Below are 144179 nucleotides of genomic sequence, written 5' to 3'. Positions count from 1 at the left end.
CCTAACCCTTTGCTCATGCAGCAACTCCCACTCAAGAGAAACACTATCAATGCAACCCTATGCTAAAGTTTGTAACCCTTTGGTTTCTATATAAAATCAAGGATACATTCACACTGCAGAGAAGTCTAATAAGTTTAAAGCATATCACAAGGTCACAGCCTGGCTCAGCCTTGATGATCATGCAGTTTTCACCCCCAAAGTGATATTTTGCTTACCAAAGATATTCTTCCTCTAAGAAGAATACTTTATTAACTCAAATGAGCATTTCCTCTCTGCCATGTTACCTCAAAATCTCAAAGTTTCTTCTCGATTGAGAATAAGACCAGAAAGTAAGACCACTCCCACTCCCACTTAAAGCCAAATTCGAAGCAAGCTTTAATTAAATACTGGCCAAGTGGAAGAGCTCTGGTCAGGTCCATATCCAGATTCCTGAGAAATGGGTCCAAATCATAGTTTGCAGCAGCTTAAGAAGGAAAACCCAATAATTCATTGCATTTCCATCAGGTCCAATCAGGGGCAAGCATACATCCTGACATATTTCCTGCCGGTGAACCTCCCGCCCACATGTGATCAAGCACATCTGGTGCAGATGGGTCACATAAGCTTACTTAGGGGAGTGAACACATGTGGCTTGTGATCTCCCATAAACAACAGTCTCCAGCATCTCAGGAACTGTCTGTCCTTGGGCAAAGGGCTTGCAGATCAGAGGCATTTTTGTTTCATGGATCTCTTAGACACAGTCATTAAAACTTAAAATGTAACTTTTGCTCTCACACTTTAATATCTGTGGAAGAGTTTGACCCACAAGGGAACTCCTGACCAAACTCTTGACATATAGCTTGAGTTGACACAAAGCCCCAACAGTTTCTCTGTGCTTTAACTATACAGCACATATTGTTTTCCTAAGTCTGAGGAATATGCTAATTTATGCCAATGTGATATGTATTTGTTTAGAGTCATCTTGCTCCTAGAACGTGCAGGACTGCTCAAATATCTAATTCAATTTTTCAAAAAGAAACATTAAAAAGGCAAAGGATCTGATTTCTAAGATGGCAGTCATTTCTGACCAGGAACCCTGGAAAAGACAGCCCCAAACCTTGTCTCTTGCAGCCATGGATCTCAAACACCCACTGAGGTGTTAACTGAGCTGCACAGGAGACAGCCAGGTTTGCTGCAGCTATTGCATGCAGCCGGGCTTGCCCACCCCACCCCCACCTCCCTAGTGCCCGAGGGCACTGGTATCCTATGGAGATGCAACTGCGGGTGTTATGCCCATGTCATGGACCCCACAAGCAAGACCACTACAGAGTAGAGGAAACCAGCCCTGAGGCTTCAGGGTAAGGGATTTTAAAGGGGAAACCCACAAGGCAGGGTGGCACAAACCTTGGCGTTTCGGGATTGGGTAAAAGTATACAACTTTCTGATTTGTTGGTTGGGGTATAGAAGAATTTCAAAACAGTGGTTAATCAGATACCTACAAGGACGTTTGAAGCAAACAGACATAAACAAATGTTGTTTGGACATCCTGGAGGGATCACTTTGACCAGGGCAGGCACAGTTTCTTGGGAATGTTTATGACTTTGCTGGGCTGCATTCACCACCCCCACCCCCACTTAGGTCCTGCCTAAAATGGAGTTCTTTCTCAAAATGGAGTTTGTTCTGCTCCTTCACAGGTGGAACATGTATTTGTCGCTATTGCAAAGTCATCCTGTTAAAATGGTGGACCTAAGCTCTGTGATGGCAGGACTGGTCCTGCTAGTGACCCACCAATGTGGTCTCTGTCCAGCTGTGTTTTTCAAGGTACGTGCCTGGAGGGTTGGGTGTGCCAGGAGTGTCTGCTAACAGTGCAAGGATCTCTGAAGGTGAGCCTCAGGGACTGTTACAACTGTTTGTGTCCCTAGATGCTGCCCAGCTGTGTAGTCAGGGCCACATACTTGGCTCATTGGCTGTTCTGAGGCCTGGAATCTGTGCTGGGCCTAACCAGGCTGGATGGTAAGGCCTTGTCCTGCATGCTCCTGGACCCTCCTCCCGTCTACTCTTCCTACAGCTCTCTTATTGGAATACAAGCTGCAAGTCGGGGGTACCTGCAGGGGTCTGTGTGATATCTGGGTGCTTCCTTCTTCCCATCTGACCACCTGTAGCTGTGATGGACAAGGGCTGAGCCTGCGCCTAGGATGTCCATGTGCAGGGCCAGCAGTGTCTTCTTGGGGAATGCCCCCCGTTTGACAAGCTGACTGATTGGATACCATAAAGACTCTGTGGGTTTAAAAATATTTATTTATGCTGGGCGGTGGTGGTGCATGCCTTTAATCCCAGCACGTGGGAAGCAGAAGGAGGTGGATCCTTGTGAGTTCAAGGCTAGCCTGGTTTACAGAGAGAGTTCCAAGACAGGCTCCAAAGCTACAGAGAAACCCTGTCTCAAAAAAAAAAAAAAAATATATATATATATATATATATATATATATATATTTTACATACATATACACGCATGCCGGGAGGTAATAGCGCATGCCTTTAATCTCAGCAGTTGGGAGGCAGAGGCAGGAGACTCTGAGTTTGAGGCCAGCCTGGTCTACAGAGCAAGTTTTAGGACAGCAAGGGCTACACTGAGAAACCCTTTCTTGAAAAACCAAAATAATTATTATTACTAATTATTAAATATGTAATCATATAAAATATATCATCATATACTTATTACACACATATATCCCCATATATGATATATGTACAGATATATATATTCCCCAAGTAGCCTCTGAACAGAGGCAATTTTGACATCCGTATAGAATGAGGTACCCCTTTGGTTCTAGCAGGACAGTCTGCTTCTAAATCCACTGAGACATGAGCAAGCTGCCTTGTACTTCTGCTGCTGCAGAGCCATAGCATTGGGCCTCCCTTTCTACGGCAGACTGTATCCTGGGACAAAGCTGTAGCATGGGGCCTCCCCTGCCATGGCAGACTGTTTCCCTGGAACCATGAGCTAGGAGAAACCCTTCCCCACTAAGGTGCTTGGCAGATTTTTGTCACAGAGATGAAAACAACAGGCACACAAGTAATCCTATTTTCTTGCTCTAACTTCTCTAACTAATGAACCTGCTTCCTCTTTCTTCTTCTACAATGTCAAAATCGGTTTTTATGCTTTTATGACATGCACAGTATTAATTATATTGAAAGAACTAAAACCCAGGGCTGGAGAGATAGTTTGGCAGTTAAGAGTGAGGACTGATCTTACAGAGGATAAAATCCAACTCCCAAAACCCAATTACCTGCTGCCTCAGCTCCGGGGGAACCCAATGCCTCTGGCACTCACATATGCTTCTCCAAACACAGACACGCACTTATACACATAATTTAAAATATTTTTTAAACGGAGATGTGTAAACTTAGAATCCAGAAGAATGGAGTTTAACTTTTAAAACTCCCAGTAAGAACTGGGGCTTTGGTGTGAGGCTTGGAGGGTATGCTCTGAGGAAGATCCATGGTAGCCTCCCAATGGTAGAAATGCAGAGAACGGTGATGAGGAGGGCTGGCCCTTTACAAGACAGCTGCTATCAGCCCTCCGTGACTCTGGGGACATCAAGAAAGAGGGCCTGGAGGAGCTCAGTAGCCAGAAGCTGGGAAGTGTGAAACGACGTCATGGCCATTCTCTTCCCAACATCGCCGCAACTGTGGTTACCTATCCAAACTTTCACCACACCCGCCACCATTTAATCTTTATTTGTGGATGAAGGGCTTATGATGCCCCACCCCTCAATGGGAGACCACGGGCAGCTGAAAGATGCCATGAGAATGTGTGCGTGCCACTTTCTTCAGTGGTATAGCCACTGACAGGTTGTCCATGTTCCAGTTAATAAACCCCAACTCGTGCTCATTCAAGTCATCACAATTAAACTCGGTGAGGAAAGGGGGCATCAAATAGTAGGGGCTTCCTAGGAAGGAGGAGGGTGATAAGATAGGGTAATAGGGGTGAAAACTCATTAATTCGTGTAAAAAAGTGTCAAAGATTAAAACTCTCTGCCCTCCTCCTCCCTTCCCTCTCATTTTCTCCCACTCTCTGAAACCATGGTGTGTTGCCAAGTAACTGGCCTGCCATGCGTTTGGAAACCTGCCCTGGACTGGAAGAGCCTCTCTGGGTCACAGAAGCACTTGGTCTATAAGGCTGAGTGAGAATTCAAGTTCAGAGAGCATATGAAAGTGCTTGCCTTGCGAGAGCTGACTGGCTTGGCCAAAGAGCATCTCTATGGTCAACAGAGGAACTGACAGCAAAGACCGTTCTGTGTTCCTTCCACCCCAAAGCAGGCCTTTAACTCCCCACGCTGTTATATCACACACACACACACACACACACACACACGCACACGCACACGCACACGCACACGCACACACACACACAGATTTGACAAATAGGGATTGGAGTCAGGCTAAACTCGACTCAAAAACAGTGCAGATCTTAGCCCCAGATTGTGGAAGTTTAAATCTCTCAGACACGCCTGCAATCTAGGTGTCCTAACGCTTACACAAAGGCAAAGCTCTATCAGCCTGGGAGAATCAAGGTCACATAACCACCAAGTGGGTGTGTCTGTTCCTGTCTTAGGGGTCTCCACACTTCCTCCCTTTGCAGTGTGTCAAGAGCACGTAATTGAAGTGTGCCGTCTACACACTTGAAACTTAAATGGAAGCACAAATATTTCCCATAAAATGTATCAGATAACTCCAGAAACATTTTTCCTGGCAAACATACATCTGATCCCTGCACCCCCCCACCCCGAAAAAACTGGAATTCAAAGCCATGATCAACATCTTTCTGCCCAAAAGAGAATTTTCTCATATTTTATTTTATTTGAAAATATTTTCTTCTGGCTGAGGATATAGCTTAGCTGCTTGACAGGGATGAAGCACTTTGCTCAATCTCCAGTACTACAAAAAACTTGGTTTTTCTTCTGCCTACAAAAATATGAACATTTGGCCACGGTGGTAAAGAGCCCAAAGCTGAGGTCAAGAGCTCAGAATGAAGAAGTCCTGCAGACTGGGATTCCCAAGTCCTTTACTCTGTGGCCTTGGAGAAATGTTCCATTTCTCTGCGCTGCGACATTCTCACTGGTAGAAAAGAAAAACGACTTGTAAAATAAGAAATAGCATCTACAAAAAGTCTCTGGTAAATGTGCCCAAGCAGTAACGGTTAGGATGCCCGCAACAAAAACACATCTCTTATTCTCCTCATTCCTCTGTGGCGTCTATCAGCTTTATTACAGAGCAGCAGAAAGCCTTTCATCTAAGATCTTTAAAAACAAAACAAAAGGCTAACCGCTGTTTGTGTGGCTGCACCTGTCTGTACACTTACTTAATGCCACCATATCCTGGAGATCAATGCGGTTGTTTGCCTCGGGACACAGTATCCCGGCAACACAGATTTAAACCAAGTCAGGCTCCTCCATCAAGTGGCTCTTTGCAAGCGTCCATAAATATTAGAATTGTCCCTGCTTATGAGCAAATGAGCAAATGTTATGTTTATGCACTGCCTTTCTCCTGCGATTTTATAACGCTGGGCCAACGGTCCTTCTTGAGCTGCCGTAGACCCTTGGTCACGCAACAGTTTGCACCATGCAAATAGGGCAGATGGGCAGATGTTCAGATTTCACACACACACACACACACACACACACACACACACACACACACACACACCAGGGTCTTATGATGCTAAGGAAGAGATGCAGTCCTGTGAGCCCTCAAACTCATTTGCTGATAGTCACAAAGGACCCAGGAAGTCTTCTGGCTTCCCCGCACCAGGGTCTACCCTGACATTCTCTCTCTTCCCATCGGACAGACTGGCATGCAGCTTTAAGATAAAATAACACTCGGGTTATTGCCAAGACATTTAGCAAACAGTGTATAAGTTTTCCATGTTTTAAGTGTAAATATATTCTTCGTTCTAGAATCCCTTTATCCTTTCCACATTTGATTGGGAAGAAAAGCAAGCATGTCTGCTGAAATCCCTACAGACAGGACATTTACTCTGCTAGCCACTAAGTACGGGTTTTATTTGTGATTGATAAGCAAGCTTATCATATTTTAATAATGAGAGAGAGAGAGGGAGAGAGAGAGAGAGAGAGAGAGAGAGAGAGAGTTGCTTCTCTCCTTCTCTCCTTCTACTTCTACTGTGTGGACTCCAGGGATTGAACTTTTTTTTAATCAGGTTTGGTGGTAGCCACCCATATCAGCTGAGCCATTTCCCTGAGTCATTTCCGTGGCCCCTGATAAGAAGCTGTTGCTGGAAAAATAACAATTATCTTAAGAAGATTTAAACCTCCCATAATTTCACCTTTTACAGTCATTTTTACTGTACTTCTGTTTTCTCTTACTGTACTTCTGTTTTCTCTACTCTTTTTTTTAAGTTATTAAGTTTTTTTAGTGTGTGTTCATGTGTGACCTGAGGCGGAGAGCACATCGCCACAGCGTGTGTGTGTGAAGGTCCAGAGCGGCTTTGCTGAGCCAGGTCTTTCCTTTCTCCTTACATGGGTTCAGGAGGTTGAATTTAGGTCACCAGACAAGAGGCTTTACCCTGAATGCTCAGTCATCTGTGTCAGCCTAGTCTGGGGAGTTTTTTTGTTTTGTTTTGTTTTGTTTTGTTTTGTTTTGTTTTGTTTTTTTGTTCAGGACAGGGTCTTCCTGTGTCACCCAGGCTGGCCTTGAATTCCTCATACCACGGCTTCATCCTGCAGAGTATTTCGATTACAGGTGTTTACCACAGCCCACCAGGCCTCACATGCTCTAGTTCTTCTTAATGTTTTCCTATATCCAGATAGTTTTCCCTTACTTTATCACCTTCCATTAATAACCTACATTTTATTTCACCATTATATTTCCCATACCACAGCTAAGCTTTCTGTCATGTTTCTATTTTATTTTTATTTTTGTAAATATTTCATAAGACAGTCATTTTGCATTTACACATTGCTTGTTTAACTGGTTGATTGGTTTTTGTTGTTGTTTATTTTTGGAGACAGGGTCTTACTATGTAGTTTTGGCTGTCCTAGAACTTACTGTGTGGACCAGACTGGCCTCAGAACCACAGAGAACCACCTGCTTCTGCCTCCCAAGTGCTGGGATTAAAGATGTGCACCCCTATGCCTGGTCTTATTATTAAATTTTAAATAAATTAAATTTATCCTCCAATATATAAAAACAAAGTGTGTACATATCAAACAGGTAAAACATCTCAATACATGTGTACATTGTGTAACATTTAGACCATGTGAACAAGATGTTCAAATATTATTTCTTCTTAGACATGTGTTATTTCTCACTATGCACCCCTGGCTGTCCTGGAGCTCACTGTGCAGATCAAGCTCGACTACAGCTTACAGAGGTCTGCTTGTCTCTGCACTGGGAATGCTGGGATTGGAGGTGTGCACCACCACCACGTCCGTCCGTGTATTATTCCTTTATAGTGAGAAGTGTCCTAATTTTCTTAGAGCCTTTTAGACTGCATCTATAGTCTGCAGCCACGCGACAGCCCTGAGGAACTTACTGCTGCCGTCCAGCTATAACCAACACTGCAACACTAAAGATCCCTGAAGAGGATGAACGCTCTGGTCTGGGGGGGAATCCTAACATTCCAAGCTATCCAAAACAAGGTAATGCATCTGGGCAGGTCAATCACCTGGCCAAAAGAACACCCCCAGGAAGGCAGGCCCACCTTAAATCAGCAGTTCTCAACCTGTGGGTGGCGCCTCCTCTGGGGATCACATATCAGATATCCTGCATATTAGATATTTACATTGTGATTCATAACAGTAGCAAAATTACAGTTAGGAAGTAGCAATTTTATGGCTGGGGGTCACCCAGCATGAGGAACTGGGTTAGAGGGCCAAACACTAGGAAGGCCGAGAACCATTGCTTTAAGCCATTCTAAAGAGATGGGTGGAATAGTTATCCCTGTAATGAATTCTATCCGGCTCTGTCTCACTGAGAGCAGCTGTGCTGCTTATAAACCAGCCATCCTGAATTACTCGGAAAGCCAGCGGCTTCTTCTCCTTTCCAACCACGCAGGGCTCTGTTCTTCTTCTAAAGCCCTCTTCGTCCACCTTCACCCACCTTGTGACCTCCATGCTGGCTTAACTCATGACAAGGCTTTTTCTTACCTGTAAAGCTACTTTTCTCTAACTCTTCCTCCCGCTACTCGGCCTGGCCTCTGGGAACCACCACTCTACACTCAGTTTTTATGAAATTGGTTTAAAATTCCATATACTAGTGTCTTAGTTATTTGTCAATAAGACACCAGGACCAAGGAAACTTATAAGAGCAAGTTCATTAATTTGGGCTCATGGCTCTAGAGAGTTAGAGTCTGTAGCTATAGATAGAGTGCCAGAAAGGAATATCACTGAGACAAAAATACCTTGCCTTAGGCAAACAATTTCTGAAGGGCAAATTGCACAAGAGCCATATAGCCCCATTCAGATATGACACGTTCTTCATTACCAAGCCCCTCACCTGCCCCTAGAAATGGTCGCAGCCAGTTTTTCCCCTGGCAGAACCCTCTATGTCTCATGGGAGAGAGGCTGCCCCTCATTGCCCATCTCATCAGTTGAGGTCAGACTCTGGTCTCTCTGCCTTCTGTATCATTGTGCTACCTTAGAATCTAACAACTATCATGGCAGGAAGCATGGCTCTGGAGCAGTAGCGGAAAACTTAGATCCTTATCCTCAAACAGGAAGAAGAGAGAGAGAGAGAGAGAGAGAGAGAGAGAGAGAGAGAGAGAGAGAGAGAGAGAGAGAGAGAGAGAGGAAACTGGAAATAGCCGTTCTCTCAAAGCCTGCCCCCCCAGTGACCCGCCTCCTCCAATGCCACACCTCCTAATCCTTCCCAAACAGTTTCTCCAACTGTGGACCAAGGATTCAAACATGAGCCTCTGGGGGCCATTCTTACTCAAATCTCCACAATGAGTGAGGTCATGAGGGACTTCCTTCCTTTCTGTGTCTGGCTTATTTCACGTAACAGAATCACCCCCACTTTCATACCTGTAATCAAGTGGTAAGATTTCCTAATTTTCTAAAGACAAGATCCCCTGAGTAAATTAGGATCGTGGGGAAGAAGGGGAAGAAGGGGAAGGGAGAGGAAGAGAGGGGAGCAGAGAAAAATATATAGCTCAATAAAAACAATTTTTAAAAAAGATTTCCTTATTTTCTAGAGCAGGTACTGTTCCACTGTATATAGGGACCACATATTCTTTATGTAGTCAGCTTTTTAAAATGGCTTTTGTCAGGTTTGATGGTTCACACCTTTAAACCCAGCACTCAGGAGGTAGAGGCAGGTGCTTATCTGAAAGTTCTAGACCAGCCTGGTCTACATGACCCGTTCCAGGCCAGCCAAGGAAACACAATGAGACTCTGTCTCCAGGGTAACAAACAGCTTATTATTATTACCCAGGTCATTTGGTAGGTAAAGCACCTTAGCCACAGAAACCAACATTCACTGTCACATTGGGACAATCGCCGAGACTTACCAGAATTCTGAATGTGTACTACGTGTAGATAGTTTAGTTTTTGCATTAAGACACATTCCCTTACTCTGTATTTATAAAAATATAAGATAAAGGGAACATCATAAACGATTTGACCTTGAGAAAACCATGTAGCTTTCTAGTTTTAAAAAAGGGTAGTTTTAAACCAGGCAGTGGTGGCGCACACCTTTAATACCTAAGCACTCGGGAGGCAGGTGGATCTCTGTGAGTTCCAGGCCAGCCTGATCTACAAAGGGCTTTGCGTGCGTGCGTGCGTGCGTGCGTGCGTGTGTGTGTGTGTGTGTGTGTATGAAGGTGCTGGTGGACACCAACCCTCTGGAGACAGAGTTACAGGGAATTGTTAGCTATGTGTGTTGTGAATTCTGATCTTTCGGAAAAGTAAGTTTTTTTGCCTCTGCCTCCCAAGTGCTGGGATTAAAGGCACCGCCCGGCTTAAGAGTTTTGTTTTGTTTTGAGAGCAAGTCCTGAACTAGCTCTTATAGACCAGGCTGGTCTCGAACTCACAGAGATCCACCTGCCTCTGCCTCCCGAGTGCTGGGATTAAAGGCTTGCGCCACCACCACCCAGCTCGCATTAACTGTTTCTTTTCAACATCTTGTTCTGCGGCTTCCTGGCTTCTTTTATCCTTTTTGCTTGGATGCCAAAGAGCTAGGCCCCAAAGCCTGCAAAAGCCTGAAGTCCATCTCTCCCTCGGCGCTGAGTCCGGTTTCTCCCTTTGGAAGACATTCGGGACGGGCGTCACAGGTCCCCTCAGCTGGGCTGGGTGGCCAGTGTGAGTTCTCTAGCAGAACTGCCTCCATCCTCGGAGCAGAAGGCTTCCGTGGGAAATGTATGGACTTGGAGCCGTACTCTAGACACGGCACATGGCCGGGAGTGATTCGGTGGATTGGTTTCGGCTCCTTAGGTCTACAGAGCCGCCAAGGGTGCAAGCCACTTTCTTATGGATACCAGCCACCCTGAGTTTTTGCAGGCTAAAGCCCCTGCCCAGCTCGGACCTTGGGGTGGTATCTCACTGTAGGGCACCTCACGACAGGCCTGATGGGACAGGAGGCGGGGCAAGGGGCAAAGCGGAACGCTTCTCTTGCCAGATCTTGCGTAGGTTCATCTTGTGCACCGGCTATTTGAACCAAGTAGCTGCTTCCTTGAGGAAGTGGGGTCTCAAGATCCAGCTAATCCGGCTTGGCATCGTGGCTGTCTCCTTTTAGGAAGCAATAATTTTGAAACGCTGTTCTCGCTGGCTTCCTTACAAATATCGTGAGCTTTGTGGGGCTGGGGATCAAACCCAGGGTCTTTCAAATTCCAGACAAATGCTTTACCATTTAGCAATGTGCCGGGCCTCACCTTTCTAAGCAAACTCTTTATCTGAAAAATTATAATAATTTAATGGTTTCTTGGATTGAGGAAGTAGCTCATTTGGTAGAATGCTCGCCTAGCATGTATAGAGCCCCGAATTTGATCCCCATCCTGTATAAACCAGATATAAACCAGAAACCTGGCACACACCTGTAATCTCAACACTCAGCTGGTAGAGACAGAAGGATCAGAGTTTCTAGATCATCTTTGGTGTTACATGGTGATTTTGAAGCTAGCCTGGGCTACATGAGACTCTATAAGTACAAACACACGTGCGCGCGCGCACACACACACACACAGACACACAGACACACACACTACAATGGGCCTCTCGCTTGCTAAGCAGTCAGCAAATGCTACTGCTAACGGAGGATTTGCTTGGTCTTCGTTCTGTGGTATTGAGGATCCATTGCTGGGGAAGCATATGGTCCACTAAACGCCATCCTCAGCCCTGCAATGTATGTTTTCAACAAGATTAATCACTGGTCAAAACAAGTGAGAAAGAAAGTATTGAACTTACACTAACAGCTATCAAATTAGCTTATACTATTAGTCAACGCAAAGCAGCCTGAAGAAATACGCCGAACGCGATCAATAAAAAGCATTATCTGCTGACCAGTGGTGCCAAGCTCGCCTCTGTCAGAAACTGCCAGCGACTTCGGAAGAGCTCCAGACAGGCGACAAACCGCCTCTGACTGCCCATCTCACTCAGTGCCCCTGGGCAAGGCCTGAACTTCTCAGCCTCCAGCCAGTCTCATTCTCTATCAGATGACACACGGGCAGGTCACTCAAAAAGCAGGGCATCTGCTTTGTTAGTCCTAACGTGTCTAAATATTGTTTCAAACATGATTTTGAAATGTAAATTGGCTGTAAGTTGTTTTTCACTTTATTTAACCAAAAGGCAGTGAAGCAAGTTTTAAAATGTATTTTATTTACTCATCCATATACATGATGTATTTTACCCTCTCTCCCACTCCTGACGAACTCCTTCCTTTCCCAGTAAGCCTCCTCTCTATTTTTATGTCTTTCCATTTCCTTCTGACTGCAGAGTTGGTTGGTTGGGTTTTTTTTTATTGTTTTTTTCTTTAAATATTTATTTTATGTGTCTGAGTGTTTTGCTTACATGTGTTTGAGGCCTGAGGAAGCCAGAAAGGGGTGTCAGCTCCCTGGAGCTGGAGTTACAAAGGATTACGAGCCACTATGTAGATGTGGGAACTGAACCAGGGTCCTCTGCAAGAGCAGCTGGTGCTCTTAACTGCTGAGCCATCTCTCCAGCCCTGATCTGCCGAGTTTAATTAGGGTGAGGAAGGTTATTTGCTGGAACATGGGAACTTAGGCCAGACCAATGAAGAAAATGACTCACTCTGTCCCACAACCATTTACCACCAATGGGATCCACAAGGAAGGGTGGCGCTTGTGAACCTCTTATGTGGTGGTTTGATTAGTAATAGCCCCCACAGATTCTTGTGTGTATGTGTGTGTAGATATGTATGTAAGTGTGTATGTTATGGTGTGTGTGTTTGTATATAGATGTAGAGGGGTGTTGGGTCCTATATGTATATGTGTGTAGGTGTGTGCCTATCTGTATGGGTAGGTGAGTGTGGGGTGTCTGTGTAGACATGTGTGTAGGTGTGTGAATATGTATATGTAGATGTACATATGTACATGTAGGAATGTGTGTATATGTGTGTAGGTATATGTGTGAATGGGTGTGTAGGGTGTGTGTGGGTATGTAGGTGTGTACATATGTGTATATAGGTATATATGTATATATGTGTGTGCCTAGGTGTGTGGTGTGGGTGTATGTAAGTGTGCACGCTATGAAGCACATGTGGAGAATTATGGGGAATGGGTTCCCTCCTTCCACCTTTATATAGGATCCAGGGTCAAATTCAGGTTCTGGGCTTGCATAGAAAGTGTTTGTACTACTGAGTGAGCCATCTCTCCAGACCTCAGTGTGTTTTCTCTTCATGGGAACTGAGATACTCCCTGCTCTACCAGTTCTCTCTAACTCACACCTCAGATAGATTATTAAATATGTACTCGTGGATAGTTAGAATATATATTCATATAAAATTATATAAGCATGTTCACTACTACTCAGGTGATACACACATGTGAGCATCGGTGTGAACAGTAAGCTTGTAATGGAAAGTCACAGTTCCAGTGTGAGCATGAGTGTGAACAGTGAGCTTGTGACGGAAAGCCACAGTTCAAGTGTGAGCATGAGTGTGAACAGTGAGCTTGTGACGGAAAGCCACAGTTCAAGTGTGAGCATGAGTGTGAACAGTGAGCTTGTGACGGAAAGCCACAGTTCAAGTGTGAGCATGAGTGTGAACAGTGAGCTTGTGACGGAAAGCCACAGTTCAAGTGTGAGCATGAGTGTGAACAGTGAGCTTGTGACGGAAAGTCACGGTTCCATTTCTGCTTCTGCTCCTCTAAAGCACCAGCTCTTATTTGCTTTTTAAAATGTATGTGTGTGTGTCTTCAGGTGTGTGTTTGAGTGTCCACTGAGACCAGAAGAGGGTGGCAGATCTCTGGATACTGGAGTTCCAAGTAGCTGTGAGCCACCATGTCAGTGTTGAGACTGAACCCAGGTCCTTTCCAATAGCAGCTAGGGTTGAGCCATCATTCTAGCCCTATAAGGTACCAGCTTTGAACTAGCGCTTCTTGTTTGGGCTTTCAGCAGTGATCACAATGTCCTTGCTCCTGCTTCTTACTAATTAACTTAGCACACTGACTTTTAACTTACTACTGTGAACGATGGGAATTTAGCACACTTCCTCACCCCTAACCTCCATACCGATACCACTTTTCTTAGTTCTTCTGAGGGCAAATATGTCAATCAACACATGAAGTCTTAACGTTTTCTCCAGTCACTGCAGGAAGCCAACTGATCTCCTGTTTTGTAAGTGAAGGATGTTAGTATTCAAATTCCTTGCCCTTCCCTGTTTCTGGAAGCTGCCACTTTACTTTGACACAGTCTGTTTAGACCGATTTCATTCTGACCCATTATCGCAGGGAACTGAAGCTCTCTGAGGAAGCTGTACCTGGCTCTAGTGAGCTGGCTCAGGGGGTAAAGTCACTTGCTGCACAAGCCTGGTTGATCTGAGTTCAACATCTGAGAACACACATACAAGTGGAAGGAGAGCATCAACTCCATAAAGGTATCCTGTGGCCTCCACACAGGCAACGGGCAGCATGGCAGGCACTCTTGCATGCAGACAGATGCACAGTAACAACCAATTGAAACCTTTAAAGAGCAGGCAGCCTAGCTCTGTGGGTAAGCGTGACTGCTAAGCCGGAGTTTGATTCCTAAGACCCACATAGGAAAAGGAAAGAACCGACTCCCACAAGTTATCCTCGGACCTCTACAGACACTGTGACATGTATGTGCCTCCCACACACAAAATAAATGGGTATACATTTTTTTAACTGTTTTAAATAAACGTAACTACAGCTACATTCAGGCTCCTGCAGAAAACTTGGCCTTGGCTTATTAGAACGTGGCCATTATGGAAAGATGGAACAGTACAGGTCAGGTGCCAAAATTATCTTGGCTAATTGTCTTAGGCCCTGAACTTTTGCATTTGACCCAACAGTCTCAGAACCAACAGAGCAGTTTCTTGGAAAGTGTTGCTAACTTTGATAGACTTCTAGGCTCTGCTAAGCCTAAAGCCAAGAATGCAGTGTGTGCAGCCACAGCAGAGCCTTCCCTGCTTTGCTGCTTTGCTGCAAATCCCCTGCCTTCTCTCCCTACCGGTATTCTAGCATACTGCTGCAATGTTGGCAAATTATTCACTTAGGACTTTCTTTTGTTCTGTAACAAGAGACATTTGTGTCACCTCTCCGAATGGAACACGTCATTCAGAGCAACTTGAATTCTAATTTCTGGGCCATAGTCACCCTTGTTTGACTCAGCATAAAATGTCTTCTTTAAAGCAGTCCATTGGCAATTTGGGCACCCAGTATGGTGTCCAGAGACGACCATCCATTGGGATTCACCTAGTGGCTCGGGTACCACCACAGGCCTTTTCTGTCATTGCAACCTTATCTCATTTTGCACTGATGGTCCCTGAGCACCAGATCACTCATTCCCTCCAACACGAGAGTTTGGGGGGAACAGGGGCACTTCCCAGGGTATACAGTGATCTCACAGGAAAGTCCTGAAATAGCAGACCCAATTCTTGGATCAGAAGCAACCTTTTTGGCTCCTCTAGTAAGATATATGTAAGGCGTACCCAGCAGTGTCTGGAACACACACATGGTACCCAGCCTTGGGGTAAAACTGAGGAAGCTGCCTTCAAAATTCCTACCTAAATCAATCCAAACCCATTCCTTGAGTTAGCATAGAAGTGGAAGCCCTGAGAACATGAGAAACAGCAATTCAAGAAGAAGGAAGTATCTAGGAAAAATCCTTTGATGGTCCTGCTGGATTCATGTTTGATAATTATGGTGTACCAACTTTCAGATGCTTAGACACTGAGGTGATTTAGCTGGCAATAGCTTGGCTTTACAAGTCCCTTAATGGTGAACATTTGACAGTCCTAATTTCCTTTTCTGTTTGTTGTTCTTCAAGACAGGGTTTCTCTGTGCAGCCCTGGCTGTCCTGGAACTCGCTCTGTAGACCAGGCTGGCCTCGAACTCACAGAGATCCTCCTGCCTCTGCCTCCCCAATGCCAGAAGTAAAGGAGTGAGCCACCAATGCCCAGCCAGCTCAATTTTTTTATATTTACATTTTGAACTTCACTTTTAAACTGCCTTAGGCTGCACAGCCGGCGGCTGCACCTCCTGCTGCCAATTCCACAACTTGAAAACTGACAAATGAATTTAAATGAAAGCTTGCAGTGTTTGTTTTCTGTTTTTGCATGTTTGTGTGTACTGCACACTTATGTTTGTACATTATTTACACGGAACAAAACTGACTTAGAAACAAATAGGCATTCCTAACCTAGAAGCAGGCACTCGAGCAGGGCAGAGCAGCCTGCTTGTGATTCCAGCACTCGAGAGGGTGGAGGCAGGCAGATCCAGACTTCAAACTCATCTTCAGTTACATAGGAAGAGGCAGCCCAGGAGTGCCTGAACATGTTTTGTTGTAGTAGCTTTTTTTCTTTTGCTATGTAGCCCAGGCTGGACTTGAACTCACCATATTGTAACAGGATGATCTTATCTCAAAATAACCCTTTGCCTTAGCCCTAAGATTACAGGTACATACCATCATATCTGGCAACTTGGGTGAAATCTTAGGTAGGTGGTGGCACACAACTTTAATCTCAGCACTTGGGAGGCAGAGGCAGGAGGAGCTCTGTGAGTTTGAAGCCAGCCTGGTCTACAAGTGCTAGTTCCAGGACAGCTAGGGCTGTGACACAGAGAAACCCTGTTTCAAAAAACAAAACAAACAACAACTAAATAAATAAATAAAATTTTAAAAAAGATTCACTTAATAATAGATATGGAGAGATGGCTCAGTGGTTAAGAGCACTTGCTGCTCTTGAAAAGACTTGAGTTTGGTCCCCAGAAATGACTTAGTGGTTCACAGCCTCCTATAACTTCAGTCCCAGAGGGATCTGATGCCTCTGACCTCCACAGGTACCTACACTCATGTACACACACTCTGACACAGAGATACATGCATGCACACACATGCATGACCTCCTACATTCATGTACATATACCCCGGCACAGAGATACATGCATGCACATACTTTAAAAAATAATAATTTCAAAAGGACTTGTTTAATTTTTGGTTTCACTGTTGTACCTGTAACTCCGACATCTGGGATGGCTGAGACAGAAGGATCATGAGTTTGAAAGTCAGCCTGAGCTATATAGCAAGACTCTGTCTCAAAACTATGATGTTGAACCCTCAAAGTGTTAAGAATAAGTGAATGCTGGATACTTAGCCATAAGCGGACACCTATACCAACCCCCCTCAGAGCCTCAGAACATCTTGGAAGAGGGAGCAGAAAGAATGAACCGGGTGGGTCGTGTGGAACTGTCTTCTGGGCATGGCAGAGCTGCTGAATGCACCACTGCCTTGTAGACCTGTGGAAAATCTGTAACAAGATCTGGCCCTTTGGCATTCCATCATGGGAAGGGGAGGAGCTCATGAGGCTCCACCCATCTCTGGGGATTTATAAGGACTTAATGGTTTCTGGAGGAGGCACAGATGGTTTCTTTAGTGGTGTAGCTACTGGCAAAAAGACCAAATGCTCATAAATAATCTCTCACCCGTGATACTATAAGCAAGTCTAGTTAAACTCATTGGATGGGCACGGGGTGGGGTTGGGGGACAAAAATGTGAAAAGTGTTAGCTCTCAAAGAAATCCAGGACAAAAGGTTAAGGTACCTGTTAACAAATCAAAGCAGTCGCTGGCCTCCAGTTCCGCTCAGCCTTGCCAACACCTTCTTCAAGTCCAGGTTCCCCTCTGCTTCTCACCCCACACCCTGTCTTAAACCTCTCCAGCCCCCGAACTCACCTTCCTGCCCCCAGCTTCTCTGATCCCTATATAATCTTAGCCATTATGGCTACACTATCTCTTGACTCTCTCGGTCTCTTGGCTCCTGGCTAGCTCCACTCCCCAGGATTTCTCTTGGTTTGCTTGCCCCCTCTCTTCTCTCTTGCCTGCCCCATTGCTGGGTTCAGTCTCTTCTCTCTTGCCCGCCCCATTGCTGGGTTCAGTCTGCTGACCATGTTCAATCTGGACTCTTCCAGATGCCTCTGGCTGTTCTCTCCCTCATATCTACATATATACAATAAACCTTTTCCTCAGTCATACCTAGGAGAGGTCATGTCCTCATTTTTTCATTCAAAAAGTAAGAGGGGGATAGTTGGGAAGAGGAAGGGACAAGAGGGGACAGGTCAGGGGCTACCCAAGGGATAGGAACGTAATCACAACACATGATGTGTGTATGTATGACAATACGATACTGAAGTAAGCTGTGGGCTACACTCGGGCTCACTGGCTAAGAGCATCATTGCTCTACTAGACTAGAGTTCAAATCCCAGCACCCACATGAGGCTCACGAATGTCTGTAATTCCAGCTCTGAGAGACCCAATGGATCCTATGGCCTCTGTGGGCACCTGCACATGTATGTAGGCATAAACACACACATAAATAAAATATTTTTGGAAAAAGCCATTATTATTTACAACTAATATATTTAAATAAAAGTTTTTAAAACTATGTGTGTATGTGCAGGTTACGTGGGAGTGGCACGTAGGTGACAAAGAGCACCTGTGTCATCTGGCCAACAGAACATCCGTGCACAACTTTGCAGAGTCCTTGTTAAATAAAGAGTGCTAAAATACATATGGAGTAGGAAAAGGTGTTGCATTAGAGTTGCTAGTTTTGTTTAATGTTTCAACATATATGACAAGCACCTCAGACAATTGTTAAGAATGTATAAACCAGGGAAAGATTGATGACCAAATATTTATTTATTACACCTGGTGTCACAAACCTGTTGAAATCATAAGGTATATAATACTAAATCTAGCAATAATTATTAAATGTCTAGGTTATTTCTAAAATTAAAAAACAAGCCAGGTGGTGGTTGTACACACCTTTAATTCCAGCATTTGGGAGGCAGAGGCAGGCGGATCTTTAAGTTCGAGGCCAGCCTGGTCTACAGAGAGAGTTCCAGGACAGCCAGGGCTACACAGAGGAACCCTGTATCAAACAAACAACGAAAAAGTGTTATGAGAAAGAACATACTTCTATAAAAATCACCAATCCATGCAATAACTAAGGCTGATAACCGCACCAGGCAGGAAGAAGAGAAACCTCTGTGCAGGGAAAATGGCGCCTACTCTATTAGAACAAGCAGTGTGCTGAGGGGAAAGCCCAGCTCAGCACTAAAGATGACAGTGTTTCTCAAAAGCACGTGAGGCCAAGGACTGGCACTTTCTTAGTTGAGGCTCCCTCCTCTCAGATGGCACCAGCTTCTGTCAAATTGACATAAAACTAGCCAGTCTAAGCCCCTTGGCCAAATCCTCGTGGTTCTTCAGATCCTCAACACAAACTGGGCATCTGGTGCCCTGGCACCTGCAGATGTGTCACCTCAGCTTGCTCCCGCCTCCTCAACGCTGTGAGCAGACAGAAACCCAGGAGCGTCAGAATGTGCAGCTCTGGTTCTCCCTAGGAAAATCTGTTTGTCTTTAACACAGAAGCCTTCCGTCTGCTGCCAAAAATAAGACAAAGTCAGGGTGCTTTGCAGAAAGTTTAGATTTTTTTAAAATTAAGAATGAATAACTCTGAACCTGATTTCTACAAAGCAGACTGGCGACAACTCTGTCACTTCTGTGTGCTGTGTGCTTGTGTGGAGAACAGGTTTTCAGACACATCAGAGCTGCTATGAATCTCATGGCTCCAGCCCCTCCACCCCAGCCCCACCCTTCACCACCCCCTCCTCTCCACCTTTAGTTCCTCTCAGGTTCCACAAGCAGACCATGCTTGTAGCCTGCTGACCATGACAATTCTGGTGGTGTCACCTGCAAGGAGTTAGCCATGCGGCTCTCTTGCCCCACCCTAGACTGGCTCAGTCACAATCTGCACTTTGTACCAACATTAGGGACTGATCCAGACTGCTAGCCTCAGGAGGCCTTGCTCACTGACTGGTTTGTTTGTTTGTCTCCCTAAGTTTACTGAATTCTAGACAAGGCTATCTTCCCACTCCTCCCTGCTTTTACCCTTCTTTACTAATTATGTAGGTTTCCTTGTAAATTTTTGTTTGTTTCCAGTTGCTTAATGGGACCTCTAGAGGGGCCAAAGGAAAAGTTGTGCTTGGGTAGCAACTCAGCGAGAGATTTGCGTTTTCAGTCAAATCGGAAACACTGGAATGACAAACAGTTCTTATGGTTGTTTGTTGGCTGTTTGGTTGGCTGGTTTTGGGGACAGGGTTTTTCTGTGAGCTCTGGCTGTCCTGAAACTCACTCTGTAGAGCAGGCTGGCCTCAGACTCACCTGCCTCTGCCTCCTGAGTGCTGGGATTTAAGGTGAGCGCCAGCACCACCTGGCCAGGTCTGCTTGTTTCTCTGTTGTTTGTAGTGATCCTCCAAGCGCAGATGTGAGAAACCATGACAGATGTTTCGGAAGCTAATGGAGCAGATCCTCACGCCGGCATCTCTTGGTGGTTTGGTTGGTTGCCCAGCATTTGGAAAGGACAGACATGCCGCTGCCTCTGAGTCCCAGGGCCAGCATCCTGCCAGAAACATTGCCACTCACAAGGCAAATGAGAAGCTCCAGCCAGCAAGGCAGAGGACCAAACTGTGTTTCTATGTTATTCTGGCTGGTTCTAATTTTAGCGTTGCAACTTTGCTGTACATTTGTCCCAGTCAGCCATCCAAGAATTGTGGAAAAAATTAATGTCAATGTTATGAAAGTTCCCCAGATGGCTGAACCAAAGCCGACGGGAAAATGAGCTGGTTCTGATCTTTCCAATTCTCAAAGGCCCAACGTTCTCTCTCTCTTAAAATAAACGTCCTCAGTAAGATGCTATCCCAGGTAATCTTTTTCCCTGCTCGAAACTGGATACTCATTAAAATCGGCTTAAATCAATGGTTCTCATAGCTAGATGCACACAAGAATCCCAGGAAATCTGCCTCTCTGCTGGATCTGATTCCATTGGTGGGAGGCTGGGGCATGCAGCAAGTCTCCTGCTCTCCAGTGCCGAGTGTCAATGCTTGAACCATGTACCCTGTGCATCGTGCTGTAAGAGGCTTGGGCATTCAGGCTTTGAGCTCTTAGCAAATTTGCCTATCATCATCCTCAGCCTGTTGCCAGCGTCTCCACTCTCTCACTCAGATGATTGCTGTAATTCTGGGGATTAAAAAAAAAAATCAGTGAAGGAAGTAAAATCAAAATCACTTCTCTTTAAGTTGGCAAAATGGTTCAGTGGGTAAAGGCGCTTGCTGCCGAGCTCAATGGCCTGAGTTGGATCCCTGGAAGGAATCCATATGGTGGTAAGGAGAGAACCAATTCCTAGAAGTTGTGTCTTTCCTAAACATGTTCCAAGTCACATATAAACACACACATACAAAATGCACACACACAAACATGAGAATGAATGAGTGAGTGAGTGAGTGAATAAATGTAGGGGCTGGAGAGATGGCTCAGCAGTTAAGAGCACTTGTTGCTCTTGTAGATAACCTGGGTTCAATTCCCAGCACCCACATGGTGGTTCACAGACATTCCAAAGCCCTCTTCTGACACCAAACATGTAAGTGGTGCACACATATGAAAACAGGCAAAATACTCGTGCATATAAAATAAATCTAAAAAATTAAAATTAAATTTAAAATGTAATTTTTTTGTTCGTTTGTTTGGTTTTTTTGAGACAGGATTTCCCTTTGTAACAGCACTGGCTGTTCTAGAACCTGCTTTGCAGACCAGGCTGGCTTCACACTCAGAGATCCACTGGCCTCTGCCTCCCAAGTGCTGGGATTAAAGGCATAACTTTTTTTTTTTTTTAAGAATCTAACTTTCAGTCAGGCGATGCAGCACTCGGGAGGCAGAGGCAGATGGATCTCTATGAGTTCGAGGCCAGCCTGGTCTATAGAGCAAGTTCCAGGACAGGCTCCAAAGCTACAGAGAAACCTGGTCTCGAAGAAAAACAACAAACAAACAAACAAACAAAAGAATCTAACTTTCCTTCCCTAGGCCTAAAGTGCCACTTTAGGGTTTCTTGTCAAGCTGGATGTAGGACAGCCCCAGCTATTCTCTCCCTACCAGGCTTCCCCAACAGCTATAGCACAATATCAAATCCAAAAAAGTACCTGCTACAAACCATCGAACCCCTATTTTGCCAGCGCAGACTCCTTTGTGTCTGTGTGCAGCCTCTTGCAGCCACCCTCCTAATCAAAAGAACCCCTCTCTACTACTGTTGTGGCTTCAGTGGGGATGGAAAACGGGGTCCCCAGCTGGGGGCACTATACTGTGATTTTCAAAAAGTGTTTTTAGATTTACAGGTATGAATGTTTTGCCTGCATGTATGCACATATATCATATGTGTGCCTCATGTTCCCAAAGGTAAGAAGAGGCATCCCATCCTTTGAAATTACAGATGGTTATAAGCCATCATATGGGTGCAGGAAACCCAACGAGGGTCCTCTGCAAGAAGCTCTGAACTGCTGAGCCATCTCTCCAGCCCCTATTTTGTAATGGTTTTTTAGGAGGTGAGGCCTAGTGGAAGACAAGGGCCACTAGAGTCTTGACCTTAGGGTTAATCCTATGGTCCCCTCTCTGCTGTTCATCTCTGTTCGTCATGACTGACATTCTGACCCCACATGGGCAAAGAAAGTTTGAATGGAGCCCTTTGAAACCTCAAGCAAAATAAATCTCTCCTCTAAGTGGCTTTGGTTATTCTGGTCAACACTACTCAGTAGAAACTAATCCAGTGTCGTCACAGGGCCCCCCTTGTTGCTCCTTCACCCCATGTTTCTTCTCATCCTCACTCTTCAACCACTAAGATTTTTGTGCCTGTGTTGTTTTTGTGTGTTTGTGTCTGTGCGAACATAAGACACACATGTGCACAGAATCCAGAAGATGGTATGGGGAGTTACAGGCAGCACAGGCAGTTGTGAGCCACCCTACGTGAATCCTGGGAACTGAACTCAGGACCTCTGAAAGAGCGTTAAGTGTTCTTCACTACCGAGCCATCTCTATAAGAATCCTGGGTTATTCTGGATTGTTATATTGCATATATCCGTTGAGACTGGGATTGTCACACAGTATACTATTCTTGTGGTTATATAAGGCATTGATAATTCAGAGTTTGTTGTAGTTGGTTGCACCGAATCCTATTGCATGCAAACAGCATCATTTAAATAGTCACCCACTGAGGGATGTTTGCATAGTGCCCAAGTTTGCTTTCTGCTGTGATTTGATCAAACACCGGCTAAAAGCAACTTGGTGGAGGAAAGGCTCTCAGTGGCTTACAAGTTACTGTCTACCATCAGGGGAGTGAAGGGAGGAACTCAAGGTAGAAACCTGAAGGCAGGAGCTGAAGCAGAGAACATGGAGAAAAACTGTTTACTGCTTTCCTTCTCTGGTTTGCTCAGCTACTTTCTTACATAGCTGTGCTTTGAATGAGAATGGCCCCCATCGGCTCATACATTTGAATACTTGGTCTCCAGTTGGTGAAAATGTTTGGGAAGGATTAGGAGGTGTGGCTTTGCTGGAGGAGGTGTGACACTGGGGCTGGGCTTTGAACTTTCAAAACTCCCAGATAGCTCTCTGCACTGTTTACAGATAAGGTGTGAGCTCTCAACCTCTGCCCTAGCACCATGCCTGCCTGCCTGCCTGCTGCCATGCTCCCTGGCATGGCGGTCAAAGACTCTAGCCCTCTGAAACTGTTAGCCCCCGAGAAACAGTTTCTTCTATGAAGTTGTTTTGGTCACAGTGTCTCTTTACAGCAACAGAAAAGCAACTAAGAAGATAGCCAAGACACACCTGCCTAGGGACAGCACTGCAGTGAGCTGGGCCCTACTGCATCAATAAGATTCCACTGACATGCCCACAGGCCAATCAATATGGGGCAGGCAATCCACAATTGAGGTGCCTTCACTCAGATGACTAGTTGTGTCAAAAAGCACGAGGTTACAGGTTTTGGACTACTAGAATTTATAAATTAAAATTAATTTCTCTGGGGCAAATTCAGAAGATGCTAAGTTACACAGCAAGCTCACTTTAGTAGGGTTCTGTATCGTTCTGTTTGCTTGCTTGTTTTTGATCTGTTTCTACCTCGAAAGGGCTGGGATTACAGGTCTGTACCACACCTGGTTTTATGTGGTGTCAGGGATGGAACCCAGGGCAACACACATATCCTTTGGTCATTTTCTTTATTTTTTCCAAAGCGGGTTTCTCTGTGTAACAGCCCTATCATGGAATTAGCTCTGTAGACCAGGCTGTTCTCGAACTCACAGATGCACCTGCCTCTGCTGGGATTAAAGGCCACCACCATCCAGCTGTCATTTTCTAATTGGGAAGAAAGTTCTTTCAACTACTGTAAAAAGAGTCTGCCTTTCAACCACTTTCAACATATGGCAGATAATAGATTTAAATCCATTAAAGTAAGAAAGCTTGTTTAACAAACAAAAAAACCCTAGCTCTGAAATCACTGTTCAGACACTGAAAGGCTGGTAATGGTACATCCTTCAGTCTAAGATAGAGATGGGAATGGATCTATTATAAGGAAGAACTGGTTCTATGCAAAGGGGTTGCAGCCCAGGTCTGAAACCCTGAGTCCACAGGGCAGCTCTTCCAGTAGAGCAGGCTCGAGATAGTGGGCATGAGATGACCCAACCAGCCCCTCCCACTTTCTAGAACATTCTCCCTTATACAGTCTCTTAATTATTGACTTTCAACGTGCTCCATGAACACGGATTGGCGTTTGAATACCACTTGTAGCCTTGCCAAGTTGACACATAAATTGAGCATCACCAGTCCCCTATCTGCACTGTTTATAGCGAATAATTTTCCTTTTCACTCACAGATTGTTTATTTGTAGTTCTCCTTTTCCATTTTTTTGTCATTCTCACCAGGGATTTTTCTAAAGTATTGGTTTTGCTGGCTGTTCTGTACTATTGTCTACTTTCTGTCTATGTTCTCTCTCTGTAGACTATCATCATAGACTAAGGAAAAATTAGATCAGCCATACCTTCTGCCTTTTGTGGCAATGACACACTTTGATTTTAGGCTGTATTGTTTCAAAATGGCTACTTGTTTTTGTCATTTCCTATATGGAACATGAGCTTACACTAAACACTGTGAGGCCAGTTAGTTTCTTACTACAGGATCATATATCTAAGAATAAATCCCCCTGGAGCTGGCGAGATGGCTCAGTGGTTAAGAGCACTACAGGACTACTGCTCTTCCAGAGGACCAGGGTTCAATTCCCAGCACCCGCATGGCAGCTCACAGCTTCTGTAACTCCAGTTCCAGGGATCCAACACCCTCATACAGACACACCTGCAGGCAAAACACAAATGTACATAAAACAGAAACAAACAAGTTTTAAAAAAGAAGAGATACCCCCAATTATGTTTGAGATCGAGTTGTCCACAAAGTTTGTATGGGGAAGGGAGAGGCAGAAGATGTGAAAGCAACATACTTTGGATTTGATTTTTGTCTTTTTCTTTTTTTCCTCTATTTTGTTTGTTGTTTTGAGACAGGGGCTTACTACGCAGTCCTGGGATTTTTTGAAATAGGGTCTCACTATATAGCCCTGAACGGCCTCATACACAGATTCCCCGGGCTCCGCAGTGCTGAGATTAAAGGCATGCACCACCATGCTTGGCCATACAGCTCAGCGTTCACTGTACTTACTCCATGAGGCCATGTAAACTGTAGTTCTCTCAATGAGGCTCCGGTCCTCCAGGTGTGACCTGGCTCGTTTTTGCTGTCTTACCATTACAGCAGGTACAGTTACCTGCACAAAACCCTCCCAAGCCTGGGCTACCGACATTCCCTCACAAAAGCAGGGTAGGTCTCACAGCTCAGCAAGGGAGTACCTCTACCCAGGGTATGTGTCCTCGTTAGTTTCTTGTCAACTTGACACAAGTTAGACCACCTGCAAAAAGGAATCTGGATTGAAAAGGTGCCTTTCAAACTGGTCTGTGGGCAAGTCTGTGCAGTATTTTCTAAGTGACTGATGTGAGCGGGACCAAGCCCCTGTGGGCAGAGAGTCCTGGGTGGCATAAGAAAGCACGCTGAACAGTCATGGGGGTAAGCAGGTAAGTTTTACAGTCTGTTTCAGTTCCTGCCTTGAGTTTCTTCATCATCTTCCCTTCATGGTCTACTATAAGGTGTAAAACCAAATAAACCCTTCAATCCCAAGTTGCTTTTGGTCATGATCTGTATCATGTCCTTGAGCCGCAGTGTGTCCTTCCTAACGTTGGTCACTGCGGGATAAGAACTATCCTTTGGCTCCTGTACATCTGAATTTTCAATTTATTTGATCCTTTCCACCTATAAACTACCCTGATTGTGAGTCTCCTCACCTTATGATCTGCACTCACACTCTAGCTGTGTGTTCTGGTTCCTGCTAATCTCTGCTTAGAACACACTGAGGGGCCGAGGAGATGGCTGAGGTCCCCGGAACCCACGCGCAGCTGAGCACACAGCACACATCTGCAGTCCCAGGGCTCCTAGTGAGATGAGAGCTAGAGACAGGAGAATCCCCAGCAGCTCACGGGGCCACTGCAGAATTCACGAGAAGCCGAGGCTAGGACTGATACCTAAAGTACGACACCTTAACCTGCACTCACACAAACACACGCACGCACCACCCCAAATGTACAGAATAAACTGCCTGTTTAAAAGAGCAGTTAGACACTTCCCTCTTCTCTACTACCTTATCGAGCTTCCAAAGACTCAGCAGAACCCTGCTCCTGCTGATAAGAAGTCATCACCCAGCAGCACGGATGCTTACACAGTCACAATCTCTGAGTAAGGCCCTCAGCCTTTCTCTGCCCAGCAAATGCTGTGGCAGGAGGTGGGACACAATGTTAACACCACTGTGCAAATGAGAAAGTTTTATTTATTTAAAAGACCCAGGCTGTACAAACAATAGAAAGCCATACATTAAAAAAGTTCCCAGGCACACAAAATAACATACCTCATTTACAAATTATTTACACTTTTGGGGCCCATATTAAAAGTCAGTCCCGAGGTAAGGCTGACAAGAAAGTAATCCACAATAACTCACTTGGGAAGCCGAAACATAACGGAGGGAGGAAACCCTAGAAGGTTCTGTGATGTGCAGAGGTCGTAAGATGGAGGCTTTTAATGATTTCTATAGAAACAGTAAAAATGGCTTCCCCGGGGAAATGATGACATCCCCAGTAGTAACTGCAATCATGCCATTTCTGTCCGGGGAAGGCAAGTGATCTACACAGACAGCTCTTATGCTCTTTACCGTTTGGTTTTTGCGGCACTAAGGATGGAACCCAGGGCCTAGTGCCTGCTAGGCAAGCACTCCACCTCCAAGCTGCACCCCGCCCACTGCACCGTCTCTAGACACACAGGAGTATAACACGTCCCCTGAAGACTAAACAAGTCCAGGGCCACCAAAAGCCAGAGCCAAGTTTGAGTATTTCCTGACTCTTCCTTTCCTTATTCCTGCTTGAACGCAAAAGCTGACAGCTTCTGGTTGGCAGAAAGATCTAACGCTTTTTGCTTTTTAGACAGATCCAGATTCTCCTTGGCTGCTTCCTCCTGGTTTTCTGCCTCGCAGATCTCACGTTTTCGCTTCTTCGCTTCAGCTCCATCACTGGCAAGCTCTCCCTTGGCCTTGTTGGTCCATGCCTTTGTAAAACATTTGGGTGAAGAGATTTTTATGCACGAAGGAAAAAATAGAATGAAAATGGTATACTTACTTCCATGAGTAATGTTCTTGTATACAGAACAGTAATTAGCACTGAATTTTTAAGTTTATCATTAAAGGTTCTAATTGTTGACAGATTTAAATTTCTTATTCTGTGGGAGAAGATATTTGCAAACTAACCATCTGAACAAGGGTTGTGTATCCATAATATTTAAGCAACTTTGAAAACTCAATAGCAAAACTCCAAACAGTCAGGTTAAAAATACACAATAGATTAGATTATACAGAACAGATTCTCAAGATACACAGAAATGGCCAATGGGCACACAAAAAAGCTCAGCCTATCTAACCATCAGGGTCCAAATCACAACTCACTGAGGTAATGTCCACACAGGTGTGGTGCCAGACACTTGTAATTCTGGACACTTGGGAGGCTGCTGAGACAGGACTGTCAGGAACTCAAGGGAGTCTAGGATAATTAATTAGATATGGCTCAACAAACAACAACCATATATACCTGGGGGTTGGAGACCAAAGAAAAATGTATTTTCCTTGGGCACTAAGGACAAACATATATATGTGTGTGTGTGTGTGTGTGTGTGTGTGTGTGTGTGTGTGTGTATGTATGTATACATATATATACACCCACATACATACACACATGTGTGTATACATATATATACATATACACACAGGCAAATACACATGCATGTACTTTTTTTAAAAATTAAAACAAAATGCAAATAGCAACTAGGTTCAACAATGTAATCTCAGTACATGGGGGATGGGGCAACAGAGGCAGAAGGACTGCCCAGAATGTGAGGCTGGTCTTACTTATACAGTGAGTTCCAGGGCAGTCAGGGCTACAGAGCAGTCCTGTCACAAAACCAAATAATGCCCACAGCCACAATCATGGGATGAAAATGTAGTTCTGTGGACGAGTGCTTACCTAACATTCACAAAGCCCTACATTCTATACACAGAAATACAAAACTCCCCAAATGAAAAAACAACAAATACACAATCACAAATTTTGTCAAGTCTCTTCCTCTTTTATAATAAATTCATTCATGTCAATTTGTACAGGAAAACAGCAATGCTAAGAAGGTTGTAAATGCAGCTAGAAACGCTGTTTTCTAACGTCTGGACCATGTGATACCCATCACTCACAAACCCACTCAGTAGCCAGTGTCTACACTGGGGGTGCCTACACTGCACACTGCCTCCCCGAGGAAGTAAAGCCTGAGGTTTAATTGGCACGCCACCCACATTCCAGCCTAATTTCTGTGGAAAGCTGGACCAAAGCACCAAGATTTTCCAACAAAAGGAAGTATTCTCATGTGAGCAGATAGCATTACAATTTTTCTACTTTAATGAACTTGAAAGTAGCTTAAAGTTTAAATTAAATTCATTTTTGCTTACTAATCCTTTTGCTTTCAGTTCATAACTAAAGCATCTTTTTGGGAGAGTAGGTCCCTAACTAAGGACACACAGTTACAAAGGTAACTTCTAAAATTATCCATGGAGCCGGGCGGTGGTGGCACACGCCTTTAATCCCAGCACTCGGGAGGCAGAGGCAGGTGGATCTCTGAGTTCGAGGCCAGCCTGGTCTACAAGAGCTAGTTCCAGGACAGGCTCTAGAAACTACAGGGAAACCCTGTCTCGAACAAAACAACAACAACAAAAAATAAAATAAAATAAAATAAAATAAAATAATCCATGGGGGACTGGAGAGATGGCTTAGAGGTTAAGAGCATTGCCTGCTCTTCCAAAGGTCCTGAGTTCAACTCCCAGCAACCACATGGTGGCTCACAACCATCTGTAATGGCCTGCAGAAATACACACAGACAGAATATTGTATACATAATAAATAAATATAAAAAAAGGAGTAAAATTATCCATGGGTACTCAGGAACAACAAGTCCATTTGTCAAAATTCACTCACATCTAATTTCTTCTTCACCGAGACTTTTTTTTCGATATAGTCAATTCATTTTCCTAGGAACCTTTCAAAGCTGGGAGGTCCAGCGAGCTCTCATCGCGGCACAGCAGCCCTTACCTTCCTCTCTTCGGCAGACAGTGCTCTGAATCGAACCATTCCCTCTTTTATTATGTCTGCTTCATCTGAAAAGTCAGGGTTGTCACACAAAATATGACTTCTGTTTTCTTCTAGCCACATCTGGAACCCAGTCTTTGGCCTAAAGTAATAATTGTATGAAAAAAAATTACAGGAAATATACTATTTAAAGTGTCACATGATCTTTGAAATTAGTAACTGACCATCAGCCACTCACGACTCATATATAGTAAGGGAGATACAACTATACTAGTCAATAAAATCCATATTTCTTTCAACAGCCTAGGCACTGCAGGATCATTAGTGGAGAAGCCTTTGCATGGTCAAGTCATCTATCAGTGCAGAAACACGAACTCTGTATTTCAGTTCTTGTGTGTTTATAGGTTCAAGGTTTCCAACCTCTCTGAGCTTTCTGAGCCCGCATGGCCCGAGAATTCCTCCAGCTGTCATTCATGGGCTTGCCATTCAGCAAAGCAGCGATCTGAAACCCTGCTGACTTCTCAGCCCTTCCCATCTCTACACCCGCTCACCGCTAACCTGGGTTCTTCCTGCGCTCTCTTTAGGGAAAACACTGACAAAGCACACTTGTAAATTTAACTGAATTCTATTACACCTTTTGTACAGGTCATCAGAAAGTTTAATGGAAATATTTAAGTTTCTGAGCACTTGCTGTCATGCATCTTAAATGCTTTATGTGCAATTGCTTTAAAGCAAAACCCTATGATTCATAAATATTTAGTATCTCAACTGATAAACCAGGCAACTGAGGCTCAGAGCGGTCACAGAATAAGTGTAGGACCCGAGACCGAACAGTTAAGCAGTCTGACAGCAGAACCCCGGCATTTAGCCCATCTGTTAGCTACACTGTTTCTCACTGTGCTGAAGCTGAATGGATCCTAAATAATTAGCCTGAATGACAAAGAGACTTACAACTAAAATTTTTATTTTTAATTAATTAATGTTGAAACAAAGTAGCTCTGGCTGTCCTAGAACTTGCTTTGTAGACCTGACTGGCCTGGAACTCGTATTAGGCCTGCTTGCCCCCGCCTCCCAAGCACTAGGATTAAAGGGATGTGCCACCACACCCGGCTGGGGCCCAGCATCTTCACGCTTCTCTGTACGCTGACCTTTGGTTTTCAGAGTTTTGAGGGCACACAACTGGAGTTTCAGATGACGAATTTTTAGGATTTTCTTTTACTTCCTCAGTCTTATCGCCCTGTGAAGCTCTTTTCTGGAAATAGGATGCTGCAGATGCCTATGAAACAAACAGATGTGTGAGTCTGGGGACACACATACCAACATTTAAGAGGATTGCGGGGCTAACCCAGATGGAACACATTCCCTAGCCACACAGTGATAAACCGCAGGCCTCTAACCCAGAGTGCACAAGGCCACCGAAGCAGTACCTGCTTAGACTTTGGCTTGGGCACAAGAGGCTTTATAACTGGAGATTTTTCATTATTTGCTGCTCGACTGAGAGGGGTGGGCTTCCTGGATGATTTGTTCATATTGTCTAAAATATTAGTTGAACGTGTTGAGTTCATCGATACAGCTGGTTCTTTGGAACTGACTAGCACCTGAAGAGAAAAGAGCATATTGTATTTGAAAAAGAAAATAACCCCATTGTAGTATGATTTTTCGAAATGAATTCATGGAGTAAACCCAGATTGACACTGAAGCATATTTATTGTCTCAGATACCACACCCTGAAGACAAACAGGGAGCAGCTGTCAAAATCATGAGCACTCAGCACAGGGATGAACACCTAGAAGCGAGCAACTGCACTGATACGCCTTTAATCCCCCAGAGCCTAAGGAGGTCATTTGGAAATACCTTTTAATGATATTATTCAAACAGAAAACATCATTGGTTACCTTGAAGGGGTTTACCCGTCCTTGGCTGCTAGGGAAAACTGCACCTATTATAAGAAGAAAACTCTCAATAGTGTTTGTTTTTTGTTTTAAGATAACTTCTGACTTTCACAATACTAAATAGATTATTTTAATCTGTATTATATGAAAACAAAGGTACTGTGTAATTCCTTTTCTTTTCTTTTTTTCTTTTGTTTTTTCAAAGGCAAGAGTCTCTCTAAGTGTGAGTGACTGGCCTAGAACTATTATGTAAACCAGACTGGCCTCAAACTTACAGCAATCTCTCCTGTCTCTGTCTCTCTAGTGCTAGTATTGAAGGTGTGTGCTGCCACACCTGGTCCCCATGGGACTTTAAACCAACTAACACACACAGACTCTTTCCTTCTACTAACACACACAGACTCTTTCCTTCTACCAACTAACACACACAGACTCTTTCCTTCTACCAACTAACACACACAGACTCTTTCCTTCTACCAACTAACACACACAGACTCTTTCCTTCTACTAACTAACACAGACTCTTTCCTTCTACTAACTAGCAAACACAGACTCTTTCCTTCTACTAACACACACAGACTCTTTCCTTCTACTAACTAGCAAACACAGACTCTTTCCTTCTAGTAACTAACAAACACAGACCTCTTTCTTTCTTCCAAGACAAAATAACATTAGATGGGAACCATCCAATTTGCTGCTGTGAGACACACTGTGACCATGCAACATGGTGCTTAAGTTAGTAATCCCTTGAATGTGGACACGCACGTCCACCAACCAAGGAAACAACCTACTGATGCCTCCTTCTTCATCTTCTGACATTTACCCCTTCATCTGCCTCTCTCAAGAACAAAAAAAAACTCTTTACACTTCCAACTACCATCTTCTCTTACAACCCCACTGACATCACTAACATCACCTCCTTGCCCATACATCCTCCACACAGTGGTGTAAGGTCCAGCCCTCCTACATGACAGCTAAAGCCCCAACCCATTTCTATGTGACTAAATGTGGTGGCTACTGCCTGCCTTTATTTGACCTCTCAATACTTTCTATATACTGGGTTCTCCCTTCAGTATTTCCTCCCATCGACTTTTTAGGCACTCCATCCCAGACCTGGCCCTTTCTCTCTGGACCAGTGGTCTCTCTCTCAATGCTTCCTCTCCTCTCCTGTACTTGATGCTTAAAGGCTGGAAAGTCGCTCGACTGAGGTTCCTGGTTCTTCTTGCTTTACAAACTCCCTAATGTGTGCTCACCTATGTCCAAGGTATACACTGCTCTACTTTTGCCAGTGGTTTCAGATTTATTTCAAGAGTCTTTGAAGCAATCACCTAACTCTGTGACCTACTTAGCTAATGTTAACACACCAGTTTCCCCTATAAACCGGTTAGCTTCTCCAGTGTTTCTGATGCTATATTGTTCTTCACTTTAGAAACAACTCAATTACATTAGTTTTTCTTTCTACCACCACCGCTCGCACAAACCCAACTATTCAGTCTCACCTGGCTGCTCTAGCAGTCTTATGTCTGCCCCACCTCAGTACCGTGTGTGATGGTTCTGCTCTGCTTAGAGCTGCAGTCTCCCAGGGGCCGTACATGAAGACCGAGATTCTTAACACCATCTAGAAAATCTTTAACATTTGCCTGCTGCCTATCCCTCCAAGGCCCTACCGAACTGTTCTTTTTACCTCCTATACCCTTTTTCTGTAGTCTTCAGATGTACTGTTTCCTCTGCCCCTGCTGCCACCCACAAAAATCCTTTGGCTGACAGCATTCCATGAGAACGTTCTCTGGTACCTAGCCTCTTCTGACTGGATTACAGCCATTGTCATATGCTCCAAGTTTACACAGATTTCTCACCTGATTTAAGAGCTGGCATATCAGGTGAATTTGCACTTTGGAATAAGTTCTGTCCTGTAATTAAAATAAACAATACAATGTCAGTGAGGAAAATGAAGTCATCCTTGATATTCAATTCTTAGACGGCAGAGATACCTTGAAAAAACATGGGCCTTCAATTTCCCTCAGTCAACCATGGAAAAGCCAATGCTCACAATGCCTTTCATCTTTTATTTATTTATTTAATTTATTGCTGTTGGTGGAAGGCACTCTGCACATAGAGGTCAGAGGACAACTTTCTACAGGCAGTTCTATCTCCTTTTGGTGTGCTCTGGAGGTGGCACTCAGGCGGCCAGCATGGCACGGCAAGCGCCATCACCTGCTGAGCCCCTTAGCTTTCATTACTTGAAAACATGTCTCACCGTGGTTGTGTGGCTCTGGCCTTTCTTCTGGGACAGTCTCTTCTCTTTCTTCAGTGTCTTCTTCAACTTGATTTCTGGCCCGTGGCTGACTCCATTCTGTAGAGGTACGACTGTAACTGAAGAATAATAGTGTGATTCCATAGGCGACCAACACCAGACCAATTCCATATCCAGAACAGTGAAAGAAAAATCAGTAGCTGTTGTTCTTTTACCCAGCATTCAGTTTCTTTCTGAAATCCTCTTCTTTCTCTTCTTCTATCTGGGTTTCTGCCAACTCAGCTGCTTTCTCTGCAGCGAGCTCACTAAGTTTTTGAGCCAATATTAATTTCCGAGAGCGAGAAGCATACTTAATGGCTAAGTTCACAGCATTTTGAGTCATTAGACTGGCCAGTTCCACACAGCGAAATTCTCGTTCCAGTTTACAAGAAAGCTAATGGGGAGAATCACAATCAAATCATGGTTAAGTAGAACTTAGAAAAACAGAAAACTGACAGGACTGGCAAACAGAACGTCTTCTGGATGCACTGCCTCACTGCTTCACATCTACAAGAATGAAAAGTGTCTTGTATTCATGTGGGCTGCCTTGACGCCTGGCAGCATTTCTTAGTGGCGTAAATGAATAAGATAGTAGTGCATTTACCACAGCAGCTTAGACCCACCAAGACAGGACACATTTCATGTGTTAGCTATATTGGATGGCAGCTGTCGTTCACAATTCAAATGTAGTTCTCTGAAGTTTTCCAGCACCATCAATCCCAATAGGGCAGGGAATTTCAAAGAGCAAATTAAAACAAAGACAGGTTATTACTTTGCTCAGAACTGGCAAACAGATGCTTCCACGTGAATTTTGGATGGGAGAAGTAGGCATCCTTAAGATTTCATGTATGTCTATGATCTTTAGCTACCAGAAACAGCCATACAACCTCTAAATTAACATTTGCAATTTTTATGCCTGTAATACAAATGGGGGGATGGCTCGGTGGTTACAAATAAAGGGCTTCAGTAGGCCTGCGCATGGCAAACACAGCTGTCAGGCCTTGCCCTTTCCCCTTTCCTCCTCCTCGCTAAACCACAGATTATATTTCTGAAGCTAGTCACCAAGGTCTATCCCCTTATTTCGCCACTTCCTCTTCCTGAGCCTAACTACCAAGGAACAGCTATCAATGTATCGAAACTCAGCAATCGAAAGCCCACCTTTTGGCTACCCTAATTAACATGCTCAATTAAAATAAACCAACTCACCCTAGCACAGGGCTTCCCCTTTTCCATTGTTAAACTTACATTTGACTATGAGCCACGACTGTCTCCTTCCATCCAGAGGCAGTCCTTTGTCCCACCAGGACAAATACACCTTCCCCTCTCCCTCATCCTCTGTCTCCTGTCTTTCTCTCTTATTCCTTGCCGTTTGACCCTCTGGGGCAAATAAATCTCCTAGGTGATGAGAAGTTGGTCTTGGGGTATCCTGTGTCAATTCCAGTTCTTTCAAAGAACACGTGCTCCTCTTAAACGAATGTTCCTCCTCCTCCTCCTCTTCAGGCCTTTATGACCACCAGGCACTCACATGGTGGTACACATACACACATGCAGACAAGTACTCGTTCGCACAAAATAAAAATATTAAAAAGGAAGATGAGGAGGAAGAACAACAACATTCATGTAATATGTCTTAGAAAATACTAGTTCTTCTTTTTGTTTTGAATTCTGAAAATTCAGCATATGACAACCCAAGCTCAAAATGAGCTCCTGACACTCTGAAGGACACTAGGAGTCTTGGAACTCAGGGTGCAGGAGCATTTTGTGATTTACACCCCTGACCTAGGAGCATGAAGCCATACATATTCACCTGAGCCTCCCCAAGAGTGCTGGTACATAAGTCCAGAGCAGTACTTCTAGTCAAGGCAGAACTCTGACTCAGAGGGCAGTGCGGTTCTCCCTCAAAGGTCAGTAGTGCACATCAAGTGGAAAGACATGGATTACATACATGGACATCCAGTGGAAGGACATGGATTACATACATGGACATCCAGTGGAAACATGGGATTACATACATGGACATCCAGTGGAAACATGGGATTACATACATGGACATCCAGTGGGAAGACATGGATTACATACATGGACATCCAGTGGAAAGACATGGATTACATACATGGACATCCAGTGGAAAGTCATGGGATTACATACATGGACACCCAGTGGAAAAACAAGGGATTACATGCCTTCCAACAAACAAACCTGACATGATGGCAACAAACCTTAAGAGACCCTGCTCCAAAAATGCACGCAGTGAAGAAACTGAGGCACACCAAACCTGGCCAGTGGTGAGGACAACAGGCTGGGAAATTCAAATGCCTAAGGACATGCTTAAAGCTGTCCAACCCTGGAGATCTAGAACAGACCACACCTAAAGCTGTGCTGTGGCGCAGACAAGCAGGAGTCACCTTGGCTCTCAGACTGCGAGTCATGGGGAGGGAGCACAGCACCAGGAGAGCCTACGCTCCACCTATGGCCTTAGCTACAGGGCAAAATTTCAAATATTTCAACTGTACCATCAAGAGAGAGATAAAACTTTAAGGGAAAAAAATAAAATCTATGAATCCTAGATGGTAAATTTAGTGTTTATTTAAGTATATTTAAGAAATATTACCTAGGGCTGGGCATGGTGATACACACCTTTGCTCACTCAGGAGGCAGATACAGGCGGGTCTCTGTGAGTTCGAGGCCAGGTTGGTCTACAGAGCAAGTTCCAGGACAGCCAGGGCTACACAGAGAAACATCCTGTCTTAAAGTAAAAAAGGATCTCGAGCTAAGAAAATAATTAAACTTTGTTTCAGCATATTTTACTTACCGCAAGCATTTTCATCAGAAGTTCTTGCTGCTCTTTTACCGCCTGATTTTTAGTGCTCTCTTCATACTCATAACCATTTTTAGCCAAGTAATCAAGGTAGTTGTGAAACAGGACTGAATGCCAAAACTGTTCCTGCAAAGCAGATCAAAGAGCATCAAATTACCATTCCCTTAACACCCACCCCTCAAGGATCAGGTCCATCTTAAGATACCGGTTTTAAAATATTTTCTGAAAAACTCCTTTCTACATAAGCTTATTTTACAACTTTAATTTCAATGTACATTATAGCTTAGTTTTATGGTCTAGTTTTTTTTTTTTTTTAAAAAAAGGTGTCTATGTGTGTATGTGTATAAGACTGTGATTTCTTATATTAGTACTCAGAGAACTTGGAAACTAGTTCCATAGATGACTTGCTTTCTAACTCGAATGATTAATTAATTGCAAGGTTTCAAAAGTCTTTTACGACAACGGGCTAGGTCTAGAGTCCGATGAGTTTACGGTCAGAGTGCAGCAGGCTTACCTGAACCTACTGGGGAAGGTCTAGCTCTGGTAAGGCCCTCCCAGTCATAACCAAGTCCTTAGCAGAGAGCCCTGGATGCTGTGGTAGCAACCACAGGTGGCTGTAGGATCACAAGCAGTGCCCTACTGCATTATTCAGTTAATCATAGTGTAGTAATATTCAACACTGGCCACTGTGATGACTTAAATCTTCTCTGTCACAGGTATTAACTATCACATTAAGAGTACTAAGACATCCACATACCTCCATTTGGCCTTTCTCTGTGGCAGTCTGACAATAAGGAAGTTGAAAGGATAATATGGCCACAGCGGGACGTGGAAGGGTGGGAGGGAACCGAGAACCTTTACAAGGGATGCACCTGTCAGTGAAAAAAGTTCCACCTTAAAGACGTTCTACAGTATCACAAAATCCGCTACACTAAAAACTTTTCAGGAATTAGAACTATGAGCGGTAATACTATTCTAATAGGCCCGGAGATTTCAAGTGTCTATTATAAACAATCCTAGTATCACTAAAAGTCCACCGGGGAAATTAAGGAACAGCCACACTCACAAATGTGCTCATTTACATGACGTATGCCCCTTTGTCACAAGATGTCATGATATATGCCCAACTGTCACACGAGATGTGTGACAGTACAATAGAAACACAAATTTGAGCCAGGCGGTGGTGGCGCAGGCCTTTAATCCCAGCACTCGGGAGGCAGAGGCAGGTGGATCTCTGTTTAATTCAAGACCAATCTGGTCTACAGAGTTAGTTCCAGGACAGCAAGAACCACACTGTCTACAATATCTCAAAACAAAAAATAAAAACACAAACTAATTTTTATCTGCTAACAGTCAATGAACACTACTCACTAGTGACATGAACTGTCCTATGTATACTAGTTAATAAAACCATCTCATCTTCCTGGGCACTTTCTGTCTGAGAGCTGAGGGGAAATCCTTAAATCTGACAGTATGACCTGGCTACATGGCAGACAGGCAGCACGACTCATGACTCAGAGACTGAGCCGTGGACCTTGACACCACACTGCCCTTCCAGAGTAACAACCCACATGTCTTCACCAAAAACACCAAGAGCAAACCGAAGCCCTGAGAAGTTTTAATGAATCTTTCTAGCACAGGACAGGTAAGTTTCCTTAAACACAGCAGGAGACTACCACAGAAAGAAAGCTGTAGGATTTCTTCTCTGGTCTGTAGTTATCTCCAGCCACACAGAGGGAAACAATCACCTCTAAATGAGTGTAAATGAACAGACGAGAGGGTGGTACAGAGTTATCCTCTCAGCACTTGAGAGCCTGAGGCACAAAGACCATGAATTTGAAGCCAGCCAGTCTCTCAAAAAAAGAAGAGGGGAAGAGGAAGTAGCAGCAGCAATGACTGAGGAGCAGTTTCCAACCTCTGGAAAGTCTGTTTCTTCAGAATAAAACCAAGGAAGGTATGAAAACAGCCTGTCTCAATGCACAAAACTAAATACAATTTCATGTTCTTCTTTCCTTTCTGTTTTTGAGCCGCAGCCACAAATACATAGCTCAGGCTGACGCTGAAGTCCCGATTCTCTAGCTCCACCATGCTTGTAGAAACACATTTTTCATACGCAAACGTCTCATTGCTGGGATTAAAGGTGTGTACCGCTGCCCCCTGAATTAAGCATTTGTGTGTTATTTTAAGCTGTATTTATTTTGTGTGTATGAGTATTGTGTACACCACCTTCATGCCCATGGAGCTCAGAAGAGGGTCCGCTGGAACTGGAGTATGGATGGTTGTGAGCCACCATGAGTGAGCACCGGAAATCCAGGAGTCCAGGTTCCCTCTCAATGGCGGAGCCACTTCTCCAGCCCCCAAAGGCAGACTTCTTAGCACCTCAGTGTTTCAAATGTGTACGACTATCCTAAATGTGGTCGCAGATCTGCAGTTCTAGCACTCGGCGCAGTGGAAATCAGGAGTTCAAGGCTATCCGTGATTACATGGTGATCCAAGCTCAGTTTGGGCTACGTGAGATTCAGTTTCAAGAAAACCACAATCATTGCTAAATCCCAAATTTTTATTCTAAAGTATGAGTATGGCCCAAGGAGGCTAGAAGACCGCACTGGATCCCCTGGAGCCACAGCTACAGCTGCGAACAGCACATCTGCAATCTTAGCACTTTAGAGACAAAGCAGGTGCTCTCTGAGTTCTGGGCCAGCCTGGTCTACACCGCCGCAAATAAGATGAAACATTCAATAACAAAACAAGTCATCTTAACTTTAGTAACTAGAGAGGCTAGCAAAATCCCTTATGGGCTCAAACCATAAGCTCCTATTAATTTTATGTCCAGAAATGGAAACACAAGAAATATCTAAGGACAACCATACATCCTAACACCGATTAAAAAGTTAACCAATGCAGTCTCAAAAACAGAACAAAACACAGCATCTCATTATGCAACCCTGACAGACCTGCAACTTGCTTCGAAGACCAGATTGACCTCAAACTCAGAGATCCAGCAGCTTCTGCCTCCTGAGTGCTGTGCCACCACACCCAGATTTTTCTTTAAAAAATAAAAATAGCATTTTTCCCTGTACTGGAGATGAAATTCAGGATGTCTTCTACATGTCAAGCAAGAATTCTACTAAATCATATCCCCAGCCAACTAATATAGCTTATAATACTAAATATATCAACAATGGAATTCTGCAGATTCTAGGCAAACATGGAAATAAGCATAGAAACCTTTATGGTTTTCTATTAAATTCAATTTTGCATTGTCTGAAAAGACTGTATTTTATCTTCTCAAATCCTCATAATGTGGACTACACCCCACCCCAAACACTCCTGTTTTGTCTCATAATCTGCCTAGAGATGCCAGGAATGTAATATAGGAATTCCTGTCTCTAGAGATACCTTATTCTGGATATTTTACAAGTGGAATCAAACAATATATAGTCCTTTAAGACCTGATTTCTTTCACTTAGCATAATGTTTCCCAGGTTCATTTACATTATAAGTATGTATCAGTAATTTACAACTTTTTACAGCCCAATAATATAGATAGACCACATTTTAATTTTCCCTTCAGCAGTTAGCAAATGAAAAGCAAATAAATACACTTACAGATGTGCTCGCTTCGGCAGCACATACACTACAAATACACGTATAGAGTCTCATACAAAGAGGAAGCTGGAGCCAGGCATAATGGTGTGGATCCCAGCACTCAGGAGACAGAGGTGGGCGGACTGCCTGAATCAGAGGCCAGACTCAGTTCTACAGCGCTCTGAAATCACTCTCTACACTCTGTGATAGCCCACCTCAGCTGCTGGGGATTCTCATGGATCCCAACCACCCAGTAGTGATCAGATTTCCCTTTGCAGTGCTCTCGTATGTTACAGACAGGAGTCCACGTGTTCCCAAGCCCTCTGTTAAGCATTCGAACACAGCCTTCGGAATCCACATAACAGGGGGTACCTAAATAACCAACAACAAAGAAATCACTTGAAAACACAGCTATGCACTGTTAAATAAACCTCCAAAAATACACACCAAGGATTCAACTTTCATTTCAAAAACAAAAGGTGGAGGTCATAATTCAGGGTTGCTTTCTGCAAGATTTTCATTACCACACAGACCCAACTGAAGAAAAACCCTGACTCTGACTAAAATTTATTTTAAAAAACAAAAAAACAACAATATCAGTGAAAACTATGCCCCCTGCTGGAATATAATAGTAATTATTTTTAAGTCAATTCAACCTTTCTAAGAAGTTCAAACATACATCTGAAGTCTCCTGGTTACGAAAGATACAATAATCAGCACTTGCTCTCAGGTGATGCTTTGGTACTGTTTTTATGCCTCTTTTCTCTAGTGGTCTAATTACTGTTCTGTCAAAAGCTCCCAGGTACGAGATTCTTAGGAAAAGAGAGACCACCACTGTTGCCCACCTACTGTTGCTCCTCAGAAGGTATGTACCCCTTCTGTTATCTTCAACCATTTCCATAGGTGCTAGACCTATGGGGAAAGGAAAAGCTAAAGAAATGGAGACTACTCAGGGCAGTATTATTCCGGCATAAATAACCAATAACATTCCAACAGAAACGGCTGGTAAGTTAAAGATGAACCAAGGTTTTCAAGTAAACCAAATGGCCAATGAAGGACATACATCCCTAGTAAGCTATATTTAAGTCCCTGAGAGAGCTAGCAGATGCTTACATAGGGCACCTGTCATAAACCACTGTAACAGGTCAGTAATAGAACTCCAATAGAAATATCATGTGATCCATTAATGTAATTTTTAATCTTATATAGTATTTGTTTTTGTTTTTCGAGACAGGGTTTCTCTGTGAAACAGCCCTAGCTGTCCTAGAACTAGCTCCTGTAAACCAGGCTGGCCTCAAACTCACAGAGATCCGCCTGCCTCTGCCTCCCAAGTGTTGATATTAAAGGTGTGTGCCACCATCACCCAGCTTTATGTAGTACTTTTAAATTTTAGCATTTAATCATATATGGCCAAAATATTATGACTTAACATGTATGTAGTCAATGTAAATGAAATACTGAGTTTTTTTGATATTCCCTTTTTAAATACTAGTCTTTAAAATTCAGTATTCTATATCTATATCTCAATTCAGACTGGCCACATTTCAAGTGTTCAAGAGCCACACATAGATTAAACACAATTTTAGAAACTTTCTAACTTATGTATAGAATTTACTGGAAAAGACATAATTAATGATTTGTATCTTCTACTTGCCATGTAACAAATAAATACTAGGAAACATAGTTTTCCAGAGTCAGAGAAATGACTGACTGGGTGTGAGCACTAGCTGCTCTTACAGAGGACTACAGTTTGGTTCTCAGGGCACACAGAGGTGGCGCACAACCACCTCTAACTAACGATGTCCTCCTCTGGATCCCATGGGCACATACATACACATAATTAAATTTTAATATAAACAGTATTTTTAAGTAAGCACTAAAATAATAAAATTATTTTCTTCTTGAAATATGTCTTTATTATAAAGAAAGGAAATGCTCTTGCCTTCAGCAGAAAACCCCAGCCACGCAAGGTAGGACTTCCTTGTAAGAGGAAGAGGGTCGCCATGCAGAACCTGTTCTTTCTTTTGCCCCAACTCTAGCAGTTGAACTCCGAGGCACTGATCTCCATCAAACCCCATACCTAGAGAAATGCACGTATGCATCAGGCACCAGAGGTTATTCAGCCATATCAAGTCTAAATTATATTCTGGAATTAATTTTACAACACATTCTTAAAACAGCACTATCTTTACAGTTAACCCACATGAGGAATCATTCTGATACATCAGAAACAGATTAATAACTACATTGACTGTGTATAAAGTGGTACTCATTCACTCAAGAACATCTGTGGAGAACATAATCGGTACCATTCCCTTGTCACGATCTTGGACTATATAATGTAGAAGGGGAACTGAGCGGCATGCGGCCATCACTTTCTCTTCCTGACTATGGATATAACGGAACCAGGTAATTTAATAAACCTGGTTGCCTTTACACCCCACCATGACGGACTGTGCCGGAGTAAACCCTTTCTCCCTCGAGTTGCTTATATCATGTGCTCTGTACCACTATCATTATCATTATTATTATGTTTTTCAATACAGCGTTTCTCTGTGTAGCCCTGGCTGTCCTGGGGTTCTCTGTTGACCAGGCTGGCCTCGAACTCAGAGATCCACCTGCCTCTCTGCCTCCCGAGTGCTGAGATCAAAGGCATGTGCCACCACCACCCCACTCAGATACTGTATCACAGCAACAGGAAAGAAACTAAAACAGGGCCATTCAGAAATAGTTGGATACTCTGTCCCAAAACTCCTATCAGACCAGGCTGGCCTTGGCTCTTAAGAGATCCATCTGCCTCTGCTCCCAAGTGCTGGGACTAAGCATGTGCCACCACTGCCCAGCTTCATTCACCATTTTTTACAAGACTAAGATAGCAAGTTTTACAATCAAGCATCCTGACACAGTCTAACCAAAGACACTTATTTGAGGAATGAAACAAAAGGAGATCAATAATAACAAAAACAGCTCAAATAGCTTCCATTTTACTCAAGTTATATTATCATATAAGACAAGGAAAACCTACCTCTATGGTAAACAATGCAAAGCTGTTCTCCGTGTCCTGCCATTGACACCACGGGTCCGGGAAGGCAGAAGATTTCTTTCTGAACGCCTCCAATAGTAAACAATCGAAGGAGCAAGGCAGTAGTAGCAGCAGCAGCCCACCCTTGACCAAGACATATGGCTTCAATATCTTCACTCTGAGGCATATCTACTATCCACTCCTTGCTTGAATCCCAAGAGCTGAAGTGCAGGCAATGAAGCTTGCTAAAAAAATAAAACAAGCCAGAAACAATTGAATTTTTATATTCTTTTACTTCCGAAACAGGATTTGTCTATGTAGCCCTGGCTATTCTACAGCTAGCTCTGTAGACCAGGCTGGCCTCGAACTCACAGAGACCTGCCTGCCTCTGCCTCCTGAGTGCTGGGATAAAGGCGTGCAGCTATGTGCTATTTTTATATATAACTAACCATGATGCCAAAGTTTATTTTTCTATTTTATTACTACAATTGATTTTAAAGAAAATAATCATGAAGTTCATTGGGGGGGGGGGTGGAGTGTGCACATATGCATGTCTGGTGCCAGGGATACGACCACTGCCCTGAAGGTGATAACACTCTGTGGCTGTGTTATATCCCAAACTCATGAGATAAACTTAAAATAAGTTACATTAAATCTGTTGACTCATATTTTGAAGGATATTTAAAGACAGGAGAACATACTTATAAGATATTAAATGTAAAACATGAGATAAGGGCCATCAAGTGTTTCTATTCCATAAGGTACACACAAAACAACAACCAAGACTTTAAACAAGTTAGAAAGTATCAAAACATTTTAAGCAACAGTTCTCGTTTAAAAAAGAATTAACATGTATGACCAAAGAGAGAGAAAGAAAAAAAGCAATCAGATATCACCAGTAAAACTATTAACACTGCTAAAAGCTGATGTACTTCCTGTCTCTTCTCTCTATGCATTCAGAATGCAGGCAGCACCCAAATTTGTTATCAGAAGAAATATTGATTCTCTGAATACTAATTTTAAAATAAAAAGGAAATATACAAAGCTGTGATATCTGTCTACCTATCAAATCTCGTAAACTAGTTAACAATCCGCTAAGCAAAAAGAAAAACTTGCCAAATACTACATTTTGATGTCATCCTCCTTTGAAAAAATTATTTTTCAAAGAAAGATTTCAAATCTAATCTATGACAAAGCAAAGCAAACAAAAATACTGAAGCCAGTAATAATCCAAGACTAGGACTGAATTAATTATAAGAAATTTAAAAATTTTTTCAGATAAGAAAAAATAATTTATACTCTGAAGTAGTAGTTACAAGTATACACCAATCTGTCAACTCATCAACCAGAAGTATAGTTACATTTTCTTGCATATAAATTATTGAAAAGGAGGGTTCATACAAAACGAGGTCAAGGATACATACCATATTATTAATTCTAGGAGAATTCTAAAGGGAATTCAGGGGAACTAAGGGAACTGTCATTTTCTGAACGTTCTATGAATGTTACATTATTAATGGTAATGGCAGTAACAACATAAAACATAATCTCATCGCTCTTGAATTAGAAGTTACACCCTACCATTTTCATATGCAGAGGCTGCAACGAGGAGACAACCAAGAGCAAAACACATTCTGAGCTACACTGGTGCTCACACCCAAGCCTACTTTCTGGCATTCCATAGTATAAAAGACACAACTTGATCTAACAGTTCAACAATGCCAGATTCCCCTCCGTACCTTGCTAATTCATCAGTGCTTTCACATGCCAACAGAACAGCTTCATGGGAAAGAGTTCCCATGGTGTAGTTGAAAGCGTTCGATAGGTGCGTTGCATGATGGATGGAGGTGTCGTGGAATTCCACATCTATGGCACTGTCCTGATCATCGTTATAGCAACGAATAATCCCAACAGAGTTCCACACCTACGAGTATGTAAGACCAGGTAAGAAAAACAAACTCCTAAGGCCGTATTACAAGAGCACTGACCAAGCACTACAACTCAATCTGTATCCAGAGTTACCACATTTTATCTAACTTAGCACAGCTTCAGAAAACAGTGGTAATTTCAGAGCTATGATGACTAATTGTTCTTTCCTTTATAAAAAGTCACATAATCAATTAGCAAATGGAATACTTAACATTTTAAGAATTATATAACACTATTGAAAAAGCACTTATCCAAACCATTAAATTCTTAAAAATAAATACCTCAAACTTTGAGTTTCTACACAAATAAAGATATAAATGCAACATTTATTTTTCTATTCAAATAACTGGCTACAGGATAAATATACAAACTGTAAAACCACATAAACTGGCACCATTTGGAAAGTTTATCTTCTACTGATGTACACTACAGGCTCACACTTGGTCCTGGTCTGTCGGTCTTTCTTTTTAATGTACTTGAGTGCTTTTCCTACATGTATGTATATGCACCATGTTCATGTCTGGTGCCACCAAGGCCAGAAGAGCATGTTAACATAGCTATAAATAAAATATTGACACTAAGATGTATTGCTTGATGAGAATTCGTAACCAAGTTTTATGATGAAATACCTCCTTTTGTATTTATACTAAAATGTAAGCCAAGACCAGGGCTTCGGTAAAAACATCTAACAACATTTGCAGAAAGAAAAACATCAAATAAATAACAAATAACATCCTGAACTTTCAAAATCTCAAACTTGAAGCAAATTTCATTAATCAATTCAAGAAACATCTTAATGCTCACTGTGTTATACCTTGCTTTAAATACTAAGATATTAGGTTCTCTATTCTAATTTTTAAAAATTTAAAAAGTTTTATGTGTGTGGGTTTTTAATCTGCATGTAATGTCTGTGTACCACTGTAGAGGTCAGAAGAAGATATATAATTCCCTGAGACTGGAATTACAGACAGTTGTGAGCTGCCACTTTGGCTGGGCAATTGAATCTAGCCAGCACTCATAACTACTGAGCCCCTAAGATACTAACTAGTTTTAAAAAAAGAACAAGCTCACTGGGCGGTGGTGGTAGTGGTGGTTACACCTTTAATTCCAGCACACAGGAGGCAGACGCAGGTGGATCTCTGCAAATTTGAGGCTAGCCTGGTCTACAGAGCGAGTCTAGGACAGCCAGGATTGTTACACAGAGAAACCCTGTCTCAAAAAACCAAAAAGGAAAAAAAAATGTGTTATAAAAACATCTTCCAACAAGTGTTTTATAATCCAAATAATATTTTACATAAAAAAACATAGCCAGGCATGACAGTACACACCTATAATCCTAGCACTCAGGAAGCAAAGGCAGGAGGCTATCACAAATTTGAGGTCAACCTGGTCTACATAGTGAGTACTAGGCTATTCATTGAGATTCTGAGGAATAAGGTTTAGAAATATTCCAACAAGTATTACAAGACATATAGTCATATTTTTGTTATTTTATTTTGCAAAACAGAATGAACAAAATTTTCAATAGTAATACTGAAATAAGATTAAAAATTTTAGTTAACCATGAAATAAACCTACCATAAAATTACATCAATCAAAATGCTCTAGCCTACTTAAGCAAGGTTTTTAAAATTATTTTTGAATCTATCAAATAAACTGTAGGGGAAACAATGCTTGAAGGATTACTTGAAAGTGAGGTGCAGCTGAAGGCTTACCATGAACCTGTGAGAGAGATGCAAGGGCGTAGAACTGGGCTGGAACGGCTTCTGTCGAGGCGTCGGCATGGGCCCATCGTAGAGCGGCCTTTGGGATTTAGTAAGGGGGAGATCATGAATACTGCCTGCCTGGTCATCTTCCCCTTCCTCTTTGTGACGACCAGTGTTTAGCATTGTAGCATCTACAGCACAAAGGAGTATAAGACAATCACAATTAACAACCTAGAAAAGGAAAAGCGTTATGAAGAGCAGAGGGCGTTCCTACATTTCTCAGGCATGGCTGACACACTACTCGCCTCTTCCAGCACGTCAAGAAATGGAGCAATGATGCAAATGTCCTGGGAGACAGAGCACACGGTGCCTTATGTCAGTCTAGGCAACGACACCAAATTCTGTTAATAGTCTCTGCACTGTTAGCTACCATCCAGTTACAGTAAAAATACTCATTTTACCAGTTTTGATTTCCATAAGTCAGTTTCTATTTCTTTTTTAAAACGTTCTGGGTGGACCAGTGAGATGACTAAGCAATTAAAGCTTCTTGCTGTGCAAACCTGGTAATCTGACTTTGATTCTGAGAATCCACAGAAAGGGAGAGGGAGAGAGCCAGCTCCATGTACGCTGTGATGTGCACACCCGTGACATGCACACCGCGGATCATCACTTTCTTTAAGGTCTGGGGCTGAAGAGACGGTTCGGTGGTAGAAGTGTTCGCCGCATACTTGTGGGTCTCAGAGACTGAACCCAGACTGTTAGCCTTCATAGGAAGGCACTTATACCCAATAAGCCATCTTGCTGGACCAGTTTTTGTAATTTAGTTTCGTGTGTCTTTGAGCGCAGATACGCATATGGCACGACACGTGTGGAGGTCAGAGGATAACACTGGGAAGTGAGTTCTCTCCTGCTGTCTTGTGGGATCTGGGAATCAAGCTCGGGTGGTGAGGCTGGGCATAAGAGCCTCTGTCCCTGGAGCTAGACCTCTCTCTAACTTTTCTGTTGTCAGTGTCGTTGAGTTAATCTCTGTTATTTCCTATTTGTTTGGAGTATAACTTATTTTATAGTTTGTTAGAAAGACTTAGATGGCTGACTTGAACATTTTTAACATAGGATTTGGAATGCAGTTCCAAACACTAATTAAGCCATCTGATAGTTTTAATAACAGCTGGAAAACTAAGAGCAAGGGGATTATCACACGCGCAAAGTCAAATTCATACCAGCTGAGTTCTCATCATCTCCCAAGATATGACTTCTCCGTCGGAGACGCTCTGCAGCCAGCATGAGGTCATCATCCTCATCCTCGTCATTTATAATTCCTTTGGAAAAAGACGGCACCTCAACCGCATTGTCATTTAGGAAATCGCCAGCGCCACTTGTATCGTCTCCATCAAAAAGATCACTGAAATCCTTTTCCACTTTACTAGACACCTTGAAAAATCAAATCAGAACATGTTAGTTAGTAAATGACATAGAAATCACAATTAGGCAAAAGGAGGCTCTTTTGCTGTTGATGTGGTGCCAGAGATAAACCCAGTTCCTTGCACATAAATGTATAGCCTTGATTTCCAGAGGCAACCTCTTTGTGATTTGGGGTTTTTGAGACACTGTCCCACATATCCCATGTTGGCCTCAAACTCAACTATGCCACTGAGTGATCTTGCTGCCTCTCCCTGGCAAGTGCTGGGACTACAGACAACCAAACACACCTGGCTCCTAAAGGCATGTTCAAACTCTGCCAAGCACGTTCCTATGATTTCAAGTGACTAGCCAATACACTGATTCTAGGTGCTGTGTACTCTGGGGACAGGCCAGGTGTAGGGAGAGTCCGCAAACACCACTGGCAGGAAGCTTCCTGAAGTGCTATCACCACGCAGCACTGCTAAGTCGGCCTGCTCACCCTGCACCTCTTTTCCAGACACTGCTAAAGGACAAGGCCCTTCCCCTGACACTCTGGCTGGCTTGGCTGCTCTCCAGACCCCACAAACACCCTCACAACCTCCCACAGCTGCCTGCTGACCTCCATGCCTAATCTAAAGGCATGACTCTCTTCTACATCTCCTTCAGGGCTCTCAGCAACTGCTGGGAGGTCCCACTTGCCTGCTATTGTTTTCCTTTCTAACTCTAATAAGACAGTCCTCAAGCTTCCTTCTAAGTCCACTTTAACTTGTTTTATTAATAAAACTAAGACCCCACAAAAGGGAACCCCAATTTCCTCAATAACATGTAGAGACCATGAAAGGACATGGAGTCCATGAGAAAGCCTGTGGTAAAGGAGGGCTGGAGGGGCAGAAAAGGGGCGCAGGTTTTGAAGTTCAGCACTGACAGCACCCACCCTGCAGAAGAAAGCTGGAATCTGGGAGGAACAAGAGTGAGGTCACGGTAACTTATAAGATGCCCTTTCCAGACGCAGTGGAAATATCCCACCACACTATCACGGGACTTCTTCCTATGAACTCACATCACAGTCCACTCTGTGAAAACCTCGGAATGTTCTCTCAAGGTGTAACATTTTCAATGCAAAATCAATCTTTAAGTGGGCAGGGTCTACATGTGATTCAATGAGGACCCTGAATTTTTGTTGTTGTTTTGTTTTTGTTTTTTGAGACAGGGTTTCTCTATGTAGCCCTGGCTGTCCTGGAACTCATTCTGTAGACCAGGCTGGCCTCGAACTCACAAAGATCCACCCGCCTCTGCCTCTGAGTGCTGGGACTAACAGTGTGTGCTGCCAAGCTGCCTAGCTGAGGGCTTGAATTTTAAATTGTGTTTTTCTTTGAATATTCTTGTAGAATGCAGTTCTTTGTAAGTGTAGGGTAAAAGGGACAACTGGATGAAGAAACTAACCAATCACTGAGTACCCTGACTCTGAACCCTGAGTCAGAGAAAGAAACACCCCCTGTATTTGAGACCTGGGCCAGGGAGAGAAACACCTTTATCCCTGAATCCAGACATGTGCCCTGGCTCTGAAACTAGTGTCAAAGAAACACACTTAGTCCCTAGAATCAGAGCCAGTGGAAGAAATATGTCCTGGTCCTAAGATTAGAGTCAAAAAACTAAAAGGACCAGTAAAAGAAACACAGTTTGGTCATGAAGTCAGAGCCATCTCTGCCCCTGAGCAGCTAAACTGACCAATCCCTGAACAGGAAAAACTAACCAATCCCCTTTCTCCCTGGGAAAACTCCACCCATAAGAAGCCCTATATAAGCCTCTCCAAGGCTTCAGTTGAGAGCTGCCCTAAAGTGGGAGAGGCAACCACTCTCCTGGATTCCTCCTTCCCACATAAATCTTTCTCAGAGGAGTCTTGGGTGATGTCATTCGCTGGTGCAGAGCAGAAGAACCTGGCTGGGACATCCCTTAGGGGACTGAAGTAACAACTTTTCGCCAGCCCAGATCAGGAGATTGATACATTTCTGCAGGGGGCTTCCCCTAGCAAAGAGTTAGGGGGAGAAGAAGCAGACAGCTCTGCTAGGACACTCTGGTAAGGGAACAGAGCAGAACTCAGCTGTAGCAGCTTTCCAGAAAAGCAGGATCCCTATATCCTGTGGGGAGACCATCCCCCACTGCACCTCAGCTTCAGGAAGCCTGTCTTCCCGATAGTCAGGACACCTTTCCTCCAGGGCTGAGCTGTGCTATTGCAGCTCTAACCTCTAGAGCTGTCCTATGACAGCTCAACATCCCCCCCCCCCCAGCTGTCCTAGCTTCCCAATAAGCCAGGATATCCCAATACCACTACTGAACCACATTCCTCTACAGTAAGCAGTACTTACTGTATTTTATTCTTGAAATAAGAATTTTAGCTAATCAAATCACAAAATCACAAAATGTAAAGATTATTACAAGTATGTTCAAAATATACTTTTGAAAACTACTGAGAATATCGAGGAATGATGATTAATGTCTCTGAATCTCAGAGTAACATTTCAGAGTTGAAAACACTGAGAAGTTTGTTTTGTTTCTACTTGTATGCTACAATTCTAAATTGTATTATGTTGATGAATAAATATATTGTTTAATTTTTTTAGCTGAAAAGAATTCTAAAAATTAACTAATGTTAAGAAAGAAGTAAGTACTATGCCTCATAAACCAAACTGAAAAGAGCAGTCCATTGTGAATAGAATTAAAGATTCATAAAAGTACTTTGGACCAAAACTTCTTCCTTACTGTCTTGAGACAAGGATTCACTGAGTTGCCCGGGCTGAATTTGCTGTGACCTAGGCAGCCCTCTAAGACTGTGACACTTCTGCATCAACACTCTGAAGAGCTTGGCTTACAGGCTTGCACCCCCATACCACCATACCTAGCTAAAATTATTTTAATTTACTTAAAAATAACAACAACCAGGCTGGAGAGATAGCTCAGAGGTTAAGAGCACTGGGTGCTCTTTCAGAGATCCTGAGTTCAATTCCCAACAACCACATGGTAGCTCACAACCATCTACAGTGAGATCTGGTGCCCTCCATTGGAGTGCAGGCATACACGCTGTCAGAATGTTGTAAGCATAATAAATGAATCTTGATTTAAAAAAACATTTATACATTTATTTTGGATATATGCTGGGCAAGAAGGACTTGTGGAAGCCGGAGGAAAATTTATAGGAGGTGGTGCTGCCCTTCCACCACATGGGTTCCTGGGATCAGATTCAGAACACCAGGCTTCATGCCTTCACCCAGTAGCCATCTCACCAGCCTATCTTTTGTTTGTAATCAAGGTTGCGTATGTGTTGGCACGAACTGGTCAAATAGTCTTACACGACGTATAGTAAATCTGAAACAACCTTCTGCACAGACATTAACTTCCTTCTCTGCAGAATATCTCTCCCTATTTTAGTTGTTTCTGTTGAGACAGTGTCTCGCTGTGTATCCCAGGCTGGCATCAAATTCAGAGATCTGTCTACCTCTGCTTTCCAAGCACTGGAATTAAAAGGTGTGTGCCACCACTCTGGGCCTTTGGTTTTTTCTTGAGTATTTTCTTCCATGCTTGTAAGCAATATTCAAATGCTATTTTTCAATGTTTTCCACTTTTCTGCATGTGTTTAGCGTACCCTATTAACGTCCTTCTATGAACGGTGGTGACTATTCACAACCACCTCTACTCCATGTACCTATTCATACTGTTCACCAACCCCATCCTCTCACTAGAAAGCCTCACTTTGATGTTATCAATGCACAGTATTAGGCTACTAACATCATGTGAGTTATTTATGGCTAAATAAAAGTTATGATAGCCAACACATGCCCCCCCCTCTCTCTTTCTCTCTCTCTCTTGGTTTTTCAAGACAGAATTTCTTTGTAGCTTTGGAGCCTGTCCTGGGACTAACTCTTGTAGAGCAGGCTGGCCTTGAACTCACAGAGATCCGCCTGCCTCTGCCTCCATACTGCTGGGATTAAAGGCGTGCGCCACCACCACCCAGCTGTGCTACCCACTCTTAACAACATATAATTCACATAGTGCTTACAACAACCTAAAGTCACGGGCACTATTTCTATCTGTATTTTTAACAAGCTTATTGCATCACTTTTCCTTTCATGTACAACTTGTTCCTAGAGTTAATATTCTCCTCACATCTTTTCTGTTGGAATGATACATGAAAAGAAAAATACAAGGTGATAATCTTTGGGGGACACCTACAAGTGTACACGCAAGCCCCATCACATCCATGTGACCTATTCTCAGCACAGTATTTCCAAACCTTCCCTCATCCAATGATTCCTACTCGATTTTGCCTTTCTAGAGAACAACTGTCCACCATGCTAGAACAGACAGTAGGATGTGGGGAGAAGGGTTACTGCTCTGGACACAGTGACACTGAGACTGGAGGATCTGTTTGCTCACTAAACCAAATCTACTGTTGTCAGCCCCACTTTGGGAGTGCTTAATGCTACTAAATTCTGACTCTTTGGGGATCTAGTCGTGCAAGCTGGCTTGTGCCTCGGCTCTCCACCACTGCAGTATTAAGATCCTACTTGCTGAAAACCTAATTTAAAATAACCTTTCTGCATTTTAGTCTGCAAAGCTTTATTTCTAGCATGACTTCAATTGTCCTCTTCGCCCCATGTGATTCTTCATTTATTTACGCAAGGCCAGCTTGGCCTACAGAGCGAGTGTCAGGACAGCCAAAGCTACAGAGAAACCCTATCTCGAAAGAAACAAAAAAAAAAAAATAGTTTTAATAGGGTTTTCAGGAGGAGGAGCATTTATTTTGCAACCTACAAATCGAAGTCTACACCAAGACTTGAAATACAAAAAGGCACGCTTGTCAATGAAGGTGAATGAACAAAAGCCAGGGGATATAAAACAAGGTCGCCAGCTCAACGCAGGCTGGGAGCTCAGAGGACCAAGCAGAGAAGAAGCCAGGTGGAGCTTGAAGAGCTGAGCTAATTCAGGCAGAAAAGGTTGATAAGCCAGTTGAGACCTGTCTCGGTAATTAAATCTTATTTTTATTATTATTTATTTATTTACTTATTTTGTTTGCTGTTTTTCGAGACAGGGTTTCTCTGCGTATCTCTGGCTGTCCTAGAACTCACTCTGTAGCCCAGGCTGGCGTCAAACTCACAGAGATCTGCCTGCCTCTGCCTCCCTGAGTGCTGGGATTAAAGGTGGGCACCACCACCATCAGGCTCAGTTATTAAATCCTAAGTCTTAGTTCTAAAACATTTATCTAACAATTCTCATACAAAATGCAAAAGTAGTATTTTATAAAAAAAAAATACAAAGTAATAAAAAAGAAAAAAGACAAGAAAATCATTTAGAAAAGCATTTAATGGAGCAAACAAAGCTTCCTTGTGAAATATCTGAGAAATTTAGGTTGAACAGATGTAAATAGCTTTATTACAGATGATTACTGAACATCTAAGATAGAAACAAAAACTGTAATTTCACAAGAAAATAAGGCGGTTTACTGTATTTTCTAGATCCACACAGCTGCAGAAACACTTGGAAAAACTGTTCCAGCACAATACACATTACCTTACTGCTCGACACCTTGCCATTGAGGTTGCAAACATTCTCCAGGATCCCAAGATTCCCTTCCACATCAGTGTAACAGATTCGACCACAAGTAGGATGCCAGGCCAGGCCACAAACTGCATAACCTTTCTCATGTTTCACCCTAAAAATGAAAAAGTAGGCTCTTTTAAAAAGTCACAGTCACTGGACTAGAGAATGTGACTCAGTAGTAGAGTCCTTGCCTAGCAAGCATTCAATTTTCAACACCATCCAAAAACAAATCAAAACTACATTTCTTTACTTTCTAAGTAAATCTGAACATAAAAAAATTACACAGTACTGGAGATGGTTCAGTGTGTAAGGACTCTTGTCACCAAGCCTGAGTTTGACCTCCAGAACCCTCATGATATGAGAACTGACTCATGCAATGTCTTCTGAGCCTTCAGTACACTGCAACATGCATGCTCTTCTCAGTGTGCACATACACGCAAACAATGAGTAAGTAAATAAATATTTAAAAAACTAAATGGTTTTCATCATCTAAGAGCTATTTTCATTTTGATTAACAGTCAAAATGGGCAAATATTCTCTAATAAAACAAAAACAAAAAATTGTACCTTTCCATGCAGTCTTTGGTTTCCACATTCCAAACTACAATTAAGCCATTAATAGTACCTGCAGCCAAATACTGCCCACAGGGAGACCAGGTAACTATATTGAGTGTCTACAAAGAAACAGTTAATAATAATGTATATTTAGAAACTACCCACTTTATTACCCCCAAATAACTTTAAATCTCTAGTCTATATTATTCTAATTATATTTTAAATGGCAATAAAGAATACTTATTTTTAACCTTTTAAATAAACTTCAACTATTAGCATATGTTGTTTTGCTAGCCAAGAATTAGTACCTGCCTAATTCTTAACAATGAAATATAACTCTATACATACTTAAGTATAAATAGTAAATGAATATACATCAGTAATTTTGGACCTAAAATTTGAAATGAGGAAATGAAAGACAGAGACAGAATTAAAAAAATAACAAGGTGTTGGAGAGGTGGTTCAGTGGTTAGGAGCACTGGCTGCTTTAGAAGAGGACCGGGTTTGGTTCTCAGTACCCAGATGGCAGCTTACAACCATGCAGAACTCCAGTGCCGGGGTTCACAGCCCTCTTCTGGACTCCTCAGGCACCAGGCAAATACACAGCCCACTTATACATAGGCAAAACCAAAACAAAACAAAACAAAAAAAACATACACTTAAAGAAGAATAAATTTAGCCAGGCGTGGTGGCGTACATTTCTAATCCCAGTGAGACTGAGGCAGGTGGATTTCTTTTCTTTTTCTTTTGTTTTTTTGTTTTGTTTTGAGACAGGGTTTCTCTGTAGCTTTGGAACCTGTCCTGGACTAGTTCTTATAGACCAAGCTGGCCTCGAACTCAAAGAGATCCGCCTGCCTCTGTCTCTTGAGTGCTGGAATTAAAGGCGTGTGCCACCACTGCCTGGCGAGGCGGGTAGATTTCTATAAACTAAATGCCAGCCTGGTCTGCATAGAGAACTCAAGGCCAGAAAGGGCTATGTGGTGAGACCCTGTGGCAGTTTTAAAGAAACAGCCCCCAAAGTGAGTGGCACTATTTGGTTTGGTCTTGTTGGAGGAAGTGTGTCACTGGAGGTGGGCTTTGCGGTCTCAAATATACTCAAGCCAAGCCCAGTAAGACAGACCACTTCCTGCAGGTCAAGGTGTAGGACTGTCAGCTCCCTCTCCAGCACCACGTCTCCTGAACGCCACCATGCCACACCAGGACGATAATGGACTGAACTGAAAATGTGGGCCACCCCAGTTACGTGTTTTCCTTTATAAGAGAGGCTGTGGCCATGGTCTCTTCACAGCAACAGAAACCCTAACTAAGACAGGTCCTGCCTAAAAATAAATAAATCTAAAAAAAAAAAAACACCCTAACAATCTCTCATCACTAAAGTTCTAGAGACTAGATTCACAAGTCTTATTGAAACTTACAATAAAAATTCAAGAATAATTTACTCTAAAATCAAGCTAAGGGTAACTTTACTTTCTATAAATTTCTTTTATTTATATACCCATTTATTTTTATGTGTATGGGGATTTTGCCTGAATGTTTGCTTGTGTACCACAAGAGGGCATCAGATACTCTGAAACTACAGTTTCTTATGGTTGTGAGCTGCTATGTAGGTGCTGGAATCAAGCCTGGGTTCTCTGAAAGCAGCCAGTGATCTTAAGCCGAGTCATCTCTCCAGCCCACATGCTTCCTCTGACAACTGTTTTAGCAAAGCGTTTAATTCTTGCTAAAGTTACTGTTCCACTACATAGTCACTTACAAACCCACCTGAGAGATAGAACTATCTGAAAGATCAAATGGATTACTCCAAGTTTCTCTTTTGTACAGCTTAACAGATTTTTCCACAGGAACTGCTAATAACTATGAGAAAGACAAACAAAGTTACATAAATTCAATTTGCAGAGCTAATTGCAAAGATAATCTAGGTAAACTCACAAGACATAAGAGCAAATTTGAATTTCAAATTCCTATTAATAAAACTCAATAAATCACATGATTTGAAATTTTGATAAGAAAAAATAAAAACGAGTGACCATCCATCTATTACTTTCAATGAAAAACAAAGCAATAGTATAGTAGCTACTGCATATAATAAATACCAATCTTGTATGAGTGAGAGAGAGCAAGCACACCTCAGCGCACAGAGAGGCCAGGGGACAACCTGTAGGAGTCTGTCTCTTCTTCCACCTAGTTAGGTTCTGTGGTTCATACTCGTCAGCATAAAGACATCCCACTGGCCTCTGCCTCCTGAATATTGGAATTAAAGATGTGTGCCACCACAGAAAAAAAAAGCTAGTCTATTTCTAAAGACTAACTTTCTTGTATTTTTTTAAGATTTATTTAATTTTATTGTATGTGTGTTTTATCTATTTGCATGTCTGTGCCACTCGCATGCCTGATGCCCATGGAGTCCAGAGGTGAGGGTCGGATGCCCTGGAACTGGAGTTACAGATGCCTGTTAACCACTTTGTAATTGCCGGGAATTGAAGCTGGGTCCTCCAAGAGAGCAGGTAGTGTTCTAAATTGCTGAGCCATCTCCCCCTCCTTAGAATCTACCCTTCTAATATCTAAAAGTCCATCTCATTTGTTGCTAGGAAATAAAGTCAGAGTCCTCGATGTTTTAATCTTTAAACTTACACTGACATGTATGAATTTATTGTGTGTGCATGTGCAGCAGGTGGTCTGCTCCTCCCAGGTGAGGGAGGATCAAATTCAGGTAGTCAAACCTGGCAGCAAGAACCTTTACCTGTTGAGCATCTCACTGGCTCTGTAAAACTTTTAATGTCTTGAGAAGAAAATGAAATCAACTTCTTGTTTGGTATGTTCTTCCAAGAAACAGGTAAGTAGAAAAAAATAAAACCATGGAAGGTCTGGGAGATAGCTGAGTGGAAAAATGTGCTTTAACTACACAAGGTCCAGCCAGGACTTAGGAAGAAAAGCAACCACAAAAAATAGCACTATCAAAACACTGAAAAAACCAAGAGTGTACTGGGCGGTGGCACACACCTTTACTCCCAGCACTCGGGAAGCAGCAGCAGGCGGATCTCTGTGAGTTTAAGGCCAGCCTGGTCCACAGAGTGAGTTCCAGGACAGGCTCCAAAGCTACACAGAGAAATCTTGTCTCAACACCCCCTCCAAGGAAAAAAAAAAAAAAGACCACAAGCATTTTTTTCCATATTTTCAAAAAGGTTAATAGAGTGAGAATGAACTGGGCAGTGGTGGTGCATGCCCTTAATCCCAGCACTTGGGAGCCGGGGACAGGAGGATCTCTGTTATTTCGAGGACAGCCTGTTTACAGAGTGAATTCTGGGACCACTAAGGCTATGCAGAGAAAACCTGTCTTGAAAAAAAGTTAAAATATATATATATATATATATATATGAAAGTGGGGTTGCTCTTGCTGAGCCTGGGTTTGATTCCCAGAAGCTCACAGCAGTCTGTAACTCTAGCCCAAGAAGATCCAATGCCCTTTTCTGGTCCACTCAAGCACCAGGCATGCAAGTAAAACATGCAAACAAAGAAACTAATTAATTAAAAATCTAATAACATATTTTACTTTTAAGTAGCATATAAGATATCATCATGGAATTATTTTTTAAAAAAATACATAGAATGCTTCATGAGTTTGCATGTCATCCTTGGATAGGGACCATCCTAAAATTCTCTGTATCATCCCAACTTTAGTAAATATACTACCAAAGTGAATTTACACTCTTAAGTGTTCACTCAATTCATGGAGGCTAAGTGTGGTTATACATGCCTGTAACCTCAGCATTCAGAAAGAGGCAGGAGACTTCTGACTTCTGGACTACATAGCCCTGTGTCAAAGGAAAAATATCTTCAAGATTCAAAAGGAGGGGTCTGTCCTGAAAGTCTCTCCAAATCAGAACCAGTTCTACTCATCGTGGCAAATATAAGCAGACTATAAAAATTCATGGGCCGGCTGCATGTGAGCCTGTAATCCTAATACTCAGAGGCAGAAGCATGAGTTTAAGGTCTTCCCTAGCTACACAGCAAGCTCGATCGTGAGCCCCTTCCCAAAATAAAACAAAGAATGCACAAATATATATGCATGTGTGTGAATATGTATATTTAAGTATTCACGTATAGTGATGTCTTTATTAATAAGCATTAACAGTCTAGCTATAGCTACTACTTTGTAGTTTGATAGTTTGTACTTAATACATCTTAAAGTCTATTTCATAAGAACATGAAAGATAGTCTTCTAATCGTTAGAGGGAATCTACCTTTCAGGACTGCCAATATTTATCTAGCCAGTTGCCTATAAATAAATCCCTAAGACATTTGCAATCTCATAGGACGGTATAACTTTTGTTATACATATACTGTAGTGCACAGGAATAAATATACCTACAGAATATACCTAAAAGCAGCACTGAGTCATTATTCTGGGCAAGACTTCCATATCTCTTCAACCCTGCAAATAATCCTGTTTCAGAATTGTTCCATTAAGTGTTAATGAATAGGAAAATATAGGAATAATTCATGTAAACATATAACTTGAAAAGCTCTGTCCTTTCACTTTCACGAGAGTCCAAGGGAGCATTCATACTCTCTTGGCAAGTGTTATTGCTCGTAGAGCCATCTTGCCAGTCCGCACCCCAACTTTTCATATTCTTTTTAAAAATTGTCCGCTGTCCTCTCTACAAACATGTTATGGCATGCATGCATACACCCAAACATCACATTCACACACACAATAAAATTTTTAAAAGTTAAAACATATCTTAAGGCATTTCAGTATTAATTATTTGACTCAGAGTTCTAAAATATATAATACAAATAAAATTATAATAAAAAAAGGTGGATCTCTGAGTTCGAGGCCAGCCTGGTCTACAAGAGCTAGTTCCAGGACAGGCTCTAGAAACTACAGGGAAACCCTGTCTCGAAAAACCAAAAAAAAAAAAACCAAAACCCAAACTTCTCACATTAAAAATTAACAAGGACTGAAAGTGTTGCTTACCTTCCCGGCTCCGGGCTGCCACGCGAGTCTGCAGATAGACTTGGCATTCACAACATCGTTGCACTTTTGTAGGACTGGCCAACTAACAGCACATGTCTGTTTTTTAAAAAAGAAAATTTACTCCTCTTTATCAAAAGTGAGGTAAAACAGACTTAACAGGTGGTTTCTTCCATTTGTTATGTCTTGGGAAAATGCAACTTAATACATTTTAACTGTCACAACTAATTACCTATTCTGCTTTAAGTCCTTCAGATACACGAAGAGTACAAACTTTACACAGGATCACTCTCTGTGCACATTAAACAAACATGACTCTCACAAATCAAAAAGCCCAGAAAAGGCCTTCAATAAATTAAACATGTCAGCAAAAATAAATAAATCTTGAAAGATCTGCCATAAAATAATAAGGCATCAAAGTTATCAAAGTCAGAACTACTTCCTTCAAGACTTCAGGCAGGAACTGTGGCTACTGAGGCCTACCTGTGAAGGATATTTCCCTTATCAGCCACAGTATCTGTATGATCACAAACCCACTGACTGCCTCAAGGAGACCCCACTGTTCCCTCTGCCCAACCAGAGAGTGTTTTTAAAAATGTGTACCAGGCGTGGTTAGCAGAAGTTTAAGTTCTATGTAACTCTCCAAGTCAAGTGTGGCTTCTGTCTTATTTACTTCTCTATCAGCAACATCTAATACAAGGCCCCAGGCAGAGTAGCTATCCTCTAAATATATAATGACCTAATTGCCCCTTTTACTATGAGTTAGTGTAGAAGAAATTACTGTTCAACATATTTATGCATATATAAAATTATCCTGGAACAATGAAAGCAATGTTTAATGTTACTCAAAGGGAATAGATTACAAAGATAAATAATTACTTGGATCAATAAGATACTATAACACCAAAAATATCATGGAAATGGGCAAAATGCTTCAAATGTAAATTTTCTAATTTACCTGATCAGAAACATTCCACACTCTGACAGTTCCATCACAACTAGATGATGCCTGCAGAAATAAACCATGTATTTCTCTGTAATTACAGTCATACCACATAAAAACTGGTTCAAATGATTTAAAACAAGTCTTTGACCAGTAGGGTAAATATTTCTACCAATTCTCCCATAGCTCTAAACACACTGAAGAAAATGAAAAGGGAATGAAAGGCTTACCAGAAAGATATCCTTAGGATCAAAAGACAAACTTAAAACAGGGGCATCGTGTCCTCTAAATGCTTGCTGCTGGCTGTTATCCATCACGTCCACAACTTTGATCAGAAAATCACTACAGTTAAGAGGAATCACATGAGTAAATGACAATACAAAAGTCTCTTGTACGGCGTGGCTCGAGCATTTCAGAACAAGAGCGAATGCTGTAACACTGTTCTAACAACAGAGTGTCACCCACATTCAGTAACTTGACCTTTCATTTCATTCAATAAAGATGCTGAAAATAGTCAAAACTTCTTACCTTGTTAAAATAAAAGCACTGCCTACGTGGCTTCTCTAGATACTTCTAAGGTATTATTGCTAATCTAATTAACAGTTGCAACCATTTTAGAAAGTTCTACCACATCCCATCTCAGCAATCCAACAAGTTGGTTTTTTTTTTTTCCCCTATAAGGAGAATTAAAAGATTCTTCAGAAACCAGGTATGGTATGGTGGTGCACACCTTTAAACCCAGTAGAGGCCAGCCTGGTCTACAGAGGGAATTGGATTGCCAGGACTACACAGAGAAACCCTGTCTCAACAAATGAACAACGACGGGGGGGAGGGAGGGAGGGGGAGACTGACTCTGCAGAAATCTGGATTTTGGTTCTACCTAAAATAATTTTTTAAATTTCTAACCAGTTATCACCTTCCTCTGATCTTTTTCAGTACTAAAGGCAATATATTTGTTTTTTGTTTTTGTTTTTTTTTTTTAAATCACAAGTTTGTCCTCAAAATGCTTTATTAAAGACTTGGCAACAACAATAAAGGTGGACAGTATCCTATAACTCTCACCCTTAGGAACCCTGTGTGGGAGCTGAACTTACCTGGACCCAGCAGCAATTTTGGTGCCGTTTCTATTGAAGACCACGTGGTTTGCATTTGTCGTGAACCGTGTTAATATGCCATCCGGAACTCCTTCAGGGAATGTGTAGACTTGGACAGTATTGTTAGAAACTGCAGTGACCAACTTTCCATTCTTAAAGAAAAATAAAAGTTAGCCATGCTGGCATAAGAAATCCAAATCAGTTAACAGTATCTTCATAATGAAAAACTCTGTAAAAACCACAAAGCCTTATAAATGTAGTTCATGCCGAGAGAGAACTTATCAGCATACTATTTGCTTAAAGTAAACACTAGTAAAAAAAAAAAATCTCCTAGCTTTAGAAAACTTAATTCTATCTTCACCAGCCAATCTTTAGCCTGTATTTTTTTAATATGGTAAGAAAAAGTTATATTTTAAAGGATGACATGTATCATAAACATGAGGAGACTCAAATGAGGTTATCAGAGAAAACAGTTTCAGTGCAGAAGAGGACATCAAAAGACAAAGCCACTGCAGCAGCCCCATGGCCTTTGGGACAGGATAAAGCCTCACAGAACCACAGCTGAGACGGAGGGACACAGAAACATGGGTGGAGTCAGACAATGACAGCTGGGAGGCAGATAAGGAACTACTTCTTTCTCTTCGAGACCTGCAAGAGTCAACTGTGCTGCCACGTTAAATCTCAGGCTCCTGCCTCCTGGATTGTGAAGCAACAGTGTTCTAGGTTTTAAGCCACCGAGTTTGTGGTACAATGTTACACAAGGGCTAGAAAACTAATACATACTCCTCATTTTGTTTTCCTTCCTTATACACTTTTAATAACACAATGCGTGATTATTACTGGAGATAAAAAAGACATGGGCAAAAAGTTTTCTACTCGTAAAAGTAATCTCTATTAATATTCAGGTTATGCCATTTTAACTTTTTCCTAAACCCATGAAATACATTTGTATATTTAAAACCCTTAAGAAGCATCACACTACACAGATATTTCTACAACTTTTCCTATTTTTCACTTACTACAAACATCTTTTCTGATGCAGGTATACAAAAGCTACCCTGTTTTAATAGTTGCATATCTATTTTGTGGCTCTATCAAATTATAAAACAAATTCTCTGAGAATTCCCTCAATTACTTCCAACTTTTGCTATTCCAGTGGTCCTGGGCTGTACATTTCAGTTAGTAGGATGCTCTCCTGGCCGTGCACAAAGCCCTGGCTTTGATCCCCAGCATGGTGCTACAGCCCTATGATCCCACCACTTGATAGATGCAAACAATTCAGGTTCCGAAGAACAGGAGTTCAAGGTTACCCCTTGGCTAAGTGAGTCTGAGGCCAGTCTTAGCTGAAGAAGACCTTCTCTCAAGAAACAAACCATAGAAATGGGGAGTTGGGGGGTAAAGAAAGATGCATGCAATATATTCACAACTTCTTTAAGACACATTTTCACTCTTGGACTTAGCAGCTAAGAGCAGTTACTGCTCTTCCAGAGAAGCTGAATGTTCCAGGGTTCCCAGCAAGCAAGGCGGCTTACAACCACCTGTAACTTTAGCCCCAAGGGACCTGGTGCCCTCTGCGAGATTCGATGTGCAAGTGCAAACACACACATAATTTAAAAATAAATCTTTTTTAAAAAATAAAAAACTGCTTCCCCCAAAGATATGGCAAATTAATATTTTTATATAATCTTTCACCCAAACATAAAAGTCACATGTCAGCATTACTTCACATCAAGTGAATCAAGTACCTTCAAGGCACATGAAAATGCCTTTTCTCCAACATTAATAGACTTGGGGTCATCATCGTCCAAATCTTCCCACATCCTCACATCACCGTCACTTCCACAAGTCACAATAAAACTGTAAAGGAAAACAACATGAAAATGTCACCCAGTGTCAGGAATACTCTTTATGGAATGCTACTTTTATATATTCTGAAACAAAATCAAGACATTAGTGAATATTTTTCTCATTTTTTTTCAGATAAACATCAATTAACAGACTGCTAACTTCTCATTCTATAAAATGAAGGTAAGTTTAATGTTCTCTACAGTTCTTCCCTGGCATAAAATTATTCCTTGTAATAATGAAGAGACTATTTCCACATTGATCCATCATATATATCCCCAGTACCAAGCAACATATGACACACACAAACTATAGCAAATGCTTTTTGAATATATGAGCTCAACTACCCCAAAATAATTATTAAAATAAATAACTAGATGCATCTGTTATAGCTTGTTTTTCAAACTTCTCATCTCCCAAGTGCTTTTGTTCATTTTTTTTAATGTCCTATCTGGATACATATAAAACTGCAAGTTAGCCAGGCAGTGGTGATGCATGCCTTTATTCTCAGCAGAGGCAGGTGGATTTCCGTGAGTTCAAGGCCAGCCTGGTCCACAAAGCGAGTTCCAGGACAGCTAAAACTACAGAGAGAAACCCTGTCTCAAAAAACAAACAAACAAACAAAACCCAGCAAATTAAATAAAAACAGTATAGGGCAAATGGCAAAAAAATTATATATAAATTATGGGGGCTGGAGAGATGGCTCAGAGGTTAAGAGCACTGCCTGCTCTTCCAAAGGTCCAGAATTCAATTCCCAGCAACAACATGGTGGCTCACAACCTTCCATAATGCGATCTGGTGCCCTCTTCTGGCCTGCAGGCATACATGCAGGCAGAACTCTGTATACATCATAAATAAATAAATCTTAAAAAAAATATATATACACACATATATATATAAATTTTAAAAAAGAGGAAGGGAGGGAGAGAGGGGAGGAAGGAAAGAGATGAATAAGATGAATGTCTAGGAGAAAAGAATGATTAATTCCTAAACAGAAAAATCAGAAGGGGTTCATAAGAAAGTGTTTAGCTGGGGTAATAGCACTGACTATAATCTCAGTGTTTGGGAGGCAGAGTCGGTCTCGGCTACATATTAAATCTGAGACCAGCCTGTGCTATATGACTTGTGTGGACATATGTGGCATGCAGTTATGGGGATAACCAAGTGCTGTTTGGATTCAAGGTTTATTCCACAAAGGGGAACCCATTTGTGGTACAGCAAAGCCTTTCAGAAGTCCATGTCATGCCTACTATAGTTTGTGGTTTTTTTGTTTTTGTTTTTTTTTGGTTTTTCGAGACAGGGGTAGCTTTGGAGCCTGTCCTGGAACTAGCTCTTGTAGACCAGGCTGGTCTCGAACTCACAGAGATCTGCCTGCCTCTGCCTCCTGAGTGCTGGGATTAAAGGTGCGCACCACCGCCGCCCGGCCATAGTTTGTGTTTTTCAATTCAATATGATGAAACTTCTTCCTGACACACTCATGACCCTGCCATCTACCTCACACTTCCAGTCACAAGCTTAGACGGTCTTTACCTCTCCAATATTGAAACTGATTCAGAATTTCAACTTTCACTGCCCTAATCACTTAACATTTTACCTTATTCCCTTAGCACTCCAGCTCAAACAACTAAAAAAATATTTTATATGATGTGCATGAGTCTTTTGTCTGCATGTGGTCTGTGCACCATATGCCTGCCTGGTGTCCAAAGACCAGAAAAGGGCATCAAATCCCAGAGCTGCAGATGGCTGTCAGCTGCCATGAGGGTGCTGGGAAATAGATCCGAGTCCTCTGGAAGAGCACGAGGTGCTACTAACCACTGAGACACCACTTTAGCCCCTCATACAATTTGTAGTGTACTGAAAAACAGAATTACTTATTTGCTTGTTTATCTATTTATTTTGAGACAGAATCTTATCATGTAACTCTGGTTGACCTGGAACTTACTATGTAGACCAAGTTGGCCTCATGCTCACAGATAATCTGCCCGACTTTGCCCCAGTGCTGGATCAAAAGCATGCACCATCACCCCCAGCCCAGAACCCAGTGTATTGAGACGACCTTCTCTTTCTCACTCCCTTAAATTCTCAAATCCCTTCTAATCTATCTTAGATCCCACAGTCTGACACTAATATGTCTTCTTCTCGTTGACCTTCTGGCCCTCCATCACTCTGGTACCCATGACGACACTCCCAGGTTTGGTTAACCCGTCTATTTTCAAGTTTGCACGGTTGGAGCAGTTGAAGAATGCACATCCAGATGGTCTGTTCTCACTTTAAATCCAGAGAAGTGTTAGTGCTGCCCTCAATCCAGCTATGTTTCCCTAGTCCATCCAACTCTTCCTCTCCCTAGACTCACGCCAACTCCTCTTCTTTCAAACAACTGCTTCCAGCTTTATTCAGAGAGCAAAAGAATCTATTGTTGAGTGCATTTACTCACCATCCTACCTGCACCTCATTTGTGAATCTGACCATGTCCCCATCTCTCACCTACTCAGGATATCCAGTACTCATGAATCCCTCATTCTCTATATTTAGTAGAGAGAATCTCCATACACATATATGTTGTAATCTCTCACCTTAAAAGTAAGGTGACCCCACATGCCATCCAACTCTTCGAGAATGTCATTCTCACTAACTCCAACTCCTCCCCTTCCGTTCTGACTCCAATCCAACACAGCTTTCAACTCTTTCTAGCCCACAAAACTTACACAAGATCATCAGTTTCCTCCATGTGGTCTAGTCTACTATTCTTTTTCAGTTTGGTTCACCAAGAACACTTTGATTATAGTTACTTCTTCTCCTTGGCGGGGATGTCCCTCTTCTACAACAATATCTAGTTTTGGGGCCTAGCCCTTGAACCCCTCTTCTCATGACATTCATTCCTCTCTAGGTATCTTCATCTAAATTAGATATTATCTGTACATAGGCTGACAAATCCATTCATGTTCCCAGTCAAGACTTCAATCCTCAACACTGACAGACATCAAGCAAAGACACATCTATTTCTATCCCTAGCTCATTTTTCTGATTTCCAAATATTCTCTTTACATTTCTAGTTGAACATCTGAAAGAAATCCTGTTCTAATCTTGTCCAAAAGATAATTCATAATCTTTACTCCCTGCCCCCTCTAAACCATGCTCTTCTTCAAGTGTCAAGTATTTCCAGTGCCTACAAATGACAGCATAAGTCCCTCAACTGTAACATCCAGATATGCAGACGTGATCAGACATCTTTCTGTCCTCAACCACTGACTCATCCTACTGATGACCTGTTTCCTCCAGGCCGACCTCCACCCTAGTGCTCACTTCCACTAGTCAGCCAATCAAAGCGCCTCCTACTGATTCATCCTCCATTCATCTTCTCTACGAAGAGCCGCACTGTTTCAAACATAGTACCTTCCCACTGTGAGGACAAAAACAAGGTTCTTCTGTGTGGACATGCAAGCGTGTGTGTATATTGTTTGTAAGCCTGTGTTGATGTGTGTTCGCATGTGTGTGTGTGTGTGTGTGTGTGTGCGTGCATGTGCGGGCACAAGCATATGAAGGCCAGTGGTTAATGGCATATGTTTTCTTCTATAGCTCTCACATACTGAGGCAGGGTCTCTCCTGAACCCGGAATTCATGAATTCAGCTAATCTAGCTAACCTGCTTGCTCTGGGAATCCCCTGCCTCCACCTCCTAATCACTGGTATTACAAGCCCTTCTGAATTCTGGTTTGTCATCTCCCCATCCCCTCCAAACAAGATTAAAAGCAGAAGGCCTTGCATAGACACCCTGTCTACCTTCGCATATCCAGCTCATGAATCTCCACATTACTTTACGTCATAGCACAGGTAACTTGTAATTTTTAAGCAAGCAGGGCGCCTGGGTCCACTGGCCTTTTCAGTATACTCAGAATGCCAACATCACCACTCTACTGCCATGCCCCCAACTCTTAGATTTCTTGTTTCTTTCTTTTTCATGTGGCTGGAGACTGTATTACCACGAAGCTATATCCCTGGCCTATCTTTATTATTGCTTAATACCTACTCAACCCTCAGGTCACATTTCAAGACCCTCCCTTAAGAGACACTTTCTGCCCTTTAACCTACATCACCTCTCGCCCATATGCTCATCACTTAGCAGTGCTAAGCATACTTCTAAATATACATTTATTTTGTAATTAATTTGTGCCTGATGCCTATTAATCCCAAAAGACCTTAACTTCAATAAAAGAAACGGTCGTGGCTTGTTGTCATTATCTCTAGCCCCAGAAAAGTAGGCTCACAAATATTTTTTATGGACGAACAAACAGAGAGGGGTGGCACTGGAAGCCACACAACTTAACAGTACTTGACAGGAATGGCATTCAGAAAGATAAAAGGGAAGAAAAGGGGCTGCAGAGATGGCTCAAGACTATGAGCAGACTGCTCAGAGGACCTGGGTTCGGTTCCCAGCACCCACATGGCAGCTCAACAACAGACACGAAAAAAACAAAAGAAAACAAATATACCTTTTTTTTTCCTAAGGAGAAGGAATCGCCCTAGTAAAATAACAGTTTAAGAACGAAACAGAAGAAAGTCGGTTCGAAGTCCGCAAGTTAAAAAGAAAAGGGAAAGAAAGAGAACAAAGAGAAATAACATTACTAAGGCCAAAAGAGGCTACCATTGCCGACGGGATGAGCGATTTGGCAAGCAGTATGCAGTGAGCGAGCTCAATAAAATGAACGTGACACAGAATGAAATCGTGGGTGACGAGAAGACGCTCCTCTGGGGAAAGGATTTTTAACTTTCCTGAGATCTAGAACTACCATGACAGTTGAAAGCAAACAAGTCTCAGGAAACCGACGCTTCTGTTTATCCCTGCCTCTCTCCCTCCGCATGGGTCATCTTCGGCTGACATTCACACCTGGCTAGTTCTTTTTTTATTTCCCGAGACGCTTACCTTCCAGAATCATCAAAACAGACGTCGGTATGTCCTTCCGTGTGCCCGTACCTCATGGGCTTCTGTGTGGCCGGCATCTTTCCCTTTGCCTACCTGAACCGTTTTTGTAAGAACTGGTATTTTCGTGCGCTCCACACAGTCCTATTTCCCTCACCCGAGGAGCAACGGCACGTCACGGCGGAGAGTCTGTCACACCACCCGCCGGGGAGGTGACAAGCTTCTCCTCTGCAGGCTCAGGCAACGCGAGCAAGCAACAGCGGGGTGCAACAGCTTCGGAGCTGAGGAAGGAGCAGTCTGCAGCGAGCAGCTTCCCGCGCTCGGGCGCGCTCGCTTGTGCGCATGCGCGGCCCGCCGCCCAGCGCAGGTCCCGACCGAGGTCGCCGGGTGCTGGCGTCAGCGGCGCGCCGCCACAAAGCCCCGAGCGGCGGCTGGGGCGGTGCTGAACCCGGAAGTGGTGGCGGTCCCTGGAGAGCAGGCGGAGACAGCGGCGAGTCGGACGCCGGACTGACTGAGCGGGGCGGGGGCTGACTGAGAGCATCCGCCTCGCGGGAGTTGCGTGAGGAGCGGGAGTGGCCGGGCCTGCCTTCCACGCTTGAGCGAGCGCCCAGTGATGGCGATGGTGATGGCGGCAGTTGCTCGGACAGCCCCAGTTAAGCTGCGCCCAGAGAGGTGAGAGGGGGGAGGGTGGCGGTGAGGGCTGGGGTCTGGCGCCCACCCTTCCAGGCTCTCCTCCCAGGCAACCAATTTCGGCTCCTCGAACCGATCGAGCTCCCCGGGGCAGGGTTAGAAACGGACCTTGTCGAGCCTTTATTCTTCGTGCCCTCACTTTGTCATTTCTGCCGTGATGAAGGATGGAGTCGTTCTTGTTTCTTGTAGCTCTAGCTAAATAATGCTAAATAATAATAAGAGAGTTAACTCGGATTTCCTATTTAGTTCCTACCCAAAGTTCACCACAGTGCATTTAGATCTGAAAGAGAATTCTCATTTTTATTGTTGGACACTTCTTTTCATCCTCGCAGCCCATAACGCATCCTGTGCTAAGTAAGGTCTTGGGCCCGTCAAGTTTATGCTTTTCTTCTTTCTTCAGGGTCTCCATATTAGTAAACTGGTCTCTGTTGAAAACTATAATTATTATTTTGTTTGTTTTTGGTTAGGATTTATCTTACGGAATTTCTCGGAGTTTTTATGGTACACACCACACAGTTTCAATCACTTTTATCACCTGAGACATTTTTCCGTTGTAGAAGTGTATTTCCCGGTTCTTCAGTCCGGATTCATTCCGAAAATTTGCAAGCTTAGTTAATTCACGCCGTGATATTCTTGCTCTGGTAACATTTTGTAAAAATTAGGGTTCCAAGTAGACTCTCAGATTTGTATAGGCATAAAAAGAAAGAGTGGTTGGCTCAGAAAGAACCTGAGATTCTTTTTAAAATCCCAATTGTACCAGTTGTACCACAGAACGCAGGTATCTGAGATGATGGTTTCTGAGTAACTTAGTTTTATTTCGAAATTATTCAGTTTTTAGATGGACCAATTTATAATTCTTTTGCCCAAGGATCGGGCAATACAAATTGTTAGGTATAGTGTGAGATTCAAGTTGAGCTGATGCTCATTTAGATATTGACTGTATCAGAGTGGGATTTCAGAGTAATGCTATTCAGACCTCAATACTCAGAAAACTGCAAAGAGGAACAAGAGTTATAGTTGTAAATACTTTATAGTATCTGTAATACCGTTTGATTTAAAACTGTGAACGGTGTCAGCATACCTGCCCATTCTCTGCCCTAGCAATCAAGCCATTATTCACAGGTTAAGACAATGTTTCCTTTGCTGATCTCACAGGGATGAATAAGCTTAAGCCTGAGGATTAAACAGCTCTAGTTTTTAATTTTACCTCTAACCTATTGTATGACCTTGAGTGTGAGTGTGTCTTTTCCTGAATGTCAGATTTCTCACCTCCAGGATGGAGTTGATACTTAGTTCCATCAAATTATGGACGTGCAGAGAAGTTACTCATGGCGGTCTAAAACTGTTAAGACCTCATGTTATTCATTAGTGAGGCACTTTAGGTATTTAGTGGTTTTCTTTAAAGTGGGGATTAGCCTGTAAAACCTTCACATGCCAGATGCCTCCAAAACTGTGAATCCTACCTTCAGCAAGTTTATGGCATATTGAGGACAATAGATCTTCAAGCAATATGTACAGAATGATAATGCAGTAATGAAATTTGTATAACTAAAGTACTGCATTGCAAAATCGTCAGGCTATCTAAAAAACATAACTTAAGAAAATAAATCAGTGTTCCTATAATTCTGATGTGAGTACCAAAATTTCCCAAATGAATTACTTATTACCAGTGCATATCTTATTTGAGTGGGTATCTGAATGAACTCACTGAAAACAGTGCCAAGATTGGAGATCCAGTTTCACTGAAGGTTAGTTTGCCCTACTGTGACCATTTTAATATCCTGAGGTTCACAAATAGTGTTGATCTCAAGGGCAATAGAATGAGAGAACATAGATACATTAGCATTCTACCAAAAGTAATATTATCTACATAAATAATGTTATATAACCCTACATAGTTATCCAACAGACTATAGCAGAATTGCCTACATAAGATTTTTTTTAAGATTTTATTTTTAATTGTAAGAATGTGGGGGGAGATGTGCGTGTGTGTATACACACACACACATATATGAGAGAGAGAGAGAGAGAGAGAGAGAGAGAGAGAGAGAGAGAGAGAGAGAGAACGCATCAAGTCCCCTGGAGAACAACAGGCAATTGTGAGCGGCAAGATATGGGTTCTGGGGTCTGAATTTGGGTCCCTTGCAAGCACAGCCAGTATTCATAGCTACTGAACCATCATCTCTCCAGTCCAGCCCCTAAAATTTCTTTTTAATAGAATACTTTTTTTGTTGTTTTTGTTTTTTGAGACAGGGTTTCTCTGTATCTTTGTAGCCTGTCCTGGAACTAGCTCTTATAGACCAGGCTGTCCTCGAACTCACAAAGATTCGCCTGCCTCTGCCTCCCAATAGAATACTTAATTGATATAAAAATCATCATTACTTTGGAAGATGAGGCTGGAAGAGAGGGTGACAATAGCTGAGAACCAAATATTAGAAAAAAACAAATTTTTTTAATCTCTCTAAATGTATTATGAATGAATGTTAATAACATTTATTCCGGGAATAAATAATACCTGTAGAAGTATATAAGATATAAAAGAGGATATAGTCAAAGTCCCTCTGCTTTTAGCCACCTACTTCCTCTAGCCGAAAACAGCAAGTATTTGATTCTTATATTACCTTGGCAGTACTAGATTGACTTTTCTCATAGCAAGACAGATAAATTTTTAATATAATTTTATTCTTTGAGAATTTTACACATTATACTTTGATCTCATATTCACCACCACCTCAGTGTTCCCCCAACTCCTTCCAAATCTACTCCTACCTCCGCACCCTCTTTCAACTTGGTGTCCTTGACCCACCTTAATAACCTACCATTGAGTTACCCATATACTTATGAGTATAGGACCATCTGCTGGAACATGGTTGCCATACTCTTAAAGAAAGCTGACTCTTCCACCCCTAGAAGCCATCAACTGTCAGTAGTTTCTCAGTTAAGAATGGGGTCTCATAAGCACCTCCCACTCCATGCTAGCGTGTTCACTGGCTTGGGCTTGTGCAGGCAGCCACAGCTTCTGTGAGTTCATGAGTTCAGTGGTCCTGTCATGTCCAGAAGACTGTCTTGCCCCAGATCTCCTTGACCACCTTCCACAATGGTCCCTTAGTTTGGGGGAGGAGTGTGATAAGGATGTCATATTTGTGGCTGAATACTCTGTTTACACTTGGTCTCTGTACTTTGATCAATCAGGAATGTCTGTATTAACCACCATCCACTGTACATAGAAACTTCTCTGATCAGGTCTGAGAAATGTGCTAATCTATTGATGTAGAGATAAGAATTTAGAAGGCAGTTTGATACTATGCCCACTTAACAGAATAATGATAGTAGTTCACTCCTGGGCAGCTAGAGAGATGGCTCAGAGGGTAAGAATATTGGTTGCTCTTCCGGAGGACCTAGGTTCAACTCCCAGGGATAAGCTATACAAGCAAAATACCCATACACATAAAATAAAATGAAATAGTTTTTAAAAGAACCTATAAAATGTTTTCACTTAAAGTTTATTTTCACTCAATATTTTTAAGGGATCTAAAAGTTGAAAGCTTTGGAGCTGGAGAGATGGCCCAGCCTCTAAGGGCACTTGGTTATTTTAGAAGACCTGGGTTCAAGTCCCAGCACACATCTGATGACTCACAATTTCTTGGACCTTCAGTTTCAGAAGATCTGAAACCCTCTTCTGGCTTCAGGGGGTACCTCCACACATGTGGTGCACGTACCTGGCTTCTGGGGGTACCTCCACACATGTGGTGCACATGCCTGGCTTCTGGGGGTACCTCCACACATGTGGTACATGTGCCTGGCTTCTGGGGGTACCTCCACACATGTGGTGCACATGCCTGGCTTCTGGGGCTACCTCCACACATGTGGTGCACATGCCTGGCTTCTGGGGGTACCTCCACACATGTGGTACACATGCCTGGCTTCTTGGGGTACCTCCACACATGTAGTGCACATGCATGGCTTCTGGGGGTACCGCCACAGATGTACACGTGCCTGGCTTCTGGGGGTACCTCCACACATGTGGTACACATGCCTGGCTTCTCGGGGTACCTCCACACATGTTATCATTTGGGGCTTTTTTCTATGGGATCAAGAGAAAAGGGGATTTTGTTAAAAGGGGGCACGATGAGGATGGTTTCCTATTTTGATTGATAGATTAGGTCATATAATCATTTCTCTACGGCACATGTTTCTTCCCATAATGCATCTGACTTTAATCATATGCACATCCAGTTATGCACTGGCAAAATTCGATAGTAAATAGGGGGTTCTCTAAAAATTAACACAGTTTTTGCTTTATTGCACATATACCTAAAGTCAGTTTACACTGGATCAGGACTAGGAAGTACTGAGAATATATTTGGATAAAAACTGTTCCTTGGTCCATATGGGAAGGGAAACCTGCATAGCTGACTGAAAAAGGTTGTAAGCGTAGCTTGATGCCGGTGGGGGCCCTGTATTGCTAGCAGGTTGTAGGTGCATTGTTCAGAGAAGGGTATGTTCATAGTTCTGACGATAAGGGGGCCTAAGCTACCAAGCACACATTATTAGAAGATAGGGGTGTATAACACAAACCCAAGAAAAGTTCCAGGTTGCTAAACTATTTATTCCCTGGGCTTGCCTGCATCCATGGACTTCCAGCCATTAGTTTTCTGCTTGCCCTTTATCTAGAGTAGCTGACTTCAGTTGATAAATATTTAGATATATCTCTTTATCTTTGGCTCATAAGCTCATGGAGTATACATTCATTTTAATGTTTCCCAAATTCTGTTCTATAAAAATGATTTGTGGTCAGTGCAGGAATCTGTGCCTTAAGCAGATTTCTTTACTGAAGGGCCTTTGAGGAACTTTGTTTATGGGGGTGGTAGTCTGCCAGTGAGCACTTCTCAAGCTTGTTTGACAAGGGATCCCACCTTTTTTACCCAGAATAAGTATTTGTATTGTTTCATTTTGACAAATAGTAATTTCATGTATTTATGGAGTACAATATGATTTTGATGGATGTAGACATAATGAAGTGATTCCTATAAGTTAACATTTGTAGTAAGAAGGTTAAAAAGTCTGTCTGAGCATTTTGTAAATATACATTAACAGTGGTCACATGCAGTCTAATAAAGTACTGTACTGAAACTTCCTCCCACACACAATTTTAGGACTTTTGTTTAGTGGAATATAGATTAAAGAGTCTAGCATGACCAAGCTCTGATCAGAAAGGAAGTAGAAGAAAGTGAGGGAAAGGGCAAATGAAAGTAATAGTATTAAACTAATGGTTTATTTGGGCTTTTCCTTTTTGTTTATTTGCTTGTTTTTTAATTATCATCCAGTTCAGCCTTGTGAGTCCTGCCTGGCTAACTCTTTAAAGGATATGCTTTTAAATACTTACTAGAAAATAAATAGAAATTTTTTAACAAAAAAAATTTTACTAGGGAAAGGATAATTAAAGAATGAAAACTTTTTCATCTCAAAATTTTTTTTCTCACATGCAACCTGTTTTCATTTTTTTGATACACTATTCCGAGGAATTCCTCCGTTGTCTACTAGCCAACTTGTGAAGCCTAAATATTTATTTAGCATCCAATTTAAATATCGAGCTCTAATCTGAATGCTCTGGTGGGGACTGGGGTGGGTGCTGCAGGGAAACTTGCAGTCACACAACTCGCAGGAAAGGTCGCGGGACTGAACTGCTATCGCAGTTATAATACATTTGTGAATTAGTTAGGATGTTGAATTACTCTTTGGATCATCAAATTTACTTTGGGTTAGTATTAGAAATTAGAATTCTAGTCTTAAATGTATGTCAGCATTGTAGGCGTAAGTAGTTCAATGAATAATGTACATTCACAGATATAAAATATGCTCTATTATCCAGCAATATAGAGACTACAAATTCATTTTCCAGATGTTTAACTCTGTGGTTAGCTTTTATTTCCTATAAAACTCTTGAATTAAAATTACCTTCCTAGCCTTACTCAAAAGAAATATTAGTTAGATCTTTTTCATTAGTGAAATTAGCATGTGGGTATTGATCTTTTTTCATCATTGTCCTGCCAGTTGAATCTGGAAACTTGCTTTCTTGAAGTAACGCTTACACAAACTTGTTTTTAAACATTTGCCTCTTGCTCATTAAGAAAGAAAAACTTTTTTTAAAAAAATGTCACTGTTCATTTCCCAAGGCTGTGGGTAACATGGCGCCATTCATAAAAAATAGTACTGGATCAAGAGCCAAAGCAGCTTCTCCCGAATGAGGCTTTTCTCTTCTTTAAAAAAGGAAGAGGGAGGGGAGTTTCTCCACGGCCCTGTCTGATTTTGTACTGCACCAAAACTGCCATAGACCGCCCAACCGTTCCATAACGCCTCTTTCTCTATACAGAGCTGGTTAAGTTCCAAAGATCAGCTTAGAGCACTTATCCAACATGCATGAAGCCTGGGTTCTAACCCCAGCCTTGTAAAGAGTAATAATCATGACAACAGAGGAAATTTTCAAGAGCTAATGACTGGCTATTTGGAGCTGTGTTAGTCAAGTGTTCTATTGCTGTGAACAGACGCCATGACCACAGCAACTCTTAAAAAAGAAAGCGTTTAACTGGGGGCTGGCTTATAGTTCAGATGTTTAGTCCATCTGGGCAGGAAGCATGGTGGCATGTAGGCAGACATTATGCTGGACAGATAGCTGAGAGTTCTACATCTGGATCTGCTGGCTGCAGGAAGAGAGACACTGGAACGCGGCTTGGACTTTTGAGCCCTCAGCGCCGTCCCAAGTGACACACTTCCTCCATCGAGGTCATACCTCCTCATCCTTTTACATAATGCAATATAGAGACTCTTCGTTGATTTGGCATTTAAATATATGAGCCATGGGGGGGCATTCTTATTCAGACCACCCCAGAAGCCATGTTAGATTTATTGAGAACAATATGATTGAGTTTTTATATTTTTAAGAATTTGGAGCCAGGCATAGTAACACACAACTTTAATTCTATCATTTGGTAGGCAGAGGTAGGCAGATCTCTGAGAGTGCAAGACTAACCTGGTCTTCATAGTGAGTTCCAGGCTAGCCAAAGCTAAATAGTGAAACTGTGCTCAAAAATAAATAATTTTTAATGAATTTGGAGTGCTAGGGATGTACCCCATTAGAAGAGCATATGTGAAACCTAGGTCTGGTCCCAAGCAGCACAAGTCTAATGAGACTTGTGAACGATATTAGAAAACTCCCTCCCAGGTCTTTAAGTGGGAAGATACAAGAGGGTTTTTTGTTGTTATTGTTTTAACATGGTCCATTGATTGTTTGGTTTGACTGTTTAAGACAGGTTCTTATGCAGCACTGGCTGGCTTCAAATCACTATGAACCCAAAGATAAGTTTCAAGTCCTGGTTCTCCTGCCCCTACATTTGTGTCACCATGCACAGGTCACATGATGGATTGTTACTCTTTCTGTACAGTGGAGGACATTCTGAATATCTTTTACAACATGATCTGGACATCTCATCTATCTTTTTCCAATATGATCTTACTGCAACAAAGGGCTTTTTTAGTAATTGTTAAGAGGTTACCTATGCTATGGAGTAAACTATTAAAAATCTGCTGAGTAATTTTGGAGAGTCACTTGTTAGCTCAGTAAAAGTGAAATTAAGATACTTGCTATTTTGTGAAAGAAGAAAGTTTGATTTGGATTCTTCTTAAAAGTTTAACTTACTTATTTAAAAATATTTTAAACTTTTATTTGTGTATATGTGTGAGAGAGACACAGATGCAAGAAGAGGGCGTCAGACGCCCTGGAGCCAGAGGCGAGGCAGGTGTGAGCCACCTGATGAGCTTGCTGCCTGATTCTCCTCATCTGGAGAAGTAGCAGGTGCCCTTAACCACTGAGCTATCTCTCCAGCCCCCAAAGCTCAACTAATTTATAAATATTGTTTCTTGAGATAACTTGTACCCCTGGAGTTTAACAAAATTTTCATAGTCATATCTCAGTATAACATAAAGATTCTTTTACTTCAAATATTACAGTTCAAAAATCCATCCCCTCGTCATATAGACACGTGCAGTACACTACATTAAGTGAATAGACATGGAGCGGGCAGGCCTGACTCCAGCATGTTAGGACTCCCGCTTTCCCCTCCAGGGTAGCATCAGGTTACAGATGACAGTGAGTTATAAAAGCTTTGTCAGCCATATGATCAATTTCATACATTTTAATTTTTAGGAAAACAGACAATACAAGGTAAATTTTCTTTCTTTTTTTGAAAACTAACAATTGCATGAAACTCTGGTTCACCCATTGATATAACAAAAATCACTTTAATTATAAAATTAGGGTTCCTTAGTCTACAGTGATACCTTCCTATAACCTTAGCATTCGGGAGGCAGAGGGATTGAGAGGTGGATCCCACCTGGGCTACATAGTACAAGAGAGTTGGGGTGTAGTCCACGTGGTAGAGCTTTCCGACCAGGAACAAAGCCTGAGTCCAGCCCTCAGCACACATGGGCGGAGATGGGAGGTGAGCTCCTCAGAGCTGTCATCTAATCTTTAATTTGCTTTATCCTTCTTTCAGTGATCTTTCCAAACATGGATCTTGGACCTTGGCATTGTCTGTATTGTGTGTCAGGAGACGTCTGTCCTTCTGTCTGTTCCCAGAGCCCCCTCTCCTGTGTGTCTTCCTGGTTTAGACTTTACATCCCACTTTTAGAAAATATCCTGTCCATAATTCAAGTAAAGTTGTTGATAAATCAAAGGTTTTATTTTCTCCTGTCTTTGATGCTTTGGCTCATTTTTCTTCAAAGTAAGAACTCACCTTTATTTCCCAGTGGTGTTGAGAACCATTTTTATCTGTAGTCTTTTGTAAAGCTTTCTTTCTTGGGGTTACTTCAGTTTCCTTTATCTGATATTCTTAGGCCAGAAGTACTTTTAAATGTTGTTTATTTTCCCAGATTTTGGAATTTTTACATATATGTAATGAGATCTCTTGGAAGAGCCCAAGTCTAAAACCATTCATTCAGGTTTTATGTATATCTTATTCACATAGCCTGATAGTAATTTTACACGAATTTTTAATTTGCCTGTGTTTTGCCTGCAGTCCACCACGTGGTCAGGTGTAGAATCTTCCACTGGTGACAATATGCTGACCCTTTAAAAGTTTGACATTTTTGGAGCATTTCAGATTTTACATTAAGGAGTCCTCAAACTATCTTCATTACTTCTAGGAGTCTAAGTTTTTAGAATGATGTACTGTTTAGCACACTCGTTGACTATGGAAACTCATCCCTCTGTTCTGAGAGGGAAAATACTGTTGAAAATAAAGACAGTACTCGGTATAGTATTGCTTGGAAAGTTAGGAACAATTAGGATTTTATTTCAAAATGTCTTAGTCTCTAACCATACCACTTGATTGTTGAGGTTTTTAATATTCTGAAATTAAGAAACAATCATAATCAGCATGTTGTGTGACTGATTTTTTTGATACAAAGTTTAGTTTTCATGTGAAAATATTTAGAAAAATAGGACTCTGCCTTTCAATTCCTGGCTTAACTTTTGCTTCATTTACAAACACTTAGGTAGGCTGGAGAGATGCCCAGAAGTTAAGAGGATTTATTGGTTTTGCAGCAGAATTACATTTGGTTCCCAGCACCCACACCAGCAGACTCACAACCACCTATGGCTGCAGTTTCAGGAGACTGGATACTCTCTTGCTTCCCTGGGCATCTGCATGCTCATGGCACACACAGGCACACAATTCAAAATGACTAAAAACATGTTTTAGAAATAGTTGCATAAGTTCATACAAATTTTAGTATGTGTGGCCAATGAAATTTACCTGCTTGTTTTCAAATGATCAAGAATGTTAGAGTAGATCTGGAGAGATGGCTCAGCGCTTAAGAGCACTGACTGCTCTTCCAGAAGTCCTGAGTTCAGTTCCCAGCAACCACATGGTGGCTCACAACCAACCATCTATAATAAGATCTGGTGCCCTCTTCTGGCCTGCAGGTATATATTCAGGCAGAATACTGTATACATCATAAATGAATAAATCTTTTTTAAAAAAGAATGTATGAAGAGAATACCTCTAAAAACTGTAAAGACTGGGCTGGAGAGATGGCTCAGCGGTTAAGAGCACTGGCTGTTCTTCCAGAGATCCTGAGTTCGATTCCCAGCAACCACATGGTGGCTCACAACCATCTGTAATGAGATCTGGTGCCCTCTTCTGATCTGTAGACACACATGCAGACAGAACACTGTATACATAATAAATAAATCTTAAAAAAAAAACTGTAAAGACTGATAATGATGTCACTACTTACTGGAATTAATAGACAAAACTCTTTTAGAAGTATTTACTTGGCATTCCTATTGCTCCATGGTAATTGTTTACTTAATAGATTCTAAAAACTTTCAACTTGAAATTGTTGATATTTTAATCAGTAGAAATGGAAACAAGACAAGAAACAATACAGGTTATTAGTTCTAACTACTAGCTCATAGATTTGTAACTATCTCTTCTCACACAGAATTTATGAGAAATAAATTGTGTTGTGAAATAAGAAAAAGAAACTGAAAGTCAGATGTGATGACACATGACTTTAATTCTAGCATAGAATTGGGGGAAGAGGAATGCTGCAAGGTTAAGGCCAGCCTGGGCTGTACAGAGGTTTCCAGGTCGGCCAAGGCTACATTGCAAGACTTTGTCTCGGGAAACCAATAAAAGAAAAATAAAGGGCGGATAAATAAGCACAAGGAATACTGCAAAACTGTCCTATCCAAGCATGTATTATGGCTGAGAGAGGATCATACTGAAATTCCACTATGAGAAAGGAAGCCATTATGTTCCCTCCTTGGTATGAGGAAATACTATCCTAATGTGGTGGAGCAATGCACTAACGTGGGCACAGGACACCTGGGGCTGCCTGGCAGCATGCATCGCTCCTTCATACTGACTGCTTTCACCTTGTGTCCAATAGGTGAACAGGTTGCTAATGACTTCCTTCTTTCTTTCTTAGATTCATCCAGAAAGCGCCCAGAAGAATCTTCCTGTCAGAAAAGCTAAAAATGTGGTATTTATAACACTGGGAGTTGTAAATAATTTGTTTAAAATGGCTGAAAACAATAGTAAAAATGTGGATGTCCGGCCTAAAACAGGCCGCAGTAGAAGCGCTGACCGAAAGGATGGCTATGTGTGGAGTGGAAGGAAGCTGTCCTGGTCCGGAAAGACGGAGAGCTGTTCTGAGTGGGAGACCATAGATCCTGAAGAGAAAGCCAGAGCTCCTCGAAGGAGCCAAGAAAGGGACAGCTGCTCGCCCATTGACTTGGACTTAGACAATTCCTGTGGGCATAGATTTTTAGGTCGGTCCCTTAAACAGAAGCTGCAGGATGCTGTGGGGCAGTGTTTTCCAATAAAGAACTGTAGCGGTCGGCACTCTACAGGGCTTCCGTCTAAAAGGAAAATTCATATTGGTGAGCTCATGCTAGACAAATGCCCGTTCCCACCTCCATCAGATTTAGCCTTTAGGTGGCATTTTATTAAACGACATACTGGTCCTGTAAGTCCAAAATCAGATGAATGGGTGAGCACAGACTTACCTGGGAGTAAACTGAGGGATGCTCAGCTGAAACGGAGAAACGTGGAAGAAGACATACCCTGTTTCTCACATACCAGTGTTCAGCCTTGTGTCATAACTACCAACAGTGCTTCGTGTAGAAGTGGTCACATAACCGGCTCTTTGATTAACTTGGTCACAAATGACAGCATAGAAGATAGTGATATGGATTCAGAAGATGAAATTATAACACTGTGCACAAGCTCCAGAAAAAGAAACAAGCCCAGGTGGGAAGTGGATGATGAAATCCTGCAGTTGGAGGCACCTCCCAAGCACCACACCCAGCTGGACTATGTTCACTGCCTTGTTCCGGACCTCCTTCAGATCAGTAACAACCCGTGCTACTGGGGCGTTATGGACAAATACGCAGCTGAAGCTCTGCTGGAAGGAAAGCCAGAGGGCACCTTTTTACTCCGAGACTCAGCACAGGAAGATTACCTATTCTCCGTTAGTTTTAGACGCTATAGTCGGTCTCTTCATGCTAGAATTGAACAGTGGAATCACAACTTTAGCTTTGATGCCCACGATCCATGTGTCTTCCATTCTCCTGACATTACCGGGCTCCTAGAGCATTATAAGGACCCAAGTGCCTGTATGTTCTTTGAACCACTTTTATCCACTCCGCTAATCCGGACTTTCCCCTTTTCCTTGCAGCATATCTGCAGAACAGTTATTTGTAATTGTACAACTTACGATGGCATCGATGCCCTTCCAATTCCTTCTCCTATGAAACTGTATCTGAAGGAGTACCATTATAAGTCCAAAGTTAGGTTACTCAGGATTGGTGTGCCCGAGCAGCAGTGACGGGAAAGGCTAGAGTGTGGACTTGCAGGTGGATTTTCATTTATTCTTATTTTTCTTATGCCTCTTTGAATTTTTCTACAAAGGCAGTTAGAATCCAAAATAAAACTGCCCTAAATTTTAATTCCAGATTGGTTTATTTTCTTATGATACACTTGTTATATATTTTTAAGCGGGTGTTGTTTTTTTTTTTTTACCGTGTAAATTCTATATTTTTCCCCTTAATTTACATATGGTCCGGGCATATTGAAATTTCAAGGCATTGCAAATGCATTTGAATATTGTGGTTTTTTTTAAAAAAAATATCCTTCTGCTCTTCCCTGCATGTGAAATGCTTTGCTCATCTATGCTATCAGTATTCTTGTATGGCAAAATAGTTACCTTTCCCACTTTGATTTTAAGATTCTTCAGTAAAGATGAGTGTTGTAGTCCGTCCATGATGATGTGGTGGCAAATAGGAGTGGTAGGCAACAAAATGGTTTAAAATGAAACTTAATGTGTTTTCTTTTAAAATACTACCTAAAACAGGTTGCTTGTTTTTTAATTTGGCCAATGAAAAGAGAGAACATTATGTTCTAGAAGTGCATTTGTTCTGCAGTACAGCGGGATCATCAAGAAATCCAAATACAGCAGCCACTCAGCCTGGCAGAGGGGCTAATGTAACTTGTGTTCCTTTCTTACGGGAAGCTTTACAAATAAAATAGCATTATTAGAAACTTGGAGTTGCTAAGGCAGCTAGAGTTTTTTTATATTAATTCATGGACTGTCACATCTACTTAGCTCTTTTCTAGGAACTCTGGTTCCTAAGGGAAGTACATAGTTTCTAAACAGCTCCCATATCCACCAGTAACAAAGAGACCTGAATAGTTTCTCATTATTTGAAACTGAACTTAAATACAAATGCAAGCAAAAAACATGGTTCAATATTTAGGAAGTTTAATATTATTCATTTTGGTCTTCACAACCTAAATAATGATTTCTGTCTTCAGACCTAACATGTATTTTACGTGGCTTCAAAAAGGAGAAGACATGGCAATAGCTTCATGACATAACGTACTGGACAGGAGGGTAAAATAATATTTCACATTTACTCTCGTGAGGGCAGCACAGCATTTTAAGACCATCACTGGCCTGAAGTAACCAGTAGGAAAGACAAGCGGTCTGTGCCCTATGTATCTCCTCAGTGACAGACCTACACAGATTATCCAGAGGTCCTTGTGGTCAGCTGTCTGTTGTTTTTATTTAGTGTGTGTGTGTGTGTGTGTGTGTGTGTGGAGTGAGAGTGACAGTATCTCTCTATTAACCTAGGCTGACCTCTGATTGGGGATCATACAGCCTGAGTTTCAGGATTACAGGTTTCTTTTTCTTGCTTTCCTTTTCCTTTTTTCCTTTTTTTTTTGTTGCTTTATTTGTTTTAGTTTTTGTTGTTGTGTAGATTATATTTTATTTTTGTTTGTTTCTTTGTTCGAAACAGAGCTTCTCTGTGTAGCCCTGGCTGACCTGTAGCTTGTTGCATAGACCAGGCTGCCCTTGAACTCACAGAGATCCTCCAGCCTCTGCCTCACAAGCACTGGGATTAAAGATATGCATGACTTCGCCTGGCTAGTAATTGATTTTTTGTTGCTAGTTCTGCTGGATTAGAAATTTTGCTTCCGCCTGTATTGAAAGAACATGGACTCCTAAGTTCCAAGTCAGAACAAATGTTTCTTGGTGGTATAGTGGTGCACACCTCTAATCCCAGCACTTGAGAACCAGAGGGGTGAATATTGCTGCAAATGTAAGCCAGTTAGAGCTGAATGGTGAGAATTTGTCTCAAAAAAAAATTTCCCTTAATTCTTGTTGTATAATATGTTAAAGAAACCATTTCTGATCTTGAGGGACTGTTAATGTAAAGAAAACATTCTTCAGCAATAGTTTTTATTGGTCATGGTAGTTCATCCCTGTATTTCCAGAACTTAGAAGACTGAGGCAGGAGGATTCCCATGTGTTATTGTGTGGAAAATCTGTTACCATTCTCTTCTAGAATTTTTTTTCCTTAGTGGTCTGTCTGGGTCTGTGAGAGGTAGCCACCCAAGACGTGCCTCTTACAGATGTGATGAGCCTCAGGCCGTGGACACTTGTGGGTGACTGCATACCCTCTAAAGAAGATGCTGCCCTTCCTAGAAGTGGAGTCTCCGACTACCTCACCTTTGCTGTGGCACTTTTGTAGCTGCTGAGATGATGCTCATCTTACTAACCGGTATAGCATTTCCTAAGTCTCCTTCTCTGGTGGCAGAATCTATAGTGTGTAAGACTCTCCTCACACTCACAGCTCCTGACCAGAATATATAGTGTGTAAGACTCTACTCACACCCACAGCTCCTTACCAGAATCTATAGTGTGTAAGACTCTACTCACACTCACAGCTCCTTACCAGAATCTATAGTGTGTAAGACTCTACTCACACTCACAGCTCCTTACCAGAATCTATAGTGTGTAAGACTCTACTCACACTCACAGCTCCTTACCAGAATCTATAGTGTGTAAGACTCTACTCACACCCACAGCTCCTTACCAGAATCTGGTGGACCTGTCGCTGTGAAGCAATTATTTTTAATATTTTTCTTTTAAAAGTAACTTTTTATCAGTACAAAACTATCTAAGGGATGACTAGCTTATTCTGTTAAAAGGTAGTTTTATAAAGAAAATAAAATATAATTATGTCTTTTATAGTGGTAAAATTAGTGTTTATATGAAAGTCAAGATTTGATTATCTTTTAATATACTTCAGACTGATTGCTTATGATATATTTTCTCTGAATTCTTTTCAATTTCAAGGTATTAACAGCTGTCAATATTTTCAAAATACTGCCATATGTGTAGCTTTGAAGTGTGTGTTAATTGAGGACAGGAGAGACTCCTTTTCTCTGAAATGTTTTGTTTCCTTTGGCACTACAACGAAGGGAAGTGGACGTAGAGACATGGAGGGACTTGAGACTCTCCTGTGAAGGAGAGAACAGTGACAATAAAAACAGGGAGCTGGCTCTAGAGAAATGACCCACTTTCCGGTGTTTGTGAAGAACAGCAGAACTCAGAAACTAACTCATGACAAAGGTTAAAATGTATTTACTGACTTAAATAGCTAAAAACGAATAAATTGTATGAAGTACCCAAAGAAGTCTAAATTAAATGGAAATGTAACTCTTAACTTGAATTTTGAAACATTTGAAAAAGTGTCCGGTGCAGGATTTGATGCGCACACCTTGATCCCAGCACTCGGGAGACAGAGGCAGGCGGGTCTCTGAGAGTTGAGTAACAACCTGGTCGACATAGTGAGTTCCAGGCCAGCCGGGCTACGTAGTGAGACCGCCTCAAAACAAAAACGAAAAAGAAAGAAAGGCAGTCGGTATGGTGGAAATGTGTAGTTTATTTGTGAGAGAAGATGGAACTAAGAGAAACTGAATAAAATATTAAATCAAAAACGTAGGCATTACCTCAGGGAAACGCCTTGCCAGTGAAAGGGAACGACTCTCTCACTGATAGCTGCTCTGCACCAGACGCCACTACCTTGGGAATCATCTTGCACAATCAGGAGGTGAACTTGACTTTTCCATCTCTCTTGAGGCTTTTCAGGACAGACCCTTCTGCTCGTTGTTAAAACTACATCTTGAGTCATGCTGTGATTCCTGCAATAATGCTGAATGCATTCTTTTTAGTTTACTTGGGTGTTTTTCTATGAAGAGTTATATGTTTATATGTGATCTTTCTGATACATAACCATGTCATTGGCCTAAATCATTATATGGCGAGAATATTAATTTAAAGAGGACCGGATAGGAATATTAGAGGAAGCTTTTAGTCAGCCTGTGGCTGATTTACTGATCTGGTGAGCAGCCTGTATTCTTTGCTGACATTCAGCAATGGTGAACTGTGGTCAGAGAATGGCGTTCACTCAATGTTTTGACTTCTTATAAAGAAAATAAAGAGTGTTTTAGTGATTAGAGATCCTTTAAAACGTAGAACAAATGTGCAAATAAGACTCATCATCTTTTTATAAGAAAAACACATAAGCCTTTATCATTTATTCATGAGCTAAAGCCATTAAGCTAAATCAAATTATTAACTTCCTGTCTCTGGGGTTTGGTCATTTTATAGATTCACGTAGCAGAGCACTTCCTTCCTGTGAGACAGATGTTTTGAGATCTCTTACTCTCTTTCATTAAAAGTATTTGTCACTTTTAACTATAATCAGAATCAGGAGACAAGCATATTTTTATTTTGGCAGGGCAAATTCCACAGACTATAAACTTAATTATAAGACAATCCTGAAAACAAAACAATGATTAAAATAGTTCATCTAGCCAGGTGTGGTGGTACCCACCTTCTTTAGTCCCAGCATTTGGGAGGCAGAGGCAGGTGGATCTCTGAGTTCCAGGCCAGGGCTGCATAGTTGAGAGCCTGACTCAACAGAAAAGAAAAGAAGGAAGTGATGGTTGTCCAAAGGAAAGGGCCTGTGACAAAACTAACCCTGGGATAGTGTTTCTAGTTACAGTTTTGAAGGGATTAGTCAATCCTAAATCCGCTTTTGTCTTACTGTCCTGTGAAATGCAGTGATGCTCCTGTCCCTTGGCTTCCTGAGCGCTCATTCAGTAAAGGTGTCCCTTGGAGCATAGTTGAAAATAATTGCAAGTAGCTATCCAGTGCTAATCAAGAATGATCAGTTCTCAAAAGAGCACCTTTGTGGAGCATACAAAAATCACATTCACTGAACCTGTAATAGCTCTTCTTGACTTGATCTGACAGCGGAGATAACAGAACAATTTGGATCTATGGTTCAAACTCTACAATTAGATGATTGCAATTTCCTCCTGCCTTTCATAAGGTCTGTGTAAACGGATGTTCGCCTTATTTGATTACATTTGCAGGAATAAAGATAATTTTGCCATGGCTGTAAATCAAATCTAAGCTTTCAGACTTGAGAGCCATGGTGTAAAATTTGGATCAGTTTTGTATTAGCCAAGTATGAACTATATGTACTTGAATATACAGAGCCTAATGATTTCATAAAGCTATGTTGTCTGTCATGGTGTGTGACCCATACTAGTTCCACTTTCTAATCTTGACAAACATTTGTGTGTGAGTTTAAAATTTTTAATCTAAATAAAATTTTGCTTAATTAAATCTTCATACATAAAATCCAAAAGTTGTTGTTTTTAAGATGTGTGCCGTGTGTTAAATTCAGGAGTGTACCTTGATGCACTTAGGAGGTTCAGAGCACAACTTTTTGAAGGCTGGTTCTCTTGTGGTTTGACTTTGAGACAGGGTCTCTCCTTGTTTGTATCCAGCCTCACCACGGGAGTGCTGGAATTACAGCTGCTGGCCACAGCATCTAGGGGTTCACATGGGTTTAAGTGATCTATTCAAGTGGTCAGGATTTTCTGGCAATCACTTTTACCTGCTAATCCAAAACCTTGGCCCCAGCCTTGTGGTTTTATTTTTCAGCTCTCTATTATTATTGGGACCTGGAAGGCATGGGGCGGGGGGGAGATCGAAGTAAAAGGATAATTTATGGAGTTACTTATCTCTACCTTTACCTTCATTCCAGGGGTCAAACCCAGATTGCCAAGCTTGGACAGCAAGCACTTTAACCGACTGAGCCACATTTTTGTCCAGTGTTTTTGATCTAAAAAGCATTTCTACATTTGAATGAAAACGAGGACATGATCATTCCTAGTTCCTGGTTGATGGAAGGGTTTTTATTGTAGATATGAGGGTGAGAATTTCCAGAGGCATCTGGAAGGGTCCAAACTCGTAACAGACTTTCTTGAACGAACTGTCAGCCCCCAAATCATGGCACAGAAACTTATTATGAAAGCTTGGCCTTAGCTTAGGCTTGTTTCTGCCCAGCTCTTATAACTTAACCCATTTCTATTCATCTACGTGCTGCCACATAGCTCATGGCTTTTACCTCTCCTGCATATGTTGCTTCACACACACATACACACACACACCTAGATTCATCTTTTCCCTCTGCTCAGAAGTTCTGCCTATCCTCCCGCCTAGCTATTGTTCATTCAACTCCTTAGTAAACTAATCAGAAGGCGCCTTGGCAAAGACACATTTCCACGGTGTATAAAAAGAAAAGATTATTCCACAAAACAAACCGAACTGGACCATGGGGAATGGACCAAGAGAAGAACCAAGGACCAAGAGGCCAAGAGCAGGAGACCAAGAGAGCACTTAGTAAAGATGGCAGGTGTTATATAGGTACCAGAGGCTGGGGGAAGGGAAGCCCTGCCACTGGGCTGGAGAGGTTTAGGGTAGGGGGCAGAATGAGAAGTACTGGGAAGAACCACAGGTTCTGAGTGAGATTTGTCCTGGGTTTCATTGGGACCTGATACATATTCAAATCAAAAGAAGTCTGGAAAGGAAAAACTAAAATTACAGATATACTTACATGTTGCTTTCTGGTATATTAGTTTTATATCCACAAGAAACAGAAGCCAGTACCAAAACCACAGCTCTTAAGACCGGGGTTCTCAGCCTTCCTAATGCTGCAACCTACTTCATGCTGTGGTGACCCCCAACCATAAAATTATTTTCATTGATGCTTCATAACTATAATTTTGCTGCTGTAATGAATTGTAAATATCTGATATAGAACCCTGTGAAAGGGTCATTTGCCCCCACTACCACCAAAGTGTTTGTAACCCACAGGTTAAGAACCAGTGTTCTCAATTTAAGATTTAATGGAAGGGCTGGAGAGATGGCTCAGCGGTTAAGAGCATTGCCTGCTCATCCAAAGGTCCTGAGTTCAATTCCCAGCAACCACATGGTGGCTCACAACCATCTGTAATGAGGTCTGGTGCCCTTTTCTGGCCTGCAGGCATACAGACAGAACATTGTATACATAATAAATAAATGTTAAAAAAATTTTAAAAAACTTAAAGGGAATAAGAGATGACTCATGCTGAAGCCATTTTTGAGTGATGATAGCCCCAAAACACAAATTTAGGTTACCTCAAATTCCATGTTCCAACTGGAACCAGCATCACAAAGTTATAGTTTTACAGAACAGAGGAAGTCATAAATCAAGGCAAGTTTAAAATACACTGGTGGATACACTTGAGAGACGATACACCAAGATAAAGCTTTTCTATAGGTCTAAGATGCTATCTGATGACATACTTAGCTTTTGTACTGGGAGATGCTAGTGGCCTCTTAGTACATTCTGAAAGGTTTTTATCTATTGCCACAAGATGTTAGTTTTGATAGAGTGGGCAAGTGTTACTATCCAGTACTGATCTTCTCTGAGGGACCTAACAGGATATGTCAGCAGAAACAGCCAAGATGTGACACTAGCTGCTATAGCCACTAAGTAGTGCGCTCTCCCTATACACATGTGCTATATCCCCTCATAGAAGGCAAGCCCTTCCCACCCCTCTGTGTCTTTCCTTCTGCTCTCCTTCAGACCTCTGCACCTTCCCCCCCCCCCCAATAAACCTCCCACATGAGCTCTGTTGCATGGTATGACTTTGTGGTATAGGAAAAAAAGGGCCAGCCAAAGAAACCCTTCTGGTCCTGAAACCAGAGCCAGTGAAAGAAATACTTTAGTCACAAACCCAGAACCAAAGAAATACACCCTGACCCTGAAACCAATGCTGAAGAAACAATGTGGCCCTAGAATCAGAGCTAATGAAAGAAATATGCCCTGGCCTGGAAATTAGAGCCAAAAAGCTGAAAAGGGCCAGTGAAAGAAACAGACTTTGACCCTATAACCAGAGCCAAATCTGCTGCCCCGTCCCACCACCAACAACAACAACTAAGCAAAAAATCAACCAATACCTGTAACAGGGAAAGCATCAATCCTTGAGCACAATATCTAGTCAACCTGAGCTCAAGGGACTGAAATCTGACCAATCCCCACCATGAAAATCTTGTCTTGGAAAAACTTCACCCCTAAGAAGATATATACATACATATATACATACATACATACACACACACATACATATACATACATGTATGTGTATATGTATGTGTGTGTTGTAGTGAGGGGCTTCGGTCCGCGTTCCCGCTGCCCCGCTCCTGGCCATCTGGCTAGCTCAGTCGGTAGAGCATGAGACTCTTAATCTCAGGGTCGTGGGTTCGAGCCCCACATTGGGCGCCAAAATGAAGAGGCGTGGTTGATCGGCAGTTATGATTCACCAAACTAGCATATATATATATATATATATATATAATTCAGCTTTAATAAAGGAAAGAAAAGAGAACTTACAAATCCAAGGTTCCAGCGAGGAGCGCAGGAAAATAAAGTGCAGGTGGGCCATAGGCCCACAAGATTTTATACATCAGTATTAGCCTAAGGGGGACACGCCTTACAAACAAGGTGATTGGCAAGGCTTCCCCTTCAGTGTGTGTGTGTGTGTGTGTGTGTGTGTGTGTGTGTGTGTCCTGCACCTGCTCTGTTTGCTGCTGCCTTCTTCCACCCTAGCAGAGGCAACAACTCACGTAGATTCATTCTTTCCTCCTAATAAATCTCTTGAATGAGATTTAGGTGAAGACCGTTTTTTGCTGGAGCAGGGCTGTAATAATTACCCTGGGAAACTTTTCCCTAGCAGAACAAAGTTGTTACACTCCAGGATACTAGAGCAAAACTAAAAATTTCCCTTGGGAAGCCCTCTCCTGCCTGAGCAGAGCTGTTACATTGGGGAAACCTTTCCCTACAGCAGGGCTGTAAACTGATCCGCTTTCTGTGACCTATGCTATTCCCTGACCCCTGACTGCCAGACTACTCTTCCATGGAGCTGTAACACTCAGTATTTCCTGACCCCCTGACTGCCAGGATCCCTTTCCCTCTGAGCCGAAAAGCTTACACCTTGGCTCCAACCCACCGAGGTCGCCTATTACAGCTAAACCATTACAGCAAGAAGAGCAGCTGTTCTGGAGAGCTAGAGCTAGCCCAAGTTAAGCGAATTAGCAACATTCTGGCAACATTCCAATCTTTCCACGCCACTGAAATTCCAATTAGCCACTTAGTCTCTGCGGCCATAGATTGCATTCAAAAGCTTTCATTCACAACACCTTTGGAACGTTTTCCCCCTTCCCTTATCTATTTACCCTCAATTTTGGCTGGACTATGACTGCCAGCTTGGAATTTGGCTGCAAAAACCGCTGAGCGTAGGGAGTCCAAAATCTGCTTCTAGCCACGGGCTTGCTTTGAGCATCACCAGCAGGCCAACAGGTTTTTTTGAACTCAGGAAAACAACCCAGGAGCCACGCGGACCCCTTGCAATCTCTGGGACTGCCGGCTGGGGGCGCCGGGCGGCTGGGCGGGGCAGGCGGAAATAAAAGGGAGCCTGGCGGGCCTCCGCACTTCCCTTTCCGGTTCCAGGAGGAGCCGCGTCGGTGCCGCCTCGGTCCGTCAGGCCTCTGCTCATCTCTCTTGATTCAGCACCGCTGCTGTGCCGCACCTAGGGCTCGGATCCCGCTGGGTGAGTCTGCTACGGCGCCCACGGGAGATGGGGCGCGGGGCTGGCGGGAGACGGCGCCGAGACGCGGGGTCCCGGGGGCCTGGCGGCTCTCGAACCTTCGGCGGCCGAACGCTTCGGAGAATCCTCCGGGGACCAGGCGACCGAGGGGTCTAATGGAGCGCCAGTCGGTTCCGGGGGAACGCCCACGTCATGCCGGATTTGGGGAGTAGGGCTGGAGCTGGCGGCCCTCCCCCACTCTCCCGCCGGCGCGACCAGCTGGGGGCTGCTTCGCTCCGGTGGATCCCGGGTTCCCTTTGTTCGCTTAGCCCTAAAGGGCATCTTATCTGGCACCCCTCGCCCCTCGCCCACCACCGGATCCCAGCCACTCATTTCTAATCCAAACGCGGTGGAGGAGACCCGGATTTGCCTTTACAGGAAGGAAGGTCTGGCGCCTGAAAATTCTGTGTGACAAGGCTCTTGCAGTTCGTAATTACCCATTCGTTAAATGACTGCCCGGGACAGAATGTGCCAAGGGCTGCGTAACGTTCTCCCTTTGTAAGATTTAGGCGCAGATAGAACGCGTCTCTCTGCCTTGAAAACCGAAAATAATGTTTTCACTAATCCTAATGTTGCCTCAAACCAGACCCCATGGTAGATGTCACTGCCTGCTACAGGAGTAAACACGTGTGCCCCGCTGTGCTAAAGGCCTGTTTTGAAGCCAAACCCTCATAATCCGGGTTCGCCATCGAAAGTCTTTGTGTAGTGGCGTTTCTTAGGGAGGGAAGAGTAGTTTCCTTGGCCATGATGTGTAGGAGCCACTCCATCAAACTAATTTGCTTAATGAACTTTCATGCAGTTGCAGAAGTTGGAATGTTCCTTCAACAGGAGGACTCACGACGTCCATCTTCATTCTCTTACTGAGGTTGAGGCTTGGGGCCAGTATGCTTAGGAATTCACAATCTTCAGATTCTGTAATTTATAGACTGTTGTTTCAGAGGAGCGGTGACACCGCAGGACTCGGGGGTTAATATTTGTACAGGCTGTACAGTATTAATATTTGTACAGGCTGGGCCTGTAGTTCAGTAATTGAGCGCGGCCCTGGATTGCTGTGAGGCCCTGAATTCAATCCTCAAAGCTTGAGGAAGGGGGAAAACGGGTATTCAGGCCATAGTTGGGGGTGAATGGGAAATGAAGTGGATAGTGTCAGGTCAGCTTCTGTCGCCGAGTGAGTTTTGTGCCATACTTAGGAGATTGCATTTTCTAAGCTTTCTAGTTTGGAAATAGACAAAGGTGTGTGGTCATGTTGTAGCGGTTGTAAAAGCTTACGTTTATTCCGTATTTGCCCTATGCCAGGCAGTGATTATTTACAGATTTATTTAATTAAGCCTCAGTGTTTTCTCTGGAAAATACCCACTTACCCTCGTTTATGAGACTCAACGAACTGGATTTGACCAGAGGCCCTGCAGGCCTCTACTCTGCTACCTTTGTGCCGTGTGTCTGTAAGTGAAAGAGAAGAGGGCGTGGAGAGAGTTAGAACAAGTTAAAAGCATGCACTGTTTTGGAGAAGTCTTCTGTTCCTAGCATTCATGTGAGGCAGCTCCCAACTGCCTCTGGGAAATTCCCAATAGCCTCCTTGGGAACCTGCAGTAGTGAACAAACCCATAAAAAATTTTTAAATTTAAAAATAGCAAGAAGGAGCATTGGATTGTCCTTGTCTGCTATTTCCCAAGCATCGCTTTAGTTGCTTGGTCAGATGGAGTCCTGTTTAGTTCCCATGTAGCGTTATTGGCTCGTTCTAAATACATGAAGACATTGAGGTTGACTCAAGTCAGCGGTACTGTGTTTGGATCCTCATCTAGACACCTCTCCTAAAATGTGTTGTTGCTTTCTCTCTGTGTTCCGACCAGTCTGAACTGCTGCTGCTTTCCCACGGACTGTCCGTTCTCGCTCCCAGATTTCTAGACTGTTCTCACCCTGGAGCCTGTCTTTAACCTAATCCTCCCTTACTTCTGATCCAGACTACAGACACAGCAAGTCTCAAGAATGGCTGTGTGATTGGTTACCCTAAAGTCCAGCAGCGAGCCACACTTGGGTTCCAATAAATATGAATAAATTATAGAAGAAGCTACTAGGCATTTTTAAAATGCTCAAGAACATTCCATGCTTTTTTAGTTACTCACTTGTGAAATTGAATATAATCTGATAAATTAGCCAGTACTAAAAGCTAACATAGATTCTAGTTCAGAATCTGCATTCAATAGAATATATACTATCGTGTTGAGGGGGTCACACAAACATGGTTATGGGTGGCACTGTTTTTAATTTTGATTTTGCCTGAATGGGGAAAATCTGCTTTTTTGCCCCTTTTATCAATTTTAAGGTTTCATCACCCGGCTTATATTCATTCAAGGAATTGCCCATCTCTTCCTCATGATTAATACTCTCCTTATCTTCCTTAAGTATGTTGATAACAGTCTGAATTAATGCCCCAGGTGACCCAGACTCGGACAGGGATTTTCCTCTTGTTTGTGTGCCTTACTCATTATTCCTGGGACTCTGGTCAGTACTCCTTCCCCTAAAGCTCCTTCTGGAGACCAGGGACTCTTGCCAGCAACCTAATAGTTAGGATTCTCATACTGTGCCCCTCCTTTCTTTAAGTGATGCGCAAGCTCGACATCAGGTGGAGTGTGCCCTGGTTTCTGTCCTGTTATCTCACCTCCTGTGAGCATCCCACTCTCTAATCTTGTAGCGACTTCAGGCCCCTGTTTTGGGAGGCGCTTGTCACTGCTCTAGATGCCGTGGGAGGATGGAGCCCATAGATGAGGTGAACTGCAGCCAAACGTTAGAGCTGGGTAATCCCGCAGAGAGGGGGGAGAAAGGATTGTAGGAACTTGAGGGGTCAAGGGCACCACAAGAGCACGGCCCACAGAATAAACTAACCAGGGCTCATAGGGGCTCACAGAGGCTGAAGTGACAATCAGGAGCCTGTATGGGTCTGACCTAGGCGTTCTGCATATATGTTTGGTTGTGTAGGAGCAGGGGGCTGTCTATGAGTATTGCCTGCTTTGGGAACACTTTATGCTCCTACTGGGTTGCCTTGACCAGCCTTGATATGATGGTGCCTCATCTTACTGTGACTCTGGTGCCATATTTGGTTGATATCCCTGGGAGGCCTGCTCTTTTCTGAAGGGAAACAGAGAAGTGGATCTTGGGAGAACGGGGGAGGAGGAGAAGGAAGGGAAACTTGTTGAGATGTAGTATATGAGAATAGAATAAATGTATATTTGAGGTGCGCTAAAGTCTCTGTGCAATAGCTCACATTTTTTCAGGGTCTCAGACACATTTTATACTCTGAGAATTAAGAGGATTCATGTGAGTAAAGTGTCCCAATCACAGGGACAAGCTGTGTGTGACTTCTTGGACCATGTGTCAACACAGTATAAACAAAAACTTCTTTAGTATGTTTTTGTTGTTAGTAGTACTGATAGGTTCTTGTTTTCTTTGGTTTTTGTCCCCAAATCTCAAACTAAAAACAATAATCATACTTAATGCTTCTGATATTTAAAAACAAGACCCATATATGCCACTATTTAACTTTCTATCATTTGAATCCTAGTTGACACAAAAGAGAAAGGAGCCATTAGTATTGGGAAATGCAATAAAATTGTTGCTTGAAAACTCTATGGATTCAACTGGAAGACTTTTAGGGAGTAATAACTAGTGTCATAGCTTGCTAAAGTAGTACTCTGCTCAGAGAATCTGGTTCAAGGAGACTATCTATATCCCCAGGAAAAGGAGCTAGAAACCTCTGAAAAGAAAGGTACCCCACGGTGGGTGTGGCAGCACATGCAGGTCCTGGCTACTCAGAGTGCTTGAGCAGGCACCAATTCAGTTCCAGCCTAGAAACAATGCCACCCTGTCTAAAAAGGAAAGTAAATATCAGCATATGCCTATACCTTGCTCTTGGGTGAGATCTAATGTTTTAAACACATCAGCTATCTCCCAACTCATCGATAGATGTTAAGGCATTTCTCACAAGAATACTGGGTGTTGTGTTCTTATTTATCAACCCCCCCCCCAAAAAAAATTCCTGAAAAAAATAAACCATGAAATTCAGGAACATCTGAAGAAACTACAATGGAGCTAGCACAAGTGTCTGTTTACAATGTGGAGGTGCCCCGTGAGGTGTGAGAGCGGTTTGCACATCAGAACTGCCCTGCACCTGTGAGCAGATCGCATCTAGTGCCTGGTCAGCTGGAGTCAGGCCACACACACGTGTGTTTGAACCTCTGTGATTAAACAAGGGGACCAGTAAGCTGGGGTGATAATAAAATCGGCACTGTAGAGAGCATCTCTGTTCACAATAAGCCTTCAGTAAATACCAGTGTCAGTGACAGCCTGGTGTTTTTAAAGGGAACTTGCCCTATTAATTGAGAAGGACTGGGTTAGTTATGAATCCCTACTTAAAAGAATTGAGAAATAGTAAACTTGTTAAACCATAAACATGCTCAAAGTGGTTGTCTTTGTTGATCATAAAATTGAGATATCACAAGTAGAGACAGCTCTCCGGGTTTGGGCCTAGTTTTGGTGACATGGCTAAACACACCAAGGTTGGGAAAGATGGGGCTCACTGTGCTGCCTCCTGGAAAATGGTGAAGAAAATTGAAATCAGCCAGCACACAAAGTACACCTACTCTATCTTTGGGAAGACCAAGATGAAGAGATTAGCCACTGGCATCTGAAACTATGGTTCCTGCCTAAAAACAGTGGCTGGCAGGGCCTGGACCTATAACCACTTCTAAGGCCACAGTGAAGTAAGTCTGCCATCAGAAGGCTGAAGGAACAGGAAGAAGAACAGAAGAAGCACTGCTGCCATTTGAGACTTGCATAGCTTGCAACAGACGGGTTAATTTACATAACAGAAAATCATTAATAAATACCATTTAAGAGGGTTAAAGAAGCCTTCCCAGAAAGTTTTTGTCTCCTATAACAGCTAGTGTGCTTGTCATCTAACAAAATGGTGTAGGTGATTATTACTTGGTACTAAATAAGAAGAAAAAGAACACCTGCTGTCTTCTAGGCACACAGGGTCAGTGACCAACAGGTCAAAAAGTGACAGCAGGGATCAGGTGACCAGAAAGGAATGGAAGTGTCTTGTTTTGGTGGCCAGAGATTAAGGTGAGCACTACCTTTGCACTTTATCCACTGTTGATTGCACTTCAACTTGGAAATTGGTAGGGGTGGGGGAACCACATAAACCAGACGTCATCGTGGCAGGAGGATCAGAAGTTCAAGGCCAGCCTGATTCACACAAAATCCTGTCTCTAGGAAAAATAAAAAATAACAAAGGGTTGGTTGGGACACTTTCCCCTGGATTCGGTGTCTAACCCTGTGGCTGACCAGTAGAGTAGGTGGACAGCACTGGGCCTGGAATTTATAAAGCTGGGTAGTCTGCCATGGTTTAAAGCAAGTTATAAAGTTTTAGTAATATCCAGAGGGTTTTGTTTTTATTTGTGCTCTTTTTTAATTTAAAGGTTACAGCCTAAGTGTGCATAGGTTGTACCAGGTAGATTTAGGCAAACTTGTATGTTTGACCCTATTCACTTCTGATGCTTTTTCTTGATTATACACAGACTTGAGGAAAGATGAGAATATGTTTGTAGTGCCAGTGCTTAAAAGAACCTATACTGCCACAGAAGTCAGCATTGTACAGACTGAGCAGGTTATAGTTAGGAATGTGTATGTATGTACATCCATATATGCAGCAGTAATTGATTATGAAAAGAGCAAGAAAGTGTTTAAGAGAGGCTTTGGAGGAAGAACGGGGAAGGGGGAATTGATTTAATTATAATCTCAAAAAAAAAAACTTAAAAAGCTGAACAAGCCAGTAAACAGCATTTGTCCGTGACCTCTGCTTCAGTTCATAACCCTTGGTTCCTGCTGCTTTCCCTCAGTGATGGATTGTGACCTGGAGTTGTAAAATAAGGTACTCCCCACTCTGCTCCCCCCTCCCCGTCAGAATGTAAAGTAAGTTAAGCTGAGCTGGAAGGAATACACTTGCCCATGTGTGAGGTTGAAGGAGTTTCTACCGAGGATCTCTTGGCCATGCAGGATCGCTTGAACCCAGAAGTTTGAGAACTCACTGGTAATAGGCAGTCCTAACAAGAAAGAAGTTGGTATGGTTATCTCAGTTTTACTGGAAAAATTTTCCTATGTAAAAGAAAACAAATGAGAAAGGTTCCATGTAAGTAAAATATATGTGTACACAAATTCCTTTTAAAATGTATAAAAATAACCGGGCAGTGATGGCACACGTCTTTACTCCCAGCACTCAGCAGTCAGAGGCAGATGGATCTTTGTGAGTTTGAGGCCAGCCTGGTCTACAAGAGCTAGTTCCAGGACAGCCAGGGCTGTTACACAGAGAAATCTGTCTTTAAAAACTTTTAAGTTTGTGTGTGTGTAAACATAAAAATACTAATTTTGGCCAGGCGGTGGTGGCGCACGCCTTTAATCCCAGCACTCGGGAGGCAGAGGCAGGCAGATCTCTGTGAGTTCGAGGCCAGCCTGGTCTACAAGAGCTAGGTCCAGGACAGGCTCTAAAAAAGCTGCAGAGAAACCCTGTCTCGAAAAACCAAAAAAAATAAAAGAAAGAAAGAAAAAGAAAAAAATACTAATTTTGATATTTTCTTTTTTTAGGAAAAATGTCAGATGAATTTTCGGTAAGTTGAACCTTACTAACTTTTTATTTTATTGTTTTTGTTTTTTGTTTTAAGGAAAGTCCTTCCAGAGAGGGTGGTGCATACTTGTAATCTCAGCCCTAGAGAGGTTGGGGCAAGAAGCTTCTGAGTTCTAGCAAGCCTGAGCTATACAGTTAAGACCCTATCTCCTTATAAATAGTGAAAAAGTTAAAAAAATAAATTAAACAAACCTACAGGGTCCTAACTAAGACATCTCAGTGTTTTTAACCTAAAAAGATACGTGCTGGACTTGTTAGGTATATGTGTTGTTTTGGTTTCCGTTTTCACGTTTACTTTTACTTATGTTTATGTATAAGTGCATGTCAGGGGAACTCCAGTCCTAGGGTCCACACCCTTTGGCCCCTGCCAGCCCCAGGCATGCACGTTAGTGTGTAAACTCATGAAGGCAAGTCTACTTGGGTGCTGCTGTGATGAGAACATGACCAGAAGCATCTGGGATGGAGAAGCCTGCTCTCGCTGGCAGCTTACAGTGCATTGAAGGGAAGCCAGGACAGGAACTCCAGACAGGAGCCTGGAGGGAGGAATTGGAACGTAAGCCATGGAGGAACACTGGCTCACTTTTTTGAGTCACATTCAACTTCCTCTGTTATATTTCCCAGGGATGGTACCTCCCATGGTGGGCATTAATCAAGAAAATGCCTCATAGTTTTGCCTACAGGCCCATCTGATAGAAGCATTTCCTCACTTGGAGTTCACTTTTCTCAGCTGACTGGAGCTGTGTCGAGTTGAGAAACCATGCAGCATGCACGCATACACATACATGAAATTAAGTTAAGTTCAGGGTCTGCCTGGGCTACATGAAACCTTGTCTCAAAAATAATGTATTTTATTTTGACTGTATTTACAGCATTATGTAAATTGCCTCATTTAATGCTGAATTTAACACTAAAACTGTTTTTGAAACTAAGAAAGTAAAGGTCAAGAGTTGAGTGTAGAGATCCTATCCTATTCTGTTCCCACTGCTCGGAAATAAAACACAGTAGAACTGCTGTATTTAGAAAAGTTGAGCTTTGGAGAATTTGCACTGTGAAGTTAATGTTCAAGATACCTCATATGCTTTTTTAAGAAAAGCTTCTCCGGTGAGTAGTTTAGTCTTTGAAGGTGCCACTAATCCCCAGCTACTGTGCACGTGGGGTTTTCATCCTGTTTGTTTTGACTTGCCCCTGGATAGGACAGATATGACATACCTGTTTTGTGTTACAGTTGGCAGATGCGCTGCCTGAACCATCCTCTGCCAAAACGTCTGCCGTGAGCAATGCAAAAGCCGGCCAATCTCCTCAAGTCTGGCCAGGCTCCAACCCTTGGAGTAACCCAAGTGCTCTACCTGCTGTGCCCTCTGGACTCCCGCCAAGCGGTGCAGCGCCCTCTCCTGTGCCTTTCGGACCAGCACCAACAGGAATGTATCCGTCTATGCCTCCAACTGGACCTCCAACCGGACCCCCAGCACCCTTTCCTCCTTCTGGACCATCATGCCCCCCACCTAGTGGTCCTTATCCAACCCCTACTGTGCCAGGCACTGGCCCAACAGGGCCATATGCTACGCCAAATATGCCCCTTCCAGAGCTACCTAGGCCATATGGCGCACCCACAGATCCAGCTGGTACTTTAGGTCCATGGGGATCTATGTCTTCTGGACCTTGGGCACCAGGAATGGGGGGGCAGCACCCTAATATGCCATATCGACCTCCAGGGCCATACCCCACTGCTCCACCTCCAATGTCAGGAGCACCGCCTGTTCCATGGGGCACTGTGCCACCAGGAGCCTGGGGACCACCAGCACCATATCCTGGCCCTGCAGGATCGTACCCCACACCAGGACCCCATCCCGCTCCAAATCATCCTTACCAAGTGCCTTCTGGACCTTCCGGTGCTCCACCAATGCCTGGGGGCCCCCACGTAAGTGTTCAGCTTGTTATTGACAGTGGTCAGAGTCACGTTGATACACTGGAGGATTGGAGAACTTCTAAACTTAAATAGTCATGAATCTATAAATTGAGTAAATTCGAGGTTCAGGTGCAGCATTTTAAAGAAGAGAAGTATTCCTGCCATTAAAAATAGAAAGGGAAGGTCTCAAAGATCCCTAAAGACTGTTAGGTGACTAAGATGCATATCATGGGCTGTGTTGGGGGAGCGGGGGAGGGTAGGGGCTGATTTACAATTCTTGGAGTCCTTCTACGGCATCCAGCGTGAGGAGAGGCCTGTGTGGTTGGTGCAGGGAATGTGGGTAATGAGCATATAACAGATATCTCGCATGGTTCTCCCTGGGCTTTTGTTGGTTTTGGCCTTTTTAGATTCACTCTGTAGACCAGGCTGGCCTTGAAGTCACAGATCCTCCTGCCTCTGCCTCCTGAGTGCTGAGATTAAAGGAGTGCACAACCTCTATCTACCCGCCCCTCCCAGTAATTTTGAGCCTGGCACTATGCCACTATTCTTGTAAAGCAACCTGTTAACTCCTAACCTACTAGATACCTAAACTAAGCACATCTCTCCGTAGAGTAGTCAAATCCCTGTCTTAACTGTGACGAGAAACAATCTTATTAAAATGTCCTCTGAAATCTCATTAGTGTAATTTCTTGCTATATATTCTCCCCCCAATTTTTTTTTCTTGCAATGTATGGCACAGCAAATAACATGACTTGGTGTTTGGATTTATTACACAGTAAGTTTATTTTAAGCCACCACAAAGAGTTAATAACTATATATATATTAATTATCCGTGTGGGGCACAGAGATCCTTGTGCTCTTAGATAAGCACTAGGGGAACCAGGAATGTTAAATGTTAAACGCTCAGGGCTGTCTCTTCTAAGGAGGAGATGTAGAACCAACCTGTTTCCTGCCCAGAAGACTGGGAGCAGATGTGGTTAATAGCCTGGTGACCTTTGCACTGTGTGGCCAAGACCATACTGGACCCTTCGCAGACCCTTACCGTGAACTAGGATCCATCTTTATGCCAGAGTTTTCTACATGCTCCTGTCTTAAGTCTCATTTAGTACATGGGATTGAGTTATTTTTCACCAGGAAAATTTTCACCAAATTGTGCTATACTTAAATATGCCTAAAATAAACTACTGAGGGCTGGCCTCAGTGTGAACTAGCTGCTGAGTCCTGCTGGGTTGAGCTGCTCGCCTCCTGTAGATTGTCACTTGTTACCACTGCATGCAGACAGACCTCATGTGGGGGTCACACATGCAGGCAAGGTACATGTGGTGGGCACATATGCTCGTGGTGGGCAGTCTGCATGCGGCAGCCAGCCATGCGTGGTAAGTGAGCTGCGCACAGCAAAAGCATGTTTTTCCATAGAGGCATATTCAGAGTGCTTTTGTTTTGAGATGTCGTAGATAAATCTCATTGTCATTTGATGCATGAGTGCTCTATAAACAAACAAATTGCGAATATAATCATATTAAGCAGTGAAAAGCATTGCCTGTAATACTCTGCCACCAAGAACAGGCATCCAAACCATGGCCAGTACTATTGGTTATGTTATGTTGATCAGAAAAATCTAGAAAATAGCTTGAAAAGAGACTCATACAATTAGTAGTTCTGTTATTTTGTAGAACTTCAATGGGAACACAAATGTTACAATTCCTTTGCAAATAGAAAGTGATTTAAATCCCTAGGGAAAATTAAATGCAGTTCTTCTTCAGATGAATGAGTCTGTTTCTGCCCTGTGGTCCAGGAGCAAACTCAGAGTCATTAGCAAAGATAACAGTAGCTAGATCTGTCCAGTCTACAAGCTGGGGGAAAGGAGAATGAGAAACATAAAACCAATACATGTGCTCAGAAACACTCATCATAGATGATGTCCAGGTCAAAGCAGCTAGCATCACCAGGAAGAAATTCCCAGGCAACATGGAGCTCTGTGTGTTTTGTAGAATAACCTCTCCCATGGTGCACGGGGCCTTAGCCTGGCCCAGGTGGGCGCACTGGACTTCTGATGTATTGGTGTTTAGCTGGAGGCCCTCTGCCCTCACATTTGATGCCCCAGGGCTGGATTCATAAGGTTTCGTTTGGATCCATCTGCAGTGACAGACTCTTACCCATTCCTGATGTGTTTCAGCCAGCCAGGCTTCCAAGTCTCAGATTGTTGAAGCCACACAAGCCATCTAAAGGCAGGTTAGGATGTTCTGTAGAGAAACATGCCACCTGGGGTAAATTAAGAAAATTAGATGTAAATAAGCCAGGAGGTGGTGGTGCACACCTTTAATCCCAGCACTCGGGAGGCAGAGGCGGGTGGATCTCTGAGTTCGAGGCCAGCCTGGTCTACAGAGCTATTTCCAGGACAGGCTCCAAAGCTACAGAGAAACCCTGTTTTGAAAAACAAAAACAAACAAACAATTAGACGTAAATAAGAAAAGCGCAAGAATATGGTTCTCCTCTTGTTTTCTTTTTTAATAATTGCTTTAATGTTCTATGTTTTCTTTCATTTATGCCCTGGCCTTGAGATTTAAAAAAGAATGCCTGTAATATGATTAATATTCATTCTTTATGGTTAATTTGGTTTACTACTGTAGACTGATTCATTGTCAATTTTGTAAGCACTGCTGTAACAGCAAAATTTGTATCAGAGAAGAGCATCCTGCAGAAGCCTTCTCTGAAGCTTAGGTACAGCCCGGAGAAATGTAGAATATCTGTCAGTGCAAGCGTGCAGGTGCCACATCGTAGGCACGAGAGCAAAGTGAGGGACATCTGTTGCCATAATTCACTTTTCACCTCTGGGATTCACTCCAAGTGTATGGCCATGGCAGTGTAAGGGGGCACACATTGTCTCACAGGCCTGCATGGGGTGCTAGCATTCGTGCACAGTGAGCGCTGACGGACCTGCTCTGGAGAGGCAGTACAAACAAAGCAGTACTCAGAATCAAGGTGCTCCTGGCTTATGTCCTAAACACAATAAAGGAAAACATTGGGCTAAGGAATGCTGACCTAAATTTGATAAGGACGGAAATACACTGTCTAGTAACAATGACAATACCAGTCAACAACAGGAAAACATAAGGGCCCCCTTCAGGCAAAATTAGAGGATTAAAATAGCAAGTCAGTAACAAGTGCCAGCTTCACATGGTAATCAATCTGTCCTTTCAGTAGAAGCTGCTACTCAAAAAAGTTGCTATGCTTTTCTTTGCCCTAAAGAGATTGCCATTTTCCTTCTTCCGTGTCCATTATGGGTTATTGGGGACCTATGTAGCAATAGTTTCTTCATGAAAGGAATCATAGTTGATACAGAGTCATTGATGAAGATTGGAGCGGGGAAATCGCAGCCATGGTCATAGTACCCAATGACTGGCAATTTAAAACAAGAAAATTGCATAATTACTACGTCACAGGAAAATGTGCTTTGCAAGGAAGGATCTGGTGGTGCCAGGAAAACCGAAGTGTAAGCACTTCTGTGTGTCCATTCTCCAAGTATTCTCTGACTGGTGGAGTCTGTAGCTTTTCTTTAGACAGGCCATTGAGGTGTCCAGGCAGACTTACTGAATTGCCATGTTTCGAGAGGTGCTGTGTTTTCAGTGACCCCTGTGGTCCAGTAGGTACAGGAATCCCTGCCACTCTGCCCAGTGCCTTTCCTCTCTGCTTTCCTGTTCTTTGCATTAGCAGTTGCTCCTGTGAAGAGGCCTTAGAGTATGGGTCTCATTAGCGTGCAAACAGAGCAGTGGGAACAGCAATAACATAGGCTGGGGACTACTATTATGCCTTCTGTACTTAAACATTTTAATTTTGTGCCACTTTGTTTAATCTTGCTAGAGATCATAGTTTTCAGTTCTGTGGGGTTGACTTTACCTCCATAGGCCATTTGGAGGGCCATTTTTCTATGATTATAGTAGAGACATCAATCAGCTCCAGAATCAGTTGATCATGTAAAAGTTTTTCCTTTAATTTTTAAGTCCAGTACTGGTTTATCATTGTTTAAGTAGCCAGGTCAGCTATAGTTGAAACACTTGACTGAGATCTGCTTGAAGAACATAGGTTTCAAAAGCAGCTAATTTGCTCTGTGTGGAAGTCCCCACATTTCTCTGAACTGGAGAAAGTCCATGATATTTCCTATCTCTCGCTGAGGTCTAATTATTCCTTGGTGATCTTCACGGGTGTTATCAAAAGCCAGCCATTTAATAATAACTCTTAAACCAGTCTCCCTTTTAATTGTTCCTCAATGGCATCTTTGAGTCTCCCTATGAAATCAGCATAAGGCTCAGAGGGATCTTATATGATTTTTTTTGTTTTTGTTTTTGTTTTTCGAGACAGGGTTTCTCTGTAGCTTTGGAGCCTGTCCTGGAATCTTATATGATTTTTTACACACACCACACCACACACACACACAGAGGGAGAGAGTCAGATCCCCTATCAGTTTTCATCCAAGCAGCCGTAGCTTCATCTCTCCTGTGGGAGAGCAGCTGATCTTGGTTCTCATGCACAACCTCTATCAGCATTTTATATGAGATGTTCCCCAAATCATCCCTCAGTCCTGGTGGTTAAACTTCTTCATGGGCTTCATCTGTAAGCCACGTTTGTCACTGAAGAAATTGGGAAGTTCTAGAAGCATTTAGCAGTTGCGTGAAAATCATACAACAACCTTGTGCATTAATTCTCTAACCAAAAAAAAAATTCATAAGCAATATGGAACAGTGGGTTCTTAGGCAGTCCAAGCCTCTTTAGAATCCATGTCTAATCGCTGATAACCATTTTGATTTTGCTGAGGCTGCACTGGAAATATCAGCGTACCTCATGAGGCGGGAAGGACCTGAAAATGAACTGTTTCCCCACTCTGCCCTGGCTTGTCTTAGTCTCCTAAATCCTTATCAGGAAATGGAGTAAGATTACAATGATGATCTGATTTCTCACCCTGTGCTTCAGGGTAGCGCATCTAAATGAGGCTCCCGTGAGGGAGCTGTGGGGGTCACACAAGCATGGTTATGGGTGGCACTGTTTTTAATTTTGATTTTGCCTGAATGGGGAAAATCTGTTTTTTTGCCCCTTTTATCAATTTTAAGGTTTCATCACCCGGCTTATATTCATTCAAGGAATTGCCCATCTCTTCCTCATGATTAATACTCTCCTTATCTTCCTTAAGTATGTTGATAACAGTCTGAATTAATGCCCCAGGTGACCCAGACTCGGACAGGGATTTTCCTCTTGTTTGTGTGCCTTACTCATTATTCCTGGGACTCTGGTCAGTACTCCTTCCCCTAAAGCTCCTTCTGGAGACCAGGGACTCTTGCCAGCAACCTAATAGTTAGGATTCTCATACTGTGCCCCTCCTTTCTTTAAGTGATGCGCAAGCTCGACATCAGGTGGAGCGTGCCCTGGTTTCTGTCCTGTTATCTCACCTCCTGTGAGCATCCCACTCTCTAATCTTGTAGCGACTTCAGGCCCCTGTTTTGGGAGGCGCTGGTCACTGACCTGGGAGGATGGAGCCCATAGATGTGGACTAGAGTCTCATGCAATAGCTACTTTATTTGAGCCTCACAGACATCTTATAATCTTGTAGGTCAAGAGAATTCACATGAATAAAGTGTCCAGGCACAGGTGCAAACCATGCACAACGGGGCACGCTGAACACAGCAAAAACATGTTTTTCCTTAGAAGCATATAAACAGCAGTAGCCAATTTGTGATGAATGATCGGAAGTAAACTCATTTCTGTCCGATGCCTTTGGGAGAGACACAAAGACAATCCAAGAACAAGTCTATGTTATGAAGAAATTGAGGTCACAAAACTCTTGTCTTGGTTACTTGGACTGTTCCAGCAGTTTTGTTCAGCTGGTTGTTGTTTTCACGGAGACTCGCCCACAATTCTAGACGTTGATTTTTCTCTCCTCTTTTCTGTTGCAGTACCATTAAGTTGACAGTGGATGAAGAGATGGCGCGTTGCTCTTTGAAGTACATGTACATGCACATGAAGGCGTATATACAAATGGCTGCTTCCCTGTTGGTAAAGGGCGTTCGTGAAAGAACTTTTGTACCTCAGACAGTTCCTGCTTCATGTGTTTGGATATGTAGAACGTTATGTGGGTACAATCAGATAAAAATGTAAAAGCAAATCATTTAAGTGTGGTTAATGTGGTTATGTATATTGAATAACTTTTGATAATGTTTGTTTAAAATATAACTATACCCTCAGAATCTAAAATGACGTGGATTATTGTTAGAATATGTAACTTAATTGGCAAAGTAATTCAAGTATTTTTTATAATCATCCCCACCTCATACCTGTGTAACCGAAAACAATCGCTTAATTGAAACACGACTCGACATTTTGAGTCCTCTAGCTACACAGACTAGGGCCTCTTGTTAATAGTTTAGCTACATACATGTATGTGTATGTGTTTACTAAGTTTAAGCCAACATTATATTCAGTTCTGCCAAAATAAGATAATATTCCTACCACAAAAGCATGCTCGAAGGACAGGTTTCTTGCTCTGACAGCTCTAGGAAAATGTTGGTGCCAAATGTACTTAGACAAGTTAGGGTTTAATAGAGAGTCAGACTGCCGTGTTCTGAACCCAGCCTCAGGACGAGACAGCAGGGACATGAGGAAGGGACAGTTGCTGCAGGACCTTATTATAATCCAGCCGCTGTCCAAGCCAGCAGGTGGAGCTGGGAGCTCCACTAGCTAGCTCTCACTAGCTAACGCCAGGGGCAGACACAGAGAAGGAAGATTCCTCTTTACAATGTGGAACCCATGAATCCTTTTTCCTTAGGAAGCATTTACAAAAGGTGGTTCATTTCTAATGTGTTATTTCCTTATCAGTTCTGGTTACTGGTGGGACTAAATAAAGGTCATTTATGGCATTTTTTTTTTTTTAAGGTGGAAAGTGCTCTAGATTCCAAATGACATTCTCACAGTGACTGAACCACAACCAGTTTGAGTCGTTGCAGGATTTCACGTATGTAATACATGTTTCTTGGCCTCAATATACCGGACAACTGAAGGGGAAAACTCTTAGGTTGACAAAGCCATGGTCAGACCAGGTGTAGGAAGCTGAGCTTGGCAGGTGGCTTGGGCAGACATATTAACCATCTAGCTCTGTTCATGACTGCACACCTGTTCCTTTCCAAAGGACATTTCTCGTACCGGTACATGCTGCGAGTCTGCAAGGCAGTCTGCTCTGCGTCTCTCCCAGTAGCTACAAGGCCTGTGAGCAGCCAGTCCCACATGTATGACAGACCCTTGTCCACCCCAGCTTACAGGGTTAACGGAGGTGATGGAGCACTCAGGAGGCAGAGGCAGGCGGATCTCTGAGTTTGAGGCCAGCTTGGTCTACAAAGGAAGTTTCAGGACAGCCACAGTTACACATGGAAATCCTGTCTTGGGGGGAAAGAAGAGAGATGATGTATTTGCCTCCTGGTGGGTTCAAAACCTTGTAATGGGGGCTGGAGAGATGGCTCAGAGGTTAAGAGCATTGCCTGCTCTTCCAAAGGTCCTGAGTTCAATTCCCAGCAACCACATGGTGGCTCACAACCATCTGTAATGGGGTCTGGTGCCCTCTTCTGGCCTGCAGGCAGACACACAAACAGAATATTGTATACATAATAAATAAATAAATATTTAAAAAAAAAAAAAAAACCTTGTAATGGGGAGGTCGCGGCCCCAGCCTGAGCTCCTAATTATCAGATGTAGTTGCGGGCTTTAGCATCTCAAGTGTGGACCTTCCCTTCCCGTCTGCTCCGCTGCTCCGGGTGTGAGGTCTGTCCAGCTTTGGGTCAGATTTTAGAGTCTTTGGCTTCACACAGCAAAGTAGGTGAAGCACATTGAGCTTGTGCTGGGTGTGCAAGGGTGCCTTGGCAGTGACTGGCGACCTCACCTGTCCCTGGTCTCGCCAGGTGGGTTCAAACATTGATTCACCAAAGATACCTCCTACATTAAAGCCTCATAACCGTTACGTGCATTTGGTACCAATGGTTTTCTAGAGCTCTGGCAGAGCGGGAAACCTGTCCTTAGGGTGTAATACAATTTTGAAAGGAACGTTTTGTTATTTTGGCAGAACTGGATATAATGATTGGATTAAGATTAATCACAAAACGATTGCTGATTCTTCTTCCAGGGGCTTCTTGGGTCTGGAGCCCACCCTGCCAGTCCAGGCACCTGGGCCCTGGAATATACCGTCACTGCCCTGCCTACCTATGAAATTGTAAGCCAGTAATTATCAGCTGCCAAGTTCATCAACTGGTGTGTTGTGTTGATGATGATGATGTTTTGGGGAGTGTCGTTAAGAGAATCTAATGGCCCATCCCACATGGTGTGCTATGGCCGGCACTTCCATTTTAACCGCTGCTTTATGGACTTTCCGACTGATAATGGGGATTTAGTGAATTTATTATCTAATGTAAGAGCAGACTTCAAAGGGATAGCAGAATTTTCTGTTATTTTTATTTTTTCTGAACATTTCTGCTGTTGCCCTCAGGATAGAGTATTTCTGGGTTCTAGATAGAAACAGGAAAAGCAAAATTAAATAAACAAAAGGTAGCCAAATGAGGAAAAGAATCTGGAAAAGGTTTTCTATTTTTGTTTTTGTTTTAACCCAAGAAAAGAATAATATTGTTTTCAGGACAGTCCATGCTGGGCCAGGACTGGTCTACTAAAAAGACAGTTTGTCAATAAACGGTTGGTTCAAATAACAGAATTTGTTGGCGTGGGTTGACAGTGTTTAAATATATACAGCAAAAACAGCTGAGGTGTGTGCAAGAGTAGTGTTTCTGACGCTGAGGTCTTAGGTGTGCCACGTGCACCTCTTACCCAAGAACTCCCGCCTCTGTTCCTCTTACTGCCAGTAGAGGGTGAGTGGGCAGGCAACAGAATGTTCCAAAAACATGATGCACCTCACAGACACTGTCTTTTAGAGACGAGAAAGCTTAACCGAAGCTGAGAGCAGCGGGTGTCCTAAGGAGGACCAATCTTAGAGGAGCAAATGTCACCCTTTAGCTTCAGAATTCTGCCCAAACAAGACTGGTAATAGTGACGAGGACTGAGATTGTGTGCACACCTGTGCTGCAGAGCCGCCTGAGGACTGAGTCTGTCCCCTGTGCACATCTGTGATGGGCTCTGTGCTGCAGAGTTGGCCATACCAGGCACCTGGTAAAACGTAATTAAGAGTAGCTGGAAAGATAACAGATTTGGGGCATTGGATGTTTATCTTTTTCTTTTTTTCTTTTTCTTTTTGTTTTTTTCTTTTCTGTTAGGGTCTCACTTTATAACTTTGGCTAGCCTGGAGCTCTTCCCCTACCCCCTTACCCCGCATCCTTTTACCCCCCTTTCCTTTTTTTTTCTCCCAAGACAGCGTTTCTCTGTATAACAGTTCTAGCACTTGCTTTGCAGACCAGGCTGGCCTCTAACTCCCACAGATCCATAAGTGCTGGGATTAAAGGTATGCGCCACCACCGCTCAGCTTCAGCTTGGAGCTCTTTAATGTAAATGAGGAACTCACAAAAATCTTCCTGTCTCTGCCTACCAAATGCTGAAGTTAAAGACATGTCCCTGGTTTGTTAATCTGTTTGTGTGTGTACATAGATATTCATTCATATATATATATATATATATATATCCATATACATATATGAATTTCTTTCAAGAGCTGGGTGGTGGTGGTGCATACCTTTAATCCCAGCATTTACAAAGCAGGCATTGGAATCTCTGATTTCCAGGACAGCCAGGGTTATACAGGGAAACCCTGTCTCAAAAATATCGAGATTGTAGTGCTGATCGGTGAGACTATTCAAGTGTGAAAGTAGCAGGATGTTTTGCCTCTGCTTTTCTGGATAAACGGGCTTGCACAACCTATTACTCATTGGCAGACACTGGCTTCTTGCCATTAAGTAGATTTGACTGCTAAGTGCGCCATAAAGGTTTTTAGTAATACTTTTTTTGAGATTGTGATTTTCCATTTTTTGAGTAATGGTAAATTTGATGTGTTTTACAGCCTTATGCATTTAACGTCAGCATACACATTTGTACTGTGAACTTTGTAAGCAGCGGAGGGTTTATCACCTGCTCCTGTATTTGCAAACAAAGACAAATATGTTGCTTGAAGTAGTAATTATATTTAGAAGTAGGCTATGGATGTGATGCTTGATATTTTTAAGGTAAAGTTGTTTTTGTGTGTAATACCTGAAAGCCTTTTTAAGAAATTTACTTTCGCTGGGCAGTGGTGGCGGCGCACACCTTTAATCCTGGCAGAGGCAGACAAACCTCTGAGTTCAAGGCCAGCCTGGTCTACAGAGTGAGTTTCAGGACAGCCGGAGATACACAGAGAAACTCTTGTCTCAAAAGAAAAGAAAAAGAAACATATTTTCATGATTTCACGGTTTCTCTGTGTATTTTCTTCCTGGGGCCCAATTCTAGGCTTCTCCAAAAAGTCCAGATCCATTAAGTTGCTGTTTGTAGTCCTAAAGAAAACAAGGGACTGCAGTTCCTGCTTGCATGTGACCTGCAGGGATTCCACCTAATGGCTTAGGACTGCCCCCACGGTTAGGCCACTCTGTAACCAGGTTATCTCTACCTGAAGTCAGGGGACCCATCCTCCACCCTGTGGCCCGCCACCCCCACTCTTAAAAACCGTAACTCCTTTTCCTCTCACATGTGGTGAGGGTCACATGAAGGTTAATGAGGTTGACCCTGTCATGGGAGTTAGCCAGCCTTACAGCTCCTGTGTGAGTGAGCTGAGAATGAAAATTTGGGGAAAGATTGCAGTCTTTAGCCTTTTAAATTAAATTTTAGGGTTACTTCTGATATTCTGTATGTCTGAAAGTGCCCACCTGAAATCTGCTACGAAATAGTGAAGTTGAAATGTAAGACCATTGTGAGATGGCATTGCTCTAACCAGCACATGCTAAGTTTCCTGGCCAGGCAGGTCCCTTTACCACCATACTGGTACTCCTGACTGGTCACCTCTCTGCAGTAGACGTCCAGAGCAAGATTCAGGCCTAGCATGAGCACATTTATACACATGTGACACACAGTAGAATCTAATGCCAGGGGAGCCATCCCCTGAAGTTTATTTCTGTGGTATTTACATGTTTTCTTTGCTTTTATGTATATGTATGCTCGTACCTGCGTGAGCAAGCCAGAAGAGAGCATCAGATCCCTGTAGTAGAGTTATAACGGAGCAACCTGATGCAGGTGCTGGGGATCAAACTCGGGTTCTCTGGAAGAGCAGCCAGCGCTCCTCATCACCAGGCTGTCCCTCCAGCCCTTACATATCTTAATTGAATGAATGAGCTGTTTTTTCCTGATACCCTGTGGCGCTCTGGCATTCCATAGACGTGGGAAGAAGTACTCGCCCATAAGTTTTTCAGAGTGGGAGCAAAGTGAAGATGTTTAGGTGTGAAAGCAACGTTGTACATTACTTCCCTGACTCCTGGTTGAGATTTGCCTGAATCCTAACTGCAGGTTCTAGGAGTCATGGTGTGACAGAATCTTAGACCATCCAGCTTTCTAGCCCTACTATAGTCTTGACTTTGTATAGCTGTAAGGAAGCTAAGGGGTTGAGGACGGGGGCTGGGGGTGGTAAAGCTCTCACCGCCTGAGCATGAGGAGGATCTGAGTTGGAATCCCTAGGACCTAGAAAGGCAGTGTGGAAATGCATGCTCTGTAATCTCGTGGAGCCTACTGGGATGCAGTAGGATTCCTGGGACACACAGCAGCAGGCAGGCCCAAGAGACTTTCAAGATGGAAGGTGATGGACATCCAAGCTTGTCCTCTGACATCTGCATGCGCATCATGACACTCAGATACATTTACACATGAATGCATGCACACAAACCTTAAGGATACATTTACACATGAATGCGTGCACACAAACCTTAAGGCACTGGGAAATTTGTTTGTTACTGTGTTTGTATTTTAAGTGTCATTTTATGTAGCAATTATTTAGGCTAGTATTGCTTAAAGATGGTTTAAGGTAGTTTTAAAAGGTAGCTTTTGGGGGGCTGGAGGTGGCTCAACAGTTAAGAGCTCTGATTGCCCATCTAGAGGGCCTGGTTCCCAGCACCATTTGTAATTCCACTCTCAAGTGATCTGATGTCCTCTTCTGACTTCTGTGGGCACCAGACACAAACATACTGGTAAAACATCCATACACATAAAAATAAATAAGTGGTTAAAAGAAAGGGAAAACTATTTTAGAGCTAAGAAACCAAGTTTAACAGAGGAGATAAAAGCCTGGCGGTGGTGGTGCACACCTTTAATCCCAGCACTCGGGAGGCAGAGGCAGGTGGATCTCTGTGAGTTCGAGGCCAGCCTGGTCTGCAAGAGCTAGTTCCAGGACAGGCTCCAAAGCTACAGAGAAACCCTGTCTGGTGAGAGGGGGTGGGGGGGGAGTGTGGGGGGAAGCCCCAAGGCCATCCCTCATGGCTGGAGTCTGTCAGGGAGACAGCCTCCCTGCTGGGTTAGCCACTAAGCTATGCACTAAGCTTTCATGTGGTTCCTTCATAGACAGTTAACTTGATGTTTGCCATGCGCCATTCTGTCTTTGTTTTGTCCTTAGTGGCCCTTATAGATGCCAAAGCTCTGGGGATGCTTTTCAGGGAAGAGACCAGAGTCTAGAGCTTCCTCCCGTACTACCTCACACTCTGCTTCATATCCTGGGAGCCAGTGGTGGCTTTCTGTCTGCTACTCAAACCTTTGGTCACTGTAACACCTTGGAAGAGAAACACCACCTCTGCAGTTTACATGCAGATCCCACTTAGCCCCACACACGAAGACACAAAGGTTCTTGCCTTGTTTATAGATGAGAAGATGAAGGCTCTCACAGATCCTGTGTTGTGGGACCAGGATTAAAGTCCTGGGCCCGACTCTTCGAAGATTATGTCCTAGTAGGATGCTGCTTTCCAGAGGTGAGTTGCTGTGTTCTGTGGCTGCCTTGTGCTGTCAGGTCCATCCGGTATTTAGTGAGTATGCGGTAGCACGCCTTGCACACGTCCCTTTTCTGGGTTGCGTTGATTATAAAAAGGACTGGTTTTAAAGCGCATACTGAGTCACGGAGCCTCAAGTGCTGATTTAGAACCAAAGCTGTGTCTGTGAAGGCAAATAATGCTCAAAGGTATCAGTGTTGAGCGACATTTAAACTGCATCTGAGAACGGTGTATAAAAGGCAACAAAGGGTCAGACCCACTTACAGTCCGTAGTCGACAGTACTTAGAGGCGCCGTGGGTATCCAGCTGTGTTCAGGGCTAAGGGCTGAGAGCCAAAGGTGACCTAGTGGATGGGAACTAGACTACAGAGGACAATTCTGCCAAATGGCTCGATGATTTTTCCTTTAATCTCGCCAGTACAGGACGTACTAAGTAAAGACATCTTAATGGTTGCTGGATGACACACTGAGTCCTGCCCAAATGTATAAGTAACATAATTTTTATTAAGCTTTTTTTTTTTTTGGAAAAATAATTGGCTCAACCATTCTAGAACTTTAAAACAGTTCCATCAGAAGCAAAAACAGTGTGCGTACTTCCACTTTAAGTTGTGAAAACTGACGTTGTACATTACTTCACTGACTCCTGGTTGAGGTTTGCCTGAATCCTAACTGCAGGTCCTAGGAATGGTGTGACAGAATCTTAGAATATCCAGGTTTCTAGCCCTACTGAAGTCTTGACTTTGTATAAGATGTAAAGAAGCTAAGGGGAGCCGGGTGGCGGTGCCGCACCCCTTTAGTCCCAGCACTTGGGAGGCAGACGCAGGTGGATCTCTGAGAGTTAAAGGCCAGCCTGGTCTACAAGAGCTAGTTCCAGGATAGGCTCCAAAGATACAGAGAAACCCTGCCTTGAACAACAAAAGCAAAAAAAAAAAAAAAAAGCTAAGGGGTTGAGAAGATGGGGATAAAGATCTGCATTGGAATCCCTGTAATACAAATTTGACAGATTCTAGAAGGTGACCCTTTTTGATTCAGTAAGCTACGTAACTGAGTATTTTATAACTGAGTTTATATCAGGCTTTGAGCTGTGCAGAGTGTCCACAGACTTGAGAAGAAAGAGGTGGAGCATTCTTCCCTCAGGCCAGAGATCACTGCTGCATTAGAATAACCAAAGTAATGTCTGTCTGATATGCTGCATATCATATTAAATTAAAAATTAGATTGCACTGTACGGAAGTGATCATAATGACTGTCTGGAATAATTCAAAACTTCATTATTAATTCACCTATACCTCTGCTTTGTATTCTCAAAGCCATCTTTTTGCTGGGCCTGTAGTTCGCATGTGTGAGGCCCTGGCTGTAGGTCCCAGTACTAGGGAGAAAGGGATCCTGTTTGGTTGCGGGGTCGGGGGGGGGGGCTTGGGTTTTGGTTTTTTCCAAGGTAGGGTCTCACTATGTAGACCAGGCTGGCCTTGAACTCAGAGATCCACCTGCTTCTGCTTCCCAAGTGCTGGGTTTAAAAGTGTGCGCCACCACCGCCCAGCTGAAAGTATCCTGTTTAAAGAATGAGTTTTAGGGTTATCCTAAGTGTAGCATGTGCTCTCTCACTCTGTCTCTGTCTCTCTCTCTCTCTCTTTCTCTCTCACACACACAATCCACACAACTGGTATAGACTGTTTTCATGGTCACCTTGGGAAAAAATGCCCTTCCAGCCCAACACGTTTATGAGCATAGAAACTGAACTTCATATATGGTAGTTAGGAAACTATTCATTCTGCTGCATAGAAAACTGAGGGAAAATATCCAAGTCGCGCTTTGCAGCCACATTCTCCTTGGTAACTCATTAGCAGAGAGACGCAGAATCGGAAGCCAACGTGTTAGGATGGACAAGCATATAGAGAAGGGTGGCTTGAAATGGGGGGGCAGGAGGCTTTCGTTTCGCTGGGTGTCCGTCCCTCAAAAGCACCTGTGTACTCAGTTCTGACCTTTGGTAGCTGCCACACACAAATAAGGCCCAGTGTGTGGTAAAATAGCCTCTCGTTTCCTCCGGCCCTGAAAGTTTAATTGGAAGGAAGAAGAGAGGCGCTGCAAAGTTACTCCACAGGACCCCTCAGTGACCGGGAACAGCAAGGCCTTAGCTGCCTCAGCATCTTTGTCAACTCTAGAGCCTGTGGTCCTCAGGAAGAATCCAATGTCTGAGTTGTCACACTACTGTAGTCTGCTGTATTCCTATCGCTGCCACGGCCATCTCACGGTTCCGGGGCAGTGGGAAGCCAACTGGCTTTGCTTTAGGCTACTGTCACTGTCACAGTTGCCCCCTTCTTACCCACCATTTGCTCTCTACTCTTTCCTATCTGCAGCATCTGCTCGTGGAACATTCCAGAATGGTTAATTGTTCACATAGACCTCCATGTAGTGAATGACATCTGTTCTCACCATGTGGACTGCATGTGTCTGTGACATTTCTAATGAGCTTCTAGCAGCTCAATGATGTCGTTTGCATGCAAAGTGGCACCCTGCGCTCCTCCAAGCCTGGCTATCCATTAGCTGCCAGCGCCTTTCATGAATGGTGCTCAGAGATCACACCTGATTCGTCAGAAGCCTCTCAGAGGCTGAGCATCGGCAGTGGGAAGAGAGGTTTGCAGCCAGGGAGTATGGAGGACCTGAAGGCTTTGGTGTGATGTGCTGTCAAGTGGGTCGCGGCTGTACATAGTCACACACTCAGCTCCATATGGTGTTCGTCTGTCTGTACACCTGGCATGATTTTAAAAAGTGTGTAGAGGTGATAGAGATGATGACCCAACAGCTAAAAGCACTTGGCCGCTCTGCAGGGGTCCAGGTTGAGTTCCCAGCACAAGGCAAGCAGCTCACAACCATGTGTGATTTCAGTCCAGTGGACCTGGTATCCTCTTGTGACATCTGCAGGCACTTGGGGTCATAGAGTCGCACAGGCACACATACACACAGATAATAAATAAGTATATGGACACTTATTTTGAAAAGAACCTGTGCATAGCTGTAATCCCAGTATCTAGGAGAATTGCTAATTCAAGGACAGCCTGGTTTACACAGCACGAGCCTGTCTCCAGAAACAGTCACACCACAAAGCCTCAATTTCTCTTGAACTGAAAAGGCAAATAAACACCTCCAGTAATGACTGACTGTTGAGCAGACAGTAGTAGCCTGAGTCCACGCCTAGGATTGTTCTTTTAAGTTAGTTGCTTTAGCCAGACACTGGTGGCACATGCCTTTAATCCCAGCAGAGGCAGACAGATCTGAGTTCGAAGTCATCTTGGTTTACAGAGTTCCCGGACAGCCAGAATTACACAGAGAAACCCTGTCTTCTTCTTCTTCTTCTTCTTCTTCTTCTTCTTCTTCTTCTTCTTCTTCTTCTTCTTCTTCTTCTTCTTCTTCTTCTTCTTCTTCTTCTTCTTCTTCTTCTTCTTCTTCTTCTTCTTCTTCTTCTTCTTCTTCTTCTTCTTCTTCTTCTTCTTCTTTTTTTTGAGAGGGTTTCTCTGTGGTTTTTGGTGCCCATTCTGGAACTAGCTCTTGTAGAACAGCCTGGCCTCGAACTCACAGAGATCCTCCTGCCTCGGCCTCCCAAGTGCTGGGATTAAAGACATGCGCCACCACCACCCGGCGAGAAACTCTGTCTTGAGGGGAGAAAATTAATTGCTTTAGAAAACAGTTGATTTTAAGAATATAAGCATCCGGGTCTTCTCCCCAGTGATTCCCTCAGCCTGGTGTCCACTAACACCCACCAAAACATGTTCTTCAGGAAGAGCATAAATGAGTCATAATCCAGCATGTCACGCCCAGCCCTAGACAAACAGGGACACCCTTGTGAAACAGTCCATCCTGTCAGGCCTAGTGTTAGAGAGACCAGAGACTAGATGTAACCCTTCAAACACAGGAAACAATGGGGTGATGTTTTTCTTTGTCATGTTAAGGTAAGTGGAGGAAAACAGGAACAGCAGCCAGAACCCTCCACCTTGCTGTGTATAACCCCTGGTCTTCCTGCTAACGGGATGAATGCCTGAATGCTGTTGAACGAGCCTCTCTGCGCATTACGCCCTTCATTTGTCCCGCTTCTAAAGCTCAGGCTGCAGCAAATCCCTAACTGCGTGGAGTTCTGAGGGTTAATGAGCCGCTAAATGCCAGGTTATATGTGAGCTTTTCCTGAGGCCTGGAGGGTGTTGCTGCCTCAGGCTTGTAGAATGGAAATAAGTGAGGGGAAATAAATGAGAAGAGAGCCTCTTGTCTGGTGTGATGTCACTCGTGCGGGAAACTCACTCACCTGACCCTCTATTGCTCAGCTACTGCTTGTGGCTCTAATGAGTCAGACAGCCTCTGAACAGTGTTAACACTTTCTCAAGTCCTCCATGCGCAGAAGCAAGGCAGTCAGGATGGGCCCTTCAGAAAATCCCGTCTAAGGACGGGAACACTTTAAACTGCTTAGTCTCGGCCATGTTCCCTGAATCAAATCCATGTGCTATCGGATAGAAGGGATAGACAGGAAACACGGGTTCAGGTATGAATTTTAGGGCGATGTGACCAAGCAGGCAGATGCTCTGTCCAAGGACCCACCAAGTCTACAGGAGCCATTCGACCTGAGTGGGGGCATTCCACACAGACCAGAGACTGGCACGTTGCCTACGGCTTTCCCCGCATCATCTCCATAAAATCAGCAGCTAACATACAAGCAGTCATACCATCCCTTCCTGCTGGGGTTGGGAAACACAGGAACTATTCATCCAAGTCTCAGGCCAACTAAAGTGTTAACCATCTGAAGTTGGGAAGAGCAGGAGTTCAGTTCTTACTGTGGCCAGCACTCCAAAGGCTAAAGCCAGGGGGATAGGAGCCAGGCCAAGACAAGATGAAGGGAGGAAAGGCAACAGAAAAGAGAAGGTGGTCTTTGTGGCCCTTCCCTGTAATTCCAGCACTCCATAGGCAGAGGTGGGGGGGGGTTCACCATTTCAAGGCCAGACAGATCAGCAAATCAGGGATACACAGAAAGACTTTTAAGAGAAACAGAAGGCGGGCGGTGGTGGCGCACGCCTTTAATCCCAGCACTTGGGAGGCAGAGGCAGGCGGATCTCTGTGAGTTCGAGACCAGCCTGATCTACAAGAGCTAGTTCCAGGACAGGCTCCAAAGCCACAGAGAAACCCTGTCTCGAAAAACCAAAAAAAAAAAAAAAAAAAAAAAAAAAAAAAGAGAAACAGAAGGGTCGCAGGGATAGCTCAGCAGTTTACAACCAGTACTCTTCTTGCGTAGAACCTGAATTGGGTTCCCAGCGCCCCTGGATTTACAGCCACTATAACTCCACCTCCAAGAGGCCTGACACCCTCTCCTAGCCTCCGTGTTGCACTTCCATGCACAGATTCATACACATACACAATCATGCAGCTAAGCCAACCTCATACCAGAACCTGAGATCCTGAATCAAGTGCTAGGATTATAGGCATGCTTTAGTGCACCCAGAAGAGCAATCTTTCAGAATGTTAAAACCCTAGATACCTATGGGCAAAATAATAATTTTGATCCATACTTGATACATATTAAGCAGCAGACCCCTGGCCCCTTGACTTTCTTTGCCTACCTCAGACCCTTTGCCTGCTGGAGTGAACTGAACAAAACAACTTGTTTACCTGTGCCTGCAGCGAGACCTTGATGGCAGTGGGTTCTGATGGGTCTGCAGCTGAAAGATCCCGAGAGCTGGGGCGTGGCTATCAGTTAAGGATCCCTATATAAGCTTGCCTAATAAAGTTGGCACTCTTGTATCAAGGATGACCTGTGTCCTTGTGTCTGTGTGTGTGTGCGTTTTTAAGTCTCCAGCCTAGTTCCTGGCTCGCATTCTATCCCATAGTGCAGGTGTTACAATTAAAAGACTAAAAATGGATTATATACCTAAAAGTAAAACTTCCAGAAGGAAATAGAAGTCTTTATAACTAAGTTCTAATATAAGAACTACAATAAAAGATAAGGACTGCTATATAGAGAAACCTTGTCTTGGAAAACCAAAAAAATTACAATCTGCCTGTCAAAGTGGTGCACACTTTTGATCCCAGCACTCAGGAGGCAGAGGCAGGTGGACCTCTGATTTTGATGCCAGCCTGGACATCAAAATGTTCTGGGAGTGAGTCCCAGGACAGCTAGGAATACACAGAAGCCCCATCTCGAAAAGAGAAGAAAGGAGGAGGAAGGAAGGCATGAAGGCAGACACAAAGGACTTTTTGGCTCACAGTTGGAGGAGACACGGTCCATCGTGATGGAGAAGGCATGGAGGCTGGAAGGTGCGGCATCTTTCGTTTGGTGTCGAGGGAGAAATGATGAAGCTGGTCCTCAGCTCCCCTCCTTTTCCTGCAGAGAATTATACTAGCATACCCAGGCCATGGAATGGCAGGCCGCACATTTACAGGGGGTCCTCTCCCTTTGGCTAACCTAGTGGAGACAAGTCTTTGCAGATATGCCCAGACACTTGACTCTACAACTCTAGATCCCTGATGAGAGTTAATACTAACCATCTCCCTGCCCGTGGTAAAGGCATTCAAAAGCAGCTGAAGAAGCCAAGCACAGAAACATAAAATTTTAATCACAATACTCAGGAGGCAGAGGTAGGTGGATCTCTGTGAGTTCGAGGCCAACCAAGGCTATGTATCACTACTACCCTGTCTTAAAAAGCCACCCACAGAGACACACACCAGCAACAGCAACAAAAGCAACTGAACAGGCAACAATTCCAAGTTCTCATTTCCTCATCTATAAAATGGAGAAGCTGAACCAGATGTTGGGTGGCTTCCTCCTGGGTCTCACGTGCTCCTTTGTGCTTGAACTTACAGTTTCCCCAAAGGAGAAAAAGACCCATGGGAATCTGTGGGATGCTTCACAGCAGCTATGCTGACTGCAAGAAAAATACCGTTGGGTAACTAAGAAGAAAATCATTAACTCTGGATGCCTTTATATTAAGAGCTCCTTTATGACTATAAAGTTAATAGATAAAGTTAATTGTAGACATCGTAGAAAATGCCCACTGTGAGAAAAGAGTTAAGAACAACTTAGCTTGCTTTTACCTTGCACATATCTGAGAGATCCACGAGTAAGGGCTTGGGCAGGCGCTGACACTGAAGCTGTTGGGTGACGTGTTAGTGACTCTTGCCTCTTAAAGTAGTTAGTCAGGATCACTTTCTGCACGCACCACGGCTCCTGATAGACACCTGATCTCACCATGAGAGAGGCCCAAGTTTAGTTGCCATGGCTGGGTGCAGAGCAGACTCCGCCTATGAACACCGGCTGAATGGTCGTCAACTATGAATGAGACTTCAACAGACCTCCATGGGCAAAAAGACATTGCACACCTGTCTCTGTAGAACAGCGCAAGCAAGGATTCCTGTGTGACTTGCCTGAAGGAAGAGCTTTGGAAGCCCACATTGAGTCTGTCTGAACCCCAAAGATGTCCATAATTTTCCTGATATTTTTGCTCAGTGGGCAATGTATAATAAATTTTAGCAGGTGGTGTTGGTTGCCTTATTCTTTATTCTCTTGAGGCTTCCTCCACCCAGCTCCCAAATAATCACAGACAAGCTTATTTTTACTTATGAATGTTCAGCCTTAGCTTGGCTTGTTTCTTGCCAGCTTTTCTTAAATTATCCCTGACAACATTTGCCTCTGGGCTTTTTCCTTTTCGTACTTTCTGTACATCACTGTTACTCTGTGGCTGGGTGACTGGCTGGCTGGCTGGGTGGGTGGGTGGCTGGGTGGCTGGCTGGCTGGATGGGTGGCTGGATGGGTGGCTGGATGGGTGACTGGATGGGTGGCTGGATGGGTGACTGGATGGGTGGCTGGATGGGTGGCTGGCTGACTGGCTGGGTGGCTGGCTGGGTGGATGGCTGATTGGCTGGGTGGCTTGCTGGCTGGGTGGCTTGCTGGCTGGGTGGCTGGCTGGGTGGCTGGCTGGGTAACTGGCCGGTGGGTGGCTGGCTGGGTGGGTGGGTGGCTGGGTGACTGGGTGGGTGGCTGGCTGGGTGGGTGGCCTCTGATGTCCTCTTCCCCTTGTTCTCTAATTGCTCCTCCTCCAGATTTCTCCTCCTACTTATCCTCTCTGCCTCCCAGCCCCGCCTATCCTTGCTGCTGCCTCACTATTGGCCATTCAGCTTTTCATTAGACCATCGGGTGTTTTAGACAGGCAAAGAATCACAGCTTCACAGAGTTAAACAAATGCAGTGTGAACAAAAGTCACACACACACCTTAATATTCCCCCACAAGCAGGGAAATAGATTAGGATTTGTTGGTGTAGATTTCAGTGAGCACGAAAGTCATGCTCCTCAGAGGGGTTGCCAGTGGCTTATTGCCCCACTCAAGCAAATAGCCCCAACCCATGCTGTGCAGGCAACCCTAATTAAATGCAGCCACACAGAGAGAGACATGAAAGGAGGAGGGTTTGGAGAGTTGGCTTAGTGGGTAAGAGCCCTTACAGAGGCCCTGAGATCCGTACAGAGCCCACATGTTCAGTGGCTCCTGTAACTGCTGGCTCCAGGTTCCTGCCCTGCCTTTCTGTGATGATGAACGCTTTCCTCCCCAGCTCACTTTGGTCATGGTGTTTCATCCCAACATCCTAAGTCAATTCTGCATCAGGAAGCCTCAGTCTTCGGTCCTAAGACCTTCAACTGACTGAAAGAGGCCCACCTTCATTGCGGAGGGCAGAATGCTGGACTCAGAGTCTACTTACTGACTTAAATGTTGTTTCAGACTCTACTCAGCTTTACTAAAGTTGACTTTCCTGAACAATCATGGCATTTCAAGTAAGACATAGGTGGCAGTCATCAACAACATCCAACATTCAAATGACGTTGGTGTGTAGACCGCTAACATCAAGAATCCACTACGGAATCCATGAAATTATTATTTGGTGCTCTGAAAAGGCAGACTTAGGGCAAACATGCTGTTGAACGTTTTGCACAGCTACGTGGCTTTCAGGAAATGAAATAACAGTTATCCTTATGAAGGTCCACTGTCATCTAGACAGGGAATGGCTGATCTGAGGCATACCATCTCAGTGATGTCATATCCCCTGACACAAAACCAAATTTAGAAAATCAGGTCTGCCTTACTTACTGTTCTGTTGCTATAAAGAGGCACTATGACCAAGGAAACGCTTATTAAAAAGGCTTTTAATTGGAGCTTGCTAACAGTTTTAGAGACTTAGCCCATTATCATCATGGCAGGGAGTATGGTCCAGGCAGGTGTGGTGCTGGAGAAATCCTGAGAGTGGTCCCTGATTGGAAGGTAGAGAAAGAAGTTGGGCCTGATGTGGGCTTGAAACAGTGACACACTTCCTCCAGCATGTCACACCTAATTCTTCTCAAATTGTGCCACTCTTCGGGCTGGAGAGATGGCTCAAAGGTTAAGAGCACTGGCTGCTTTTCCGGAGGTCATGAGTTCAATTCCCAGCAACCACATGGTGGCTCACAACCATCTGTACTGAGATCTGGCGCCCTCCTCTGGCGTGCGAGCATACGAGGCAGAATGTTGTATACATAATAAATAAATCTTAAAAAAAAAGAAAAAAAAAAAAGAAAATTGTGCCACTCTTCGATGACCAAGCATTCAAATATATGAACCTACGGAGGCCATTCTTTCTCTTTTTTGGGGGGGAGGGGTTGGGAAGGAGAGAGAGCTAGGCTCTCACTGCATAGCCTTGACTGTCCTAGAACTCACTGTGTAGACCAGGCTGGCCTTGAACTCATGCAGATCTACCTGCCTCTGCTTCCCAAGTGCTGGGACTAAAGGCATGTGCCACCACCACCTGGTATGGAGGACTCTCTTATTCAAACCACCACCAAGACCAGCGGGATTTAAGGGAGTTGAGGAGAGGACACAGAATTGGATCTGAGTTTTCCCACACACAAGGTGTTTGGACTACTGTGGATATATCTGTCATCAGGGAATCCTTTCTGGGAACCAGGACCTCAAAAAAAAGAACATCAAAACTAGTAAGGAGAGGCACCTCCCCCAACCTCCCGATCCAGCTCAGGGAAACACTGTGTTAGAGGCACCTGCTTCCCCTCCACTAAAAGAGCCAAGGAAGTGGCCTGCTTGGTGGTGCACACCTTTAATCCCAGCACTCTGGAGGCAGAGGCAGGTGGATCTCAGTGAGTCCAAGGCCAGCCTGGTCTACACAGAAAATTCCAAGACAGCCAGACCTAGGACTACATTAAATAAATAAATAAATAAATAAATAAATAAATAAATAATGAATAAATAAATAAATAATGCCAGGAAGTGTCCTGCATGCCGACATCATAACATAGCTTAAGGGAAGGTAAAATGAAACCCAATGCTTACATAACACTGGGATTTAAAATGTGTGTAGGCACCAGCATTATGCACTTCCTCAAAATGCACACGTTCCACTTGGCATCTGCAGCACCTCCCGTCCTCTGGTCTGGATGGCATCTCCATGTTGGGCAGGGATGTCAGCATCGGCTTTGCCCTCCTCGTCTTGGGACACCCTTGCTTCTTTCTTTGCAGGGGCTGTTTCAGGCGTGGACTCTGGCTTTGGAGGGCAGGGTTGGCAGACAAGCCTGAGGGTCATCTATGTGGTCCATCTTTCCTGTCTTCACGAGGCTTAGCATCCCCTCTAGCTTTCCCGTTGTGTGTGGCAGCCACTCATCAGGAGCTAGGTACTGGGTGGTGTGTGCAGTGCCTAAGGCTTTGGTCCCTCAGGGGTGCTGATGCTGCTGGGTTTTGTTTTGTTTTCTTCACAATGGACAATTTCATTTAAAAACAAAAGCTGGGGCTGGAGAGGTGCCTCAGAGGTTAAGAGCATTGACTGCTTTTCTAGAGGTCCTGAGTTCAATTCCCAGCAACCACATGGTGGCTCACAACCATCTGTAATGAGATCTGGTGCCCTCTTCTGGCCTGCAGGCGTACATGTAGACAGAACACTGTATACATAATAAATAATTAAAACTTATTTTTACAAAAACTGTCTGGGTCTGTTGGGGCTTGCTTGCACTTCCAGGACTGGGAAGAAGGAGGCAAGAAAACCAGGAGCTCATGGCCGTCCTCAGTTACTTGAAACCCTGTGTCAAACAGCAACAAACATCAATAAAACCATCGTGATGAATGCTTTATGTTCCAATTTAAGGTATGTTGTTATAGTTGCAATTCTTTTTTATAATACAAAGTGAATCATTTTATTTTACAATAGGCTGGTATTGTATGAAAGTGAATAATGGAAACCACTTAATTAATTAATTAATTAAAATAAAACATTTTCACAGCAACAGGTAGATGTGTTTAATCAAACAGCTGGACCCCATTGCCTATCCATGCTGACTCATGAAATTGTCTGTCACAGGTTTTCTTTTTTTTTTTTTTTTTTTTTTATTTTTATTTTTTTTTTCTCATGGTTTATTTTTTTTTATATTTAAAAATTTCCATCTCCTTCCCTCCTCCTCCCCCCTCCCTCCCCTCCTTCTCCCCTTTCTCTCCCCTCCTTCTCCCCCTTCCCTCCCCTCCCCTCCACCCATACCTCCCCTCCCTCCCTCTCAAGGCCAAGGAGCCATCAGGGTTCCCCACTCTATGCTAAGACCAAGGTCCTCCCAACTCCCCCCAGGTCCAGGAAGGTGATCGACCAAGCTGAGAAGGCTCCCACAGAGCCCGTCCATGAAGAAGAATCAGAGCCCAGAGCCATTGTCCTTTGCTTCTCAGTCAGCCCCCGCTGTTGGCCACACTCAGAGAGACGGGTTTGGTCGCATGATCCATCAGTCCCATTCCAACTGGAGTTGGTGATCTCCCATTAGTTCTGTCCCACCGTCTCCATGAGTGAACGCACCCCTCTCGTTCCTGACTTTCTCCCTCATGTTCTCGCTCCTTCTGCTCCTCATCGGGACCTTGGGAGCTCAGTCCAGTGCTCCAATGTGGGGCTCAGTCACCTTCCCCATCTGTCGCCAGCTGGAGGTTCCCTCACGGTCCTGACTTTCTTTCTCATGTTCTCTCTCCTTCTGCTCCTCATCAGGACCTTGGGAGCTCAGTCCGGTGCTCCAAGGTGGGGCTCTGTCATTTTCTTCATCTATCGTCAGGTGGAGGTTCTATGGTGATATGCAAGAAATTCATCAGTATGGCTATAGGAACTGGCCTTTTCAGGCTCCCTCTCCTCAGCTGCCCAAGGAACTAACTGGGGGCGTCTCCCTGGAAACCTGGGAACCCCTCTAGGGTCAAGTCTCTTGACAACCCTCAGGTAGCTCCTTAAATTCAGATATATGCTTCCCTGCTCTCATATCCACCCTTCCTATATCCCAAGCACCCCATTCCTCCGAGCTCCCCCCGCTCTCCCCTTCACACTTTTCTCTCCCCATCTTCCCTTGGCCCAGTCTTGCCCAACCCTCAAGTTCCCAATTTTGCCTGGCGATCGTGTCTACTTCCAATATCCAGGAGGATTACTATATCTTTTTTGGGAGTTCACCTTCTTATTATCTTCTCAAGGATCCCAAACTTATAGGCTCGATGTCCTATAATCATGGCTAGAAACCGAATATGAGTGAGTACATCCCATGTTCATCTTTATGGGTCTGGGTTACCTCACTCAGAATAGTGTTTTCTATTTCCATCCATTTGCCTGCAAAATTCAAGATGTCATTGTTTTTTACCGCTGAGTAGTATTCTAGCATGTATATATTCCACAGTTTCTTCATCCATTCTTCCACTGAAGGGCATCTAGGCTGTCTCCAGGATCTGGCTATTACAAATAATGCTGCTATGAACATAGATGAGCATATGCTTTTGTTGTATGATTGGGCATCTCTTGGGTAGATTCCCAATAGTGGAATTGCTGGGTCCTGGGGTAGGTTGATCCCGAATTTCCTGAGAAACCGCCACACTGCTTTCCAAAGTGGTTGCACAAGTTTGCATTCCCACCAGCAATGGATGAGTGTGCCCCTTACCCCACAACCTCGCCAGCAAAGGTTATTATTGGTGTTTTGGATTTTAGCCAATCTGACAGGTGTGAGATGATATCTCAAAGTTGTTTTGATTTGCATTTCCCTGATAGCTAGGGAGGTTGAGCATGACCTTAAGTGTCTTTTGGCCATTCGAACTTCTTCTGTTGAGAATTCTCTGTTCAGTTCATCGCCCCATTTTTTAATTGGGTTAATTGGCATTTTACCGTCTAGTCTCTTGAGTTCCTTATATATTTTAGAGATCAGACCTTTGTCAGTTGCAGGGTTGGTGAAGATCTTTTCCCAGTCAGTAGGCTGCCTTTGTGTCTTAGTGACAATGTCCTTTGCTTTACAGAAGCTGCTCAACTTCAGGAGGTCCCATTTATTCAATGTTGCCCTTAAAGTCTGTGCAGCTGGGGTTATGCATAGGAAACGGTTCCCTGTGCCCATTTGTTGTAGAGTACTTCCCACTTTCTCCTCTATCAATCTCAATGTGTTCAAATTAATATTGAGGTCTTTAATCCATTTGGACTTGAGTTTTGTGCATGGTGATAGATATGGATCTACTTTCATTCTTCTACAGGTTGACATCCAGTTATGCCAGCACCATTTGTTGAAGATGCCCTCTTTTTTCCATTGTGTACTTTTGGCTCCTTTATCAAAAATCAGGTGTTCATAGGTTTGTGGTTTAAGATCCGGGTCTTCTATACGATTCCATTGGTCAACTTCTCTGTTCTTATGCCAATACCAAGCCGTTTTCAATACTGTAGCTCTGTAATAGAGTTTGAAGTCAGGGATGGTAATGCCTCCAGAAGTACCTTTATTGTATAAGATTTTTTTGGCTATCCTGGGTTTCTTGTTTTTCCATATAAAGTTGATTATTGTCTTCTCAATCTCTGTGAAGAATTTTAATGGGACCTTGATTGGGATTGCATTGAATCTATAGATTGCTTTTGGTAGAATTGCCATTTTTACTATGTTGATCCTCCCAATCCACGAGCAGGGGAGATCCTTCCATTTTCTGGTATCCTCTTCAATTTCTTTCTTCAAAGACTTAAAGTTCTTGTCATATAAATCCTTCACTTCCTTGGTTAGCGATATTCCCAGATATCTTATGCTATTTGTGGCTATTGTGAAAGGTGATACTTCTCTGATTTCCCTCTCTGCTTCCTTATCCTTTGTGTATAGGAGGGCGACTGATTTTTTGGAGTTGATCTTGTATCCTGCCACGTTACTGAAGGAGTTTATCAGCTGTAGGAGTTCTTTGGTGGAGTTTTTGGGGTCGCTTATGTATACTATCATATCATCTGCAAATAATGAAAGTTTAACTTCTTCCTTTCCAAATTGGATCCCCTTGATTCCCTTATGTTGTCTTATTGCTATTGCTAGAACTTCAAGCACTATATTGAAGAGATAAGGAGAGAGTGGACAGCCTTGTCGTGTTCCTGAATTTAGTGGGATAGCCTTGAGTTTCTCTCCGTTTAATTTGATGTTAGCTGTCGGTTTGCTGTAAATAGCTTTTATTATATTTAGGAATGACCCTTGTATCCCTAATCTCTCCAAGACCTTTATCATAAAAGGGTGCTGAATTTTGTCAAATGCTTTTTCAGCATCTAATGAGATGACCATATGGTTTTTTTCCTTCAGTTTGTTTATATGATGGATTACATTAATAGATTTTCGTATGTTGAACCAGCCCTGCATCTCTGGGATGAAGCCTACTTGATCGTAATGGATAATTTTTCTAATGTGTTCTTGGATTCGGTTTGCCAGTATTTTATTGAGAATTTTTGCGTCCATGTTCATGAGTGAGATTGGCCTGTAATTCTCTTTCTTGGTTGAGTCTTTGTGTGGTTTAGGTATCAGGGTAACTGTAGCTTCATAGAAGGAATTTGGCAGTGACTCTTGTGTTTCTATATTATGAAATACCTTAAGGAGTATAGGTATTAGGTCTTCTTGGAAGTTCTGGTAGAATTCCGCATTGAAACCATCTGGTCCTGGGCTCTTTTTGGTAGGGAGGTTTCTGATAACAGTTTCTAATTCTTCGCGACTAACAGGACGATTTAGAGCATTTACCTGGTCCTGGTTTAACTTTGGTATATGGTATTTATCTAAAAAACTGTCCATTTCTTTACATTTCCAATTTTGTGGCATACAGGCTTTTGTAGTAAGATCTAATGATTTTCTGAATTTCCTCTGTGTCTGTGGTTATGTCCCCCTTTTCATTTCTGATCTTGTTAATTTGCGTGTTCTCCCTCTGCCGTTTGATTAGATTGGCTAAGGGTTTGTCAATCTTGTTGATTTTCTCCAAGAACCAGCTTCTTGTTTCATTGATTCTTTGGATTGTTTTCTGTGTTTCTATTTTGTTGATTTCTGCCCTCAGTTTGATTATTTCCAGTCTTCTACTTCTCCTAGGTGAGTCTGCTTCTTTTTTTTCCAGAGCTTTCAGGTGTGCTGTTAAGTCACCAATGAGTGCTTTCTCCGTTTTCTTTAAGTGGGCACTTAGTGCTATGAACTTTCCTCTTAGCACTGCTTTCATTGTGTCCCATAGGTTTGAGTATGTTGTGTCTTTGTTTTCATTAAATTCAAGAAAGACTTTAATTTCTTTCTTTATTTCTTCCTTGACCCAGGTGTGGGTCAGTAGTTGACTGTTCAGTTTCCATGAGTTTGTGGGCCTTCTGGGGGTAGCATTGTTGTTGAATTCTAATTTTAATCCATGGTGATCCGATAAGACACAGGTGGTTACTAATATTTTTTTGTAACTGTGGAAGTTTGCTTTGTTACCAAGTATATGGTCAATTTTCGAAAAGGTTCCATGAGCCGCAGAGAAGAAGGTATATTCTTTCCTATTTGGGTGGAATGTTCTATAGATGTCTGTTAAGTCCATTTGGTTCATTACCTCCATTAAGTCTTTCAATTCTCTGTTAGGTTTCTGTCTGATTGACCTGTCCATTGGTGAGAGAGGAGTGTTGAAGTCTCCAACTATTAGTGTGTGTGGTTTGATGGCTGCCTTGAGTTCTAGAAGTGTTTCTTTTACATAAGTGGGAGCTTTTATATTAGGGGCATAGATATTCAGGATTGAGACTTCATTCTGAAGGATTTTTCCTGTTATGAGTATAAAGTGTCCCTTTCCATCTCTTCTGATTGATTTTAGTTTGAAGTCAACTTTGTTGGAAATTAGTATGGCCACACCCGCTTGTTTCTTAGGGCCATTTGCTTGATAAACCTTTTCCCAACCCTTTACTCTGAGTAGGTGCCTGTCTTTGTGGTTGAGGTGTGTTTCTTGTAAACAGCAAAATGTTGGATTCTGTTTTCGTATCCAGTCTCTTAGCCTGTGCCTTTTTATAGGTGAATTGAGTCCATTGATATTAAGTGATATTAATGACCAGTGGTTGTTAACTTCAGTCATTTTTAGTAGTAGAGTTTGTGTGTTTCCCTTCTTCTAGTTGTGCTGGTGAAGGGTCGCTAGATGCCTGAGTTATTGTCGGCGTTGTTGGACTCCTTGGTTTGTGATTTTCCTTCTATTACTTTCTGCAAGGCTGGATTTGTGGCTGCGTATTGTTTAAATCTGTTTTTGTCCTGGAATATCTTGTTTTCTCCATCAATGGTGAATGCAAGCTTTGCTGGGTATAATAGTCTAGGCTTGCATCCATGTTCCCTAAGTGTCTGTAGCACATCTATCCAAGCTCTTCTGGCTTTCATGGTTTCCATTGAGAAATCAGGTGTAATTCTGATAGGTTTCCCTTTATATGTTACTTGACCTTTTTCCTTTGCAGCTCTTAATATCTGTTCTTTATTCTGTATGTTTTGTGTTTTGATTATTATATGGCGTGGGGATGCTTTCTTTTGATCCAGTCTATTTGGTGTTCTGTAGGCTTCTTGTACCTTCATAGGAACATCCTTCTTTAGGTTGGGGAAGTTTTCTTCTATAATTTTGTTGAATATGTTTTCTGGGCCTTTGAGTTGTAATTCTTCTCCTTCTTCTACCCCAATTATTCTTAGGTTTGGTCTTTTCATGGTGTCCCAGATTTCCTGAATGTTTTGTGTTAAGAATTTGTTAGATTTGTTTAGTTCTTTAATCTGTGAGTTTATTTCTTCTATAGTATCTTCAGAGTCCGAGATTCTTTCTTCCATCTCTTGTATTCGGTTGGAAATACTTGTCTCTGAAGTTTCTGTTCGTTTACTCAGAGTTTCCATTTCCAGTCGTCCCTCAGATTGTGTTTTCTTCAATACCTCCATTTCATTTATCAGGTCTTGTACTGTTTCCCTTACCTGTTTGATTGCTTTTTCTTGTTTTTCTTGTTTTTCTTGGGTATCTTTGAGAGATTTATTTATTTCGTCTACCTTTTTGTTTGTCATCTCCATTTCTTTATGGCAGTTTTTACCTCCTGTTTAAGGTCCTCTATTATTTTTATAAAGTACTGTTTAATGTCGGTTTCTTCTATATCTTCTGGGGTAGGGTGTTCAATTCTTGTTGTTTCGGGATGTCTGGCTTGTGGTGATGTCATGTTGCCTTTCATGTTGTTGGAGGAGCTCCTGCATTGGCGCCTGCCCATCTCTTCCTTCAAAAGGAGCGCGGAGGTGTTTGGTGTCCCCAAAGAATGATGGATCCTCCCCAAAGAATGATGGATCCTCCTGCAGACTGTCAGGTCCCCTTGCAGGCCAAGCAGCTCTCAGACAAAGGCCTACCTTGCTCCGGGCAGTCAAATGCAGGAGGGGACCTCCCACCGGCCTGGGTGCACTCAATTCCAGGTCCCCAGAGCCCAAACAGGCTGAGCTGTGGGATTTTGTGGCCCCAAAGACGGGAGGATGAGGCAGGGGGAGGGGGGGAGGATTCTGGGTGCAAGCTGGGAAGGGACAGGGAGAGAGAGGCAGTATCCGGGGAGAATAACCCCTGCAGGAAGAGCAGGAAGTGTGCTGGTGGCAGGGGGAGTTGTGGAGAGTCGGTGGTCCCTCACCGGGCAGCTGCCGCGGTTCGGGCACTCACTCCTCACTCACCCCAAAGAATGATGGATCCTTCTGCAGACTGTGAGGTCCCCTTGCAGGCCAAGCAGCTCTCAGACAAAGGCCTACCTTGCTCCGGGCAGTCAAATGAAGGAGGGGACCTCCCACCGGCCTGGGAGCACTCAATTCCAGGTCCCCAGAGCCCAAACAGGCTGAGCTGTGGGATTTTGTGGCCCCAAAGACGGGAGGATGAGGAAGGGGGAGGGGGGGAGGATTCTGGGTGCAAGCTGGGAAGGGACAGGGAGAGAGAGGCGGTATCCGGGGAGAATAACCCCTGCAGGAAGAGCAGGAAGTGTGCTGGTGGCAGGGGGAGTTGTGGAGAGTCGGTGGTCCCTCACCGGGCAGCTGCCGAGGTTCGGGCACTCACTCCTCACTCACCCCAAAGAACGATGGATCCTCCTGCAGACTTTCAGGTCCCCTTGCAGGCCAAGCAGCTCTCAGACAAAGGCCTACCTTGCTCCGGGCAGTCAAATGAAGGAGGGGACCTCCCACCGGCCTGGGAGCACTCAATTCCAGGTCCCCAGAGCCCAAACAGGCTGAGCTGTGGGATTTTGTGGCCCCAAAGACGGGAGGATGAGGAAGGGGGAGGGGGGGAGGATTCTGGGTGCAAGCTGGGAAGGGACAGGGAGAGAGAGGCAGTATCCGGGGAGAATAATCCCTGCAGGAAGAGCAGGAAGTGTGCTGGTGGCAGGGGGGGTTGTGGAGAGTCGGTGGTCCCTCTCCGGGCAGCTGCCGCGGTTCGGGCACTCACTCCTCACTCACCCCAAAGAATGATGGATCCTCCTGCAGATTTTCAGGTCCCCTTGCAGGCCAAGCAGCTCTCGGACAAAGGCCTACCTTGCTCCGGGCAGTCAAATGAAGGAGGGGACCTCCCACCGGCCTGGGTGCACTCAATTCCAGGTCCCCAGAGCCCAAACAGGCTGAGCTGTGGGATTTTGTGGCCCCAAAGACGGGAGGATGAGGAAGGGGGAGGGGGGGAGGATTCTGGGTGCAAGCTGGGAAGGGACAGGGAGAGAGAGGCGGTATCCGGGGAGAATAACCCCTGCAGGAAGAGCAGGAAGTGTGCTGGTGGCAGGGGGGGTTGTGGAGAGTCGGTGGTCCCTCTCCGGGCAGCTGCCGCGGTTCGGGCACTCACTCCTCACTCACCCCAAAGAACGATGGATCCTCCTGCAGATTTTCAGGTCCCCTTGCAGGCCAAGCAGCTCTCGGACAAAGGCCTACCTTGCTCCGGGCAGTCAAATGAAGGAGGGGACCTCCCACCGGCCTGGGAGCACTCAATTCCAGGTCCCCAGAGCCCAAACAGGCTGAGCTGTGGGATTTTGTGGCCCCAAAGACGGGAGGGTGAGGAAGGGGGAGGGGGGAAGGATTCTGGGTGCAAGCTGGGAAGGGACAGGGAGAGAGAGGCAGTATCCGGGGAGAATAACCCCCCAAAGAACGATGGATCCTCCTGCAGATTTTCAGGTCCCCTTGCAGGCCAAGCAGCTCTCGGACAAAGGCCTACCTTGCTCCGTGTCACAGGTTTTCTTGCTTAAAGAGGAAAGGGCAAAAGGAAACAAAAAATGATTTATTCAAGGTTGCTAACCTCAGGATGGGTGTCCCCAAGGGAAAAGTCCAGTGAGCTGCAAATCCCTGCCACAGCCATGCAAGTATAACACCGGTCAGAAGGGGGTGCTGTCTCCTGCCTGTAACTACCCTCCTGGGAACCAACATGTCAGGAGATGTTGATGATGCTTTCAATTAATTATTTTTTATTACTCCTGGTTCAGTGTATCATATAACCTTTGATATTTCACTGTTGCACCAAGCACCTCATCGGCAATAATGAGTCACTGTGTTAATGGTGCATGAAGGCATGGACCAACTCTGCCCTATGGCTTTCCCCAAGAGATGCAGTTGGTCCAACCAGGCAGACCCCAGCCAGATGGCTTTTTCAGTCTAAGCAAACTCATGCTGGCGCTGGAGGGAAGGAGAAACCTGGAGTATTTGGCAACTGAAAGAAGAAATAGAGAGGAACCTTCTAGCTCAGACTGAGGGTATGTGTGGGAATTCCCCCATGGTGCCAGGCAGTGCAGCCCTGCTTAGCAAAGCTGCCACATCTAATCTGGCTTCTTAATTAGAAATGGAAACCCGCAAAAGGATAGTAGCCCCTTGGCTTTCATTGATAATTAAAAGCTTCCATTTTAATGATAGCTTACGCTTGTGCTATGTGAGTACTTGCAGAGGGCTCCCCACACATAACAAGGAGAGACGGCACTAATTACTTCCAGTTTACAGCTGAGGAGACGCAGAGGGTGAGTGGTCTGCTTTGGCTTTCTGTGAGCAAAGCCTGGGAGGTGACCAAAAATCTGGGGCCTGATGCTTGCTCCGTGATCTTTCCCTTATCAAAAAATAGACTCTCCCTCTCTTTATGGCTGTCTCCGGTGTCCATTAGCGATGAACGTGTGTATACGCTGGGAACTCAGCCATCAGCCGGCCTCTGCCTCTAGAGTGCTGGGGTTAAAGATTAAAGACGCCCGCGACCAACATCAGGCCAACAGTGTCATTTGTAACAGCCCGATCTGGAAGCAAACCACACTCCGCCAACAGGAAATGGGTAATGGTGGGGCATTTCTATAGTGCGATACCACATGGCAATGAAGATAGATGAACAGTGCCAACACAAATATAAATAACCATCAGATATGACACTCCAGGGCTGGAGAGATGGCTCAGCGGTGAAGAGCACTGACTGCTCTTCCAGAGGACTCGGGCTCAATTTCCAGCACCCACATAGCAGCTCACAGCTGTCTGAAACTCCAGTTCTAGGGTACCTGACACCCCCATACAGATGCACATGAAGATAAGACCCAATGCACATAAATAAAAGTAATAAAAAAAATGACCAAAACAAGCAAACTGAACTAGGATGGGGTGAGGAGCATGAGGAGAACTTCAGGGTGCAGCTAAAGTCCTGCTACTCAAACTGGGTTGCTACTACACGAGTAACATACGTGTTCACTTTGTATAAAATTCCTCAGGCAGCACACCTAGCATGCATCCATGTTTCTGCTCCTTTGTTGTACTTCAAGGAGCTGTGCTTATCCTTATTTGTCTTCTTTCTCTCTTTCTTTCTAACTTTCTATTTATTTTTGTGTCTTCCACATCATGCATCTCGATCCCATTCATCACCTGTCGCTTTGTATCCACCTTCCCTTGAAATCTCCCCCAAAATAAAATGAAATAAAATTGAAGAGATTTTTTTTAAGTGAGAGATAGAAAAGAAAAAGAAAAAAATCTCGTCATGGAAGCTGTAGTGTGTGGCACAGTGAGTCACACGGTAAACCTTTTTGTCCATATATCTTTACTTATAAGTGTTCATTGCAAAGCATTATTGGTCTGGTTCAAGGCCTCCGGTTCTGCTACATCATCAATACCGGGCCCTCACTGGGGCTCCTCTTGGATATCCTGTTGTTGCCCTGTGTTGTGGAGATCCTGTAGCTTTGGGTCTACAGGACCAGCCCTTCACATGCTCCGGCAGATCACAGATGGGGTGGGTATTGGGATGGGCGAATTCATAACCCTGTTCCTGGGATGGGGTAGTTGCAGGGTTGGTCAGTCTGCCAGTTCTCCCCCATCCTCATCACCAGGGTGAGCTCTCTGGCTTTGTTCCAGCTAGCTCATCCCATGCAGCAATGAGGAAAGGGCAGGACTGGTTCTCCTGCCTTCACATCCTCAGGGTCGGTTCACCCACATCCACACCAGCAGGGCTAGCTCTACTGGGTTGCCCAGGTGAGGTGCAGGGCCTGCTCTCCCAAGTGCTGCAGCTGGTGAGGGGCAGGGACAGTCCTCCTGCTCTTATGACCTCAGGGCCAGCTCTGCCACCTGCCCCAGGTGGCAAAGAGGAAAATCTCTCCCTTCCCCATGCCACCATACGGCTGATGAGGGATGGGCCAGATCTCCACACTCACTGTTTTTTGAGATAAGTTCCACTATTCAGACCAGGCCAGTCTCAAACTCACAGAGATCCACCTGCCTCTGCCTGAGTGTTGAGACTGAAGGTGTCCATTACCACACCCAGCTATTTTTATTTGTTTATTTTGTTTCCCCCATTTTCATTTGTGTGCTTTTCCTTTTATGGGTTTATCTTAATTTTATTTCTTTAATACACTTGAGTGATTTGCCTGTGTGTGTGTATACCATGTGCATACCTGAAGCCCAACGAGGTCAGAAGATGACATCACGTTCCTCGGGACTGGAGTTACAGATACTTCTGAGCTACCATGTGGGTGCTGGGAATTGAACCCAGGTCCTCTGGAAAAGCAGCCAGTGCTCTTAACCACTGAGCTTCTCTCCAGCCCCTCATTTTTGTTTTTCTTTTTAATTTTTGGTTTTCACTTTCTGGTTTAAGATAGGATCTCCCTCTGAGATTGGAGCTCATCAACTGACCAAGCAGGCTGTCTGGAGAGCTCCAGTCACTAACCTCACCTCCCCATTCTGGGATTTGCAGGAGCAGGCTACCATGGCCAGCTCTATAAGTGGACGCTGACAATAAGAGACCCAACTCTTTCATCCCAAAGGTGCAAAGGGTGCCTGCTGACAGGAGGGAGAGGACTCCAGGGTAAAAGTGCTTGCTGAGCAAGCCTGGTGGCCTTTGTCTACCCCCAGAACTCACATAGAGGTGGAAGGGGAGAACCAGCTCACAACACTGTCTTCTGACCTCCACATGCACATCATTCACACACGCAATTGAAACAATAATAATATAACTATTATTATTATTATTATTTTCATTTTAAAAGTTCATACCTAACTAGGCCTGCTGCAAGCCTGTAATCTCAGGAAATTGAAACAGAAAGATTTCAACATCAGGACGGCCTGGGTAACTTAATGAGACCTTTTCTTAAAAAAGGGGGGGGGCTGGAGAGATGGCTCAGCAGTTAAGAGCAATGACTGTTCTTCCAGAGGACCCGGGTTCAATTCCAGCATCCACATGGCAGCTCACAACTCTCTGTAATTCCAGTTCCAGGAGACTCGACACCTTCAAACAGACATACATGTAGGCAAAACACCAATGCGCATATAAAAATAAAAAGAAATAAATTTTAAAAAGGATATTCCATTAATGTTTAAAAAATAACCAGAGGTATAACTTAGGTCACTTGCCTAGTATTCAGTATTCCTGTGGTCCTGGGTTCGATTCCCTGTACCAGAAAGGAAAACAGTTGTTCCTGGTGAGCAGAAACTCAGGACCAGGCTTCCTTTCCCCAGCACCTGCTTCATCTATCTATTTATCTATCTATCATCTATCTATCTATCTGGATATATCTATATTTGGTTGCTGGGAATTGAACTCAGGTTCTCTGGACGAGCAGTAAGTGCTTTTAATCACGGAGCCATCTCTCCAGTCCTACATAATTTTGGCTTACTAGTTTCATTTCAGATAATGATTCCCTGGAGCGAGAATGGCTAGAATTTAGGAAATGGGCTCTACTCACCATCATCATCATCATCATCATCTCAGATATCTCTCTCTGCCCCCCTCATCTGTTTCTTGTAGCATGGATAATAAAAACCCAGGAATAGAAATTGGGGTTCAACCTGAAGGTCAGAAAAGCAAAGCAGCAACCACTGACTCTTACCTCTACCTCAGATGAAAATGGGGATTCTGCCTCCACGAGTCCTCAGAATGAGGTTGAGCTGAGAGCTGTCTCCTCCCATTTTATCTTCCTCTCTAGTGCTGGGATTAAAGGAAGGCTCTGTTACAACACTACCACCTGGCTTGCATGGTTAACTAGTGTGGCTACTGGGATTAAAGGTGTGTGCCACCAACTGCCTGGTCTGTAAGGCTGGCCAGTGTGGCTGTTTTACTTTTCTGATCTTCAGGCAAGCTTTATTTATTAAAATACAAATGAAATCTCACTACAGTTTGTCCCTTCTCCCAGTTCAGGTTTGTTTTTGCTTCTGTGAAATAAGTCTCACCACCTAGCCCAGGCTAACCTTGAATTCCCAGCAATCCTCCTGCTCGTTAGGGTCTGGGATTACAAGCCTGTACCAGGACGCCCAGCTGTCCCTGCCCATTAGGTGCTCGGTGCTGTGTGGGTCAGTTGAAGAAAGAGGGCCACTCCAAGATGACTTTGAGGCTCTCTGGCAGCAGGGAGAAAGAGCTGTGCAAAGGTCTGTTTATGGAGTGTTATACAAAAGTTGGTTTTGGATAAAACAAGTTCCTCATACCAAAGCCCCTGAAATAATCTATAAGTTCTCTGAAGGGAAACATCACAGCCCTGTAACTTTAGTTCTTATCGTGTACCTGTTGGCAGTATCCAATAATTCAAGAAATCCAGGTGTGCCAGGACCATCTTGTGACCAAAGTTTGTAAAGCTCCTTCAGCTTTCTGTGTTCCACAATGGTTTCAAGGTCTAAGCACTTCTAGAAAGCAACTGTTCATTCAGAAGCATACCCTAGATACAGTGACTCTGTAATTGTTCCTAGACACAGACCTGCCCCACCTCCCTCTGAAGCCTGTTGGTGTGGTGGTCAGACTGCAGGCCTGAGACCAGCATCCGCGGAGGAGAGCAGCATCCGCGGACGAGAGCAGCATCTGCGGAGGAGACGGGCATAGCGTAAACCCAAGTAGGCGGAAGTATCTGCGGCGAACTTGTTACATAGGCACAGATAGTTCTCCTTTTCTGCTTTAAAGGGCTGTTGTAACGGAGCCTTCCTTTTCCAGAGTACCCCACACAGACAACTACCAAAGCCAAAGCTTCCACGTTGTGCTCACCACAATGCCAAATTGTGTCCCCCATTTTTCTAGGAAAAGTACAGATTCTGTTAACTGTGATTCATAAAGTTAGCTAGAATTCAAAATGCAGAAATTCAAAATCCTAGATTTTGAATTAAAATTAAATTTGGGAGGCAGAGGCAGGCAGATCTCTGAATTCGAGGCCAGCCTGGTCTATAGAGTAAGTTCCAGGACAGCCAAAGTAACACAGAGAAACCCTGTCTCGACCCTCCTTCCAAATTAAAAATAACTGCTTGATTGTGTTAATTTGTCTAACACAGAGAGACACTACAACCCGCCCCCAAGAGATCACAGGCCTTTGGGCAGTGCCACAGTTGGGTCTAGGCTGCTGTTTCCAGGCTCTTGGTCTCTTGTATGAAGAAATAAGGACACACAATGACTTGCAAAAGTAGCAAGATCACTTATTCAAAGGGAGGCGGTGGTGTGGAGTTGAAAAGGATGTGCCGTCAAGATTGGCAGCAGCCGCAGGACTGAGGGCACTACGGCAGTGAGCACATGGCTGGCTGCACCTGCTTGCACCTTCCCCTGCTACTCCAGAGCTGCAGCTTTGCCCTGGATCCTGTTATACAATTGTTTACATTTTTTATTTCTTATATTTTTTTTATGTGCATGTGTTTTGCCTGCTGTATGTCTACACCCATGCAGCCAAAGAGGGTATTGGATCTCCTAGAACTAGAGTTACAGAGGTCATGAGCCATGTAACTGACCATGTAACTGGGTGCTGGGACTTGAACCCAGGTCCTCTACAAGAGCAGCCAGTGCTTTTAACGGCTGAGCCATCTCCAGCCCCAAACGACTGTAAAATGGAAAGTGGCTTAGACTAGTTGAATCCAGTAGAATTGTCTGAATAGGACAACACAAAGGGATTTGTGAATCAGACAGTTTGCAGACCAGGCAGATTCTAAGAACTCCAACTGACCCGATCACACAGCATTTCCAGGGAAATGGAAGGGGGGCATTTAAAAAACAAAAAACCAGAAACCAAAAACCAAACAAACAAAAAACCCAGGTTCTATTCCCCAGCACCACCATAAGTAAACAAATGGATGAATAAATAATCTCAATGGCTACAACTCAGTCAAGCAGTTATTTTTAATTTGGAAGGAGGGTCGAGACAGGGTTTCTCTGTGTAACTTTGGCTGTCCTGGAACTCACTCTGTAGACCAGGCTGGCCTCGAATTCAGAGATCTGCCTGCCTCTGCTTCCCAAGTGCTGGGATTAAAGGCATGAGCCACCACCCAGCTATTTTTACTCTCCCTCTCTCTCTCTCTCTCTCTCTCTCTCTCTCTCTCTCTCTCTCTCTCTCTCTCTTTCCTTTCTCTGTGTGTAAAACACTTGAGTGTAATTTAAAGTCAATGTTGAGAAGAACTGTCTCCTCTAGATGCAAATGAGACACCCCCAAATTCAGTAGCAACCCACCCAGCTCATGTGTATGGTGTTCTACTGGAGGTGAATGTGGTCTGTTTCCCTGGCCTTGCTTTTGCCTTTGCCCCTCAAAGACTGTTGGATCGGGTGGTGGCCTGGGTAGGAGGCTAATCATCAACCTGACAAGATGGTAAGTACATCTCACCATAGCCCGCAGCGGGTCAACTTATTAGGAGGCAGGTGTTGAAAGAATCTAAGTAGGCGCTGCAGGAGCTGGAACTGTGTCAATGCAGCAGTGGGCAGCAAGCAGAACAGAACCTACATAGCTGGGCTCCTGAGCCTAAGAAAGATTGGAGGAATTGGAACAACATCCTGGATCGCGTCTGGCCTGGCATGGAGGGACACAGCCCTACAGAGTTACCTGTTACTTGCCACTGGTCTTGCTACTGGGCAAAAGCAGCAAGCCCAGAGAGGTTGGCACTGGAGAGTCCAGCAAAAGGCCCATGTCTTCTATACGCCTGCATAGAAGGCCCTTGAGCTGATTGGTTGTCGGACCAATGGAAACAAAACGTTCATGTGTGGAGAGAAGGCAGGGAAGGAGGAGAGGAGAGAAGTTTGCCTGACGGACAGAGTAATCCCATGATGGTCCCGTATTCTGCAACCACCAGAGGCACATGCACGGCAGGGTTCCGACCAGGCCTCCTCGCTCTGACTGTCCCTCTCCCGTAGGCTCCATGCCTGTCCTCTACTCCCCTGCCTATGTAATCCCACTTTGATTGCTAAGCAACACCATCTGTGGTTACTCTCTTCTACAGCGCAGATCCTGCAGCCAGGGCACTTCAGCAAGTCAGTGGAATCAGTTCATCCTTTATCCAATCTATTTGAGAAGCGCCCCTGTAATAGGTACTTCACTAGGAAGCCGAGTACACTGGGAAATAAGGCTTCATCAGGGTGACCAAGAGGATTCAGTTCAAACTTGAAGTACTGACTGGACACCTCTGGTCACCAGAAAGGGAGCTGGAGCTGAGGAAGGAGGATAACTCGTGGGAGACTCACCGCTCCCTGGATCAGCATCTCCCACCCGGTTGCGCTTGGCTTCTCCTGCTGTTCTGATCTGTCAAATACTAACTCTGCAAGGAGTTACTGCTCCATTGTTCCCGTGTTCTGAACATTCTGACTTTTCTGCACGTTGCAGTTAGGGACTTTCTGCCTGACCATCAGACCATGGTTAGGTGGCCTAGTAAGTTGTTTAGTTCCCCATATACACACGAAGAACTTCCTTGTTTCCCTTACCCTATATTTACCTGGATTATTTCCTTGACTAAATGAGACTTGATCAGAATCCTGTCTTGTCTCCATCCCTTGTGTCTCTTGTCCCTTCCCATTCTCACTTCCCCTCTAGGGCCTCTAGGGTCGGGGCCATAACAGAAAAATCCACAACACTGCCTGGAGGAGCTTTCAGCCTTGTTAGGGGGCATCCAAGTACACAAGAGACTGGGCAGAGCAAGGAAGTGTTGCTGAGGCTCCCAGGGAAGGAACTTTACTTTAGAAAGCTGAGTGCAGCTGTGGCAAAGGGCCTTTCAAGTGTTCTCATGGCTGAACCACACTGACTCTTTCATCCAGGAGCCCGGAAAGTGGGCTGTTACAACCCCACAGTTTTCTAAATATTAACATGGGTGTAACTTCCTAGTCGCCTTGCTTCCCACCCTCCAGAGTCCTTCCTAGGTGGTGTTAAAGGGAGTCATTCATAGGTGTTTGTAGTGTGCTTAGGGGCCCACCCACCCTCGCTTGTTCCTCCACTCCGGCCACTTGCCAAGTCCTGTGGTAGGCAGAGTGGTTTCACATTTACAAAGTGTCCCTGTGACAGATCCTGTCTATCACAGTCAAGGTCACAAGGCAGCCCTTGTGAACTCCACCAGCTCGGATGGTGAGTGGGAAGGGAAGACTGTGACCATCAAGCGGAGACAGTGTGGCACTCTTCTGTGTTCCCAGCACTTGGGGGAGAGAGCCAGGAGGATCAGGAGATCAAAGTCATATTTGGCTACGCAGCCATTTTAAGTTCGAGACCACTGTAGGCTACATGAGACACTGTTTCAAAGCAAGAAAGAAAGACAAAGTGGAGAAAATAGCTGGTGTCAAAAGAAGTCAGAAGAGGGTGTCAGCTCCCTCGGCACTGGAACTAGAGACAGTTGTGAGCTGCCATGTGGGTGCTGGAGATTTAACCTGGGTCCTCTGGAAGAGCAGCCCGTGCTCTTAACTTCTGAGCCTTCTCTCAGCCCAAACTATTAAATTAAAAAAAAAAATCAGTGAAATTTATAGACAGAAGTAACGGTGGCCATGTGACTCCAGCGCTCTGGAGGCTGGAGGAGGAGACCCGCAAGCCCAGGGCAAACCTAGGCTAACCCTCCTGCCCCCCCCCCAAAAAAAAAACAAGGAAGGAAGGAAGAAATAGAGCCAGGGCTAGAGCCAGTTGGTAGAGAACCTGTCTGTTGCAGAGACCCACCATCTAAGACAGGAGTGGAACACCCCTGTGATCTCAGCACTTGGGGAGTTAAGGCAGAAGGGCTAGAGATTCACGGCCATCCTTGGCTACCTATCAAGTTCAAGGCCATCTGGAAGGCTGTGCGGCTCCACAAAATTAAATACCTGCCCTGCCTTTATAGCAGGAACTTGAACCTTCACCTAATTCACTGCTCAGAACGCCCTGGGGCTATTAAGGTCTCTCACAGGTAGTGGCCAACAATATTTTAATCAAGTCACCAAATAGCTGTGTTTTAGTGTAGACCAGTATCTAATATCCTGTGCTCTGAGAAGAACTCAGCATTGTTCCTATGACAACCACACCCAGAATGCATGTCCTGAGTCTACGCACAAGGAAACACAAGTCCAAATTCAAAGACGTTCTGTGACCTATTGTCAGAAAAATATCAGAGTCGGGAAACAGAGTCTCACACACTGTCTCAGAATAAAAGAGCATAAGCAGATCTGGCAACAGAATGCTGTGTGGTCTTGGATTTGGTCCTAGACTCAGGAGGCAAAAAAAAAGAAAGGAGATTGCTGGAGCAATCAAGGAACTAGATGAGGATAATGTTCTGCGCGGATCAACTGCATTGCGGTTGTGCAAAGAACATGCTGCCTAAAAAGTTGGGCTGGTCGTACATATCTAGTGTATGTACATTACAGGTGGTACATGCCTGCAATTCCAGCATTTGGAGCTAGAGACTAAAGGAGGTCAGCCTTGGCTTCCATTCGATCATATCTCAGAAAACAAAAACAACCAGAATCTCTGTCTTTTCTCGGCCTTGGGAATGCACACTGAAGTATTTATGGGGGAAGGACAATGTGTCTCTCCTAACTCCTCAGTGACTGGAGAAGTGGTGGGGCCTATGGGAAGTATTTGGGCCCTGGACACTTTTCTCCTGAATGGAGCTCCTGGGAGCATGTGTCAGCTGTCACGAGAGTACTTACGTGTCCTGTCCCCCTTTTGTTCCTTTTCTTGTTGTTGTAATCTGCAATTCTGCTTTTCTCTGTGAATTCAAGGAACACAGGGCCCAACCCACTCTGAGCTCTGAACGAAAGTAAACCGGTTCTTCATCGCTGACTCATCAGTGGGTGTCCGTTGGTTCCTCTAGAAAATGAGTCCAGACAGCTAGTGAGTGTGGATTAGGAATTACGTGAGGGCCGGGCAGAGGACTCAGCGGTCATCTGCCCTTACTGCTCTTGTAGTAAGGACCTGCATTTGATTTCCAGACCTATGTTAGGCTGCTCACAACTAGGTAACTATAGTTCCGGGGGGGGGGGGATCCAATGCCCTCTGTGTTCTATGGGCATCTGCACAGATGTGGTGTACATAAAACTCACACATAGTTATAAATAAATATAATAAATCTTGGGCTGGATGGAGTGCACAGTGTGTGCCTTTAATTCAGGTACTCTAGAGGCAGAGGCAGGCAGATCTCTGGGTGAGTTTGAGGCCAGCCAGAACTACACAGTGAGACACATTTATGAATTCTTTGTATTGTTCCTGGCCAGTTTTCTTTTTCAAAAAATATTATTTATTTATTTATTTATTTATTTATTTATTTATTTATTTATTTAATGTGCATTGGTATTTTGCCTGCATGTATCTCTATGTGATTGTCAGGTCCTCTGGAACTGGAGTTACAGACAGTTGTGAGCTGCAGTGTGCTGGGAACTGAATCCTGGTCCTCTGAAAGAGCAGCCAGTGCTCTTAACGGCTCAGCCGTCTCCCCAGCCATTTTCCCACTTGCCATTTTTCTCTATGACAGAAATTATATAAATTAAAAGCAGAAGCCAGGCAATACTCTGTAGACTTGAAGGTCCAAGCTTCTTGCTGGGACGAGCATAAGGGTGAGTAGGACACTTCGGGGCTATGGGAGGGGGACAGGTAGACTCTCCATGGCAGGCTTAGTGGCTAGAGCATTTGTTATGCAAATTCTCTCAGCTCTAGACCTAAACTGGGGTACAGTTCCTGGCAGAGCCACCAGGTCCTGAGAGCAGAGGTCTTACAGCTGTTTTGAGTCAAATGACTCAGATGCGACGCAGCAAACAGCAAAGTGTCCTTGGTAAATACGGGAGCTGTGATGGGTTATTCTCTTCTATAAAAGTAATTATTGCCCAAGTTTACTTCTCTTACAACCCATTAATAAATAAAATACTCTGCAAGGAAACCTGAATTTTTAAAATGCAGTCACCTCTACGGAAGAGTGGGGCCTGGGAAGGTTTCTCTATTTAGTGAGAAAGGCAGAGCTGTCTACAAATAGCAATTCCGGGCCAGAGAGATGGCTCAGCTGCTAAAGGCTAGGCTCACAACCAAATAGCAATTCCTGTCAGGCGGTGGTGGCACATGCTTTTAACCCCAGCACTCAGGAGGCAGAGGAAGGCGGATCTCTATGAGTTTGAGGCCAGCCTGGTCTACAACGCAAGTTCCAGGACAGACTCCAAAGCTACACAGAGAAACCCTGTTTCGGAAAACAAACAAACAAAAAACAACATCAACAAAGAAAAAACACCCAGCAATTCCTTCCAGAAAAAAGTATATGTTCAGAGGTAACTTGGTGCTACCTCTATGGCCTTTTTCTGATGCTAGTTCCCCTCCATCTCTGCCTTGCGTCAGTCTCTCATTGCTAGTGACTTAACTCCCACCACATTACTTCACAACCACTTTCTTGGGGGAGGGAGATGGGGGGATGGGGAGGTGTCGGTGGCTGTGCTGGTTAGTTTTGTCAACTTGACATAAGCTAGAGTCATCTTGTGAGAAAGAACCTCCCTTGAGGGATGACCTCCAACAGGTGGCCCATCAGCAAGTCTACGGGGCATTTCCCTTGATTACGGACTGATGTGGGAGGCGGGTGGTCCTGGGTGGTGGAAGAAAGCAAGCTGAGCAAGCCGGCGAGGAGCAGCCAGTAAGCAGCGTTCCCTCACAGCCTCTGTCTGAATTCCCACCTCCAGGCTCCTGCCCTGACTTCCCTCCATGACGGACTATGAGCTGTGAGCCAAGTAAACCCTTTCCTCTCCAAGTCGCATTTGCCCAGTGCTTTTTCCCGGGGACAGGAACCAAACTAGGGCAGCGGTCAAGAGTGCTTGCTGCATGGTCCTCGTGGCTGCAGCCTGGATCCCAGCACCCATGCACCTCACGAAGCATGCCAAAGCCAAGAAGGGCAGAGATGGGAGGAGTGCCGGGGCTTGCTGGCTTCCACTCTAGCTGGATACAACATGAGATCCAGATGCAGGGAGAAATCCTGCAAGGAACAGGCAAGAGTGGTAGGGGAGGTCTTTCGATACCCTCTTCTGGCCTCTCCATGTGTGTATAAGTGCGCACACCCATATACTACATGTATCCTTATACTCACACAGGGACATGAGTACCTCAACCAAAAAAAAAAAAAAAAGACCATTTTGGGCCTCAGTTTCTTTGCTTGTTTTAACTTGCGTGTCCCACACATTAAAGGACAAGGGGCACAAACTTCTCAAAACAGAACAATGTCAGTTTGGGAAGCCTCCAGTTTTGGGGAATAGTATTTTGAGGTTTGTTGCTTTTGTTTATGCTGCATTTGTTGAACTCTGTGAAGCTGTGTTACTTTGCTTGTCTAAAACATCTGATGGCCTA

At 43.6% G+C, this 144179-nt stretch overlaps 3 protein-coding genes and 1 non-coding gene across 4 annotated transcripts; 2 read left to right on the top strand and 2 right to left on the bottom strand.

Annotated features, from left to right (window-relative positions):
• Positions 1-26442: 26442 nt before the first annotated feature.
• Positions 26443-68140, bottom strand: Wdhd1 (WD repeat and HMG-box DNA binding protein 1). Its single transcript, XM_038310068.1, has 25 exons — positions 67834-68140; positions 62814-62925; positions 61069-61220; positions 60205-60316; positions 59990-60040; positions 59035-59130; positions 55818-55910; positions 54069-54175; positions 53473-53614; positions 47727-47937; positions 46516-46697; positions 44611-44795; positions 42875-43116; positions 41792-41929; positions 40065-40221; positions 37019-37133; positions 36256-36387; positions 33620-33837; positions 33408-33523; positions 33007-33060; positions 31154-31197; positions 30686-30856; positions 30407-30534; positions 29262-29400; positions 26443-27183 (listed from the first exon to the last, which is right to left on the bottom strand). The coding sequence occupies exons 1-25, from the start codon at positions 67908-67910 to the stop codon at positions 26992-26994; spliced, it is 3366 nt and encodes a 1121-aa protein (XP_038165996.1). The 5' UTR covers positions 67911-68140; the 3' UTR covers positions 26443-26991.
• LOC119800545 lies at positions 57652-57756 on the bottom strand. Its single transcript, XR_005283044.1, has one exon. It is a non-coding gene; the product is annotated as a U6 spliceosomal RNA (small nuclear RNA).
• Positions 68141-68266: 126 nt separating the features above from the next.
• Socs4 (suppressor of cytokine signaling 4) lies at positions 68267-81034 on the top strand. Its single transcript, XM_038310499.1, has 2 exons — positions 68267-68502; positions 79513-81034. The coding sequence occupies exon 2, from the start codon at positions 79606-79608 to the stop codon at positions 80911-80913; it is 1308 nt and encodes a 435-aa protein (XP_038166427.1). The 5' UTR covers positions 68267-68502; positions 79513-79605; the 3' UTR covers positions 80914-81034.
• A 9219-nt stretch (positions 81035-90253) lies between these two features.
• Mapk1ip1l (mitogen-activated protein kinase 1 interacting protein 1 like) lies at positions 90254-107787 on the top strand. The gene is made up of 4 exons (XM_038310051.2): positions 90254-90383; positions 97059-97081; positions 98324-99016; positions 104950-107787. The coding sequence occupies exons 2-4, from the start codon at positions 97064-97066 to the stop codon at positions 104956-104958; spliced, it is 720 nt and encodes a 239-aa protein (XP_038165979.1). The 5' UTR covers positions 90254-90383; positions 97059-97063; the 3' UTR covers positions 104959-107787.
• The last annotated feature ends 36392 nt before the right edge of the window (positions 107788-144179 follow it).

This window comes from Arvicola amphibius, chromosome 13 (genome assembly GCF_903992535.2).
Source record: "Arvicola amphibius chromosome 13, mArvAmp1.2, whole genome shotgun sequence".
NCBI classification, from domain to species: Eukaryota; Metazoa; Chordata; class Mammalia; order Rodentia; family Cricetidae; genus Arvicola; species Arvicola amphibius.
This window is presented reverse-complemented; position numbering and strand designations above follow the sequence as displayed.

Coding starts and splice junctions, on each gene's coding strand:
- Wdhd1 (XM_038310068.1), bottom strand. CDS start 67,910: ATGCCGGCCACACAGAAGCCCATGAGGTACGGGCACACGGAAGGACAT. Junction 53,615..54,068: donor ACCAAAGACTGCATGGAAAG/GTACAATTTTTT, acceptor TTTCATTTTTAG/GGTGAAACATGAGAAAGGTT. Junction 43,117..44,610: donor AGCACTGATGAATTAGCAAG/GTACGGAGGGGA, acceptor TTATTTTTTTAG/CAAGCTTCATTGCCTGCACT.
- Socs4 (XM_038310499.1), top strand. CDS start 79,606: ATGGCTGAAAACAATAGTAAAAATGTGGATGTCCGGCCTAAAACAGGC.